General features: G+C 52.5%; 2 protein-coding genes across 6 annotated transcripts; both read left to right on the forward strand.

Moving 5' to 3' along the window:
- The first annotated feature begins 73,908 nt into the window (after window positions 1-73,908).
- On the forward strand, window positions 73,909-77,800 carry RPL38 (ribosomal protein L38). 4 transcript variants are annotated; one of them, XM_081028252.1, is made up of 5 exons: window positions 73,909-74,002; window positions 74,665-74,700; window positions 74,810-74,870; window positions 77,000-77,122; window positions 77,727-77,800. In XM_081028252.1, the coding sequence occupies exons 2-5, from the start codon at window positions 74,698-74,700 to the stop codon at window positions 77,750-77,752; spliced, it is 213 nt and encodes a 70-aa protein (XP_080884378.1). In that variant the 5' UTR covers window positions 73,909-74,002; window positions 74,665-74,697; the 3' UTR covers window positions 77,753-77,800. The 4 variants fall into 4 exon arrangements, with proteins under 4 accessions (XP_080884378.1, XP_080884376.1, XP_080884377.1 ...); XM_081028250.1 differs by lacking the exon at window positions 73,909-74,002 and adding an exon at window positions 74,396-74,450; XM_081028251.1 differs by lacking the exon at window positions 73,909-74,002 and adding an exon at window positions 74,441-74,487.
- Window positions 77,801-82,558: 4,758 nt separating this feature from the next.
- TTYH2 (tweety family member 2) lies at window positions 82,559-116,363 on the forward strand. Of its 2 annotated transcripts, XM_081027734.1 has the most exons (15): window positions 82,564-82,743; window positions 90,255-90,427; window positions 93,869-93,980; window positions 95,419-95,578; window positions 99,021-99,324; window positions 103,383-103,478; window positions 104,052-104,124; window positions 108,228-108,297; window positions 108,512-108,567; window positions 109,074-109,166; window positions 109,366-109,458; window positions 110,892-111,034; window positions 111,712-111,897; window positions 112,366-112,444; window positions 114,398-116,363. In XM_081027734.1, the coding sequence occupies exons 1-15, from the start codon at window positions 82,615-82,617 to the stop codon at window positions 114,476-114,478; spliced, it is 1,848 nt and encodes a 615-aa protein (XP_080883860.1). In that variant the 5' UTR covers window positions 82,564-82,614; the 3' UTR covers window positions 114,479-116,363. The 2 variants fall into 2 exon arrangements, with proteins under 2 accessions (XP_080883861.1, XP_080883860.1); XM_081027735.1 differs by lacking the exon at window positions 95,419-95,578 and having other exon boundaries at window positions 82,559-82,743; window positions 99,104-99,324.
- The last annotated feature ends 5,533 nt before the right edge of the window (window positions 116,364-121,896 follow it).

The raw sequence follows: 121,896 nt of genomic DNA on the forward strand, positions 1-121,896 counted from the left end.
CAGGGCACGAATCCTATCATGACCTAATCAGCTCCCCAAGACCCCATCTCCTAATGCCATCACATTGGGGGTTGGGTTTCAACGTGGAAAATTCGCGGGGAGACACAAACATGGGCTAACACCAGTCAGGAGCTAGCTGCCATGATGGCCCCTGTGACGCCGAGCAGAGCAGGGGATGCATGAAATGTGGATCTGAGAGCAAACAGGAAATGATCAGCACAAAGGCTTTTCACCCCAGACAGCGTCCCCCTTCCCCTTCAGGCCTCACTGGGGGTTTGGCAAGAGAAAGGGCCGGAGAGGAAGGTCCAGGAGGAGCATCGGGAAACTGTCCGGGTACCACAGGTGACAGACAGTAGAGCTGGGTTTGACAGAAGGAAGAGAGCTGGGGGAGGGACGGTTGGTCGTGCCCCCTCCCCAACTGGCTGTCTGTCCTTCTGACTCTTTCCTCCCACCCTGCTGGGATCTGGTCGGCTTCCAACCCCAGCAGCCGGTGTTACCTGTCACTGCCTGTCAGCTTCCCTCCCCACCGCACAGCTGCCTCTGTCTGGAACCAGAATAATAATCAGGGAGCTGCAGACACCAGAGGAAGGAGGCCCAGGAGACATGGCAGCTGTCCAAAAGGCCACCCTCTTGCCCTACTTCTTCCTTGTCTGTGAAGACTGAGAGTCTCAAACCCGTGACACCCACCACACACACACACTCACATATCAAGGTGTCCTGGAATTAAGGTGCCCGAGAAGGTTCTCAGGCCCGAGTGCCAAGGTGTAGCAAAATACCTGCTACAGCGAGGGAGTGAGATGCCCACGGCGGGAACACCTGGAAGTGACCCCAGTCTTTCCATGTCTCTTGGAGGAGGCTTCAGTCCCCATGGACCGACCTTCCGCAAGACAGAGCTCCTGGAAAGCAAGGTGTGCACCAGGGACACCTCCACTTGCACAGGTAAAGAGGGTAAACTGTGATGCTCCTTGACAGGGGCAAAAGTCACCTGGAGTAGATGGTCCAAGCAGCCCCTCAGCACAGTGCCTGGCATGAGGTGGGCATTTAGGAAAACATCATTGTCTGCCAAAGATGCTGCCAATCTTTGGGTTCTTTGGGGGAACTCATTATGTACTACATGTGATTCTGGGGGGCTGCAAACATAGTGGCCGGAGTGGCCCCGCCTTCTGGTTACAGATGTGGTCATGTGACATCGCACTTGTGATTGTGTGATTGAACTGTCATGATACTGCATTCCCTGGTCAGTGATTGGTTCAGAGGTGGTCATGTGATTCAAACCCAGCCAATCAGAATCTTGCTTGGGACAAATCGATCGATTCTGTTGGAAACATGATACTTTGGTAGGTTCAATGATTATAAAAAATGTGCCATTCTGATGCAGGATGTAGATAGATGGAGAGAGTGGGGGGGAGAAGCAGAGATAGGGGATATATGAGAACTCTGTATTTTTCACTCTATTTTGCTGTGAACCTAAAACTAGTCTAAAAAATAATAAAGCCTATTTTTTTATTTAAAAAAGGCCAGGGTCTTTAAACATGAGGGGGAAAAAAGGAGGATACATGTAAATGTATAAAAGAAAAAAATATAATCATACTTTAATATTAAAATATTTCTGGGTGTAAGGTAGAGGGGCTGGGAATTCTACTTTGCAAGTTAAAAGCTGTTGTTATGAAATTATATATAATTTTGGGGGGAGAGATGAGTAGACATTTAGAGTACAGGAATTCCTTAAATCACCTAGTTTCTATTCGACTTCTTTTGTATATGGGGTGTGAAATGGTATGAAAGCCCTTTTGTAACTATCTTTTCAAAACTCATCTTTATTGAGTGTGGCTATAATACACACATTTCTAAAAAGAAGAAAAAAAAAAAGGTACTTCTCTTTGGGGTTTCCAGCACCAAGAGTGTGCGAGCCTACAGAGAAGAGATTCTCTTAGAAGGCACTGGAAGCTGCTGTTGGAAGCTTCCCCAGATCATCATCCTATTTTTTGTTTATTGAGAACTACTGGCTGCGCATGGGGGTCTGGACTAAAGCAAGCTGCAACCTGGGTGCCCTTGGTGGGCTGCTGCGTCCTGGGCTGGGACTGAGTCCGTGAAGGACCAGCCATTAGCAAGTGTCCTGCATTGAGCTGCACAGGACCAATCTCCAACAGCGACCCCATGTGGTCGTGGGAAGTAATGGCAACAACGGACGATGAGCTCACAGTTGTCTCAACCGGCAGCTAATGAAACAAGGCTGTACTCCTTAGTGCAACATAAGTCCTGGGGTTCTTGGAGGCAGGCCATGAGAGGGAGACCCTGAGCATTTTGAGTATTCTAGCAAAAAACTGAAAAAAATACGAGATGTAATCTGTTTTCATGCCAAGAAGGAATATGAGATCATATACGTATTTTCCAAAGAAATGTTCAGGCTAGAAGGTTAAGAGCCTAGAAAGCTGATTTCAGCCTGTTGTTTATTTAGTGTGAGACCATGGGGGGGGTCATGTTCACTCTTATTTCTTCATTAACAAGCCCCCCAAATCTTCACCAGCTCCAATATTCTATGATGTTAGGATACATGTGTTTTAAGGAACACTATCCAGCTAGAGTTGGAGAATGAGAAGGGCCGGGGACTCCCAATCAGGGCATGTCCCCTTCCAGTGCACCTACAGACAGCTTGTGGGTACAGCTGTCCGAGGACCTCACATACCATCAGTTGGGAGTGGCTCCCATCAACCATCTCCCCTGCCATCCAACACCCTCCATCCCTGGGGTTCGAAGAAGTCCTGGGAGAGGGCATCCTTCTGGGGCAAGGAAGGGTGCACAAAGTGGGGTGTCGTACCTTGGGGTGGCTCTCACACTAGCTGTTCAGAACAACCTCCTGCAAAGCAGGCCCTACCACCCTTACCTATGCCCGGAGGCTGGGACACATTCTGATATCCACATCAGGCCCTCTACTCCCCTCACCTACGCCCACTTTTCTCTGAAGAACATGGAAGAAGGGCAGGACCGAGCACAGCCCCTGGACACTGGACTGCTTGCTACATGCTGGCAGGAGAAGCCTAGCCATCAGGGTCAGAGAGTCGAAGCTGGAGGGAATCTCTAGAATGTTCTCTAAGTCTTCAGTCAATAGACAAGGAAACTAAGGCCCAGCAGGGGAATTGAGTCAAGAGAGCCTGCCAGGGAATCAGCATTAGAGCCTAGCTGGCCTGGCTCTAAGCCAGCACCTCTCCTCTCCATTCCTCTTCCTACTGCCATTCTCCACCGCACTCTAGGTGTCTTGGCCCAGTATGGCCACCTGGTGGCCACAGAGCTAGGCAGTGAGTGACAGGGACCGTGGTCTCCTCCCATTCCACCCTCACCCTTCTGCTCAGGGGGTTCTGAACCCACAGGAATCCTATCCCCGGGGCTTTCTAAGGCCAGGTAGCCGCTAAAACTGTGTCCCCCAAGTGTGCAGGCTGAAGGGGATTTAGGTTGAGAGGGAAGGAAGTGAATGCAGGGGGCTGGGGCTTAGAGTCACATTCCAAGGGCACTGGCTGGGGACGCAAAGAACACTGAGTGTGAACGCTGGCTCGGGGCTCTGACAGAAACCCTTTCCTCTCCTTGGAGGGAAAAGATACAAGCTGCCTTCAGTGAAGCTTTAATGGAATGTATCCAGGCTTTTCCATGTTCTCCTCCCAGAATAGACCCCTCGATTCCATCCTCTCTGAGCTGGCAGCTAGAAAGGGGCATCTCTAAGCCTGCCTGGAAATCAGAAGTCTGGCCCTTGCAGTTGCTCTCGGAGAGACAGTGTAGTTCACTGGCCAGGTGGGAGAGTTGAGCTTGGGTGCTGGGGTCAGAACACCTCAGATCACAGCTCTGCCACTTAGTGGCTGGGTGAGCTTCAGTAAACAATTTTATGTCTCTGAGCTCCAATTTCTCCACCTAAAGAATGGCAAAACAGCACTCCCTACTGTACTGCTTTTCTATTACAGTTCTCACAAATTATCACCAATTTAGTGGCTGGAACCAACACAAATGGATTATCTTACAGTTTCACAGGCTAGAAGTCTCACATGGTTCTCACAGAGCTAGAATCAAGATGTCAGCAGGGCTGAGCCTCCTGGAAGCTCTAGGGGAGAATCCTTGCCCTTGTTTTCCCAGCGTCTAGTGGCCTCACCCATTCCTTGGCTGGTGGTCCCTTTGCTCCATCTTCAAAACCAGCAATGTAGCATCTCTCTGACCATTCTTCACTGCCACGTCTCTTTCTCTACCCACTCCTTCTACTTTTAAGGACCCTGGTGATTACATTGGGCCCACCCAAGTAATCCAGATAAGCTCCCCATCTCAAGATTTTTAAATCAATCTCTTCTGCAAAGTCCCTTAAGCCATGGAAGGGACATCTTCACAGGTTCCAGGGAATCCTTGTGGGATGGCCTCATTTTGCGCTCTCTTAAAAGGGCAGCTCTCCCTGCCTGGTGACATTCTGGGCTCATCCCCCGGGCACGTAGGACAGGCCGCCTGCCTGCTCTCCCTCTGCTCAGTGCCAGCCTCTGGCACAAGACTCCAGATGTTGCCGTGCCTTTTGTTTATACGCGGGCAGTTGTATCCTCTCGCCATGATACAGATGTTCGCACAGATGTTCACGTACTGACATACACATGTGCGGATACATGCTCTGCAGCTCAGGCCCAGTGAAGGGCACACACACACTCACACACACATGCCCCTGTGCGGGCACATCCAGACCTCACCAGAACCCTGCCAGCTCGCCTTGCCCCTGAGCAGACCCAGCTGCCTGCATGCCCCGGGGTGATGATCAGGTGGTCTCGGGACCCCACCGCCTTCTCTCAGCACCCACACCCTCCCATCCTGTCCTGGCAGTCACCACCTCCCCACTCCTGCTCCATTGATTGGCCTTGCAGCTCAGCAGCCGGAGATGTGCCCCAGCTGGAGGAAAACACTTGTAATTTATGGAGTGTCTGATTTTTAATCAGTTTTTTGTTCCTGTGCTGTAATTGTCCTAATTAGATATACATATTTTGATGAAGGTTTTTCCAAAATAAAAATTGTAATCGAATCTTGCTTGACATTCTTTACACCCACTCGCTCTGATCCAAACTTCCACTGCAGTGGAGTCTAGAAATTATGCCTACGGTTCAGGCATTTGCATACTTCTCCTCTGAGCCACCGCAGGCTAGAAGGCAGCCATTGGGCAGGGCAGTTTCCTTTGGCCCTGGGCCTTCAAGGGCCCCATCAGCGTGGGACAGCCTTCCACTCTGGGCTTGGAAGGACCTCCAAGGCCTCCCTGGGCAGGGCTTATGACTGCGGAGGGCTCAGGAGCTTCAGACACCAATGTGCCCTCTCTCTGCCTACACTTCTGCTCCCTGGGGCACCTGCACCCTCATAATGTGAGGCCATCCCCAGATCTCCAGGGTAAAGGCAGGCTTCTGCCACACCCCATTCTTACGACTAATCACAATTCCTGCCACTTACCGAGCGGCTACCGTGTGCCAGGCACTGTGTCTTATATACATTATCCCCAATCTACACACCACCCTCAGGGAATTGTACAGAGGAAGAAATCAAGACTTGGAGAAGGTAATTCGCTTGCTCAAGGTCGTATGCCAACCACTAGAAGGGCTGCCATCCTGCCTTCTCAGTCTTAGCCAAAATGCTGAGAGGCAATGGCTGCCTTCCTAGAACAGTCCAGGAAGCCCCTCTGGGTGGCACACCCACGCTGCTATCTCACTTCTGTACCCCAGAATCAATCCACACCCTTGAGTGGCTCATGATGCAAATTTCCTCCTACCGAGTCTGCAGCATAGACCACATGCAGGTTGGCCTACAACCTATGTTTGTGAGTCTCTCAAGGACCTCGAAACCCAGGTCCAGGTGTGTCTCCAAGGTGTCATCTCTAAGACCGGCTGGGCAGCTGTGGACAAAGACTGACTCCTAGAGTCTTAGACTCCAGAGAGGGCCTCCCCACAGCAAAACGACCACATCATAAGATTTGAGCTAAAAACTGTGCTAGTTCGTAAGCGGCTGTCACTGAGCTTCAAACCCCATTGGTCGTGCTGGGCTGTGAGAGCCTGGGGCTGGCAGGCTGTGAACCACGTTTCTGCTTTGCCCCTTGTGCACAGTTAGCTGCTGCCAGCAGGGGGCACCAGAGGAACCAGTTCTCCGCCCAGGCAACGAGCTGGTCCTCCATCACTTGTTGGTTGCAGTTGGCAGTTTTCTTTCTCTGCACCACCAGAACCACCAGCCTCTGGTCTTACGCCCTCTCTGAGATCCCAGCAATGACTAGCCAGCGTTGGCCCCTCCCCACAGAGCTTTGAGTCGCAGCTCCATGACCTCACCTCCAAACTCCTAAATTCTAATAAGCTCACCCTTTTGCCTTGTTCCCCCCACACTAGGAATGGTGGCTTCTCCTGCAGTTGCTGCCTGTGTGTTCCCTCAGTGTCATAGACCCTTTGCAGTTCACCAAAACTCCTTTAACCAAATCCTCTTACTACAGTCTCTCTGCTAAAACAACGGGCGTGGTTTCTGATTTTTGACTATACCCCACCCCTTGTGGTATCCAACTTTAAATTGGGAAAGGTGCGCTGAGAGTTGCGGCAGCCACACCCACACTGGCGTGTGTAGCCTGCTGTCCCACAGAGCGGTGCGAGAAAACCCATCAGAGAATGGAGGTCCTTTGCCAGAAGGAAGCCAACAAAAGATGAGAGGCAGAAGGAGCGAGAGCACTGAGTCCTCTATCTAGTTCCCAAAGGCCAGGTTCCTACTGCTATCCCAGAATCCCTCGCAGCTGCTGGGCCAATACATTTCCTATTTGCTAAAGCTGGTTACCTTGGGTTTCTATCTCTTGCAAACAAATGAGTCCTGACTAATACGTTGGCTTCACAGCTCCATGCACAACCTATCTTACCTACACATCTCTATTTTCCTACAGAAAAATGGCTTGTCAGCGGAACTGGTTGTGGAACTCTCCTTAACAGTGCCGACTCCTGGGCCTAATTCCATACTTACTGATCCACAGTCTTGGGGATGGGCCCAGGCATCTGTATAATATTATTGGTGATTCTGTTGTGCGCACGGTGCCAGGTTTGCAGTGTGGGGTCGACGTGTCCCCTTGGCTGCTTACTGGGGTCAAGCCCTTCTGGAGAATTGCACTCTGGCTGGGTACCAGACTTAAAGAGGGACACTGGAGGGCATGAACAGGAGAAAACCAGGTCACCGAGGGCTCTCAAGCTGCTCTTCCTTTGATGTGTTTTTCAGAAATCAGGGTATTTAACTAGAGAAAGAGAACCCACAAGGGACATGCTAACTGTCTTCAACAGTGTGAAAGGCTGTCATGTGGAAGAGGAACAGATTGACTTTGCAGTGCTCCAGAGGGGAGGCCTTCCACCAAGGGCACCCCGGTGCCAGGTTTTAGCTAAACAACGGGAAAAACTTCCAGCAATTAGAGCTGCCCCGTGGTGGAAGGGCTGCCCCAGAAGGTAGTGAGCTTCCTTCTCAGCAGTGAGCACGTGTCGGTAGCTCACCAGATGTCCGTCACTATGGCCGAGATTGTTACACTGGACAGAAGGTCGGATGAACTGCCCTTTCCTTGCCAAGATTCTATAATTCCAGAATGTGGCCTGGGAACAAAAACAGGCCATGTGTGGGCTGAGTGGCCAGAAGGAGAGATGAGCACAGAGTTGCTGGGCGGACACGTGAGAGAAACAAAGCTCACGACAGAACGAGAAGGGCTGCCTAGTAACCGGTTCATTACAACATGGGTTATCACTAAAGTCAGGGAATTTTTCACTTTATGTATGTATCTTGGTTGTATTTTCCTGTGTTATCATAACTGTGACTTACTTTTATAAAAAGGAAGAAAATCCCAGATATTTCCATTTTGAAAAAATAATAAAGATAGCAACTGGCCAATACCTACAACTCACATTCACGTAACTAGGTATAAATGTGGGGCATGGAAGGGAGGGGGTGGATGAAGGTGTTTTTACATCAGGAAAAGCAGAGTCCAGTGGTCCAGATGCCATACTCCTTCTGTCTCTTTTGGCCCTAAATGTCAGAGTGACCAAGATAACCTGAGTTATACCTTCACCCAGGGCTTCTCAACCTTTTTTATGCCCAGGCATCTAGAAACTTCTCTAAATGTGCTACTTTATTTCTGTAGCAGAGAAAAAGGCAAAGCCCATGTGCCATATCAGCAAGCAAAGTAGGGGTGGGGAGAGGGAAAGGGATGCTTGAAACAGAGACATTTGACTCTAATCTTTCAGGGTTAGAAAGGAGAAAACAAGCCAGGAATACGTAACAGCCCCCGCCCTTCGAGAGCATAGAGTCATGCAGATGGGCTGGGACATGGCCTGGGAAACCCCATATATTACTCAGAACTCTTTAATTTACAAGTGATAGAAACTGAACGCGACTAGCTTTAGCAAAAGGGGAATTAATCAGACCTCATAGCTGGGAGGATTCTGGGATCACTCACAGAATGAAAGGAAAGACTGTGGAATCCAGACCTTTGGAACCAATATGCTCTGTCTACGTATAATCTATATCTACGCCTGGGTCTATCTGTATCCTCCCTCTCCCACCCCTACCTGGTTTCCATCTTTGCCTGTCCCCATGGCAGATAGGCCATCTCTTACAGTGATGAAGGTGGCCACTAGATACGTCACATTCACAACTTCCCACACAGCATCCTAAGCGAGAAAAGTTGCCTCCACTCAGGATCCATGGGCCAATTCCAAAGAAGGACTTTGACTGCTCATGCCTTGGACCAATCACTTTTGCCCAGGGGATGGGGTCCTGCGATTGTTCAGGCCTGGGTCACAAGCCTGTCCCCAGAGGCTGGGAAGAATGAGGTTCATTAATAGGGACCTGTATCTCGGGGAAGAAAAGGAGGAGAGAGAGGCGATCTTCTCTACTCTGCAGCAGCACTCAAGAGCGGTACCCTACGATATGAAAAAATAGGCTCAGGTGGCTGCCATGTCACACTGGCTGCCTCTGAATCCCAAGACTGCCACATGAGCTGCCAGCCCTTAGGCCATCTCCACATCGCTCTGAGTCTGTCCCCTTACCTGCATGGTAAAGGCCTGAAAACCCAGATGTCAAGCTCCCCACAATCTGTCAGCCATGGGTATTTTCTCCCTCTTTCCTCAGCCCAACTCCTCACCCCCCAGCTCCCTCTGCGGGCTTCTGGGGAGGCCTCCGTGCCTTTGCTCACACTGCTTCCCCTCCTTAACTGCCCTTCCCCACTTCTACTCACTAAGAAGACCCTCTCTAAATTTGCCTCTCCATGAAGCCCCCTGCAAACTCTGGTCCTTAATCACACCCCCTCTGCACGTCCTCATCTGCCCCTCGTACCCTGTCTGCTCGGCCTGACCCACATCCTCGCGGGCCCAGACTATGTGCGACATCCTGTTGCAGCCCAGGACAACTCAGTGCCAGCACACAGTAGGGGTTCAGGACAAGTTTGGCTTGCACTGTAGAGGCCATTATGTGAACTATTACCTTGTGTCCCTGGGAATATGTTAGCTCTTGGTCTCCCTCCAAAACACCCACTTCTCCTCCCAGAGCCCACCCCTTTTCTGTTAGTTGATATTTATGGGTAATAAGCCAAGCACATCAAAACCCGAGGTGAAATGCCTCTTAAAATAAATACTCTCCCCAACAAGTCAATCCATCCAGGCAGAATGGGCTTTGCTAGCAGCCAGGGAAGTGCAGGCGGGAGTTGTGGGAGGCGGGGGAAGGGGTATCCACCGCCCTCTGGGACATTGAGAGATGGGATGGGGTGGGGAGACCTCACTCCATTCGGTGCTGCCCTGAAAAGTGGAAGTGGAGCACATCACTTCTCAGCCTCCCAGACTCCGATTGCAGCCAGGGATGAAACAGGTCATTTTAAAGGCTGGCTCTGGAGTGGCAGAGACAGACGAAACACAGCAGATGCTTCTCCATCCAAGTGAGGAGAGCAAGGAGTCAAGGTCGCTGGAAGTCAGCTGGCCTCCTTCTGCACTGGGTCTGGCCAGAACGTTCCTGAGAAATGCAAGGAGTCTGTGTTGGACTATGGCGAGACCCCGATCACGGATGGGGTGTTCCAAGTGAACTAGGGCTCATCAACTCATCAGGTTCAGCCCCTGCCTCTGAGCCAGACCCCCTCACTAAGCCCATCCTCCGTCTCTGGCAGCCTCTTCCAGTTCAGCCCCCTCTCAGGGAAGCCGTCATTCATGGGTGGGGCGGCCGCCACTGGGCTCCACACCTAAGCCATGGGAAAATACCTCTGACTCCAAAATCATGAGAATTTCAGCCTACTTTTACTTCCAGAGGTGAGTGCTCCTTTGTTAAAGACCCACGTGACCAGCCCATACAGACACCGTCACCTGAACACACACTGTTGGCACGGCAGATGTACAGATATCCCAGAGCCCACACCCATGTGTGTATATATGTACACACGTGCACACATTCAAATCACTCACAGAGATCATACCCTGTTTCCCTGAATATAAGACCTGGCCGACGATCAGCTCTAATGCGTCTTTTGGAGCAAAAATTAATATGAGACCTGGTATTATATTATATTATGTTATATTATGTTATGTTATGTTATGTTATGTTATGTTGTTATGTTATATTATATATTATATTATATTATATTATATTATATTATATTATATTATATTATATTATATTATATTATATTATATTATATTATATTATTATATCATAGACCCGGCCTTATATTATAGTAAAATAAGACCGGGTCTTATATTAATTTTTGCTCCAAAAGACTCATTACAGCTGATGGTCCAGTTAGATCTTATTTTGGGGGAAACACAGTAGGTCCTAAGTTCCACTTGCACAGCCACGCAGAGAAACGAAACTCCCCACACTTAGTTTATACCCTTAGTTTCCAGAAAAGTCTGGGAGTACTTTTCAGATACTGGGGCAAGATGCAGAAGGCAGAGGAGGACATATCCTCATCCACTGAAACTCCCTCAGGCCATTTCTCAAGGACCTACGAGTGGAGTTTTTTCATGCTGGTACCCCTCACCTTTGCAGGGGGTACCCATGGGCCAAAGTACCAGAGAGCCTGAGGCTGCCAACTTACTCCAACCACAAGGGTCAGGCACAGGTTTTCCCTTTCATCTCCCCAGCTTCAAAGGGGCAATTTGGAGTCCCCTGAGCCAGTCTGGAAGGGGAAGTGGGGATTGGGCAGAGAAAGGAGAGAAGAGGGGAAACACAGGCAGCCGGTGGGCAGGTAGGCAGCCTCTGTGCAAGGAGCACCAGGTCACAAAATGCACTTAGGTTACCTTGTGCCACATCTCCCTCCCCCACAGCTCCCCACTAATCAGTGGCCTCTTTAAAGGCTGCTCCAAGCTGTGTGAGCTTGCCATCCTTTGCATGTCTGCCCCTGGACACACACCACGTCAACTGCCTCCTGGCTGCACTGGGGTAGCTGGGGACCAGGTTCCCGGCTGAGCCAGTATGCTGGGGTCCCCATCTCAGTCACAGGCTACAAGCAAGGTCCCCTCTGCTTCTTCGGCCAGGGTTCCTCGGTTTCCTCGATTCTAACCGGGGTTCACCAAGATATCTGCTGCAGTGTCTCCAGTGTGTCAAGCTTGTGAGACCGCCTCTAAGCTCTGTGCCACTAGGATGGCCTGGAAGCCACTTGTCTCCTCCCCACAGAGTGGACTCATCCACACAGGCAAGAACTAACTGGATTCCAGCCCATTTGGGAATAGGTGTTCGATGAGGAGTATCGTGTTGGTAAATGAACGAATAAACGCTCCATCCTTAAGGAGAACCCTTCTCTTGTTCGTGTCCTTTATTTTCTACTTTCTCTCCCCTCCTACAAGTTAGATCTCTTCCCTGTTGCCCACCTGCTCAGGCGCTATTCTACCTGTTCACTACACTCCCCCGCAGAGCAGGCGCCTGCTGCTCCAGAGAACAGGCTCCAGCTCCCTTTGCTCTTTTTCTTCCTCTTGTGTCATTTTCTTTCCCTCAAAGCCTGGGAGTGACTGAGATGAGGGTTTATGGAGGGACCTGCCACTCTTCCTCTCGCCCACACTGAGCCCCACCACCACCACCCCTAATGCTAAACAGAAGAGGGTCTCTGGCCTACCTTGCAATCTCCCACTGTCACCTGTGGGAGCCCTAGTGTTGTCCCCTCCTCAGAACCCCTGAGTCCTGTACTGAGGGGCTCCACCATCCCCAAAGCCGACAGCTCTGGGGTATTCTCTGCACACCCCCACCTGGCTGAGTCTTAGAACTGGCTGCAGTGAAAGGCATGATAGAAGTAGAAAGACCTTACACAAATTGTTATACCCAGTGCCAGGTATTTTGGCCCTTGGCCCGTCTCAGCCAAACCCTTCTCACAGGGGAGGCAGGAGGAGAGAGAATGAGAAGAAGGGAATCTCTTCTCCCCAAACACCCCGTGCTGACTTCAGCATCCCCAGAACAGCCTCCAGCACAGTGTTTCATTCTTCAGACCTCTCTTCCTGCTACCGCCCTCCCTCCCACTTGGAAACCTGCCCTAAGTTAAGGCTAGAAAAGAGCAGATAGGTAATTCACACTCAAATGTCACTTACTCAACAATAACCTGATGCTTGCACCCCAGGAGTGTCTTCCTGTGAGAAGGGGCTGATGCTTTTCACCCTAGGAAGGCACATGGCTTCCATCTCAGGTGCCAAGTCTGGTCATTCCTGGCAGACTGGAGTAGAGAAAAGTCTTCTGCGCCACCTCTGGGCTCGGTGAGGAAGTGTGCCCTGATAGATTAGTGATGTCTGCCATGGACACGGCAAGGGGAAGCGATAGCAGGTTTGGTCGGTATTTGACATTCCATGTTTAATTCAAAAGAATTTAAGTAGTGGAATCTCAGAGGTGTGGAAAGTGGGCCCCTGTGAGCATTGCTCTAATTACACCAATGGCTAAGCAAAGGCGGGCTCAGATAATTCTGGCTGCTGCAGCTGCTTCTCCCACTCTCCACCCAAGCAACTAAACTGAAATGAGAGAGAAGTATGCACTACTGTAGCCCGTGGAAGTATGGACGGAAAGATGGATGACCTGGGCCAGGCAAAGCTGAGCTGTCTCTGGGCCAGACAAGTGGGTATGGGTGAGTGACCATGGAGAAAGAAGAACAACTGTGCCAGTCTCCTTCAAGGTCAGAGCTGGATGAGACATTTTGCTGATTTGATTCCTCCAGCTGGAACAGTGGTTCTCAGATTAGCTACACACTGAATCACTTGGGGAGCTTTTAAAATACACAGATGTCTGGGCCCCACCCCCAGAGATGCTGGCTTAATTGGTCTGAGGCTCAGCCTGGGACTTGGGGATGGTTGAAAAGCTCCCCAAGTGATTCTAACGTACAGCCAAGACCGAGGCCACTGGGCTGAAAGGAGCCTTGAGAAATCACCTAGGACTGGTCATTTCAAATTGTAATATACAGCTGACCCTTGAACAATGCGGGCGTTGGAGCGCAGTTGAAAATTCGCATGTAACTTTTGACTCAAATCATCTTGTTAAATGTACATTTTGATTAGACCTGGGCTGTAACCCACAACTCTGCAGCTCTAAGCGCTCAGGACATGCTGACGCTGCTGGTCCCAGGCCCACAACTCTGGGGAGCAGGATTTGGTCCAGTGGTTCTCAAACGCTGGGACCATAGCATCAGTATCACCTGGAAACTTGTTAGAAATGCACTGTCTTGTGTCCTATCCCAGACCTACTGAACCAGAAACTCTGGGAGTGAGGTGTGAGGTCACGCTTAAGTGTAGGATACAGCAATCATTGATGGGGGCCAATGCCCTGCTCCCAGGACACACCCATTCCAGGCCTGCAGGATTCTTTCAGGAGAGCCCTCTTGGACGCAGCTCTCTTCCTGGTGCAGCCAGATGGGTTTGGGGGGTAAGAACACTGTGGAGGAATTAATGAGTCCATATGTCAATTTCTGGCAGGGAATAAATGCACATAGTAAATGCACAAATGTCTAGTTTTCAGACCCCAAGGGAGAAGGGGCGGGGAGAAACACCTGAAACACACCAGAGAAATGGAGAGATGAAATTCAATTCCAAACTAAAAATACACATTATTTATCATTATCTAGAAGGCGACTGGGAGAAGGCCATTAGCAAGTATTTGCTAGCGGGTGCTGTTCACAGTAGCACGAGCAGTGAGCCAGAAGGGTTGTTGTCCTACATTTCTTTTTGTTGCTGTTACGCGGCAACAACTCCAGCTCACAGAAGACCCCGCGCTGCTTCCTTCCACCAGAAATGATTTTCCATTATCTGGAGACTACTGGGGAAAGCGCATCAGGGCTCAGGAGGTGCCAGCTTCCTAAGGCACCAAGGCCACCTCCATTTCCCCAGAAGTGCAAACCAGCAGTGCAGTGGCAGACAGATGGCCCCAGGGGTGGGGGTCTGGGGTGGATATGTTCTTGGTGCTTTTCCCAAGAAGCCTAGCATCCTAGACATGCCCACTTAACTCTAGGAGCCTGGGCTTGGCAGGGAGGGGAAGTGGCCTCCAGGGTAACTGGCCATGGCTGCCCCCGCCTGTCCCCTTCCTGGGGTGCAGGAAGGCTTTAAAGAACGTGGGCAAATTGTCCTGGAACCCATCTGGCAGATTCGAATCTGAAATAACCTCGGAAATCAGGGGAAGGACCTAGAGGGGAGGTGGCCAGTTTTGCATAGAGAATAAGGCTGAATGGTGACAGGGCAAGGCTGGGAAGGAGAGGCAAGAGGGCTAGACCAGAGGGGTGCCCAGGAGTCCATAGTGGCTGCTCCTCCCCCCAAAGGAACCAAACTACAGCTGCCATCAGAAGAATAGTCTGTTAGGGGAGAGAGAGGGTGTATATTTCCCTGCAGAATATAATGGGATACCAGTAATTGAAATTCCCCATCCCTTGACCCACCATGCTGTAGGTTAGAAGTAATCATTTGTCTCTCAATCAGAGAATAAAATAGTGGGTTTTGAGTGGGAACTTTTGGTCAGACAAACATGTATTCAAATCCGACTCCCCCACTTGTCAGCTGTGTGCCTTTGGACAAGTTGCATAACCACTCTGTGCCTCATGTTCTTATCTGTAAAATGGGAAATACAGTACTTGCCACACCAGGTTTGTGAAGCACTTGATGAGGTGCCTGGCACAGACAGGACGCCTAAGAAATTAAGCAGAGCTGATGTACGAGCCACCCTCACACCCCATGGCCATGCCCTCTTAGCTCTAGTCTCCAAGCTTCCTGTAGGAAGAGCCTCTTCTGTGCTTTCTGTGTCACTGTGGAGGGAGAATAAAGAAGGAGGGAGACGGCAGAGAGGGCGAGAACCAGGGTAGGAGGAAGGAAAAGGTTCAGGGCAGAGAGAGCCGGCCACAGCAGAAGGCCCTTTCCAGGGCCTTCCCCAAAGGGCGTGAGTCTCAGGCCCCTGCTGGCCATCACACGTCCCTCTCTTCCTCCATGCAAACGTATAAATGATAAACCTTGCTCCCAGGCCCTGGGCATAGACCCCTGTCCAGCCCTGGTGGGGCCAGTGCCAATTTGCTGGGCAGAGAGGTTAGCTGCTGTGACAGAACACTAAGCCTCATGTTGGACACAGGGTTCCAGTCCTGCCTCAGCCAACAACTGCAAATCCCCTCCCTGCTCCTCCCCACTTCACCCAACATCCTTAAGCACCTGCCTTGTGCCTGGCCCTGGGCACGTGGTGAGAATGACAGAGGTTCCTGTCCCTGTGTGCACTTTGCTGAGCTGCTGCAGATGTGCCCATCCACTTTTCCACAGGGACCAGGGACATCCTCGCCATCTGGCGGTGGGGACGCCTGGCTCCCGGAGTGACCCCCACCCGTGTCTCCACCACGCAGGCTGTATTTCTCGTCCTCTTCTTTCCGTGACGCCTGACAATCTGGATGCGTCTGAGCCCTGTGCGGTTTCTACCTTCCTATTACCTCATTCGTCCATAAACCCCATTACGTGAAATAGCCCGAGTGAGCCTCTGGGCCTGACAACCTCGAGAACCTCTTACAGACTGGAGGTCAATTCCTTAAAACGCCTTTATAAAGACAAAATGAAAACCAGTCAACAAAAACTGAAGAGTTGAAGGCAGCAAATAAATTCAGCCAATGGACCATTTGGCGTCCTGGCTGTGGGGCGAATTGGATTTCAGAGACTCGGGCTGCCCCTCCCCTCGGGCCTCAGAGTCGGGAACTGCCCATGGACGTGCCCCACTCCCAGTGTGTCCCCACAGCCCAGTGGCTCCCACCGGATGCCTAACACTGGTTCCCGGCTACTTCTTCATTCCAGCTGTAGATTACACCCGCATCAAGGTCACTGAAGAAGCGCAGAAAGACTCTGGGGCTTCGGAGAGCAAAAAGCAGAAGGAACAGACCCGAGAGGGAGCTGGCTCTTCCTGGGTCCCCAGCAGCTGCTTGTGGTGTGCTGGGCACCACTTCTGCCCAGCAAAGCTCCCTGGGAGATCACCAGCCCGCCCTTCTTTCCTGGGCATGAGGGGCTGCCAGGGGGAATGGTGGGTGATAACAAGCCAGGACGTACCTCTGATGGACAAGAGCTCTTTCTGTGGGATGACAATCATTGTCCTACGAATAACATTGATTTTTTTTTTTAAAATAGCACTTTGGTGCCTACTGCTATTCTTTACTGTTAGTCCTGAGAATCCCCCAACTCCAGCTAGCGGGTGTCCTTAATAACTGGCAAATCATTAGATACTAATAATTCACTTTTGCTTCCCTGAGCTCCAACTTCAAGGGGCAGGTGGAGGCAAAGGTCTAGGAATGCCTTAAGAATCCACACCAGAAGATTCCACGTATCCCCCACCTACCACAGCCAGATTCCTGCTCCTATCTTGCCACGGGACCTGCTTTTACTGAGGGTGGCTGCTTGTTGCCGAGTGTAATGGAAGCTTTCAGCCCTTCGGACTTGGTTCAACTTCTCTTAAGAGAGGTGGATGCCGACAGCTCTCTTGATACTGTCTCTGTGATGGTTAATTTCATGTGTCATCCTGACTGGGCTCCAGGTTCTTGGGCCTTCAAAGTGGCACTGAATTCTACCACCGGCTTTCCTGGGTCTCCAGCTGCAGCCAGCTTGCAGGAAGTGGGACTTCTCATCCTCCTTAACTGCATGAGCCAGTTCCTATAAATGTGTATTTCTATATATGCACATATAGCCCATTGGTTCTGTTTCCCTGGAGGACCCTGATGAATGCATTCTCCTCTCCTTCTTCTTGTCATGCATGTACTCCTGCCTTCTCCCCTTTGGCTGCTCTTTCTTAAATGCCATTTTAAAAAAACAACACTTCATTGAGGTATAACTTAAATATCATAAAACTCACCACATGACTTGCTTGCCCCAAATCTTTCACCTGAGTTCCAGGGACTGCAAACTCAGGGTGTCTCAAGTTCCACTCATCAAGTTGTCTGTCGCCTCTGTGTTCACCACCATAGGATGACGCCATCACGCACGCACCCAGTGCCCAAGCCAGGTACCACGGAGCTATAGCTTGTCGTCTTTAACAGGCCTAAAATCCACGCCCAGCCCTCCAGCTACATTTGTTAAGGCCACCGCCATCACTCAAAGTAAGACGGGCTCCTACTGTGTCTCCACCTGGTCTTCCTGCAGTGTCGGCCACCCACCCCTACCCCTAGGTGGCCACCAACGGCATCTAAGACACACATGTGACCATGCCATGCTATGCTTACAATCCTTCCGTGGAGGATAGCACCAGTTCCCTCGTTGGGTTTCATAAGGCTCTGCTCCCAGGTGCTTTGCTGAGGGAGGGGCTTTGCGACTTTGAAATGGAATGATTGTGGGTGGTCCCAGCCCCTATCCCAAGGACACTTGGTTAGGAAAATGAAAGACTCAGGAAGGATTCAGGGGAGCCACCCATTCTCCTGTCTGCTTCCCACTGTCCCAACTGGTCTGTGGAGTCTACTCCTGAATTGAATGAACTGACCACTGGTTTGGGCATTGACTGGGCCCAGCTTCAGAGGCAAGCAGAAAAGGCCTCTCGGACCAACACCAGCTGTACCTCACTGACTGTAGTATCTGCACATTGGGACAAACAAGCAGCTCACCTTCCCGTTTTGTCAGTTGTATTGAGAGAGATAAAAAGGATGAGAGAGAGAGAGAGAGAGAGAGCAGCTGGCTTTACATATCTCTAATGGGTTAAAAAAAAAAAGCCAACTCTATCTATTTATAAAATAGGATTACAGTTTTGCAGAATCCTGCTGGGACCTGGGGGAGACTTTGAAAACACATTTATTTTGTTTCGTCCTTAACGCAGCTGCCTGCTGTCCCTCCTCCCACCCCAGCTGACCTGTGTGTGAACAGATCTTTTCCCTAACCCTCGGGAGGGGTGGCTGATGGTCCTCCCCCACCTAACCTCCTGGACAGGAGGCCCAGACCCTTAGTCCCAAAAGTGCCAGAAGTGGAGAGACAGAAGCATCAGCAGCTTTCTCAAGAGAGCAGACCGGCCCATAAATGTGGCCCTTGCCCTGAGACCTTAGCGGAGCAGCCAACCTACAACATGGGAAGAATGGATCTCCCTCCCAGACCCCATCTGTCTATAGGAGAAAGGAAACGAGCAAAAGAAAAGCAAGGGCGTGGGACTCAAGTTATTGTGACTGGTCCTTGGGCTCCCGTGACAATAAACATGTTGGGCAAATTGCAGTCTCACTGTAGAACAACTAATCTTGATGCAAAGCCTTTCCTCCCTGCACCAGAGGGGAAAAACCATAGTAAACAGGAGGGGGAAATCAATTCTTAATGCCCTTTGTTCCGTGAATGAGAGAATCTCAGTCAAGTCTGTCCTTTTCTGTCTTCCATCAACTTTGTCAATTTCCCATCTCCCACCCCTCATGTGAGGGGCTGACTTTGGTGACGAGGTGGGGTCAAGGTTTGGGAGGCGAGTGGGAGGCGGCAGACAGCCTCTTGGGCTTGGCCAGAACCTCTTAACTCTGTTCAGTTGCAGAAGAGGCGGAGTGGGGGGGGGCGGCGGCGTCTCTAGACGAACTGAAAGAAATCACAGAATGTGCGGGGCTTTAGCGAGCACCTCAGTTTACACAATAGGAAAATAAATTTCAGAGTGGTTGAGGTCTCGCCCAAGGTTGTTTAGCCACGAACGGCAGAGCCAGCCCATAAAGGAGCTAAATGAATGGAGAGACCAGTTGACCGGGCAAGTCCAAGGTGAGAATGGCCCAGATGCAGGAGGAAGCCGTCCAGCAGCTCCTTGCATGTTGTTGCCTGAGGTCGAATGAAGAACTCTTCAGGGAATAATGGCTCCGTAACTCAGGCACTAAAGTAATGGAAGCGGGAGGGAAGATCGCCTCCTGACTCTAAATCTCAGGGGGACAGCTGGCGGTGGGAAGGGGAGAGAAGCAATGGGGGCTTCCGATGTCCCTGACACAAATCCAGAGTAAAGCGCTTAGGGAAGTAATCACATCTATAAGGGGGAGGCGGGTGCCCTTCAGATGGTAAATCTCTCTATTACCAAGGACAGTTCTTTTACTGTCAACTTGCAGGCTCACCCCAGCTCCATCCAAGGTACCCGGCATCTCCCTTGCTTCTCAGCCCTCCCAGGTCCCTACCCAGTCAGTGGGGGGAGGTGAGACGACCAGAAGGAAGGCTGGTCCCTGGCTCTGTTGAGGGGAGCTGGGAGTGCCTAAAGCCCCACCCCCATGCCACCCCCACCTAGGGAAGTCACCAATGCCTACATTAGTATTGGCAGATTTAGCAAATAAAAATATAGAATGCCCAGGTATGTGTGCAAAATAGCTCTAACTTCCCAACTTTGGTAATTTGGGGGGGTGGGCTGAATATAGGACATTTAGAGTGTTCTTACAGGGTCAATATGAGTCAGAGGACAAAATCATTAATACAGGACATGTCGTATATGCAGGACACCTGGCCATGCTCCCGATCCCTGAATCCCAAGCAGATGTGTGGAATTGTGTCCTGCCCCCAACACCGGGGTCTACCTACTTCTTCCAGCGTGACTTCCATCTCAGTGTCAACCTGACAGTCCCGGTATGTTTCCTCAGTGTCCCCAACACTCTCCTCACTGGTATAGGAGGCCCAGGAAAAAAGGACTTTCAAGAGTGGGCTGATAACTTCATCCCAGGAGGGCTTCCTGGTGGAAGCAGGCTTTGAGAAAAGGGAAAGAGGGAGGATTTCCATAACACCCTACAGCTCCAGCATCTCCTCCTTTTATAAGTCTGAGGATGTTCTCAAAGGACCAAACAACTAGCATTGGAATTAAAGCGACAAATGGTTTATTGAAGGGTGTGGGGTGCGGCTTCGGCAGCCTGCCTGCTGTGCAAGCTTAAGCAAGTCACCCAACCTTCCTGACACTCAATTTTCTGATTTGTGAAACGGGGGCTGGTAACAAGCCACAGGTTGTTTTGAGAATCACGTGGGATGGTGGAAATAAAACCACTTTTAAATAGTAAACCACTCCTGAAATCTCAGCCACCAATAAAAGTGGGCATGAACAGGCATCAAACACCATACTCAGCATCTTACGTGCTTTCCCTCCATGTCTGTTGATTAATCTCTCCATCACAAGCCTGTGGGGTAAGTCTAGTGTTTCACCACTTTACCACTGCAGAAGCTCAAAGGTCCAATTACTGCTGTGCCCAAGGGTGGTCCACGAACGACGCCCTGATTCCAAACCCAGTGCTCATTCATTCCTTGTTTCAACAACTATTTGGTGAGTGTTCACTGTGTGTGAGCAGAGTGTGGGGCAGCAGGGATGAAGCCAAAAGGATCATTTACAAAGCATTTCCTATATGCCAGGCACTGTACCAAGCGCTTTACATGGTCTAAGAACTGATATTATTCCCATTGCACCAACAGGGAAACTGTGACTCCGAGAGGTTACAGGCCAAGCCCAAGGCCACACAGCTAATACGCGGTGGTGCCTGGATTTGAACCCAGGTCATCTGGCCACAGAGGCCTTGCTCAATGATTCATCATTGTTATACCATACAACCAAAAACTTTTATCATCATTATCATCAAAAACTTCACCTGAACTCCAATGGCAGGGGTCCAATCAATTACTTTGTTAAGCTTTGGAGTCAAGTTTGTGAAGTGTAGAGAGATGAGCCTCCCTGGGCACAAAAGCCTTAAAAATGCTTTGCAGGAAGGATCTAATATTCTTAGGATAAGGGTAGGAGGGCAAATCTGAGGCTGCAGCTCAAGGACGAAGAGGGAGAAAGATGGGGCTTAACGTTATCATCTGCAACATTTCCACGTTGGCACTGCTGCGTCTCATCTCCCCAGGTCCCCTCGGAAGAATTAGTTCTCTCAGTTAGAGCGAGCATACAACTCATCTATCAGACGGACCCGAGGTACTCCAGGCTCAGAGCTCGCTGAGTCAAGGAGAGGAGGGCAGCCAGCGCCGGGCCCCCACCCACCCAAACACGCCCCCGCCCAGGCTTCGACTTCACCAGGGGAAGCAGAAACAGCTCGCGATGCCTGTACATTAAGAAGCGTATAATTATGCATGATAAAAAGACGCCGACCCTTGTGTATATAAACACAGCTTTGACTGAGTACCCTTTCCTAAACAGCCCTTCTGGCTCACGGCAGCAGCAATCAAGCATCCTAAACATATGGTTACCACCCAGGCCTCCAGGCAGGTTTGGACTGGGGTGGGGGTGCGGGCGGCAGGGCTGGAGGTGTGGGCGACGGCTGCTTGTTTGAGGACGGGGGCTGAGCCAAGAGCTGGTGCGCCAGGGGTAAGGACATCTACAATCTGAGACAGAGATCAAATCCCCCCAACCCAAGATAGGCCGTCATTCTCTCTGCTCTTCCAGTGGGAAGCTCTACAGCGCTTCTCCAGAAAATGGGGGGAGGACAGCAGCCCAGTGGCCTGGGCTTGTCCATCACAAATGTTTTCTAGTTTTGATTTGGAGGGTCTCGCCTCACACCCACCTACAATGATGGAAGCACCTGTCACCTGCAGAGCGTGTACAGGTCGAGTAGGAAATGCGCAGGTGGGTAAGTTGAGAGTACTTATGGTCTGGTCAGTCTGGCGGGTGGAGAAGCAACCCCAGCCACCTTGCTCAGGCCCCCAGGGGGCCAGCCTGCTGACCCAGCTGTGGGCTGCCAGCTGCTCCTGGTCACAGGAGTCACCCCGCAAGCTGGTGCTCAGCTCCTCCAGGCCGACGCAGAAAGTCTGTGCAGTGGCCCAACTGGCCTGAGGGCTGGTAACCCCGTACTGCACCGTGGGAGGGCCTGCTCTCCCCAGCGTCGGGCTCTGTTCCCTGCCTTCCCCACTATCACTCCCCCCGCCCCACACAACTCACCATTTTCCCCCTTTCCTGGGGAAAGCCAGCTTTTTGCAGGAAGCAGGTCTCCTGCTCTGTCCTCATTGGCAGGCCTGTCTTGGTAGGTGCGTGGCCCAGGTGAGCTGCGCGCTCTGTCCACATGGGCTGGGGGATGGGTGTGAGGATGAAATGGATGCTGGAGGTGACGGCGCTGGGTCTCCTCATCCGACAGCAGACATCGGGTCCTCTTTCTCCACGTCCCAGACAATCCGTAAGTATGGCCTCACCTTGCGTCCCCCCCCCCCCCCGGAAGCGGAGTCTGAGATGAGAACTTGAATGCAGGTATTTTATTTGGGAGGGGAGCCCAGGAAGCAGGAGTGTGGGGGCAGGAAGAGTGAGACTGGGAAGGAAGAGGCAACTGAGGGTCTGTTGTTGGGCTCGTTACCACCATTACCACCATGGGCACCTGTGCTCAATCACACCGGGCCACCTGAAGAGCCAGGTGGTCCGTGCCTTAGAACAGTCCCGCTGAAGGGCCACGGACTAGGGCATTCTTCCCACTTAGTCCCTTCCCCATTGCGTGAGGGGTGACCTGGGGGTAAACTGTCCTACTTTTTCAACTGTGTCTGCAGGGACGCTCCTGCCACTGTGGGGAAAGCCCCAGGCAGAACCTGGAGGGTGGGAGGAGCCTCAGGGCACAAACCCATGAATACATGGAGGCGTGAAAGAGACACTTTAAGAAGGTTTCAGAACATAGGCCGGGGCTGGGAAGAGCCACCCACTCTCTGCCTCAGCATAACTTCTCTGTGTGTCTCAGCTTTGCCTTTGAAACTGGGCGACACCAGGCCTCGGAGAACATCCAGCCACGCCTAGTGCCACAGATGGTCCCATCCCTGAAGCTCACACCGTAAGTGGGGTCTGACAAGCAAAGGGCCATGCAGAGCATGGCAGCCATGAGAGCAGGGATGGTGACACAGGGTACGGGGCTCGGCCTAAGAGAACAGAGTGACAGGCTTGGACAGGGGTGCAACCCCCGGCAGGTGCCTAACTAAGGAGTTAGGACTTGCTTTTCTACCAATCACAGGTGCACGGGACACCCTGCGATCAAAGCCAGGAAGTTCTCAGTCTGTGACTCAGGGGAGACAGGCTGCGGATTACGCCCAACCCCTGCCAAGGACTGGTGATGCCCACACCCTCCCTCCACACCACCTCCCTCCCACCCCTACCCACACCTGCTGTGGGGACAAAGCCCCAAAAAGCAGTTTCCAGGCTCTCGGCCTCACATAGAAAGGTGCTGGCTTGGGTAGTAAATGGCCATCAACTGTGATCAGATGGCCAGCAGCTGTGGCTAGTTGGCCGTCAGCTGTAACCGTAAGCCATTGGCCACTAATATAACTGCTGTGGCTACGCTAGCAAAAAGGAATGGGGGCTAGCAAGAAGATGGTGGCTGGCAAGCGTGGACTGCTGTTAGGCAGATTATGTAGATCCTGCTTCCTGTGTCTCCGGCCCAGCCGCCAGCGAGAATATATTGGTTTGACTTCCCTATCTATGGCTCCGTGGGTGTTCCTTTTTGGCCTCACCGTGTCCTGCGTTCTTATGTGGGGAGCGGGACCAGAGACCCCGCCTGACGCCCCGCATGACAAATGGCGCAGCGAGCAGGGTCCCCCGCACGACACCTGCCCCTCTGCTGCTGCCAACACCCTCGTGTGGTGACAATGAGACAAAGGATCTGACTCTGTAAGTCAGGGAAGGTTTCTATGATCAGCTTCTGTTTCAGAAAAACCAGAGTTAAGGAGAGAGTGGGAGGAAGGAGGGGTGAGTGGGCCTCAACCAAGTGGCACCCTACCCTTGGGGCACGTGACACCTGTTTTCCTTCTTGCGTTGACCGAGGAGGGCACTGCCGCATTGAGTGGACAGGAATGAAGCTTCCTGCACTGCACAAGACAGCCCGCCCGGTGATAAAGAGCTACTCCACCCAAATGAAGAAGCACCCTGTCGAGAACCCTGAAAGGGGCCTTGGCAGTGCCCCAGTGCTTGACAGCAAGGTGTTGAAGGACCTGTTGAGCCTTTAGGAGAACGAAGACTGCGCAGCCACAGTTTCTGGGCTGTGTGTCCAGCCGGCTGAATGTTTAGGGATGTGATGTGGACATCAGGTTGGGGATACCTGGGGGGCAGGGGTGGGCAATGAGCGAAAGGTTTGGATGGAGACGGTCTCGCTGTGCGGTTGTCACGGGAACCGTGATGAGACTGGCCAGTGTGAGCACCACCCCCGAGCCGGGTCTCCGCAGATGCTAGAAGGGGAAATGGACAAACAGGACCCATTGCTCCTCTAGGCTCCTCTGCAAGTGGCCACCACACCCCCAACAGCAAGGTGGCTCTGGAAGGACACGCAGACGGGTATGGCACAGAAGGAGGGGCTACGAGAGGAGGAGGCAGCCCCTGGCAATTCTGACATCTCATTTCAGCTCCCCATGGCAAAGACACGTTTTCATGTAACTGGTAGCCGGAGGGGGACTGGAGCTACTACTTTCATGTCATTAGATCCCAGCAGCCTTCAATTACGGCAGGCAGAAGGGAGGTAGCCGAGCTGATGTGTTTTAAAGAGCCGCAGTTTTGCGCTGTTTTTAATTTAACGCTGCCAGTAAAAGACGCCACCTTGGAGTCACTAATGATTCTCGTGAAGTATTTTGGTTGATTTACACACACCTCCTACTTTAAATAACGAGGGAGGAAGGAGAGCAGGCATCCCCCCCTGGAGTTTCGAACCTGCAGCTGGAAGGTAATGCTGCTGAGACTCTGAAATGTGAGGGTGTTTTTCTTTGGACCATGTTTCCTCAGGGCCAGGGCACCCAAGTCTCCCCCTGCCACAATCCCCAGTCACTGGGCATTTATAACCAGGGCACAGACTTGGGACACCGTTCCCTCCTGCCCTCCCCTCCCCAGCCACATAGCTCCTACGGCTCCTAGGGTTGCCGTCACTGGCCAGATAACAATAGTGGTCGGTATATTTGGCATCTTTACCATGTGCCAGAGGTCGGGCGAGGCACTTTACCTGCACAAATTCTGAGGCTCACTCTCGTGACTTTCCCTGTGTCCCCAAGGCGTTCAGGGAAGCTCTGAGAGGTTGAGCAACGTGCTCAAGGTCACCCTGCCAGGAAGGGGTAGAGACAGTGTGTTCACACTCACTGGTGAAAGCAGGACCCTTCTGGTTGGACTCAGTATTGTACCTGCAGGGATGCAAGAAATGAATGAGCAAACGACCCCAATCAGACCCAATGTGTCTGATTCCAGAGTCGGTACCCCTCCCCTTTAGGGTCCAGTGGGCTCCAAAGGGAGCAGAAAGGCCGAGACCAAAAACAGAGAGGGACCAGGAAACCCTCCTTCTGGAAACCCAGCATCCAGCAGGGATCTGATTAGCAGGGGCACCGAGGGTTCTGCTTCTACACCTTGTCCCAGGGATTTCTCTGCCAGGAAGATGGAGTTGGGCGGTTTCAACAAGTACCCAAAAGGAGCCTCCATTTATCTTGATTCACTGCCCATCTCCATCAGGGGAAATGTCTCTTGTCTACTGGTAACCCTTTTCTTTCTCCTTCCCTTCAAAATAAAATTAGAGGCATCTCGCAGGAGCACGAAGGCCCTCCCAAATTTCCCGTCCTCATCTGTCATGTCAGGGCCAGAGCTTTGTGAGTGGAGCTCAGGAGTGAGGGTCTCTGCTGGGAGCAGCAGGGAGGTGGGCAGGGGCTGGGAAGGAGCCCAGTTTGGAGAGACAGGGAGGTTGGCATCTCCATCACCAGGGGCTCCGGGCAGCTGCATTAGTGATTCAGCCCCAGCAGGGAGGCTTTGAACCAGGCTGGGCCCAGACAATCAGGAAAACAACCTGAATCATGAGCAGAGAAATCAAGGCCCCAGGAAGCTTCCTGACTTTCCCATCAAAGGAGAAGCAATCAGGAGAGATGCAAAATGATTCCGATTTCCATTGCAGGCATACCTGTCTGGGCTCCTGGAGCTGGACAGAGCGAGGGCTGCAGAGGCAGAGGCCCTGGGTTCAAATCCCAGCTCTGCCACTTAGTAGCTGTGTGGCCTCAGGCAAATTATTGAGCTTCCTTCAAACTCTGTTTGCCTAATATAAAGTGGACCTGGCAGGAAACAGATGGCACTCTCCGACTGACCAGGTACGGCCATTTGCGGACCCAGCACAAGAACTTGTTCAAATAGTATTAAGAATTTCAAAGAGATGACCAAGGGTAAGGCCGGGAAGGAACCTTTTACCAAGGTGGGTCAGGGTCCTAAGAAACTACAGGAGTGGTGGGACTCCCGGAGCTGTACCAGGGGTGAGTGGCCTGGAGAGGGCCAGAGCTGTCACCTTGCTATAGGAGAAGGCCTCAGAACAGGAACAGAGCTTTTGGTGGAGGACACAGCTGAGACCTGGAGGTGGGAGGTGGGGGGCGGGGAGAGTTAGGGAGCCCTAAGGAACTCCTGCCTTCTCTTGCCCCTGCGCCACCCACGCAGTAGCCTGAGTCAAGAAAGCCTAGTTTCTGCAGTCCACAGAGCTGTGTATCCCACGCTCAGGGCAGGTGGAGAAAGGTAGGGAGTGAATCTGAGGTCAATAACCTCTGTGCGTTGTTAAGAGGACTTGATGAATTCGTGTGATGAATTTAAGTATCTAGTAGAGGGGGCTCTTATAAGAGTTATTCTGCTTCTTCCTCGGGCGTGTATGACTTTCCCAGTGTTCCTGTTCTTGATGCTGTGTCTTACTTCCTCTCTTGACTGTAGGTTCCTTGTGGGTGGGGCCCACTCGGACAAGTCTTTATATTCCCAGTGGAATCTCCCAGCCTGGAATACACCAGGTACTTAGCAATGCTGGTTGTGAATGAATCTGGTTATAAGTGGGAGCCACTCATTTATAGCAAACCTAGGTGCTGCCTCTGAACTCTGCCTTCACAGGGAATCCAGGGCAGGAACAGGAGGGGGGCACACTGAGCAGGCCAGGCCCCCCAACCTCTGGGCCCCCTAGGCCAGCCCAGGCTGAGGCTGTAGCCTTCAGGACATAGCAGCCAGATACAGGGAGGTAAAAAGGGATCTGGGAGCAAAACAGGGGAATTACTAAGACCCAGAGCTGGAGAGACTCTAGGTGGAGAGGGAGGCTGGTGGAAATCAGGGGTATTCCAGGATGGGGACACCAGCCCCCACCGGGAGGCCTCCACAATCTTATCCTTCCTGCCACCCCTCAGGGAAAGCTGCTGTGAGGCCCATGCTGTTAGCTCTAGGTAATCGTGGGGTCACACCCGCCTACACGTTAGCAAAGTGTCATCTTGCCTGGGGAAAGCATCCTCCTGCGTAGAAAGCTTTCCGTGTCTCACTGCAGAGTCAGTTGCAGGCCGCGTAATAGGGCAGCCTGCATCACCCGGGGACCCTCTCTCCCCTTCCAAGAAAAAAAGAGACCCTGCCTTGATCAGAGCTATGGGCCATGGGCAGAGCCACACTGGATATTTCTCACATACTCCATACACATCCTGCCTCAGGGCCTTTGCACTTGCTATTCCTTCTGCCGAGAAAGCTCTTCCTCTAGGGACCCACATGGCTGGTTCTTTCATTTCCTGCAAGTCTTTATGCAAAGCTATCTGCTTGCTGGCTGCCCTATTTGTAAAATTGCACCCCTATCCCTGCCTCTGCGTTGTTTTTCTCTACCACCATTGCATATATTTACTTTTCTTGCCTGTTGTCTGTCTCCCTCATTAGAATGTGAGCTCCAAGAGGATGAGGGCGCTTGTTCATTTTTTTCACTGTTCTATTCATAGCATCTAGAATTGTGATTGACACATGACGGGTGCTCAAAAATGTTTGTTGAATGACTAGAAGGAGGGAACGTGAGAGATGATGTCTTTTATTGTTTCATAACAAACCACCCAAAACTGAGAGGCTTAAAACAACGGCAATCACGTGTTTGGCTTTTGATTCTGCACTTTGTGCAGGACTCAGGAAGTCAGCTCACTCTGCTTCACGTAACGGCAGCTGAGGTGGCTGAAGGTGGGTCTGGAATCATCTGCAAGCTCATTCATTTACATGTAGCAGCTGTTACTGGCTGTCTTCTGCGACCTCAGCTGGGACCATGGGCTAAACCATGATACTGGCCTCTCCGTGTGGCACTTGGCTTCCTCACAATATGGTGGCTGAGGTCTAAGAGTGACAGCCCCACGAGACCGGAAGTTGAAGCTGCCCATTTCTTAAGGCCCAGGCCCAGAAACTGATGCAGCATCATTTCCTCCATAGGCTACTGGTCAAGTAGTCACAGAGCCCACATGCAAGAGAAGGAGACATAGACCCCACCTTTTGATGGGAGAAGCCCCAAGGAATTTTAGGGCCATGTTTTAAGACCTCCGCAGAAAGGGAAAGGAAAACAGCGTGTGCTCGGTATCTACCTGCTGCCAGGCTCAGTGTAGGATGTTTTCATTCATCGTCACGCAAAGAAGAGCTTGCCCCCACCGTTGCCTTGTAGAAAAGTGACACGCATGTGGTACATGTCTGTCTACTCGAGAACATGGAAACCAGGGCTCTCTAGGAAGCCCAGGTTCTTTCCTCGAAATCAAACCCCCTTTCAAAGAAGAGAAAGACATTCCTGGTAGAAGGGAAACTGGGCCAAACCTTGAGGCCAGGAAAGAGTTTGGGTGCCAGGGCGCCATGGACCCCTGGTCCCCCTTGCCTGCTGAGTTCCTGATTCCTTCAGAAACAGTCGGGGACTCAGGAGAATCCATGGCGCCGTGGGGGGAGGTTTCTCCTGTTGGGTTGTGAGCCCATTAGAGGCAGGGCATGTGGCCCGGCCTGCTCTTGACTCTGCATAGACTCTGGCCGAGCAGTGAATGCCCGCCAGGGCCAGCGTAACCAGGGTGACCAATGAAGGAGCTGGCCTCCACCATCTAGCTTTCCCATTCTAAGCTCCGAGGAATCCAAAGCCGATTCCCCAGGGAAGAGGGTTTAGTCTCAGGCCAGAGCATTTTGTGTCTTTTCCAAGACGGCTTAGTTACAGATGGACTTGCTTTGAAGGTTGGGCCATGTCTCCAGCCCAAAGAAAGGGTGGGACGAGAATTTCTCAGCAAGGCACTATTGACATGAGCAGAATGAATGCTAATTGTTGTTGTAAGACACTACGTTTTTGGAGCAGTGTTTGTTACACAACAAGAGATAACTGGAAATCTTCGTTATGTCCCTTAATAGCCTGCAAGCCTCAGTTTCCTTATCTGAATTGTGAGCCTTAAAGGACCCATCTGAGTGTCTGGCTTGGGGAAGGGACTCCACTACCAGCAGGTATTATTAGTATTCGTGCAAAGGAGATCGGGTACAAAGCCAAAACACAGCCATGCCTCCAGTACAGTTGGTGGGTGAAACAGATATGAAACTATAACATGAATGGTACCTTCACTCAGTCACAACTTCTCTCTGGAGCTCCTAACGTGTGTCCACAGTAGGACCAGAAGGAAGAACTGCAGGATTCGACAAGCAGGGGTGGAGACATCCCCAAAACTTGGTCCTGGCCCTCTTTTCTCCCTCTTTTCTTTCTCCCCGGGGCTCTCACTTCTGAGTCCCCCACACATACATCTGACATTGCCTCCTGGGTGCTTCAAAGACCCTTACCTCAACGCATCCAAATTCAACCTTATGCCCACCCCCACCTGCCCATCACCATCAGCTCGACCTTCTACTCTCCGCAGCTAGAGAGTGGCTTTGTCCAGGGCCATGAGCCATAAACTGGCCGCCCTACCTCTCCCTCCATCCACCCCACATCTTAAATGCCACTGAGTCCTGATGGTTTTGCTTCCTAAGTACCATTCAGACTAAGTACCACTGTCATCCCCCTCCCATCATCTCCTGCATGAACCATTGCAATGGTTCCCTAATGACCTCCTACCACCTTCTTTGTCCCCCCACCATCACCACCTGTTCTCCACATAGCAAGAGCAAGCTTTTCCAAATACAAATCAAATCATGTTGCCTCTTTGCTTAGAAATTTCTTCCAGTTTCCTAGTGCTCTCGGGACAAAGAATCATGCCCTGCCACCACCTCCAATAGGCCCTGCAAGGTCTGGCCCCTGACCTACCCACCCACTCTACCTCAATCACACCCACCCCTGCCCTGCTTTCTGTTTCAGCTATACTGGCTTCTTCCAGTTTCCCAAACTCTTCATGCTCCCTCCTGTCACAGGACCTTTGCACATGCTGCTCCCTTACCCTGAAATGCTCTCCCACTCACCCACCTCCAACACAAACTTTTAAGAAGTCTTCTCTGCTCTCTCTGACCAGCTCAATTTCTCTCTACCCAGCCCCACTGGTACCAAGTGATATCTCTCCCTGATGGGACTAATCTCCATTTAATTTTGCATTCTTTTTTGCAACTCTCTGATGGGTGTCTTCCTTCCACACTAGACTTAAAGCTTTTCAAGACTGTGACTGGTTTTTGTTACCATTACAACCCAAGAAGCCCAGGCGTATAGTAAGCATTTGACAAGTACTTGTTGAATGGACAACAAAAGTGGAGGAGAGGGTGTTGAGAGGAAAAACAGTTAATGGTCACCAAAAGTTGGTCAGCATTTCACGGAGTAGGTGGGACTTGAGCAGATCTTGAAGCATGAATAGATTCTGTATTGATGGAGACATCTGGAAGGGCATGCTAAGTGCATGGAACCAAATAAGAGGCAGGTACAATGTATGTGTACACACGCATGCAGTGAGACAAAGCTCAGGCCAATGGAGGAGCAGGTTGGGAAAAAGGGACACCAGGGCAGGTAGATTTCTGAGGGTCTTGAAGCCCCAGGGGAGCTGGTGTGTGAAAAGCTGGGGAGATTTCAGAGCAGAGTGGTGAGTCCAGGCAGGCAGTCCAGGCAGTAAGAAGGCAGGAGGCCATCTCCTAGAGTGGGAGTGGGCAGAGGGGAGGGGACGATGGGGAGGCCATCCAGGAGGCTGGTCAGTGCCCAGGACGCTCTTGTGACAATGTGGGCAGTGAGGACAGTATGCATGGAGGGGCCAAGGTGGATAAGGGGATGCGAAGAAGAAAGCCACCCACCAGCATGGCGGCCACTGCAGAAGACTCAACACGGGAAGTACCCTCCTCCACCCTGGAGTGTAAGAAGGAGCCAGAGTGTCGGACAGAGGGAGGAGCAGTAGAGCAAAAGGCACTAGTGTGGTTACCAGCCTCGGTCCCCGTGCACTCTGGGCTCCACGGGTGTCCCCTTCTGACCAAACAGATCAATGTCAGGACTGGCGCAAGGGACAGAGGACAAGGTTAGCTGTCTGCGCGGAACACACCGACAGCCCAGTGGAGCCGGCTGCCTGGATGACTTATGGCTTATTAATAATATAAATATGTAAATGTTTCGAGGGCCATATTGATCCCGACATGTGAACCATCCATCCTGAGGGTGAGGAACAGGGTGTTATAAATATCAAATAATAAGTCTGCAGCCCAAGACTTATCAATATAGGTGGGCTAAGGCAGGGAGCGGCTCCAAGGCAATTTCACCAATGAGAGCAACTCCCAACACACCCCACCCAGTGTGTGGGGCTATGAGAGGAGAGGGTGGTAGGGGGTCCCCCTGAGGTAAAGGAGATGCACGCATGTAGGGATTCCAGGGCAGAATCCTCCCCTTTTGGCCTTCTCCGTGAGGAGGAAAAGCAGGCATCAGAGCTCTTGAAATCTCTTACTCAAGGGTCTACCAGCCTGGAGAAACGTCCATCTAAGTGTAAAGAGGGTCCCCATCTTCAGTTATCCCCAGGAGACAGAGCTTAGAAAGGTTAAGGACTTGGGCTTGGAGTCAGGCCGACCTGGGGTCAAGTCCTGCCCCCGCTGTTTACGGTCACCAGCGCGGTGACTGCTGTCTGCAGAGGACCCCCACACAGGAAGGGCCTCCCTCCACCCCGGAGCGTAAGAAAGAGCCGGACTGTCAGACAGACGGAGGCGCAGTAGAGCAAAAGGCACTAGTGTGGTTACCAGTCTCTCAGTCTTTCCCTGCTTTGCACACGTCTAAGGATCTGTTGACTCATCTGTAAAAATGGGAATGTTGATACCAACCTGCAAGGTTGTGGTGGACTTTAAACAGGATAATGTCTATGAAGGAGACATTATTGGTGGTTATGATTACTGGGCAGAGGGGCCGGGGTCTCTCGGTTCCATCACCCCCTCCCCACTTAAGGAATAATATCAAATAGCTCGTCCTGGGTATCCCCTCACCACCCCCCAGAAGGCGTGCCCAGAGAATGCCCACACTTGTCATGGACACGCAGGACAGGGAGCTGGGGAAATCAGCGAAGCATGCGTGGTCTCTGCCTTCAGAATTTCAAGCTAGAAGTCGGGAGATGAATGAGCACCTAACAAGTGCCATGAGAGAGGGCTTCGGTGTCCTGGAATCTTAAAGAAGAGTGAGGTCACGTGCAGCTGAGGGGGAGTCCGGAGGGGCTTCCTGGAGATGAACTAAGAATGGGCAACAAGAGTGGGGGTGGATATGAGCTCAGGGGCTGTGACCCATGCAGAGTGGGAGCTAGCCAGGAAATGCTTGTTCCCTGTCACCCCTGGCTGCTATGAATGAGCACCATGTCCCCAACCAAGGGGAGCCAGGAGTGACTCAGCCTGAGACCCAGGAGACCCAAGCCCACCTCTGTCCACACAGCACTTACTACAGGTGTCAGAGTCCCAGCACTGCTCAGCTTCTGGGAGCCTGTCCCCAGATCAGGCCCCCTGGGGGACACTTGGCATGTGCAGGGAAGGTTTAGTTCTCAGGGCCAGGATTAGGGTGAAGGTCAGTGAGGTGAGGTAAGGCCAGATCCTGTCTTTATTTAAATTTTGCTATTTTGTTCATCGTGGTTTTTTTTCTTTTGCCTTAATTTTGGCATTTGTTTTAAATTTGCCTTGAAATATTATTTTAATTACTGAGTTTTGGGCATGCCCTTAAATTTTGTACCCAGGCTGATGCCTCTCACCTGCCTCACCTTAATCCCGGCCCTGCTAGTGACTGCATTTTCCCAAATTATTGCCCTTCCTTACCATCTCCCATCCATCCCATTTCCAACTGGCTCCAACTCAACTCAGCTGCCTTCCCAGTTGTCTGTCTTTGGTTTTGTTTTCTGGAGCCTGATTCCATCTCGCCTCCTCACCCAAGGCTCCCATGGTCTCCAAGACCCACCGTGGTGGTGGGTGACATGGGGGATGGGCAGACCCCACCAAGCTGGGCATTGCCACTAGAGGCATAGTCTGGCCCCACCCTCAACCCCTGGCTGGGTGCTTTCACGTGGGTACCTGATTTCTCCTCACCCGCACTAGCCCAGAGAGGTTATGGGATGTGCCCAAGGTCACCCTTCTGATCAGTCAGTGGTGGGCTGACCACAACTCAACAACTCAAACAAAGTGCTCTTTTCACCAGAACCCAACATTACCCAAAGTGTCATCCTTGGAACCCACATTCCATGGGCCATGAATTTAGGAGCCTTGGAAGCACGGGTTTCATCGTTAGCAAAGTTTATCCAACTGGAGTGCAAGGAGACCACGTACGTAGCATGCTCAAGTTTCCTGGAAGTCCTGCAGTTTTAAAAAATAAATAAATAAAACGATTTGATTTTGTTTCACTCAGCATTTCCCAAACTTATTCACCACGAAAGTCTTTTTTCCCGGAGATCTCCCTAGGCCAGTGTTCTACGTTATACTCTTCAGGAAACGCTGACCCCTGTTCAGCTTGAGAGTTTTCTGGCCAGAGTTTTGGGGAGCCCTGCTCGGATCTGGATCGCTACCTGAGGCTTGACCTTTACCCTTCACTCCCTGTTTCCAACTCAATCTGTGGGGCTGGTAGAAAAAGGAAGAGAAGGGAGGGACTTCCAGAGATGCCCAGGGTGGGTTTTCGTGTTTTGCATTAAATAGTTCTCTGTTGTTTGATTGTCTCACTCTTGGCACTAATTATTTTGATGAGTGAGGGAAGGAGGGAGGAAAAAAGGAACAGAGGGAGGGAAGAAATGTTTTTCTCGCCTACTCCTCATCCTCTTAAGCTAAAGTAAACCTGTAAACCTCAGGAAGAAGAGGTGATTCTGCAGACATCTGCCCTGCCGCGTGCCTTCTGCATATTCCCCACCCAGTATTTCCCATGTTCCCCACCCCCAGGAGCTCACCCCCTAGCCACCCTAAAAGCACACCCTAAAAGCCATCTCTGACACAGCTGGGTCTCGCCCTGTGCCTCAGCCCCGCAGACTTTCGCAGCCAACCATGTCTTTATTCAACTCCCCTATCTCCCCAGAAAGAGAGGGGGCCAGGTCAGGGTCCTGTGAGCACCGCCCCCCAGGCCTGGGCACAATTAGCATTCAGCATCTTCTTGGTAATGGGCCCTCTTCATGCCAGTTTGATTTTATTATTATGCCAACACACTTGCTTAATTCTCTGCTGTCTTTCTTCTGCACTGTTGATTTACACTGTTAGTGTTTTAATTATACAATTCAGCACTCCTTAAAACATGAAAAACTGCTCAACTTTTCAAGCAATTAAAAGGCAGCAGAGTATATCAGCAGATCTGAGACGAGATAAGTAAATCAAGCAATTAAAAAACCTCATTTTGTGAAAATGTAGCAACCCACCTAAAATGAGTGAGGTTTCCTGGGCTTTCCTCACAAGAACTTCAAAGACAAGCATCTCCTCCATCTCGCCTTCCTTCTGGGTGAGCTCAAGGTGTGCTGGCTCAAGCATCACCTTCCTCTGGCTCCCTCTGTTGAACTTGCTGCTTGGATGACCACAGCTCACCCAAGGGGCCTGGGCTGAGAGGGGCTGAGTGGAAAGATCCAGGACTGGGCAACCCGGCCCGAGCATCTTATAAACTTGGCCGTGTTAGGCCCCTCTCAGCTTTAGCTTCCTGTCCACAAGTGGGGCTGTATCACTAAGTTGGTGTCTTGTTGTTTGTTTTGTTTTGTTTTGTTTTGGTAAAATACACATAACATAAATTTTACCACTTTAACCATTTTTAAGTGTACAGTTCCGCGGTATTAAGGGCATTCATATTGTGCAACAATCACCATCATCCATCTCTAGAACACTTCATCTTGCAAAACTGAAACTCTACCCATTAAACACTAACTCTCCATTCCCCACTTTTTGTATCACTGCTTTTAAACTGGCCTCGAGGAGACCCTGGTTGCATCTCGGCCCTTACAGGCTGCCTGGGAGAGGAGTGGTGGAGGGTGAGCAAGCCGGGCTCTACTTTAATACAAGCAGCAAGCAGCTCTCTTTGGATCTGTTTACGCCACTGGGTCTAGGTCTTTATCTACTCCCTTCCCTCTGCACACTTGGCATCAGGACTCCGGGCTCCATGAGACCCAGAGAAGCAGCGACTTTCCCTGCACTCTGAAAATGAGAATGGACGTGAGATAGGAGCGAGAGTAGGAGATCCTCAGACCACTCATCCATCACACCGGGAGCTGGAAAGGCCGGAGGTGCCACCCTGCACCTGCTCAATGGTCAGGCTATCTGGGAGAAGGATATTGACCAAGGTGCGGAGTGGGGGGAGTGGGTGTCTGGGGCTAGCACTGAGGGAGATGGAGAGGCCAGGGAGCTGCCTCCATCCACAGTGTCCGGTTCAGGGCAGAACCTCCCTGGGTGGACATGTTTCCCCCATCCTTCATCCGCCAGCTGACAGGATTATAATTGCTGAGTGGCAGTGGCCAGAATCTCAACCAGGATTGTCTCCAAAGAGGCAAGGCCAGTGATTCAAGCATTTGGCTCCACAACCAGGCTCCAGTTTCCTACAAGAGACCAAACACACCCCAGAGATGTGCCTGGATCCAGCCCCTCCCCAAAATTGTCCCTGTTAAGAGGAAGATACATGGAACACCCTGAGTTTCCTTCCTTCAAGGAAGCAGAGGGCTTTGTCGCCATTTTCTTTTCAACCTGGGTCACTTCCCTTTAACAGCACGTGAGGGACCAGCCAACCAGGCTTGGGAAAACTGCTCTTCCAGATATGGTGATTTGCTGGTGGTATCTCTCCTCTCTGGGTCTTTTCCAGGAGAACAAGATTCCCACAGCCACTGACTCAGGCTTTGCTGTCTGCAGTGGGAAGTAGGCATGGGACACAACCATGAAAAAAATCCAGCTTTTTTATGATCACTTCCAGCCCCTGTGGCTCCGACTCTGTCCAAGCACAGAGCCGGGTCTCTCTGGAGTCACCTACCGTGGGCCACAGCCCACTCCTGTTCCAGGCCACACTTCTTCTCACTGACACACAAGCCCCTGCCCCGTTCCCTTCCTTGGTCCACAGAATGTCCCCAACCTGGGCCCATGCTCTCCTGAAGATTATTCCCCTGAGGAATTTCTGTTCCAAACAGTTTCTGCTGGTTGCACTTTGTAATTCCAGAACCTCCATTAATCATTCTTAAGCTCTTGAATGCAATATTTTCCCTTAGAACTGAAATTTCTTCACAACTCTGTACCCTTCTGCCATCTCCAATTACCCACTCTCATCAGTCATTAACAGAAAGGATTACCATATCTATAACTTCTATATACGTTGATTAATCTGGCTTGGAGTTTTCTCCCAATCACTGTAATTGGCTGAGGAGTGACCGGGGTGGGGGGGTGGGGGAGAGCAGGCACCTCACCCAGTCTCAGAGTTAAAATGTTAGAGCCGAAATAGAGTCCTGAAGTTATTGAATCCAACTTTCTTTCTTGCACATAAGGAAACTGAGGCCCTGAGAGATGAAGTAACACGCCCTCCTCCTCCTACAACCACTCCAGGCAGCATCTCCTCAACTGAGTTTCCTACAAACTTGTTGTCAGCAATGTTCTGCAAAAAGTAAAAGGGCGGGGGGGGGGGGGGAGAAGGGGCAGGGCTGGGGATGTGTAGAGCCCAAGATATCTGCTATTAAATAAATTTTGGAAAGCCTACATATTATGTCTCTTGCCTGGATATTCACAATGCACAGTAGTGTATTAAAGGCTTTTGAGAAGTCTCACAGTAAAGAAACCTGTTAACTTTGTTTAATTCTAAACTCCCTTAAGCATTATCTCTTCTTTTCTCTAGACCACCTATGTTAGTTATGTATTGCTGTGTCAAAAAATTATCCCAAAACGAAGTAGCTTAACACAGCAAACATATATTATCTCACATAATAATGAGAGGCAGAAATCTGGTTTAGCTAGGTAATTCTGGCTCAGGGCCTCTCATGAGGTTACAGTCACAATGTCACCTGGGGCTGCCGTCATCTGAAGGCTGGACTGGGGCTGGAGGATCTGCTTCCAAGATGGGGCCCTCACATGAGCTGGTTGTCGGCTGGAGGCCTCAGTTCCTCATCACGTGGGCCTTTCCATGTGGCTGCTTGTGTGTCCTCGTGACATGGCATCTGGCTTTTCTCAGAGTGAGTCACCTGAGACAGAAAAAGAGATGGAAGCTTCAGTATCTTTGGTGAAATATCTTTGCAAGTCACACGCCATCATTTCCACAATATCCTATTGGTTACACAAGTCATTCGTATTCAGTGTGAAAAGGACTAAACAAAGGTGTAAATACCAGGACATGGGACTCATTGGTGGCCATCTTGGAGGTTGGCTACCACACCACCAACTAACTCCACACATCTTGAGAACCACTAACCCAGAACTTACAGGATGGGAATTAAAATGGAACTGAGAAAGATGTGACTATCCAGACCCTCAACTAGATGTAACTAAGAGGAGATGCCACAGATGTGATAAATTAAAACTTTTTTTTCTAATGACCCTGTAGGGAGTAGGAAAAGAGAAAGAAAAGAACAAAGCAAGTGAGACAAGCATAAACCAACTAGTAGGTGCAGTGGATAGACTTCTAAACGGCCTCCAATCATCCCCACTTTCTGGCATTCACACCCTTGTGTAAGACACCCCCTTCTTGAGTGTAGACAAGACCTGTGACTTGCCTCTAACCAATAGAATGTAGCAAAGACGATGGGATGTCCCCGCCATGATTATCTTACATCAGCTTATACCTTCCACCCTGTTAGCAGACTCTCTCCTTTGCTGGCTTTGCTGAAACAAACTGCTATGTTGTGAGCTGTCCTGTGAAGAAGCCCACATGGCAAGCGACTGAGGGCAGCCTCTGGCCAACAGTCACGAGACACTGAGGTTCTCATTCCAAAGTGTGCAATGAATTGAATCCTGCCAGCGGCACTGCAAATGGATCCTTCCCCAGACAGGCTTTCAGATGAGACTCTAACCCTGGCTAAGACATCGACTGAAGCCTTGTGAGAGATTGTGAAGCAGGGGACCCAGCTAAGCCATCACCAGATTCCTTGCCACAAAGACTGTGAGAGAATCCATGTGTGTTGTTTAACCACCAAAATGTGTGAGACTCTGCTATATGGAGGTTTCCTCTACAAAATCAGGCAGTAACTAGACACAGACCCTATTTCGTATAGCTCACTCCTTTACTCACCCTGCTTTTGCCCAACTGACTTTCTTTTTATTTCACAGACATACCAAGCTCATACCCCCTTAAGGCCTTTGGATTTATGTGTTACTCCATTGCCAAAGTGATTCCCCAGGTCTTTGCATGACTGTGTTCCTAAGAGAAGCTCCATCAATCAGAATCCTGGCAGAAAACAGATAGCACAGTCAAACTGGGTAATTGGAGGCCAGTTCAATGAAAGGATTACTTACAAACCTATGACTAGGGTGTAGGAAAACCACTTGGTATAACACAATGTCTGGAGCTCGTGCCACCGGGGCCTGAAGTGAAAGGCAAAGAGATGGAGCCGTTTCCAGAATGTGCGGAGCTGCTGGGGTAGGAGCCAGGGAATAAACGCAGCTTCACTCTCTCTCCAGTCTGTGTCGGTGCCCCTGGTTGGCACATTCACTCACCACTCAGAGGACAAAGGAGCCCTTTGCTGCAGGTCAGCCTCCTGCACGAAGGTGGAGAGAGAATCTGGGGCGCAAAGAGAATGTCCAGCACACACACTGTGCCTGGCTTCCCACCTGAACAGCCATTCTGTCACATGCCCTTTCTCATTTCTTCCCAGAACACCTCACTACCCAAACTCATCTCACTTATTTGATTACTTGTTTGTTGCGAAACTCCCCTCCTCAGACTGTAAGCTCCAGGAGCACGGGGACTGTCTGATTTATTGCTGTGTCCCCAGAGCCTAGAACAGAGCTTCTATTGAAATAGATGCAGTGCGTTCCCATAACCACTTGGGAGAAAAGAAACGGGTGAGTATGTAGAGCACTACCACCCCCACCAGGCTGGGAGACCCTTGCAGGCAGCTACCTTCTCTCCATCATTTGCTTTTCTAATGAATAGACTTTCTTTGTTCAGAGCGGTTTTAGGTTTGCAGAAAAATTGATCGAAAGGACAGATTTCCCAAATACTTTTTCTATCCACCCGGCACCCCCATCTCTTATTGTTTCTATTTTGTATTAGTGTGGCACACTTTTTGCAATTGAGGAACCAATATTGATGCATTATTATTAACTAACATCTGTAGTCTACATTAGGGTTCACTCTATGACAAAGGCATAAAGACAGGTGTCCATCATTTCTGTATCATACAGAATAGTTTCACTGCCCAAAATCCCTCTGTACTCCACCTATTCATTCTTCTCTCTCTCCCCAAACCCCTGACAACAACTGATTTTTTTTTCCTATTTCCATCTTCAGAATACCATGTAGATGGCATCATACAGTATCTCCATTGTTTTGGATCCCTGTGGCCGGGCGGTACAGAGGACCCACAAATATTTTCCAAATATACAAATGAATGGATGAGAGGACTAAGAGATACCCACATTCTATGGTGTTTTGAGTATGTCAAGAAGGAGTAAGCCAAGGTCCCTGCCCGAGTTGGAGCAAGAAACCTTCATTTTATTCCCTTTTTTGCCCTCCCCTCCTTCAGCCTCACTTGCGTTTTTCATCCCCTTTAAATTATACAGAGATTTTCTCGTATGAAAGCTAATTTAGGCGCCATAACAGAGACTATATTTAATGTAAATGGAAGAAGTAGAAGCAGAAGGATTTATGGTAATAATAAGCTGCTTGTAATAACACGGAGTGGGTCACCTGCTTGAGATACAGTGGATTAAAGAGAAAGGGAATTTACCTCCCCAAAGAACATGCTGTCACCAGAAAACTGCTAGAGCATCAAGTCATGGATGATCTTATTAAATCCCATAGATCTTACTACGTTTTCCTACAGGGAAGAGGGCTACTTCTTTCCTTGCTTCATACAACGGCCAAAGTGAGACCTGATACAGAAATGGCCCGGAGTCAGGGCCTGTTGGATGGAGGGTCCTGTCTGCACAGAGCTGCTGGGGCATAGCACAGAGTCCTAAGGGTGGAAGGGGGATTCCTGGTTTGAGGAGCATGGGAGAGAACAATGCAGGAAGCAGGAAACAGGAAGCTGTCCCTTCTGGGGGATGACTCTGATGTCATTCCTCCAACCCCTGCCCAGGCGTGGAGCTGAAGCTGAAATATGAAGAGGGAGATTTCAGAAAGCTGAGGGGCAACAAATGCCACGCCCCCGATGGTGGTGAGATGCAGCAGGAGACTTTGGTTAACCAGCATGCACTGCACATTTGAAAACACTTGGGTTCAAATCCCAGCTCCATACTCCCGGCCTGCGTAATATTGAACAAATTGTAAAACTTGCTTCACCTGATCCCAGCACTGAGTCGGTTCTCCATCCAGGCTCCTTCCCCTTAGGAAACTGACCCCAGGATCAGAGCTGCCCTAGCCTGGAGGAGGGCAGCCTCCTTGCTGCTGGCCAGAGTCAAAGACTGGATGTTTTCCCAGAGATAATAGCACCGGTAGAACCTCTTCTTGTCTCATAAGGACCCTCAGCCCTCACCTTCCCTCCCACCCCCCAAACCTTGGAAAAGCAGGGGGGGATACCAAACTCTGTCTGCTGTTAGCCCGAGCTCTTCAGCTGGCTGTCCCATCCTCAGCGCCCACCCTCCCCTCTTCCCCTCCCCACCTCCTTTCTGTGTTAATGGTTTGTTAGGAAATGGGTAACCTGGGGAGGGTCATTAACGCAGTGAACAGAGCTATTGCACAAAAGGATATGGCAGCTTCCCTAGTGCTCTGCGGCTTTTTAATGTGGTTGCATGAAATCACCCCACTATGAGAATGTCCTCATGGGGGAAGATGCGGGGAAGAGGCTGCAGGTCTGGGGATGAAGGCAAAGCCATGTGTGCTGAAGGAAAAGGGTGGCTTCCAAGAATCCCCAGGAACCCAGTCTAGGACCCCTTAAGTGACTGTGTCTCTGTCTGAGGTCTCAAACCAAGGTGGATGCTGTGACATTGTGGACAGGAGAAGGACCTGACCCTGAGTTCCTTTGCCAGGGGGCTAGGGTGGGGGCATGAGATACCATTTGCCCCGGGAAAAACAAAGGATGGGCCAGTGAGAAGCCACAAGTCCTCCAAGTCTTTGCTCCGTATCTCAGCTGCCCAGCGAGCGAGTCCTCCCCTGAACACCTGATGTAATCTACAACCGCCCCATCTCCACTCCATCCTCCCGTTCCTCTTCGTTCCTGTTCTTCTTTTCATCAGCAGCACTTACGGCCTTCTGACATACCACTAACTAACTAAGGTTTATGCTCATTATGTTCAGCTCCCCACTGGAACGGAAGCCCCACGAGGGCAGAGACTGTTATCTGTTTTGTTCACTGGTATTTCCCAAATGACTAGAACAGTTGCTGGTAGTAGACGCTCATTAGCTCTTCTCAAATAATGCATGAATTGGGCCCCTAAGAGAAGAGGTAGGCTGTTCTCCCCCCTCATTTATTCCCATTCCATGTGCTATTCCCACAGCTCCTGGAAATTTCTACCCAGGCGCAGAGTAACCCAAACCTAAACCTTAATCCCCAACTGACACAGCACAAGGCTCTTCCTAAAAAGGGATGGAACACCTGAGATAAGCCCACTATTTTGCTTAGATTCAAAAGTCTGTCTCCTCAGAAGGTGATTGTGGGCACCCACACTCCCAGAGGCCCTCTCAGGGTGCCTACAGTTCTAGGGTGACCCTGCAGGAGGCCAGGCAGGCAGCCCGCCCCGATGCCACATTCCACTGACTGGTGCCCAGTTTCTCCTCCAGCAGTTTTCTCATTATCCCAGATTTCTTTGCACTTGTGAATTGCAATTAACATTAGCCTTGGAAGATCTCCTTTTCATTAGGGCTTCCTAATGAAGCCATTGTTGTCGGCACCACCACCCCCAGCACCCACACCCCCGGCCTGTGCCGTGGGAATCGCTTTCTATCTATGCTCTCGGGCTGTGATGGACTTTGTGCTGGAGCCGGAGAAAATGATCCAGAACTCCAGTGACCCAGTCACGTGGATAGGACTTCACATGTTCCCACACTTGTCCAGGCCAGAGTGTCCCCTTCCTCCATAGCCCTGCCTGGTCCAACTCCAGGTGGCCAGGTCGTGGGTCAGTCTCTGCCCCCGATGAGCTCAGGTCACTGCCATAGCCTCTCTTCTTCCCCCTGCCCCAAAATAGAAGAGGCCGGTAAGGTCACCCGCAGGTTTTTCATCTCCTGTTTGCCCCGTTGCCAGCTAGAAGCTCTCAGCCAGCAGTGAGACCTGACCTGGGACCTCAAAATCTTATTTTCATGTTCCCCCTGGGGATCCTCTGAAATGGAGGTGTCTTAGCCTGGGTTCTCCCAAAAGCAGAGCCTGAGATGGAGACATATGGTGGGGGGAGGTTACTTGGGAGGTGATCTCAGGGAACAGGAATGAAAGAACCAGGAAAATGAGGCAGGGACAGAAGGAGGCCCATACAAGACATGCTACTGAGACCGCCACTGTGAGCAGTGGAACGCTTTTCCTCCAGGACCTTCTGACAATAGCAGAGAATGCCACCTGGGATGGCGCCCTGGCGGCAGTAGGGGCGGGAGCATTAACCCGTTGGCCCAGCGTTACCCCTGCACTTCCCAGCCGCACATGATGGTGGCCAAACAAGCACAGAGCTCCCGCGGGCATCCTGAATGCGAAGCAGCTCTGGGACAGAAATGAGGATGTGTGTGTCCGTGCTTTGGGCACTACCTTGTCAATGCTGCGGGAGCCTGCAGGGAACGGTCTCCAGCTGCCTAGATCACAGGGGGCAAGCGGATGTGGGTCGGGCCACAGACTGTGGCTCAGTAGGTAAATTTCCCTGCAGACCTTTGAGGAATGACTCATCACGTCTACCCAGGTGGGGAGTTTGTCTTCTCCTTCCAGGTCTGGCTAAAGAAAGAAAGAGAGAGGGTGGAACATTTGAGAACCTTTTTATGTTGTTTCTCCATGTTAGAAGCCCAAGGAAACCAGTGGCCAGAGGGCCTGCATAGATACAGAGGAGGAGAGCAAGTGGGAAACTTCCAGGGGCCTGGAGCAGAGCACTGAACGGCAGGGGTGGCTGGGAGAAGATAAACCATGTAGACATCCTCACTCACCTCTGCCCATCTATTGAGCACAGAAGGCAGCACGGGCTGTCTGTCCCATGCCTGGAAATAGGCTGGGCTCCAAAAATGCTTTGGAAAATCTGCTGTTTGGAGCTGGAAAGCTTGGAGCACATCTGGCCACTGAAACAATATTGTGCATGGCTCCTGGGGCCTCAACCCAGCCCACAGGAAGCCCCGTGAGCCAGTGAGTGCTGGGCACCAAAACACAGCGTCCCGTGAGGACGTGATCAGCGTATCCTAGGGTCCAGGCAGAGAGCACTGTCCAGACTGCAGCTCTGGGAGCCAGGAGCATAGCCTGCCCAGAGCAGGGAGGTCAGGGGGTTCTCCTCCCCCTCCCCCAAACACTGGGCAGTTTCCAAGCTCCAAATTTCAGACTGCCCCCAACCCATGCCAGCCCATCTGCTTGCCAAGAAGGGGAAAAGGAGCTCGTGGTTATGGGGTAATGACGGCTGCTCAACCTCTGCCTCGGGATGGTAGACGGGAGCATATCTTGGGGGAAATTACAGGTATCACTTTATTTTCCAGGGGAAAAAATAACCATGGAAAACATCCGCAATTACAGCTCATCACTGCTGACTATGTAACTGCAGTCTAAGTACCTGGTAATCAGAAGACCGGAGACAATGAGATTTGGGCTTTATTTAGCACCTTTCCACCCCCCTACCTCAAGCCTTCCTGTGCGATGTGACAGAGGGAGCTGGGTTTGCAAACACTCAACGCAGCCATTTTCCCAGCCTTTCTATGTAAGGCCACTGGCCTCCGGCAGTCCAAAGAAATTTTGACTTATTTTCTTTCCCTAGAGGTCAGGCTGAGTGTCACTGGGCCACCTGGCCCTTCTCAGTCCCTCTCTTGTTCATTAATCTTTTCTTCGATATTTATTGAGTGTCACCTACATGTCACTCATGGAGAGAAGAGCAAATAGCACAGCAGCGGACAAGCCAGGCAATGCCCTGTCCTCAAGAGATTATAATCTACCTGAGAGATAGACAACAGAAAAGCCAATGTGTAACTAAAAGAATTACAGCATGTCACAGAGCATTGAAGAAACTTACAGGACAGGATAATAAGACAGAGGGCAACACGGCGAGGACATCAGGGTGGTCAGCGAAGGTGTCTCTGGAGAGGGGACATGGCAGATCCCAGATCCTCTCCCTCAGGTCCCTTCTTTGCCCTCCCTCTCCCTATCTCTCTTGCCCTCTTTTTCCATTCATTCATTCATTTAACAAATATGAGTTGAGACCCTACTGTACACCAGGCCTTGGGGCTGCGGCAGACCCAGCCCAGATTCGTGAGCTCTCCACCCATGAGGAAACCAGCATCCACCAGCTTCTCCAGCCAATCCCCCAAGTCTTGCTTGATGCTCCTGTCCCTCACTCTCCACATCTAATCCATCAGCATGTCCATTCCTAAATGACCCTGAATCTGGCTTGTCCCTCCACTCCACCGATGACCCCAGACCCATCATCTATGACCTGGACTCTGAGGGGCCTTCTAGCTGGTCTCCCCTATCCCATCCTTCCCACCTAAAGTCTACCCTCCACACAGCAGCCAAAGTCAGCCCCTTAAAAAGCCATTGTGAGTGAGGAAGATAAATTAAACATCAGTGAACAAATATAAAATAAACGCAAATCGGGTTACGTGTCCTGTGAGAAACAAATGAGGTGCTGAGACAGTGGATAATGCAGTGGACCGCCTTGGAGATAGGTGGTCACAGAAGGTGTTTCTAGCACCTGCCTTGTACCAATTTGGTCCTACTTCCTATTCCATCACCTGCTACGACAACTGGTTCCACACAGACCAGCCTCTTGCAGGTATGAAACGGATGCCTTACCTCAGCCAATGCTGTGACTCTTAGCTTCCCGCTCCAAGGCTCCTGTGTCACTGGGGTGGGGACATCTGAGGACACTCAGTCATGTGTAGTCCAGACTGCAGAGTACCAATGGGGACAGGATCTAATGGACACCTTCCCTTCCATCCCCTTGGTGGACTAGTCTGAGACACACATCAAATGGTCCCGTGGGATCAAGGACCAGTGGCCTGTGGCTGTGACCAGCCTCTTGTACTGGTTTTCCTTCTTCCTCATTTTACTGCATCTTCCTCACTCTCACTCAAGAGTCACATTCCCAAATAAACAATCTGCTCACAAGCCCTGTCAGGAGGATGAGAGGAGGACATTCCAGGTGGGACAGTGGGGGGACACCATGGGGGCAGAGACCAGAGGGGTGGGTAAGAATAGGTGTGTCTGAGGAAACAAAGAAGGTCAGTAAGGCTGGAGGCCTGTGAGCGAGGAGGAGAGTAGCCAGAGAAGAGGCAAGGGAGGTGGCAGGGGCCAGCCAACGTGGGACCTTCTGGACAGGGCCAGAGAGTTTGGACTTCGTCCTGAGAAAGTGGGAAGCCATCATAGGGCTGAGCCAGGAGAAGCCACATGACCAAAGTTGTCTTTTGGTCAAGACCAAAAGGAAGACCGCTGCCTGCGTTCTTTCCATTTAGTCTCTCTCTCTCTGGGTGTCTTGTATCTACCCCTTCTTGTATTCTTGTCCCCTCTTCCTTTCTGAACCTGGCTCTCTTCCACTGTTCACGGTCTCTCTGCCTTCTGTGCCTGCCCCTCCCTCTTCTCTCTGTGCTCTCCCCGATCTCTCGCCCCTCTCACTGCACTTCCCCAGCCTTCACCCTCAGTCAGCAAGACAATGACGAGTGGAGCAATAACGCAAGGCAGTGGAGTGATGGTGACCGTATTTTTCTAAGCCGGTTCGGGACAGAGGGCTGAGAAATCAACTGCACTTGCAGGGGTGATGGGGCAATGTTTGAAATCGGGGCTGTTGGCAGAGTTCTCAGATAAATGTTTGACATGACTGCATCGTGAATCTGAATGCAGGGGTCAGACGAAGAAGAAATCACTCTCCTTGGGATGTGCCAAGGATTCCGAGATGAGCAGGGTGGGGAGAGATGGCAGCCAACATGTCTGGCTTCTCTCCAAGGTCCACCACCACTCACTGAATGACCACCCGCAAGTTACTGAACCTCTCTGAAACTCAGTTTCTCTATTTGGAAAAATAAGACCGTAATACAAAATTCGTTAGGATTCTTGGTCACAAGTAACAGAAACACACACAAACGCATTTAAAACAAAGAGGGGGATTTACTCTCATAGAACGTAAGGAGGGAGATTTGAGCAGGCTTCCAGAAAGAATAGGGCTCATTTCTCTTTTGCTCTTTGTCTCTCCAGAGCAGCATTTTTCTCCTTCCCAGCCAGGTTGGGAAAAGCCAGGACAAGAGGAGAGCTCCTGAGTTTATATGTTAAGACCTAGCTTCCTGGAGAGAGACTGATGGCTCTCCTGTCCCAATTACAAATTCCCAGGAGGTACCTGGCCTAGAGCAGGTCAGGTGACACTTGTGAGCCAGTCAGCTGTGGTTTAAAGTATCATCATGTGGGGAAAGAAGTCTGGCCTTCTGAATAAAATAAAATTTAAAAGACTCATCATCAGAACTCGTTATTGGGAAACTTTAGTCGACTAAGGACTAAGAAAAGACCCTGAAAGTTTCCAGAGAGAAGGGGAAAAGTTACCTACAAAGGAATGAGAAATTGCCCATGATTTCTCATCAGCAGTATTAAATTTATAAGATAGTAGAGAATGCCTTCAATATGCCAAGGGAAAACTATTTTGAAACTAGAAATCTATGGCCAACCAAACTATCGATGAAAGAAAAATAAAGTCTCAGACACCCAAAAACTCAGAAAATTTACCTCCTGCACGTCCATTCTAAAGAAATTACTAGAAGAGGTATTCTAACATAATGCACAAAGTACTGAGAAAGAGAATCTTGGATTCAAGAAAAAGCAGAACTCCCAGGATCATGGCTGGTTTGGACAGGAAGTCAGTGAACTCTAAAAAATGGTATCTTCAAAAAGAGCTGTAAGGGTGGCTGGTTGGCTCAGTTGATTAGAGCATGGTTCTCTTAACAAGGTTGCTGTTTCGATGCCTGCATGGGCCACTGTGAGCTAAGCCCTCCTTGAAAAATAAAAAAAGAGCTGTAGCCTAAGTAATAGGTAGACCTAGTAAGAAACTGGAAGACATTTATGAAATGATAAAGAAGATTATTTTTCTTCTTCCCAAAATAATAAAAATACGCACTTAAAAATTCCAAAAAGAATTACACTAATCATGCTCTAAATATAAGCATAACTTTGAACAATTGATGGAGAATACAAAAAAGATAATCCATTTGATTTTGATGTGAGTCCCCTTTAAATCTTTGTACAAGGGTTGTGGCATAAGACTGGGATAGAAGCAAACCTCCGCCCTCTATACCTGGTTCACTGGGGCAAACAATATTTGCATCGTCACCAAAATGTAAAGGCTGTTGACTGGATTTCAATTTTAAGATCAATCTGGAGATAAAACATGGGTACCGCACCTGTGATTAAAGGACAGAATATATATGTCATCAACTTTGACAACGTAAAAGCGAAGAGAAAGCTGGCAGAAGTTGGGAAGTTAAAAGGGGTGGGGAAGAGAGGGGAAGGGCAGGGAAGAAGGTCTAGTGATGGCCTCATCTTACAGAGTAAGCACCCAGAATGCTGTCTCACGTTAAGGGAATAAGAATTGGATATTGCACGTAGATTGCTTGAAATCGCTAAGGCAACTAGTATAAGAAATAAATATAATTACCAAAAAAATAGGAGGATAAGGATGTGGGAAGTAAACTAAATCTTCATCTTTCACACTAGGGAATCAGTACAGGTCTAACACGAACAAATCAAGAAATAAAGATAGAACAATACTAGAGACCCAACGGCCACAGAAAACAGAAAGAAACACAGTGGTTGCCTCTGAAGGACAGAACCACACATATGGATTCATAGGAAGTTCTTTATGACCAGTTGACTGAAAAGAAAAGCAGATCAGTTTGCAGATGGTTCCATACAATGCAGTGGCACCAACGAGAAGTGTATTGCTACATTCCAACCCTAATCAAGAGCGTCTTTAAAAGACAGCAAGAGAAGGAAATCTGCCCCATGGGCAGAAGTTGAAGCAGTACCTTTGGTTGTCCTCTTTGGCTGAACTGACAGAAGTAAGGACCTACATGAACTTGCGGGTCGCGGTCAATGGTTTTCCTAGATGGTCAGGGACTTAGAAAGAACGAGAAGGGAAGACAGTGACCAGGAGATCTGGGGAAAGGTTACCTGGATGCAACTCTTGGAGTGGGCTCAGAGGACAAATATATTGCGTGCCTTCTGCTCACCAAAGGGTAGACACTCTGGAGGAGGTTTTTGGTGATCCCATGGACAAGATGACACATTTTATGGATGTCCATCTTTTTCCCCCAGCCATCCCAGTGGTTGCTCTCTAGGACTCTATGCAAAATGACCATGGTGATGGAATTTATGTGTGAGCTTAACAGTATGGAGTGCCTCTCACAAAATCTACCTGGCCACCACCTTTGCTGAATCTCCAAGCTAATAACAGCAGAGACCAATGCTGAGCCCTCAATATAGTACTACGATGGCCTGGAAGGGTCCGCCAGACGTGGGACGGCAGCTTGATTATACTGAAGGGGCAGCAATTTGCTCTCCCTAGAATAGTATCTAGTCTGTATCTAGATTTGCCTTCCCTGCTTACAAGCTTCTGCCAGCCCTATCATCCATGAATTCACAGAGAGTCTTATCCACCATCATGATACCCACATAACAATGCTTTGAGAAGTAAGGCAGTGGGCCCGTACTAATCAATGGTGTTCCCACACACCCCATCAGCCAGAAGCAGTTGGTCTGACAAAACAAGGAAACGGCTTACTGAAAACTCAGTTATGATGCCAGTAGGACAACACCACCCCCAAAAGGTGGGTTTACAGGATGCAGTACACTCTGGGAATCAAGGACCAACATATGGCAACATCTTCCCCAGAACACACAGGCCTGGGGCACCAGGGTGGAAGTGGGAGTGACTCCTCTCACTAGTTTATCTAACAACACTCAGAAAATTGTTGCATCCTATCCCCTCAACTTCAAACTCTGCTGGTTTCGCGGTCTTAGGAACCAAGAAAGGAAGGCTTCCACCAGAGACTCAGTAATGGTTCCACTGAAAGGGAAGCTGAGACTGACATCTGGTCATGTTAGGCCTTTTAGACCACTGAATAAACAGGCAAAGAAGAGAGCACTCTCCTAATTACCAAGGAGAAACTAGGTTGGTGATACATGAGGGGGAACCCAGGAAATTCTCTGGTGAACCGCTTAGTACTTTCACGTCCAAGAGAAGGAAGTGCTGTGAATACAAGATGGGCAGCAGGCGAAGAACGTGCAAAATATCAGCTACGGCCTCACAGAAACAACAACTATAAAAACCATGAATATCTTCTTCCGTGCTTGTTATGTATGTTATGTGTATATACATGTATGTATTTGTGTGTATAAGCTAACTTCTCTCTCCTTCCCCTTTTGATTTCATGTAAGGCAGATAGTGGTTAACTTTATAATTTTGTCTTTAAGTTATAGAATATTCAGATGGGACTGTGGCTAAAACTGAGGGGTGATCAACATCACCCAGAAATGGGTACCATGACTGTCCCTCGAACACAGTGGCTGTTGGGATTTTGTCTACTCTTTTTGAGAACAAGGTGAGGGTTTTTGTACAAAGAGAGTTGCACCTTGGACGGTAAAAGCATAAAACTTGATATTATCTTCAGATGGAGTTCGGCTATGTGTAGGACGATGTGTGTGGATGCTGAGGAGCCAAAGGCGTGGACTGTGTCACTTCCTATTCTCTCTCAACTCCAAGTCCATCCTTCGAAACTCTTGTTTTCTGCTGCTGGGGCTTGGACTCTGCAAATCACATTTCTCCTCTGCCAGCTGACTCCCTTTTAGCTTCTGCCAGTAACAGGACTACAAGGCTGGAGGAAAGAGAAGGGACACGCTCTTTTTGTTCATGTCACTCTAGCCTCAGAGCTCCACCCCAGCAGTAGCAGCTCCTGCCAATATTGAGGTTTTTATGGCATAACGTCATCATGCTCCTTCAATCGTATCAGGACTAGTCGGCCAGCGCCCCTTAGCAGAGGCCTGAGCCTAGCTCCATGCAGCGCTTCTTCAAGCTTCTAGGGTCACATAACCCCAGCCTCTCCCCTTTGCTTTGCCAGCCCTCAAAGTAATGGCTTCTTTCCGCAGCTATCACATTCCTACGATTTCAATGTTCTCTTTTTGCCTTTTTAGTCTCCCCATGCGTGTTCAGCCCATTCTCTATATTACATTCTCTCTGTTAAAATAACTGATGCAGTTTCTATTTTCCTGACCAGACCTCGACTGATGCAGGCAGCAACTGTCATTTTTTATTTAAGCCTCCTATATAATTGGAATTTTTTAAAACTCTGAACATGTACTACTTCTCATTAATCTCACAATTCTGTGATACAACTGTCATGAAGAACAGCAGCAGAACGCAGGACTGTCTAGAAGAAAAACCTCCTTCCATGGGTCATGGAAGACTTCCTGGAGGAAGTGACATCTAAGCTGAATTTGAATAATTAACTGGGATTAACCAGGCAGAGAGTGTGGGATAGTGAACCAGGAATAGAGGATGACTAGCAAGTGCAAAGGGGAGGAGGCAATAAGACCTCATTTCACACTCCAGGAAGAATTTGGCTGAAGAAGAGAGTGTCAAGGCCTGAGGATGGAGGGGTGAGAGGCCAAATCAGCAAGAACCTGTAACCTTGGTGAGGAGATGGGACATTTTTCTGAGGATGATGAGGATCGTTAAGGAGTTTTCAACAAAAGGATCGTATTTCCTGGCAGCAGGCACCCCAATGCCCTTGTGCTGACCTTGAGCCCACTGGTCCTTGCTCTTAGTCAAGTGACATCTTTTCCAGGCACTTGGCCTCTGTGTCCCCAGGCACCTCCTCAGACCACATCTGTGCTGAGTCTCTTCCCCTCGGAAACCTTGATAGGGCACTAGTTAGTGTGATCAACTAATTCACACTGAAGTGTTAGCAAACGAAATGGTTTATCCCTCCTCAGGGTGTTTTCATTTAATAGAGACTCAGTTGACAAATATTTACTGAACGGTGCATTACATGCAAGAAACTATGTAAAACTCCAAGGGGGAGTCCTGGCTTGACTGGAATAAATCAGTCTGTAGCGGTGGAATTTTAGGTTCATAGGGAACATAGTGGAGGCAGCAGATAACTTTCCTTACCTCTGGTTCAACCACATAAGCATCCATCTCAATCTGCCCTGAGGCGCCCCAGCCCCCCTCACTCCTCTCCCCTTCCCTGGAGGTGAGCAGAGGCTGTTAACCATCACCCTAAGTGCGGTGGAGTGGTCGCTGTCCTGGGGGCTCAGGGGCCAATCCCTGCTGCATGTCCCGGTGTCCCCAGGTCTGCACCATGCACTGGAGCTCCATTTCCCATTCTTGGCCACCCTCTGCCTGCTCCTCTACCACTCAGTCTCCATGACCTCCACCCAGGCACACTGATTGAGCACCTGGTACTGTGCCGTGTCTGAAGGACATGGGACCAGGGGCATGGAAGGGTGACGGCCAAGGAGGAACGGTGACAGCCTGCACTTCAGTGTCGGATGGACTCTCCTTTGAAAAGTGGGTCCTGTCAGCCTGGCTGGCCTCTTTTCTCCCCTGCTGCCCTCTTAGGCAGACAGCAGGCTGAATTAGAGGAGGTCACAGGGCAGGAAAGAAAGGAGGGGGAAGGAGGGCCTACCAGGGAGGGAGGACCAGGCCCTCCCAGCGTTGAACCTCTCCAAGTCCTCCCTCTCACCCTGTCTCGGTGTCACGCCCGAGCCTCCCTCTCCCTTTACCCCTCCCCCCAATCACCAGCGCACCACAGGTGAAGCAGATCCTGGAGGAAAAGGCTGAACTGAGGAACTGGGAGTCAGAAGCCCAGGCTCCTTCAACTGAATGACTGCATATTATCCAGGGGAACCCGTACCCATGCCTCAGCTACGTTCCCTGATCTCATTCTTCCTATCTCTAGAATGGGCATGACCTGGAAACTTTTATCCCCCTAAGACGATCCAGAACGTCCCTCTCCACCATCCCTCCTCCAGAACCCCACTTTCCATCCATTAAGAAACACCGACATCTAGTGGTTCCGTTAGAGACATGCAGCACAGACTCACCCTCCAAGGAGAGGGACTACAGAAGTATTCAGAAAGAGGGAGACCCCCCCACACACACCCCATGCTTCCCTCTGCAAGTCTCCTCTCTCTCCCCGTGCAATACCCCCCAAACCCCAAGACAGCCTGGGAGTCAGGAACCACTGTTGAAATGGCTGCAAGTGCCTGATTCTTGCTAAAGATGGCCAGGAAGCATCCAGGATGGTGAGGGGAGAGACGTTGGATAAAACATACCAGGGATAATCCACAAAGTGAATCATAGGAGCTGAGTACAAGCCCAGATTCCAGGAGCCACAGGGGGCCCCACCCCCACTGCCACGGTAGGAAGGAGCGCAGACAGCAAGATAAATGGAGGAAGCTTTCTGCCAATCATTCATCTCCCAACCATTCTGTCATGTGGACCACAGATGCTTAGTCAGCATTCCAGGTGCCCAGCACCATACCAGGCAGCTGACAGTGTGTGTGTGTGTGTGTGTACGCGTGCACGCGTGTGCACACACACACCACACACACACCCCCATGCAGGCTTGGGGGCAGGTATGCAAAGGAAGGGGAGGTTGTACACAGTGTGAATCATTGGCAGACACAAGCAGATGAACCGTAAAATAGTCTAAACTCATTTATTCAACAATACTTCCCAGACACCTGCTGTGCACCAAGCACAGGGAGTGGCCTCCCAAGCTGCAGGGGGTTCCCCACACCCCGCCACCTGACAGCTCCCTGAGCCTGTCTCCCCCCTCCCTTCTATGCTCTAACTGACCTACTTCACGTGGATGCAGGGCAACTTCACCACCTTTCATTTCTGCGTCCCCAGAACGGAGCAGAGAGGAGGTGCCTAATACATGCTAATTGAAACCATTAGTCCAGTCCAGACCCCTGCCCAAAACGGGAATCCCTTCTAATGACGTCACCGACGGTTGCTCACCCAGCCCTCCTTGATGCCACCGCTGATGGCTACTTACGATTTCATGTGCTGTTCATGAGTCGGGGCTCTGTGACAAGTGACAAATGAAAGAGGGTTACTGGCCCCCACAACTGTAGGGAAAGAGAAGGTGGAGTTGGGTGCAGGCAAGCCCGGATTCCAGGACGATGGCGTCAGTTTTTCCCCATTTCTCTCATTCTGTCCTTCTGCAATCCAGCTTCCTCCAGGCAGCAGGAGGGAGGGGCCAGAGCCCCTCCCCCACCGGGTGTGCATGAGCCTTGCTCAGGGTCCCAGAGGGCTCTCTCTCCCTCTCCCACTGAAGATACCCTGAGGAATACCTAGATCTCAGCGGTGCCTGTGGTCCTGCTGCTCAGATGCCTTACCCCCCAGATCCATCAACCTAGCCTGGGAGACAGGTACGTTTGCCCAAATGAAGGAGGTGCGTTACCAGGCAAAGGGAGGGGGAAATGCTGCAGAGGTGTGGTGAGTCGAATAGTGTCCCCCAAACATTATGTCCACCCAGAACCTCAGAATGTGACCTTATTTGGAAATAGTGTCTTTGCAAATATAGTTAAGGTCAGCAGTGAGATGAGATCATATCGGGTTAGGATGGGGCCTAAATTAAATGAGAGTGTCCCTTTAAGAGACAGAAAAGCGCACACACACACATACAGAGGGCCAGAGGTCATGTAGAGATGGAGGCAGAGATTGGAGTGATGTGGCCACAAGTCAAGAACTGCCAGGAGCCGCCAGTACCTGCAAGGGGCAAGGAAGGATTCTTCCCGAGAGCTTCCGGAGGGAGCGGGGCCTCTGGCCTGGAGAACCGGCAGAGAATCCATTTCCGTTGTTTTAAACCACCCAATCTGTGGTCATTTGTTATGGCAGCCATAGGGTGGTTAACTAAAACAAGAAGCAAGAGCAAAACATGCCATCTGCTGGGTGGCAGGTGGGGCTGGGGGCTGGAAAGCCCCTGCTGAAGAGCCCAGGTCCCCTCTTGAAGCTATACCCACTGACTCCTGTTGTGCTGCTGGAGCCACAGCTCGGGGACCCCATCCTCAGCTGTGTGTCCAGGGTGTGCACACATGTGTGACACGTAGAGACTGAAGGGTCCTAGGGGTTTCCTAGTCTAAAGGCCCCGCATCAACACCACCCCATATGAATAAACTAAGGCCCAGGGAAGCTCCACGGCCTGCCCACCTTCAGGTCGTTTAAAGGATTTCTGAATAAAGGGACACGTTGGAATTGTCAAGAAGCTAAAAGCTTCGGACAACATGGGAAGCACTGGAAAAATAACCGCCAATTTTTTGGCCTAAAACGATGGCAGGGTCAGGAGGATGTAAAAACCTCTGCTAGGTCTTCACCCTCCTTGTTTGGTTTAATTATTGGGAAGGTAAAAAGTGTAGTTGCCCTTGTGGTCTTCTCTTCTCCAGCCTGAAATTCCCTAGAAACATCCTTCTTTCCTTCATAAGGTTTCCAAAAACTTCCACACACTAGTTGACCCTGTCTGCACGCCCTCACCACGGCCTCCGTCTGTGCCACTAACTAGCTAGCCAACAGGCCAGGAAACGAGGGCCAGGGGTAGGACAGCCCCTCAGGCACCTGCCTCCTCCATCTTCTCCCTCAGCCCCCCCCTCCCCCCCCTGCCCCAGGAGCAGACGTGAGCAGCCCAGCCCCCACCCCTGCCAGCAGTACCACAGCCCTCCGGCCCCCTTCCCAGGAATTCAGAACCCCTGATCTACTCCAGGTCCCTAGTTCCTGAGACCTCGATGTGCTGACTCCTGCCTCCCACCAGAGAAGCTAAGAGTAGGGGTAGCCCCTCAGAGTTGTCCCCCTCCTTGCCTACAGACTTGGCAGAGTCCAGGGCTGCTCTGCAGGTGATTTGAGGGCCTTCCTGGGAAACCCTTTAAAGCCTCTTCAAAGCCTGTGGCATTGTGTACAGTCACCAATGACAGCAAGGCCCTCCCTGTACCCTACGCCACCTCCAGTTACCAAGCTCCACCTACGGACTAGGGGCTGGCCACCACTCACCCCACCCTAACCCCAGGATTACAAGGCTGGGGGCTGAAGCCCAAGTGCGGGGCAGCCCCTCAGGGACAAAGCTAGGGCTGAGAGGCCACAGGCTCAGGAAAGCACATCCGGGGGCTTTCCTCTGCAGCCAAGCTCTCCATTGTCATCCCTTCTAGCCATCACCCCTCCAGAGCAAGAAGAAGGAAGGTGTTCTGTGCAGGGACCTTCTTTCAAATAACAATGAGCTTCCAAAAGAACTGCTCTGAGGAGTTCTGTCTGGAGCCACCCTGGAGCTTGGGGCCGAGAAAACCAATGCCTCTGACCTGGTATTTATTACGCACTGGTGATGACCACGTGCTGCCCGTGCACCGAAAAACGTGGTGCAAAGCACAACCTTCACTCTCCCCAGCTTCCTGCTTCTGTGCTTTAAGTGTGGCCGCTGAGCCCCCTCCCCACGCAGTCTCTGGTTCCTGCAGCCTGGAGAAGGGGCACAGCTCATTGATTCCACCACAGCCAGGCCCTCCCCCGGCCTCAGCCCATCTCTGCCTCATTCCCCCAGATCCTTAGTTAAGAAGATTCAGATGCTCCTTCTCCATTAGCAGGATACTCTCAACAGATGCCCGCAGAGCCAGGGACCCAAGCCTCTCCCACCCCACCCCCATGCCCTGTAGTTTTTACTCCCTCCCCCACTGCCCCAGTCCCCACAGCGAAGGCTGCTGTGCGACTGCCAGGCCAGTGAGGAGACGCAAGGTACCAAGGAGCCCAGCCCTGGAGAAATCACTCGCCCACCTGCCCTCTGAGAAACCCGAGCCCCCTCCCCACCCCTGGCCTTGGCTTCAGAGTATGGGGCTGAATCTCATCAACAAGAAATTTGAAGTCATTAAAATATAATAAAAGAGAAATTAAGTGTAATCACTCTGTAAATTATAACTAATTGAAACATCAATTGTAATGTTTATGATCTGCATTGGAGTGAGTGACGCCTTGGAGTCACAAAATGAAAGTTAAATGATGGTGGAGTGTCCTGGAATATCCTCTCCCACCCCCAGCCTCCAGCCCTCTCCACTGCTTCCTTCCCTTCTCTTCCAGATCCTGCCCAAAAGCACTTGGGCAGGAAACTTCCCCCATGTGGCTGCTCCTCACGCCCTCTGAGGCCTCAGTTTGCCCTTGACTGGGATACTGTCTGTATATGGCCTCAGCATGCCCACCTGTTCCTTGAAGCCCCAAAAAGAACTGCGTCTTCTATGTCTTTTCTGGTTCCCCACATTTGGACCAAGACTCCAGGGCCCACCCAATACATGCCCGGTGTCCAGACCCCCAGCATGGAAAAGTTAGAAGAGAATGCCAGAAAGCTATGGTGTCTTCCAGAACTTCCCTCAGGTCAGCCACACATCAGTAGACTCATGAGTCTGGAAGGACTGTAGCTCATCTGGTCCATCCTGTTGCTTCCCTCCCAGCTGGCCCTGGGATTGTACAGCACTGGTGCCAGCTTTCTTCCCATTGGTCTGTCCAAGCAGGGCCATGATAGGGAAACGTGGGTGTCTCTCCATTGGCATGGGAAGCCTATCCCATTCGGGTGGCTCTTCTGTCCTGTTTGCCTCTGTGGGCTTTGTTTCCCTCTATCAGCCCCCAGAGTTTCACTCTGTGTGTGGGCTGCGGGGAGGGCACAGGGTGTGTGTTGGGTAAAGACAAGCAGACCTGCATTCAGAGCTTCACCACAAGGTAGCTGTGGGAACCCGGGTAAGCGACTTAGCTTCTGTTAAAGACTTGGTTTCCTCAGCTGTAACCTAGAAACAATAGCAACACCCACCCAGAGGTTCAAGGGTAGTGACAGCGTTTGTAAAGTTCTTAGCATGGAGCTGAGCATGGAGTGGGCGCCGTTAAACTCTAGTGATTATTGTTGTTATGGTTGTCATTATTCACCCTGGCTGCCAACTGCTTCTGTTTCACTCTCAGACCAGCAGACCAGGTGCTGATCAGGCAGGTAGCCCTGACTGTTGGTGCTGCCCACATCTTCTCCTGGTGGCAGGTCCCCCTGGATTTTGTGGGAATCAATGGAGGCCCCTCAGGGCAGGGATATAAGCCCCGGGTCTCCACTTCTGTAGGCAGAGGCAGACTGGTCCTGGCCCTGGGTCCCAGTAGCCCAGCACACCCTCTGCCTGATGGAGGGAACCCACTCTCTGGGGTAGTCATTCCCAGCTGAAGTGGCAGTAGAGACAAGGTCAGGGACACCAGTCTACTCCTACCCTCTTCTAGAAAAAGTCTTCTTGGAGAAGTTTTATGTTGAGGTGTTTGGGGGAAGGTGTGAGGACACTTTCGGAGTTTTCCAGACACCCCCCAGTACCCTATTTCTCATGAGCTGACTGATGTCAAGAACTGCCCATCACAGAGCACAACAGACAGGCTGATTGTGCTGATGCTAAGCTTGCTGGCTGGAAGTGGGAGACCTGGGCCCTGGGCCCCCGGCCATTATACCCACTGGAATGAACCTGGGTCACTCCTCCTTTGGCTAGAACTCAGTTTCTTCATCTGAAGGGGGACTGGGTCAATGTTTCTCAACTACCAGCCATGCATAACCACTGTTTCTTTAGTTTCCAATCAATGGGAGATCAATACTTCTAAACAATTTGTTTCAGATATAATTTACATACCATAAACTTCACTCTTTTAAGGTGCGCAAGTCAATGCTTTTTAGTATATTCACAAGGTTGTGAAGCCATCATCTAATTCCAGAACATTTTCATCACCCCAAAAAGAAATCTTGTACTCATTAGCAGTCACTCCCCGTTCCCCTTTCTACCAGCACCTGGCAACCAGTAATCAACCTTCTGTCTCTATTTATTTGCCTGTTTTGGACATTTCATCAAATTGGCAAATTGGAATCATACATCTTTTGGGCCTGACTTCTTTCACTTAGCATAATGTTTTTCAAGGTTCCTCCATGTTGTAGCGTGTAACTACTTCATGCCTTTTCGTGGCTGAAGCATATTCCATTGTATGCATATTCTACATTTTGTTTATCCACTTCTCAGTGGACATTTAGGTTGTTTCCCCTTTTTTGGCTATTGGGAATAACACTGCAATGAACATCACATTAGTGTACGTTTTCAAGTCTCTTGGGTGTACATATACCTACCTACACTTGCTGGGTCATGTGATCACTTTAAACATAGAGGTCACATGTTTAACATTTTTAGGAACTGCCCAACTGTTTTCCAAAGTAACTGTACCTTTAATACTCTATAAAGATGAGTTATCAGAAAAAATGAAATTCAAATAACTCACAAAAAGCAGCCTAATTTTTATTACTAGTAAATCAACAGACATAAGATTACTTTGTCGATTGCTATGTTTCCTCTTAATTTCTGCACTTACCAGGTTGAGGACAGATTAGGAGCCGTTCTCCGACTGGTACGGGCCACAGACCACACCCTCCCTCACAGCTTCTCCAGTCTGGTCTCATGTCCATCCTGTCCCCCGCTGTCCTCAAGGCCCCCTCCTGTGTAAGTTAAGGTCTACACGGAAACATTTTTTGGAGTGAAAGGGAGAACCCTTCATTACGACACCAGGACACTTAGGCATCAATCAGAACTGTCCTGGGCAAATGAGGACATGTGGTCACTCTATGAAGGAACCTCAGTTACAGGAAGAACCTATGGAAAGGACACAGGAACAGGAAGAGATGAGAAAATGGGGGCCACTGGCCAGGGCTAGAGCAATAGGTCTCCTCACTGAGAACCCAACAGGTCCTCGACAGGCCCTTGTCAGAGCATTCTCCTTGGAACTTGTTCTCCTGCCACTGTCTCCACAGGTGGAACGTGTCACCCCTACTGAGCAGTCTCATCAAGCCCCAGCTCCTGGGCAGATGACCTTCCCCGAGTCTCACCTACACAGTTGCTGTTGGCTTGATGTTGACCCTGGGCTCCAACCATCACAACTGCGTTTTCAGAGGCATGGAGAGCCCAATATGAGACAAGAGGGCACCCCTCACTTCAGATGGAGGGCGTGAGTGGTCACATACTTTCCAGTCTCACAGACTGTCTACTAGAGCTGACTGTTTCGTCTTTGTGCCCACAGCACCCAACCTGGTAGCAGGCCCTGAGCGTTGGTGAAATGAATAAAAAGATGTAAGCCTCAGGGCCCTGCAACAGCCGATTGGATTTCCCAGAAGCCAAAGACGCTTGGCTTCCCACAGGCTGGAGGGAGGCAGTCAGTCAGCCCGAGGGAGGGTCGTCTTTCCCTGCTAAAAACTGGAGAAAAGAGCGATGAGAAGCAACAGCTGTAAAGCCAGTGGCTCCCCGTGTTCCTGGGCTAAGGAGCGGCAGGGTCTCCTGGGGCAGAGATTTGTGGTTCCTGGTTAAATGCCGGGTATAATGGGCTTGCTAGGGAAAACTGTTTTCTAGTGAGCAATAAATGGCTCTCTGGTGGCTGCAGCAGCAATTACTTTAGTGGGACAATCTCTCTTTAAGGTGCTCTTGGCCATCAGGTGGGGAGGCGCTCTGCACAGAGAGACCAGGTCAGGAAGCTGTGGCCCAGGGCATCTTTTTGAAGAAGTGGAGGGAAGGAAGGAGGGAGGGACACAGCGGATGGAAGAAAGGAGGATGACAGTGGCCTGGGGAACCAGGGTACCGGGCAGCCAGAGCGGGGATGTGCTCACTTGTGTGAATGCTTCCAGTTAGATTATTTAGTCACTCAACAAACCTTAACTGGGTCGCTAATAATAATACAGGTCACACCCTAGGTGTCAGGTACTGTGCTAAGTAAACATTTTACAGGCATTGTTTTATACAAAAGAAATATTTTAAAACTGTATGCAGCAGATATCATTCTTATTATCCCCTTACAAAAGAAGGCACCGTGGGTCAAAGAATTCCACATTAACAGCCCAGAGGTAAAGACACACTTCCTACCTGGATGCGTTCCAGTCAAGGGCAGGGTGGGCCAGACCAAACACAAACCAGATGGTTTTTAAAAATATTTTTCATTGAATAATAATATATATGCATCTAGTGCACTCGTCAAAAGAGTATAGCAGGGGACATTTTCACAAAGCAGACAATCTTATGAACCAGCGTCCGGGTCAAGAAATAGAACCGGCCCAGAAGCCCAGAAGCCCCCTTCTCCTCCTTTCCTGTCACCACCCTTCCCAAAGGTGACCATTGTCAGACCTTTGTCATCGTGTTTTGCCTGAACAACTAGATTATATCAGGGATGATAAAGGCTAAGGGAACCACATGTAAGATTCTGGAAGGATGTGTTACACAGCCCCTGGTATGGAGAAGACTCCAGGAGGAGGGAACATCTCCTAACCACGGTGATAAACCACATTTTGAAGAGTGAACAGGAACGAAGGCAGAGATGGAGAAAGGAGTGTCTGTGTGCGTGCGTGTGTGTGTGTGTGTGTGTGTGTGTGTGTGTCATCATCCAAATGTTTTGGTTTCAAATCTCTCACCTCTGATCTTCTTTCTGTTCTACAAAGAGAAATGAGTTCAAGGAGTTGAGTTAGTGCAGAGTCTCTTAATCTGCACATTATTGACATCTGGGTCCCGATCATTCTTTGTGGTGGGCCCATTCTGTGCACCAAAGTGTGTTTAGCAGCTCCCCTGGCCTCCACCCACTAAATGCCAGTAGAAACTCTCTTCCCAAGTCATAACACCCAAAAATGTCTCCAGCCGTTGCCCCATGTCCCGGGGGAGGGGGCCAGATCTGCCCACCCGCTCATGGAGAACCAGGGGGTTAGATGATAAGAGAATGGCCAGGTGGCCGCCGAGAGCAGTGACTAAAGGGCTTGTGTGTGCTCCCAGGGGCGTCCTGGCAGACTGGCCTGAATTGTGCCTGGAGGCAGGAGGATCAAGTTTAGCTCAGGAGGTGTCAGCACTGGTGAACATCTCCTAGCCTAAGAGGGAACCTGGGGACACCAGGGGGTCAGCCCCAAGCCAAGGGCAGGATTTGCTCCCCTCTCCTGGGGGGTAAGAGGAAGACGCCACTCAGCGGCGCCTTCTCGCTGCTGGGATGGGATTTCTATTAAAATGATTAGCACCGTTTATTTAGACTTTACAGTGGCCTGTAATCTACTGCGCGTTGTGGTGAGTTTAAAGAAATCAAGGAAGGGCGTGAGAGGAGGGGAGGCAATCAGCCCAAATTGAAAAAGTTCCTCCTGTAATTATGAGATTGGAGCATATCCACCGAGGGGATCAATAACGGGAAATCTAAGTGCCACTGTTTGCCGAGATTACAGTTTTTGAATCGCTCCATCTCGAATTTTAATTTTCTCTCTCATTGTCGCGTTGCCTGCCACTCAGATGCCAGCTCCATCTCCGAGCTTGAGTGAGGCCGGCCGTGAGGCTGGCTCCATCCAGGCACGTCCGACTTTCTGTACGAACTCTTGATTGCTTTGCAACAAATTACCAAAAATGTAGTGGCTCAGAACAACACACATTTATTATCTTACAGCTTCTGCGGGTCAGGAGTCTGGTCACAGTTTATCTGGGGTCTGCTCGAGGTCTCGCCAGGCTACACGCAAGGTATTGGCTAGGACTGGGGTCTCCTCTGGGGCTCAGGGTCCTCCTTCAGGCACATGTGGTTCTTGGCAGAATTCATTTCATTACAGCTATAGACTCCTGGCACCTTGCTTCTTCGAGACCACCAGGAAGGAGAGTCTCTGATTCCCAGTCACTCTTTTAGAGAGCTCCCCTGATTAGGTCAGGCCCACCAACACTGGCTCTCCTGTGATTACCTTACAGTTCACTGTTTAGGGACCTTAATTACATCTGCAAAATCCCTTTGCCTTTGTCCTATTCTACGGGTTTGTCACGCAGGGGACCCTGCTCGCTGCGCCATTTGTCGTGCAGGGTCTCAGCTCCCACTCCCCGCCCAAGAACGCAGGACACGGTAAGGCCAAAAAGGAACACCCACGGAGCCATAGGTAGGGGAATCAAACCAATATATTCTCGCTGGCGGCTGGGCTGGAGACACAGGAAGCAGGATCTACATAATCTGCCTAACAGCAGTCCACGCTTGCCAGCCACCATCTTCTTGCTAGCCCCCATTCCCTCTGCTAGCGTAGCCACAGCCGTTATATTAGTGGCCAATGGCTTACGGGTTACAGCTGACGGCCAACTAGCCACAGCTGCTGGCATCTGATCACAGTTGATGGCCATTTACTACCCGAGCCAGCACCTTTCTATGTGAGGCCGAGAGCCTGGAAACTGTTTTTTGGGGTTTTGTCCCCACAGGGTTAGAAGCAAGTTACAGGTCTCACACTCACAGAAAGGGAATTGTGCGAGGGTGGGGGACATTGGAGGTCATTTTAGAGTTCTGCCCACCACACCCCCCATCAGAACTCACTCTCCAAGCTCTCTTCCCCAGATCCACAGAACCAGGTGTCCCTTCCTGAGCCATCCTCAGCCTGATTGTCTGCCCCAAAAAACAACCCAGCAGCAAGCTGCGATTGACTAAGAGCCTTCCCACATGAGACAGGAAATGGAGAAAACAACCAAAGATCTGACACAGTCTGACTCCCTGTCCAGTGCTCTTCCCTCCAGACCAGGTTTGTGCTCGCTAGTCTCTGGTCTTCTCTCTGCCCCAAGCCCCAGGGAGGATTCCTGGCTGCACTGACCTCACAGCCTAGCCCAGCTACCTTCCTTTTCCCAGGATGCTTAGCACAGGGCAAGATGCCAGCAGCTCCTCCAGGCCAGATGAGGAGAGAAGCCCAAGACTGGGGAGCTCAGCTGCCCTTCTAACAATTACCCCACCCTACTGCTCCTCACGCGCCTCCTCCCTCCTTCAAGACCTGGTGTGGGGACAAAGCCCCAGAAAGCAGTTTCCAGGCTCTCGGCCTGACATAGAAAGGTGCTGGCGCGGGTAGTAAATGGCCATCAACTGTGATCAGATGGCCAGCAGCTGTGGCTAGTTGGCCGTCAGCTGTAACCCGTAAGCCATTGGCCACTAATATAACTGTCAGGGCTACACTAGCAGAAAAAATGGGGGCTACCAAGAGCGGATTGCAGAGAGGCGGATGCCGCCGGCGAGAATATAGTGGTATGACTCCCCTACCAACGGCTCCGTGGGTGTTCCTGTTTGGCCTCACCGTGTCCTGCGTTCTTATGTGGGGAGCGGGAGCAGAGACCCCGCCGGACGTCCCACACGACACCTGCTTTAGAGGTCACCCTGGGTTAACCTCAGGCAACCCTCCTCAGTGCTAGCTTCCATGGTTTGCATTCTATTGATTAACCTTCGCTCTTATGTTTGAGTCTCTCTTTCATGGTGGTTCATATATTACTTAGGATTAGGTTCTGCTGAGCACTGAGACCCAAAATAACAGGCAGCAAAGTGAATTTCCCTCCCCCATTGCAGTCTGGATGTTCGCCGCCCAGGGCTGGTCTAGAAGCTCGGTTCTGCACAGTCCTTGAAAGACTCGCTCACTTGGAGGACTCACCATGTTCCTGCAAGTTGGCTGGCTTCCGAGTCTAAGGTGGTTGCTTTGGCTCCGGCCATCAACCCCACTGTTCAGCCGAGAGCCACAGATAACTGCAAGGAACACTGGCATGTGTAGTTTTTATTCTGGATAGCTCTATATTATGGAAGAATGGGGGAGTAGATGTGGGAATTTCTGGAAATCTCAGTTCTAACCCTCTGTTCTGTCTGTCTTTGGTATGCAGCATAAGGGATGGGACATTTCCAATATCCAATATTTCCAATCCCCAATTTCCTGGCCATGATTCTACATCCATTTTTGTTTCGTTAAACACGTTATTCATGGATTCTTTCTCTCACTCTTCTATCTACTCCTTTATTCACTGTTTCATTCATTTCTCAACGAATTCTATGCCTATGCCTTGCACAGGGCATGGGGTCAGCATTCAGGACATGGAGAGGATAACACTCAAGTTGCTTACAAACTAGTAGGAAACATGGCCAAGGAAACGTAGCCTTTTAGCACCCTGACACAGTTGCTATGAGAATGTGCAAAGTTGCATTGCAGAGGCCGTGGTCCCTAACCCATCCGGGGCTGCATGCAAGGTTTCCAAGGGGAGGTGACGTGTCATTTGAGTCTTGGAAAAATAAACTTTATCAGGGAGCAAAAATTGCAGACAGGACGTTCCAGACTCCGGGAAAGTAGAGCGAAGCTGTCCCCTGTCCGTGGTGCTGACCCACAGGCCGGGCTAGGAGCCCCATTTGGCGGTGAGGTCAAGCCAGCCCTGCTTCCCACCTCCTACCCACTCTGGGTGGACAGGTGGGATGGCAGTCGCATGGCATGTAGCTACCACTTCATTTTCTTAATGACCTTCCCATCTCCCCCCCTCAGTCTCACTTGTCAGTCTGTGACCATTAAATTCCTCATTAGCAAATGAGATTTGGATGAGCTCATTAAGATGAGGGATGGCCCGAAGGTGCAGCTAGCTGGGGGTGAGTCAGGACTCCTCTTCTCCCTCTTTATTAGAAAATAATGCATCTCCCACTCTGTGCACCCCTCTCCAGGCTTGCATAGACACCCCCCGCCCCCGGGGTTATTCAGGGGGACCAGTGTAAAGGGAAGCCAAGCCACCGCGGACAACAAACAGCATACAGCTGTTGATCCGCGCACACCACTAAAATCGCCCTGGCAGGGCCTGGGCTTCTGCCACTACATACTGAAGCTCGAACTCCGAATGTGACACTCACAGTCCTTCCTGGCCCTGACTCAGTCCGCCTGTCCAGCGCCCTCTGCTATCCTCCCCACATGTCCCCTGCAGTTAGGCAATGGCAGGTGACCTGGGCTGTGCCCCAATGGCACTGGCTCATCCCAGCTCATGAGAGCTACTTGTTACATAGGCAAAAGTTGACATCACATCGGCACCCTCAGCTTGGCCACGGGAATATTTACACCACAGGAATCGGCAAATGCTACAAATTAAGAATTTTTTGTCAGAAAGCCAGATTTTTAACAGTTGCCACCACACCCCAGTCGGAAGGTCCCTGAGTATGTCATGTACTTGTGTATCTCCCCATCTCTGCTCCCTCTGCCAGGTTCACCTCCTACTCCCCGAAATGCCTCCTGTGTCTCTCTTCTCTGCCTGGCGAAATCCTGGTCATTTGTTGAGGTCCCCGGAAAGAGCCCAGTCCCCTCTTCTATGTCCTGCCGTGTGGGGATCGTATGCCCCAACCAGACGTCTACCTTAAGGATCATTCGGCTTCTAAAAATGGAAACCAATTCAAACCAGTTACAGGAAAAAGCAGACACATGGGGGCGTGGGGCGGAACCTCACAGTGCCCAGGCACAGCGGTTTAGCAGCTGTCACAGGTACTAGAAGGTTGTCCGACAGGAGCCACCTAGTCTCAAACTCCCGCTTACACACACCCATTGTGACTTTCCAAAAAAAGATGCCCCTTGGCCCCAAGTTTGCATTAAATCCAAGGCCAATTAGCCACGAGCCAGAGTCTCTACGTTCTGGTTCCAAACCCAGGATTGTCCAAACCTCTAAGGCCATGGGATGATATAAGTCATGGAAGGATGGGGGGGAGGGTGTCCCACAGCCACTGCCTCCTCAGGAAGAGCTGCGGGGCTGGCCCTGGAGGGGTGTCAGGCAGAGCTGGCCCTGGAGGGGTGTCAGGCAGAGCTGGCCCTGGAGGGGTGTCAAGCAGAGCTGGCCCATTTCCCAGGCTGAGGACAAGCTCCATGAGGACGAAAAATATGTTTATGAATCTCTAGACCCCCAATCCTAGAACGGAGGAGGTGCATAATAAATATTTGTAGATTAAATAATCACGTCACAGTTTGGGTCCTTCTCTCAGCCACCCATGACCCAGTTGGTCCCTGGAGAGGGAAGCAAAAGGCTTGGAGGAATTCGATGAGGAAACACTCACTGCCCAAGACATGAAGCATCCTTTTCCTCCGGCTGCTAGCTGTGTGGCCTTGGGCAATTCGGTTGATGTATCTGTGCTTCAGGAGATTGCGATCTTGCCTAATTTAGGCTTGTGAGGATTACAGGAAATGATCCTCCTGGAGCAGCTGGTGTGGCACCTGACGCGTAGTGAGTAGGCGACGAACACAGTGGCAGCTTTTGTGACTGTTCTATCCTGAGGTCACAGAACAGGGTCCCGCACTGCTCTCCCAGCAGCCTTCCTCTCCAGGTCCAATGTGACTCCGGTCAGACACACACAGTAACGCTCTTCCAATGCCACCCAGGCCCCTGCTCTTACAGGGTTAAATCCCAGGGTAGGGCTACGTTGACGGCAGCCACTTCTCCCCTGCCCTCCCAGGAGGTCTGGGCTGAAGACTTCATCTGATGTAATTAACAGGCCAACTGCATCTGTCGTGCTCCATTAAAAATAGCAGATCAGCCTGTCAGGCGAGGGCTGAGAGGGAAATTATGAACAGGAAGGTGAGAAGGAAGTGGACAGGCGCAGCGCACCACCAAGGCCAGCGTCCAGCCTGCCCCTCCACCTGCACCCCACTTTCTTTTCCTGTCCCTCAGCCCCTGGAGCTGTCTCCAAAGGCCACAGGCCCCATCTAAGGAGAGTATGACAGAGGAAGGCACCAGCCCATGTCACCTCACCAGATGTCACCACTCCAGAGAGCAGTGGGATTGAGAGGGGAAGCAGAGCGTTCACGTGGAGGAGCGGCCAGACCCCCGTGGAAACCCCCCTCCCCAAGACTCAGCCAGGCAGGAGGCTAGTCGGTGAGGCGTCTGCCTCCATCCCTCCTTCTCCAAAGATGCTGCGATCCCCACGCCATGGAACCACTCAGCTGCCCATGAGCCTTCGCAGAGGAGGAGGTGGGCCGTTTGCTCCTCCTTGTGCACAAGCAGGCAGCCTCCTCCCTGAGCCCTGGGAGCGAGTCTAGGTTCCTACAAATTGTTCCTCCCTGCTCGCATACACCAGAGAAGGATGCAGGGAGGACATGGGAACCGCACAGCCACTGGCCTCCACGGCTGTGCCTCCTCCGTAGTGCGCACACGCTCAAAGGCGGGTACTTACGTATGCGCTCGGTGCCTCCCGCACTGGCAGCCCTCAGACTCCATGGGCCCCTGCTTCCAGCCATGTGGCAGCCACGAGTGTTCCCTTTAATCTCCTCACCACAGGGGCCATTGCAGCACTCCGGTAATTGCTTATGGAAGCGCGGTCACCAATGTAACTGGTAGAAGTTGTCCTGGGCGATGGAACACAAGGAAGCCATCACAACCTACCTGTTTCTCTGGAAGCACAGGCGGTGCGTGGTTGTGCATGCGTGCGGGCTCGCCTGGGTGCAGGCTCACCTTTGCGCAGGATGCGAGCCCGCCAGAGTGCCTCTGCCCCCACTGACAGGTGTATCAGCCTGAAGACATGGCCTGAGTCTGCGGGACATTGGATGATGGACAAGACAAGAGAGCCCACTGAGCCCTGGGGGACTTCTCTGCCTTGGGACCACGAAAGGGACATGACACGGCCACATTAGGTAATAAGCCACCCCAGGGTGGAGGGGGACCCGCTGTGTGAAGGAGTGGGTGGACCGGATGTCTTCCATTGTCTCTAGGCTCATGACTCCGTCCTGCTCAGTGCTCCAGAGGTGACCCTCCTGAACCTGTTGGGTTCGGCCAGTGGGGTGCCCTGGCAGGAAATCAGAAGGATGGAGGGAAGGAGGAGGAGACGGAGGGAAGCTCGATATACTCTGTCCCAGCTCTGTCCCTGAGAGGTTGCTGCAGGCCAGGTGGGTCCTTTGGCTAAAGGTCTCAGTCAGGTGGCCTGCCCTCCACACAGCCTGGCTATCCCTGGTCAAGTGACACCCCTCCCGCCCTCAAGCCCAGTGGTAGGTCCCCCTCCTGGTTTCTTGCACCTGCCCATACCTTCGCAACCAATCCCTTTATTATATTGTCCTCCAGTAACCCAGTCTTGCTTTGTCTGCTTCCTGTCAGGACCGGGAAGGGCCCCCAGGGTGGTTGGTAGGAAATGGAGTCTAGAACCAACACTTTCCTGCCTTCCCCACTCCAATGTGGGGCTGGCTCTGTTTTTCCTCTCTGCTGGCCCACCCTGGGTAGGTGGGTCCTGTGGCAGGTGGGGACAGGCAGGATGGCAGGCACTTCACCCACCTGCACATGCCCTTTCTGGAGTCTCCATACCAGAGAGCCAACTCTGGGAAGGACACATGGACCATTCAGCCTCCCCCACAGGGGTCACGGGCTCAAAGGAGAGGCTGAAGAAGACGGTCAGGCCACTGATGAGGGGGCAGAAGGCAAGAGTCTCTGAGGTTGAAGAAAAAGCAGGAGCCCAGTGGGCAGGATGTAGTTTCACAAACGTGGAGAGCCAGAGAAGCAGAGAGGAGCAGGCAGGCAGACAGACAGACAGACAGACAGACAGACAGAGAGAGGCAGGCAGGGCCCAGCTGGAAGAGGCTGAACCCGGGCTGGAAGGGTTCTCTGCGGGGATGAAAGACGGATCAGGTACTCAAGAGCCTCTAGAGGTCAGAGCTTCATGGGAGCAAAGCGCCACCTCCCCACCCAAAGGACCCCACTCACCTATGTACTGCAGGTTATGAGGTTATCATTCAATTCATCCTGCTCCTCCACCCCCACACCCCAGTTCAGCCCAACCCTCACCCCCATCCAGCATCAACACCATTAATACAAGAGGTCTGCACATGCTCTCCTCTCCCTCCCGGGACACCCACCTGGCAGAGGGAGCCCAGGACCCACGACACCACTGCTGCTGATCAGGGTCTCCTGTCACTCATACCCAGGATGCTCTCTGAGCCTCATGATTTATGGACTTTAATTTTCTCAGAGCCTCAGTCGTGTCCCTTCCTTTCCTCTGGTCTGTCAGGGAGTTTATCTCCCACCCCCTTCAGTCCCTCTCCCCCTCCCCTGTTTTTTAATTTGAAGCATCCGTCTGGAGTATCCTGAGATGAGGACGTCTGCAGTACTGAATGCATTAAACCACTGACAGCGCTATTGATTTTCTCTCTTCCACTGCATAATGCAAGATACATACAGGCCGGTAGGCTGGCCCCTGCCCCTTATTTAGAGGGACCATGTCCTTTTCCTCTCCCTGTAACGTCCCTCACCCTGGCACACACTGATAGGAGGGGTGCTTGTCCCTTACCCAGGAAGGATTCTCCTCTGCTGGCCCCGCTGTGATTTCCCTTACTGCTAGAGGACACCGTCCAATCTGTAGCAGGTTGGACACCATGACAGCAGTTCATCCGGTGAAAGGGGCCATGGAGGGAAGCCGGGGGTTTGAGGTGGTGTCATCTGTCAAAACGAACTGTGCTCCCGCTGGAGAAGACCTGGTAGGCTTTCCGAGGGGTCCCCTCTCCCTGCATCACTAAGCTCTGGGGAAGGGGGACGCTCGCCTCTCCAACCCGCCTCCTCTTCTTCAGGTGGCAGGTATCCAAACCCATTGACAACTCTCACCCTGGACTCATATTCAATTAACAGTCTCAGAGGCAGCTGCTGGGCTAAGCACTTTTTGTTCCTTGTGTCTCCTGGTTTCTCAAAAGCCGGGCAGCCACAGACAGTTGTGCAGGCTACGCACAATTGGCACAGTGACCTGGAAGGTTTGGAAGAAGGGATTAGTACTTCTCCTCCACAGAGACTGAGGCTCAGAGATGCTGGAGGACTCGTTCCAGGTATCTTAGCCAGACACAAGATTTGACTCCCAAGACTGGCTATCTCCTGGAACCGTTTCCTTCCCACCCTATCACAGTGCCTCCTCCAGGAAGACCTCCTGGATTGATGCCACCCAGTCTGATTGCTTCTTTATTCTGGCCCTCCTGGAACATATTTGCTGTGAGGGTTTGCACGTTCAAGCAGGCTGCTCTGAGTGTGTTGGGTGGGTTCTCTCCCTTGTGAAACAGCACCATTGTTACTTTCTCCTGGAGGGTTTCCCTGGGCCCACCCCATCCCCAGCCTGGATCCGTCTCCCACAGGCCCCATCTGTTCTCACAGCGAGAAGCACTTTTTGCACCTACGGCCCTGCGTTATCACTGCCTCCCCTGCTAGTCTGAGAGTTCCTTGAAAAGGACACAGAGATGCAGACAGGATCTTATCTCTGTGTCTTTACCACCTGCCCTGGGCCTGGAACAAAGCCAAGAGTGACAAAAAGGCGTGTGAAAGGACATTGCTGTGACAGGGAAACCACCACAGTGCCTGGTGGACAGAAGGCGCTCTCTAAAAATGGGCTGGAGCCGTTTAGCCAGTCAGTGAGCTGTCTGGGCAGCTGTGTGTGCCCCTCGGGGGCAGCTGAGCTTCTCTCGGACTCTGCGGACGCTGGACGAGGGGGGTAACCTCCTTCCTTTAGTCTCACCGCTCTTGGGTTCCCCAAAAAAAGCGCCAGCCCCCATGCCCACACCCTGCCTTCTTCCTTCCTTCCCCATCTTTTTCCCAGCTTGGAGTTCAGCAAGAGGGACTCCAGACCCTCCCTCTGCTGAAAGCTTTCAAGGTTAAATAAACAACTCCCTTCCAAGATGATTAAAGGCCAGCCCCGCAGACAGCCAAAGGCAGGGGCCTCCTGGGGCCCTCTTGGAGATTAAATGAGATGGTAGATATGAAAGCACCCCGTCAGGGATGAAATGCTATACAAATATTACTTCTCATTTATGTAAGTACCCTAAGCCTGAGATTTTAGGATTCAAGGAGGAAAAGGCTGGTTCCTGCCCATTCCACTCGCGGCTTTGGCGCCTCCGCGTGGCCATTATGGGACACTACACCCAGGGCTGGGTGTTGAGGGAGGTTATTTCCAAACGTCCTGGAGGAAGTCAGGACGGCACTGGCTTCGGCTTTTTAAATTATCCCATTTAGGCTTCACAGCAGCTCTGTGAAGAAAGAGAGGAGGTAGTATGACCCCACACAGCTCGCTGTAGGAGACAGTAAGTGAAGGAGGCGACACTGGAACCAGCCACAGGTAAAAGTGCAAAATGATGCTTTCAGTGGGTCCGCAGAGGGAGCCCACACAGACCCACAGAGCAGGGGAACCGCTCCTCTCTACCCCTGCCTCCCCGTTCTCATTACACGTTATCTGAATGAATGGAATGAACTGAAAGATCAGATCATGCCATGTACCGTACTACCCTTTGGCCCTCTGTGGGTCAGGTGCTAGTTGGGGGCCAGTACTGGTGTCCTGAAAGCTGACGAGAACTCTAAACCAGTTAACCTTCAGGGGTGGCCGGGGCCGTGCCCGTGGGGGTGAGAGGGAGGCTGTGTGCCTCACCTGCTGTGGACCCAGCCAGGGGCACCCCTTTGCCCAGCAGGTTGGCGGAAGGGAAGGGAGAAGACGGGTGGTTCCCACAGCCCCAGACGTGCCCTCCATCCATCTCCAGCTCTCTGACCGCACTGCCACTACCCGGGATGAGACCCTCCTCTCTGGCCCTTGGACGATGACAGTAACCTTCACCATTCCCACGGCCACCAGTCTTGGACATTCCAACCCACCCTCCACACTTCAGAGGCGGAGTGACCTGTAACGGGCAAAGTGGACCATGCTATGCCCAGCCCTCAAGTCTGGGACCTTCATCTCCTACAGGGTCCACCCTGGGCACCTGTTAGAATTTTCCATCTTGCGAGTGTATCAGCATCACCAGGGATGTTTCTGTCAAATGCAGCAGCGTCCTGGGCTCTGCTCTGAGTCACAGGCTCTTTCACGCCAGCTCTGGCCGCCTGGTTGCCGACAGTCCCTGGGACTCGGCTTCCCCTGAAGCGGGAGAGGCATTCCCACCAGACTCCTTGCTTCGCCTTTCAGTAGCTGCCATTTATTTTGCTATTTGTCCCCCTTGGGGAGCTGGAGAAAACCCTGGTACTTGAACAAATTTGCCTTTGTGTCTTGTTACTACACATGTATGTTCTCTTATTATACGATGCAAGAGGGTGAACATCTGTCTCTCTGGGATTGCTGCCAAAAGAGAGGTACAGCCCCTCCCACTGTCCCCTGTCCCTGTCCTGTGGGTCCTGCAGTGGGGAGAGGCACCAGGCATTCACTCAACAAATATTCCTATGGACCTACTATGTGCCCAGCACTGCTTTGTCCAAATGAATCCCTCCACCCCTCCCTCACTTCCTCCATTCATCCCTCCATCAATCCATCCACTCTTCATGAGTGATCTCAGATACTGTGTCCAGCTTGAGAATCCTACAGTGTCAGCATTGAGCACCTACTGTGTGTGTGTGTGTGTGTGTGTGTACTGCATTTCAAGAGTTATCAACAGAATGTGGAACCCCATTCTTGCCTTCAAAGAAAAGTTGGTTCAAATGTATGGAAAGTCCAACACTCCTGCGCGGTCTACCAAAAAGTATGTGCAAGTGACCGCTGTGTGAGTGACAAGTGACAGGAGTTAGAGGTGAAGGGCCCTGCCTGAAGGAGAGGTGGGAGCTGAGCTCTGGAGGATGAGCAGGACTTGCAGCAAAGTGGGGGGCACGTGCCTGGTGGGGATCCGGAAGCGCCCAGTGCATTAAGAGGCCAGTTGGTTAGCTAAGAGGCCGATTTGTCTATGGGGGAGCAGTGGGGCGGAAAACACCAGAAAGGCATCAGCCTGAGAGGGAGGGGGGCTGGGAAAGTCAGGCTAAGGGATTTGTCACTGTCCTTCTCGGGTCAGAATTCTCCGTCTGGACTCTGACCTTCCAACGGTCTAAAATTAAGCTCTTACCAATTAACTTTCCCACCGTGAACACCTCGATGCATCTGTAGTTACAGAAACAGAGATTGGCTCCTTTTACAGGGCTCTGCAGCACAATTAGAGGGCTTTATGATCTCTGTTGGTTTCTTCTTCCCTGTGTGCCCAGCACAGCACCCCCTGGAAGATGCCCAACCTGGGCTTGTCCGGTGGGAGGGAGGAGAGTGAATTCAAAGTAAAGTTCATGGTAAAGCACTCTCTTCGAGTGTAATAATGTGCACAAGGCAATTACATTCTGTTGGGCAGTTATTAAATTGGGGGGAAACAAATATAATAAAGTGTAGACATTTGTAGAGAGGTTAAAAATAAAATGAAAGCGGGGGATAAAAATAAAATCGATCACCACCGGTTTCCCGGAGCCTGCCTGAAGAGACCTGATATGAGAACCGAGAGTAAATGCGTGCGGGGAAATGACATCAGGCCTGGAGTGGAGGCGGGAAGGAAGCAGAGGCCTCGTGCAGCGGGCGGGAGCCTGCGCGGGAGCCTGGGCGTGGGGTGGGAGCCTGGGCGTGGGGTGGGAGCCTGGGCGTGGGGTGGGAGCCACGCGGGGCTGCAGGGCCTACGTGATGGATGGAAATCCGCTGCGGGAAGTACACACTTGCTGGCATCGTGCGTGCACCAGTCCTTACAGGAATTGGCAGTGGCATGTGGAAAACCTTCCTTAAATGGAGTAGAGCACCGTGCTCGTGACGGGTGAGATATCCTTGGAAAAGAGCACCAGAAGGCAATGTGAGGAGCCCCTAGAAAGAGGTTCTAAAATTTATATAGGACGTTTCCTTCATTTAAATCCGAAAACCTCTACGTAGATGCCCGATGCACAGGTCTAATGAAAGTAATAAATATAAAGTCTTAAGTCTTGAAACTAGATTTGAAATAAAACCTATGAAAGCAGAGGGGTTTGGGGGTCATTGGGAGCAGAAAAGGGAGAGAGACTGGAGGAGGGGGGCTGCCCATTCCATTCGCGGAGCTGCGCTATTAATCTGCGCCAGAAGGGGGCAGAAGTGCTACCACGGGAGGCAAACGACTACATGATGTTTGACCCTTTAAAGACACCGTACCCAGGCTCCTCTGGGGGAGGGTTTAACTAACCGGAAACGGAAGTTTCGTCCTTCCTCCTCCTGCTCGCTTCTTGCTGCTTGCTGTGAGTGTCTCTAGGCGCGTTTGTGGGGGATCCTGGGGTAATCCGAGGTCATCCACGGCCGGGTGGAATTTGCGGACCCTCCTGCTGGGTCAAGGGTGCGGGGAGGGAGGATGGCGTGCGATGGCGCGGGCATTTCGGAAGGGCCGCGGAGGGGAAGCGGTGGTGGCCCCGGGTCCCCGCGCCCTGCCGCCGCTAACGTGCGTCTTCCCCGCAGGTGCCGGCCGCGCCGTGTCCGCGCCTCGCAGCCATGGTGAGTGGGGCCCCGGCCCGGGCCCTTCCGGGAGGCGCTGGGCTGCGGGGCTGGGCGTGGGCAGGGGGCGTCCGTGCGCGTGACTCAGCCCGTGTCTCTTGTGTCGCAGCCTCGCAAGATCGAGGAGATCAAGGACTTCCTGCTCACGGCGCGGCGCAAGGACGCCAAGTGTGAGGCGCGGGACGGGGGCGGGGTGGGGGCGGGGGGGGGCGCGGGGGCTCCCCTCCGCGCGTGTCGCGCGTGTCGGGAACGTGGCCGTGGGCCGGCGTGGCCGGGGGCGCGCGCTCGCGTGGGGCCCGGCCCCGCCACCTTCTCTGCCGCGTCGCACACCGTCCCTCCCGCGCGCAGCTTCGTCCGCGAGAGAACGTGGCTCGTGTGTGGAAGGGGCGGGTCTGGGGCCCGTGGCGCGGGCCGGGACGCTGGCCGCGTCACGCGCTGTGGGACGGTCACGCGGGCGTGGGGACGGTCACGCGGGCGTGGGGACGGTCACGGCGGGCGTGGGGACTTGAGCGCCTGGCGCGGGGTGACGGCGGCGGCCGCCTGTGGGCGCGGGGGCCCCGGTGGGTGTGGGACCGCAGGCGGCAGTACCCGCGTGGGGCCGTCGCGCCGCCGCAGAGCGGCCCTCGTGTCCGCGTCGCCCGGAGCAGGGCCTGGGGGCGGCTGTCCCGCTACCTGCGGCCCCGGTGACGCCGGGCGATGCGCCAGGGACCTTGGGGACGAGCCGGCGCTGAATCCGCGCGTCTGCGCTGCGGCCCGGGGGGTGGGGGTCGTGGCCCCCGGCACGTGACGGTGTCAGTAGGTGACGGTGTTAACGCCAAAGCGCGCGCCGCAGAACCGGCCGCCTTCAGGGGTCCGCTTCCCGGGCGGCGGCACGTGGCAGCCCCGGCGCTCGGTCTCGCAGAACGGAAACTGCCCGTGGAACCGCGGCGCCCGCCCCTCCCAGCCCCTGGCGGCCTCCCGGGGCCGCGGCTGCGCGAGGAGCCTCGCAGGCGACACGGTGGAGCGTTGGGGACTGGCTGGCTGGCTGCGTTGAGCACGACGTGCTCGGTTCTCCCGCGTTAGAGCAGCGGTCGGAGCCCCCGTTCAGGCTGAAGCCCCTGCGGGGGGGGGAGAGGTTGACGGACATTTGAGTGACCCACCCTTCGGCCACCGCAGCGAACGTTGGCGCGCACGGTTCCTGTCCCCGTCTCAGCTCTTAGGGCGCGTTACGTACCCCTGAGTGGAACTAATCGTTGTGGAGCAATCTGCGGGATCCCTATACTTGGCAGCGTCCGGCTCAGTTGACACGTGTGTGACAGCTGCCGGGGCCTGCAGTGTGCTTAGCTTCCCGAGGAACGGTAAGAGAGCAGAGTAGGTTGGTTCGAGTGAACATCCAGGTCCTGGATTTACTAAAACACGAGCCAAGGCAGCCAGTGCTGCTGCTCGTGCCTGTCCCTGTGACAGTTACTGGCAGAAACGGGTCGTGGGTTGTGAGGACAGGTTAACCTTGCGCTGTTTCTGTGTCGGGTCAGGTGCTGGGGCTGAGGCGCTGGAGCCCCGTAGCCCCCGACTCAGCTGGCACGTCACTGCTTTTATAATAATGAGCTGTTTTTAAAGAGGTTGGAATGAGGGGATTGACGGGTGCACGAAGTGACCGGCTTACGGAGAAGCTCGTGGCTCCAGTGGCCTGAAATGCACTGACACTTGTCCTTAACCAGACTTGCAAAACTTCAAACCCTGCACTGCTGAGTTTGAGGCACCCTTGGGGCTCTTCGTGAGCTGTGGTCCTGAGATAGAATTGGGCAGCAACAAAGAGCCCCAAAAACGGATTCCATAGGCATTTTAGGAAGCGCTTCAGCGTGTGCTCACTGCGCTTCAGCATCGTCCCAGCGTGTCATCTCACACGCAGAGAACTGCTGTCCAGAGAAGGAGTGGTGGAAAGTTCTTGGTTCCGGCAGATGCCCATCTCCTTGCTTTATGAACTACTTCCATTCCTTTAAAAAAATAAAATGGGCACAGAATGTCCTCGGGTGTGTTCAGTGTACCATAGACCCATGTTTTACATGTAAACAAACCAATTAAGAGTGAGCCCCAGGCTCCTGAGTGTTGATCCAAGGGAAGTGTGGCTTTCTGGCACTGATTATAAATACTGAGATCGTAGAGGGAATCTCGTGTCCTGTTTGGAAGGACGGTACAGGGAGCCCAGCACAGCCGTCAGTGGTTGCAGTTAGAAGTGCCACTCTACAGAAGTCTAAAGCCGGTGAGCTGTGGGACGTCTTTTCTGCGATTCAACTAAATTACTGATTCTGGTCTCTGGTAGCCGTCAAGATCAAGAAAAATAAGGATAATGTGAAGTTTAAAGTTCGATGCAGCAGATACCTGTACACCTTGGTCATCACAGACAAAGAGAAGGCAGAGAAACTGAAGCAGTCCCTGCCCCCAGGTGAGTGAGCGGAAAGCAAGGGGGGGCCAAGAATGTACAGGGTGCATGTGTCACCATCTTGTTTCTTGAGTTGTCCCCAAATTGAGGAGAGTCCGTTTTGTGGTCTCAGTATCAGCTCTTGCTGTTAATGGAAGCAGTAACGTTTCTCAGAGGTCAGAGCCCACCCCGGAAACGCTCCCTTCCATGCTTTTGTATGAGAATAGTGACAGGTAACACCTCTTCCGTGTGTACCATTTCATCCTTGCCAGGCTGATGCTGGTTTTGATGATCTTCGTCTTTACAGAGTGGAAAACTGACTATAATAGACTGTGAGCATAGATTAAACAAAGGGCCCATCCTGGTGGGGGAGGACAGCTGCCCGCGGGGCGCAAAGCGGAAGGGCACCTCTGTAAAGGCTGAAGGGTTTTTTGTTTTGTTTTTGTTTTCTTTCAAACAATATTTTAAGCAAAACCTCCCTGATGGGCTTAAAATCTGACCTTTGTGAGATCTCTTCAGCTTTGGTACAAACTCCGGACGAGCAACTCAGAATGCATCTTCTGGGGGACAACAGTAACTCAGAATACATCTTCCGGGTAACACACCTCTATAATCTCTCTTCCTCTAGGTTTGGCAGTGAAGGAGCTGAAATGAAGCACACATGCTGATCTGAACTGTATTAAAATTTTAAAAATTCTTAAAGTGTCTTGTCTTTGAGGACCGGTGGGAAGGGAAATGTTACTTAGTGGTGGCTTCTGGTAAAAATAGGAGATGGGGTCCTGGTTGCAGCCTCCCTGCGTCACCTATCTTGGGTTCTGGACAGATAAAGCCATCCTCTTCTTAGTCTAAGTTTGAAAATAGATGGAAATAGGCAGCTAGAAGAGCCAGATACTCATGGAAGTAAGCCAGTATGCACTCGGGAGACTTAAAAGTCACTTAGGTAAAATGAGCTTCCTGATAATGAAAAGGATCGTTAAAAGTAGGAGTTGATTAGCCTTCTTGGCAGTGGCTACAAGCTAAGCCGGCCACCCTGGAATGTAGCAGCCTTTCATGTCCCCGTCAAAGTATTCCTTGATGCAGAGGTAGGCGTAAGGGTTTTATAAATACTAAGGCACTTGTGTGTTTCCTAGATACGGGAGTTCAGGAACAGTAAGGGGTGCGGTGAGATTAATGCAGGTGGAAGGACGATTTAGATGGAGGGCTCAGGGAAGGAACCTTAAAAGCTGAGGACATAAGATGTAAGCCTAGCAAAGTCGGCCACGTGTTTCCAGGAAGACGGAACATCCTGAAACAGGAAAGGAGACAGACTTTGAAGACCAGCTATAAAATCCAAATGACATTTAAAGGGAGAAGCTGGAGTCTCGTGGCCGTGGGATGGAGACTGAGTTCACTGGGGTGGGTGTGTGAATGGAGCTGTTACTCAAAGGGCCCAAATTTCAGCTTGAGTGGCAGATTAGGTCCCGGCCAGGCCTAACTCCTTGGGGATAAAATCCTGGTTACCGCTCGCTAACCTGTGGGTCTTGAGAAGTGGCCTCACCTCTGCGTACCAGTTAACAGTCCAGGGGAGGACTCTAAACACTTGTGTCCGCTGCATCTTGGTGTGGGAGTCGCTGGGGAAACCAGTGCAGTCCAGACTGCTTGCTTGGGTCAAAATCCGTGGGCAGCAGCGGTCTCTGTTCAGTGGCAGGGCAACCCCCCTACACACATCCCTTGTTTCCTAATGGAAGGACCCCTTCCCTCAGAGGACAGGCCCAGGACTATCCCGAGAGGGGCTGATCGGGTGCCACGTGATGCACGTTTTAAACAGACAAAAGGCTCATTGAGCCTCAAACAAGGATCCTCCTGCCTGTGGCAAGCCTGGCACAGGCTGTGCGCTCCTAGGCCCTTGGCAGGTAAGTGTTCCAGGCCCAAGGCCCATTTTGTGGCTGAGGGGGTTGCCTCCATTTCCATATGGTTTTGGCAATTAACCATAATACCACGTTTCCCCGAAAATAAGATCTAGTCGGACAATCAGCTCTAATGCATCTTTTGGAGCAAAAATAAAAAATTATAGTAAAATAAGACCGGGTCTTATTGATTTTTGCTTCAAAAGATGCATTAGAGCTGATTGTCCGGCGAGGTCTTATTTTCGGGGAAACATGGTACATGGTTTGTTGTAAGGGTTAAATGAGCTATTTTTAAAGGTTGAGAGGGGCTCTTGGCCCCTAGCAAATTTGGGAAATGGAGATGGGGTCATGTCAGAACAGACCACAAGGTGGGGACATAGCACAACAAATGAACCGCCGACCCGGAGGGTCTGGAAATGGTTCGCAGGATAAAATCCAGCTAAGTGCCTGAAACCATTAGTTGACTTCCTTGTTCTATAAGAATTTTAAGGTTGAAGGTAGTTTTTTTAATCTGGTCATGAGAGATGGTTTGGATTCTCTTTCCTTGCAGAGAGGGGTCTACCGGCTCCTAGTGACTTGACAGACCCAGATGGAGCACGTTCAGCCTTCCCTATTCTCTCTGCTCCATTTCCAGGAGCAGGGAGGGTTTACCGTTAGGGCCTCCTTTGTCCCAGCACATTGTCCAGAGACCAGGCTCAGCTCCTAGGAGACAAGCCCTCCATGTCTAGAGAAGGCATCCTTTCATGCCGAGGTTCTCGGCTCTGGCTTGTGCCTTGGAGTCTGAGACGCTTTAAAAATCGTTGATGGTAGCCAGAGATTGCATAGATTATGCTTAAACTAGTCTAAGACACAGGTCTGTTTTTAAGCCATTTGGTGGCCAGGGCCAACCACTGCCTTGCTGCAGCAGGCCAGCTCATCAGCTTGGGACAGCTTGTCCCAGCTGCGCCAGGTGAGTGGCCACTTTGTATGGGCCACAGCTGTTAGTTTGGGAAAGACGGGTGCTTTTCTCACATCAACTCCATAACAAATCCCTGGGAGATCTGTTCAGCCTCAGCTCCACCAGCTCAACTGTCTAGGTGTGCAGGCTTCTGTGGAAACAGCTAGAACGCATGGCTCACAGTCTGCCTGGGTGCAGACCGGCCAAGCAGGTTTGAGTATTCCAAGCTGCGCCCAGGTGACGGCAGTGTGGCCCTGAGGGTGAGCTTTTGCAGTTGACGTCTTTGAGTGCGTGTACAGCCTTCCCCTTTCCCCCACCCACTGCCTCTCTGGCCCAGCCCCAGCTCTTGGCAAGGCTCCCCCCTACCACATTCAAGGTCAGTACTGCAGGCGCAACTCCTTACCATTTCCCAGGAGGTGGACCCCCCCATGTGGGGTCTCTGGTATCTCATCCTCCCTTCCCTCCTAAGGCACTGACAGTTCACAGTTGTAACTCTAATCTTCCTAGAGGAATGCCAAGTACTCATAACTTCCCAGAACTTTGGGAGGCCTTGTGGCAAGAACGAGCAGCTGTCACCTTCTGTGGTGTTGACATGGAGGAGAGGGAGGAATGACATGGAGAAGATGGGGGAGGAAGGAAACGGTATGCATGGGCCCTGTCCCGGAGGTTCCAGGGAGCAGAGGCTACAGCTCCATGGTCATGCCTGTTGTCAGTACCCACTGAGGCCCCATAAAATTGCTTCAAGTCCATTTTCCTCTTCAACTGGCCGTGGCCGCTTCAAAGACCAAAACACCAGGGTCTACGGGGCCATGTGTGATCTGGCTCTTGCCTACTTTGCAGCCTCTTTTCCTTAAAGCATGAAGGTATTTATTTTAAAGTAAGGCTTATTGAGGTGAAATTCACCCTTTTTGGCGTACAGCTCTATGAATTTGACCAAGATTTACAGTTGAGTAACCACCACGGCAATCAAGAGAGTATTTCATCACCCTGGAAAGTCCTCTTGCACCCCAGCCCCTGGCAGCCAGCTGCTGATCTGTGTTGTGTCTGCAGTTTTCCAGTCTCTCCTTGTCATTCTCACTCGGCTTCCCACCTGCCCACCCTAATCCCTGATCTCATAGTTCCTGTCCCTTTGCTTAAAATCCTCCCCAAGACAACCCGAGTTATCTCCCTGTCATCCTCAGCTCTCACCTCACGCGTCATTCTTCAGGAAACATACCGAGGCACCCCCGCCCCCCCACCCCCAGAATCCATCCCCCCTTCACATACCAACACTGGACCCTTAAAAGCAGTGAACAGAGTTAGTAGTTAATCACTGGGATAAAAGGCTGCTGCCCTCACCTTTTAGACTCTAGATGCCATGCAGACAGGAGCCTGTATATTTTATTCATCACTGTATCCCCTAGAACAGAAAAGGTGCTAGATCAAAATTTCTTGAATGAAAGAAAACCTCTATGAGAAAACAGTGGTCTCCAGCCTTCTGTGCCAGGGCTGAGTGCCTCAGGTTTGGGCATGCGCAATGAGAGGGCCACAGGAAGACTCTGGGAACTAGGACCCGGCCCGTGCAGACCAGGAGGAGAGGCCTGGAGCCCAGGACAAGACTCTATCCAGGCCCCTTGGCCTCTCACGCACAGGGCCTCTGTGGGCCGCTGAGGCGTTTTTGCAGGCCTTTTCAGGACTCCTACATTCACCCAGAAACACCCAATTCCTGGAGCCAGGAACCTGGGAGTCCCTCCCAGATTTCCTGTGTCACCCATGTCCCTGCCCCCTAAACCCCCCTTCTCCCCCGTGGCTACCACCCTGCGCTGCAGTCTCCACCCACGACCCCTTAACTCCTCCACTCCCACCTCCCCAAGCCCGGGCAGCCCTTAACTGCCCTCGACCTTCCCCCTCCCTGCCCAGCCCGCGTCCTCCGGTCACACCACGCTGTTTGCCACACCACGCTGTTTGCCGCAGCAGAACGGCGGCCCTCTGATGCCCGAGGCCTCTGTAGGCGCTCAAAGGACTCAGGGGAAGCGCCTGCGAAGCTTGCTCCGATTTGCCGCTGCGGTTACGGACCATGTCTCGTCCGCTGAGACTGCTCTGCTTTTCCTTTTCGCCAAAGCACCCCTAACATCGCTCGGTTTATGTCCTTGTGTGTGGACTGTTATCCGCCCACTGAAGCGCCATATGCTCTGGACAAGGGTTTCCGTCTGCTTTTGTTCACTGACAGACCAGTGGCTGGCACACAGTAGGTGCTCAGGAAATAGAGTATACTGCTGCGCGCTCCAAGGGCCCTCGTCCCCTCCTCTCTGGATAGGAGCACAAGGGGCCCTTCCTCCAGGAGGCCCTCCTGTCCACTTGTCTCTTACTCCACGACGGCTAGCTGCTCTCATTGACACTAGCCTTGATTTGATAGCAGGTAATTAAGGAGAAGCCCGGGGATTTAGAGACTGCTATTAAGAAACACGTTTAGGAGCGTTCTGGGAGCTGTCACTTCTCCTTCCACCTCTTAGACCGGTGGAGCCAGGACAGATCCCAGACCACAACAGGGCGTTGGGTTCTAGGGCGCGCCGCGTGGTAGCTCGTGGGTGTGTCCAAGGGGCGGGGCCTGGGCCAGGGGCGGGGCCTGGGCGGGGCCTGGAGTGGGCGCGCGTCCGGGGCGAAGTGGCGGCGGCTGCAGCGGCCGCGGCGGGCGTGCTCACTCGGGCCGAGCAATGCCGGCCGCACGCGTGGAGTACATCGCGCCCTGGTGGGTGGTGTGGCTGCACAGCGTCCCGCACCTCGGCCTGCGTCTGCAGCGGGTGGACAGCACCTTCAAGCCCCGCGAGGAGAGTTACCAGGAGGTTAGTCCGCGCCGCCCCGGACCCGGGCCGCCCCTCTACGGCCCCGCAGCCCGCCGCTCTCCGCACGCCTCTCGGACGCCCCCTCGCCCCTCTTCCCTTTTCCCCCGGGATCCTTAGCCCACGGCCATCCGGTCTGGGAACCTCGTGGGCTGGGAAAACGGGAAAGATAGGAGTTGAGCCCGTGGTAGGAAGAGGAGGAGGGGCGCGGAGGCTGCCGGCGGGGGGTGGGGCTGCGCGCCGCGGGGGAGGGCCGCGTGGGGCGGGGAGGGGACGTGTGTGCCTGTATCGGGGTAACTCCTGCGCTCCAGCCCAGCGGCTCCCGGCGTTTCCCTCCTGGTGCGGTTCCAAGACGGGCGCTCTCTTTACGGGGCTGGGCGTGCGGGGAGAAGTTTGGGCAGAAACTGACTGGAGTCTCCCGAGGTCGGCCCCTCAGCACCCCTCCTCCCAACCTCTGCCTGCAGGGTGGGAGCCGCTACCAACACCTCTTCCTGGGCTCCTCCTGGAAGGCTTCAGAGCTTGGGGAGGCGGCGAGGGGTGACTTCCCTCGTGTGCGCTGAGAACCCACAGCCACGTGTGGGTGTTTGGAAGGAGGAAGGTGGCCCCGGGTCAGCCCCATCTCACACCAGCGTCACCCTTCCAAGCACCCGCCCCCACTACCTACACGCCTTCTAGACCCTGGAGTTCTGGGGTCTTGGCTTCTTGGCCAGCCACTCCCCTCCTTGCATTTCTGCTCTTTCCCTGCTCTGCTGGCCTTTCCCTCTGTGGTCTCTGCACCCCAGCGGTGGGGGGTTTCTCCCCAGGCCTTCCAGCCCAGGCAGAGCTACAGAATCCCCCAGTCTTCTCAGTTCTGGCCAAGCCCCGGTGGCCCCACTGAGTCAGTTCTCGGCTTGGGCAAAGATTCAGGCGGGGCAGCCTGGGACGGGCCCATTTGTTCAGAGCTTGGCGCCCATCTCAGGACTTTGACCCCAGGCCACCTCTGCCTGCAGTGTCGGGTTCTCAGGCGCCATCTCCCAGTGTGGGGCTGGTGGGGCCCTTGGGGCAGAGTGAGAGGCTGAGCCGGGAGTCGGCTGGTCGCCTGGTCGCCTCTTCCGGGCCATGTCTTTTCTCCTGCAGGGCTGGTGTATTCTGATCCCATAGGGTGTGCAGTGCACCCTTGATCCGTAGTCTAATAATAGCCTCTAGTGTCCCTGTCGCCCTCAGGCCCTGGGCAGATGGTGCCGGCCTTTCCAGAAGGAAGGAGCATCAGGACCCCTCCCTGCTTTTAGGCAGGGATGGAGGGGGCAGTTTGGAGGGTTTGTCTGGCCGAGCTCCCTCCTAATCTGTGTTTGCTCCTCCCTCTTCCAGAGCCTGGTCTGTGGAAGTGAGTGTTCAAGTGAGTGTCCGTGAGAATGCCGCTGTCTGGGGACAGCTCCAGGGAATCTTCCGCTCCCTATGAAAGCATGAAGTGAGGAGGATATGATTTCATAGACAGCTGTGTTGTTATTGGCGTGTGTGTGTGTGTGTGTGTGTGTGTGCACGTGTGCGCAAACCCTGTGCCCAGATCCTGCACCTGGAGTCTCCAACCACAGTTTTCTCTTCTCCACTGGAGGAAATCTAAACTCCTGGCTGGGTCAAGAAGACCGCCAGGCTCAGGTAGGGGTGGTGGGGCCCTCCCTCACACCATGGCCCCCAGAGCCAGCACCTGTCTGGCCAGCAGCTGTGGCTGGTATGGCCTGAGCCCCTTAGTCCCATGGAGCATTCCCATGAGCCAGAGGAACCACTCACAGCTCTACCCCTCTCCTCCCAGGGTTTGGAGCCTGGCACACTGTGTTGGGCATCAAATGACTCCAGAGGGCATCCCCTTCCCATGGGCCACTGTTCCTGGGCAGCAAGACATCCAACTGCCCAGTGGGAGACGAATGTGGTGGCCCAGGCTGAGATGGGAAGTCTGGCTCTGGGTGTTATTTAAGGCAGCTCCTATTTTAGTAAGTTCCCCTGTTGTCTGACCCTGGGGTCTCTCCTAGGCATCCCCTTTCTCCTGAGGGGCAGTCCCTGCCAGAGTCAGGTGGCAGGTTGGTTAACACCATGGATTGGGCACCTTCTGCTGCCAGTCATCTTAGTACTCAGCACACTTGATTGGAAACAAGCTCTGTGCCAGGCTTGGGTGACATGATGACCAAGGCAGCCAGGGCCTGGGGCTGGGGCTCTGCCATCTGGCTGTCTGGGTTGGAATGCTAGTTTTATCACTTATTGTGTGACCATGGCAGGTTTCTGTACCTCTCTGAGCCTCACTTCCCTTACCTGCAAGTATTAAATGAGATGTTCCGTGTAACATGCTTAGTACATAGAGGGTTCCATAGCATGTAGTACGTACGACCCAGTGATACAAATCATTACACAGAGTAGCCTTGACATTCAGCAACTTGTCCAAGCACATACCCCATACGGGATAACAGAGGGAAGAAACCAACTGACACTGAAGACTGAAAAAACACACGCAAAAATGAACAGTGCTGGCTTGTGGTAGTGTGTGTGTGTGTGTGTGTGTGTGTGTGTGTACCAAAAACTAAGTGGCCGTGGAAACAGGCAGGTACAGGCCTGCAGGAGCTTTCAGGGGAGGGGATGAGTTGTGTGCAGGGATCTAGAAAGCAAAGGGAATCTTTGAAGAGTGGAGGTGACAGAAGAGCACGTCACCTGGTAAATGGAATATCCTGAGCAAATTCAGTTCCCAAACTTCCCTGAGGAAGCAAGGGCTCCCACGCACTTTCTGGGATCGTGGGGAGGAGTGGAAGCCCCCTAAGAATGTTTGCTTCCACCCTTCTCCCTCAGTGTACTTGACCCCTGAGTCCTTGCTCAGGTGCTGACGAGGTCTCTCAGGTCAGCAGAGGCAGGTGAGCTGAGTTTCTGGGTGGAGGAGGGCGCCCTGACCCCCAGCGCCCCCAGCTTCAGGCTGCGCCCCTGTGGTGGCTGTGTGTCCAGAGGAGAAGCAGCCCAGAACTCCCACCTGAGTCTTCTCCCCTTTGACAGGGGAGGAGTGGAGATGGAGATGATTCCTCCTTCAGAGAGGACCCGATAAGTTGGTGGATGTAAAGTATGTAGCCAGTGGCTGGCACGGGGTAAATCGCCACAGGTGCTGCTTGGAAAGGAGGTGACTCTAGCTCGCCGGGTGTCCAGAACTGGGGACAACAGAAAGGGCGCTGGCACTGCCTCCGGTGGTGTCTACCGGAACAAGCCACTTCAGTGTCCTCCTTCTGATGCCGCCGCCACCATCCACCCCTCTGCTCGTGGGGAGACCAGACACTGATCTGCAGATGTTAATTGTTGCTACTGTCAACATGCAGGCGCCACATGTGTGTTTCCCGTCCCGTCTCCTGCATCAGTAGACCAGCCATTCTTTGGGGACATGCGTGGAGCCGCAGAGCCGGTGTTGGAACTTTTTGTATTTCGCCATGTGTTTTCCTGTGTTAACTTTGGGTGGTTCAATTCCTAGACTCCCCAGAGAGTCCCAAGTATGTGGGGAGAGGGGACAGAGGGGGGGTTAGACCCGGAACTACAGGCTCCCCACACGCCCCTGACTTGGGGGCAGGTTTCAGGAGGAAAGACCAGGCAAGGAGCCCACAGTCAAGGTCTGAGTGTGAGAGGAGCTGAGATTGGGATGAGGAAGCCCCATTCACCCAGTCTGAGCACTGAGTCATGGTCAGCAGACCATCACGCTGTCCGCCCCCCACCCCTGCCCTGCCCAGCCCAGGGAGGTCTGGGAGGTAGGTACTTAACCCTTCCCAATCCGTAGTTCCAGCTCCCCTCCCCCTGGCCTCACCCTTAGGCTGGCTCCCTGTCTCCTGCGGTCTTGGGGTGAGAGGGCTCCGGCTGTTATCCGCTCCTGCACCTATTGCAGAAGCCCCTTGGGGTTCGGCTGCAGCCTCTGGATTCCCAGAGTACAAATCGGTCACGGCTGCCCCCAGCGTGGGTCCTGATTTTCTGCTCTGGGTTTCTCGTCACAAAGTGAAAAACCAGAACTAACCAAAGTCACTTTGATGAGGAGAGAGACTGGAGCCTGAGCCCTGATGTGGGGGCTGTGGGCACGTGTCGGGGTGGAATGGGGGGAGGTGGTGGCTGCAGGGCCCTGGGGGGTATGGGGTGACATGGTAAACGTCCTTGCCAGGCTCTGTCTGTCAGAGCAGGAGGGTGTGTAAGCTGAGCTCCCAGCTCCTGCTGGATGGGAGTTTCTTTCTCTTCCATCCTCCTCCCACCCCATGCACATGGAGATTTGCAGTGTTAATTAGAAGCAGGAAAATAATTGCCTATTAGAAGGTGGCAGGGGACACCAAGGTGGTGGCTGTGGGACTTGGTTCTGCTGGTTAAGCCTCGGCTTCCTTCCCACTTCCTCCCCTCCCCCTCCCCCACCTTCCTTCTTTCTTCTTCCCTTCCTTTGTCCTCTCCCAGACCCCTCTGGCCCTATCCCACCCTTCTCTTCCCAGCTCCTGGAGGGAGCGGTGGGAGCTTCCCAAGGTGAACAGCTAACAAAGTGCTCGGCATTTGGGTTTCCCAGAATGGCCTCCCCGGCGCTGGACTGCGTCATCTGTAACCTAATTGAGACCAGCTGCCCAGCTTGGCGGGGCCTGGGCTGCAGAATCCCAGCGCCCTGCCCATGGGACTGGGCTCGCAGGAGGCCGGAGTGGGCTTGGGACAGTGCAACAGGGGAGCCAGCACAGGGAGCACGGGGGTGGGCACGGGCTGCGGTTTGGAGAGACTGAAACGGCACCAGCCTGCATCTTGACCTCATCTTGGAGGCCCTTCCTTGCTGAGTGGGGACACGTGGTAGTCAGCGGGTTCTCCTGTTTGGGACAGACTGAGAGAGGGGCTATCTGGGAGGCAAGCTAGAAGTCAAGGGTACCTGAGAGGGGGTCTGCTTGTTTACCAGTGTCTAATCTATACAAAAGGTCTGTCTGGGTTTTTGTTACTTTTTTTTTTCATTAGGCATAACTTGTAAGAAACTGCACAGTGCCGCTTAGTACGTGCGTCTGTGATACCATCCCAGTTACATTCCTGGCTCCCAGCAGACTCCCTCGTGCTCCCTCCCCTCCCAAAGGTAGCTACTATTCTGACCTCTGTGGCTGCAGATAAGTTTCTCTGACTTTGTGTTTTACATAAATTAAACCGCACCATCTCCGCTGTTTAGTCTGGTTTGTTTCCCCCAACATCACCTCTGTGAGACTGGTCAATATTGCCGTGTGTAGCTGGGACATGTAGCTGGAAAATTCTGCTTTTCATGGCTACGTAGTATTCCATTTCATGACTGTCAGTCCATTTTCTGTATCCGTTCTCTTGTTGGCGGACATTTGGGTTGTTTTGAGTATTTAATATTACCTCTGTATTAAGCTGCTGTGAGCATGTGTGTGTGTGTGTCTTTTGGGGCACACGGGCCCTCCTTTCTGTAAGGTAAACATTCAGGAGTGGAATTGCCAGGTCGTGGGATTGTTGCCCAGTGGTTTGCAACTTGCTCAGGGGATTCCGGGGTTTTCACAGGGCTCTGGGGCCTGCGAGGGGCTGGCCAGGGCAAAGCGTGGCATCTCCGCCCACTCCCCTGTCAGGGCAGGCTCTGTGTATCAACCTATTTGAAGGAAACTTTAAGCGGCTAGGAAATGTTTGAGGTAGTGTGTTCGCGCTAATCACTGCTTCCCAGACTCGAATGGCGTCCAGGTCACGCCTAGAGGCAGTTCTGATTCATTGGGTCTAGGCTTGGGAGTCTGCCTTGCTAACAAGATTCTGCGTCCCGTAAGATGTCGGGGCCAGGGCCGTAGGTCGGGGAACTTCAGTCACTTTGAGTAGCGAGGCTCTAACCCCCTGCCTGACCTCAGCCTCCTTCACCTTGGCCGGGGGCATTGGGCCGGGCGCGGAAGGTGGCAGCTCTTTTGTACTGTCTCACAGAGCAGGGGCCTCCTGGGGCAGCCCCGGGGACAGGCCTGGTGCTCCAGGCTGGGGACCCAGCCCTTGCCACACCATGAGGACTTCAGCAGGGTGATGTGTTCAGGTCTCCTGGGCCTTCTCAGGTGCCTGGAGGAGGGCTTGCCATCCACACTGGAGAGTCAGGAAGGTGAGTTCCTGGTCACACCTGTGACTTAACTCTCCCACGTGAAGTGAAAGCCACACTTTAAGTCACGTTCACCTCCCCACTCCCGAATGAGCCATCTCTCCTGTCCTCTTCTGGGCTGTCCCCACCACTTTGGCCATTTGTTCCTGAGGCTCGGAAGCCTGTTGGTCCAGGTGACCAGCAGCGCAGGTCGAGTCAGGGGTCCGAAGGCCACCGTGAACCCTCACAGGGCCGAGCAGCCGAGCAGGCTGGGGCAGGGCGGGGTGGACCCGACAGGGACCCTCACCACTGAAAAGGGCCCCGGCCCTCGGGCCTGCAGTCCCAGCCTCTGATTTTCAGAGTTGTCTCCCAGTGTGTCTCCTGGCTGTCTCGTGCACAAGGCGTGTCTCCCCCGTAGACCTGAAGGGTGCCAGAATCTCCCTCTCAGATCGCCACCACCAGCATGCGGGGTCCCCGAAACAGGCTCCAGCCCTGACAGCCCAGAATGCAGCACCAAGGGTGCTAGACCAGGAACCACTTGAGGGCACGTGGGGAGCTGGCTGAGGCTGTCAGCTCAGGGGCCTGTCTTAGAGCCAGGTCCAGCCCTGGCGGGCGGCCACAAATCCTGGTGCCATCTGGTGCCCATCTGGCTAAATCAAGAGATTGGAGGGCATGCAGTGGGGCACGGGCCTTCTGACAGATAACAGCTCCCTTCACAGAACCATCAAGGCGCTGTGGGCCTGCGGTGGCACCTGCTGCCCCCTTCAGAATTCTGGCCTTTGCTGCTACCATTGGCACGTGGGGGGTTCCTATTCAGGATGCGGTGAAAGGAACTCTAGGGTGCACGTCCTAACAGCTCCCTCTCCCCTGGCACAGAGCTGGCTTCTCGTTTCTATGGATGGACCCCAACACCTGGGACCAGGCTTGGGGGAAGCAGATAGGCCAGGCCGTCCCTTCCTGGCCCTGTCCTGGGCCCACTGAGTTTCTGAGATGTCCTGCCCAAGCCCTGTGTCCTGCAGGAGACCTCGATGCTCTGGTCTGCATGGACACCCCTCTCCTTCTCTGTCCCTCAGTCACGCAGCTCCTCCCCCACAGCCCTCAGGGTCAGCTGACAGCTCCCGCCTTATCTCTGGAGTATCTCTGGGGCAGCTCTGAGCCGCTCATCTGGCCCAGCCTCGTCCTGGCTTCATCAGGTGTGTCAGCCACAGACTTGGGGGCCGGCCTTCAGCTGCTCCTCGTCCCTGATCCCCCTCAGCTGGCCACAGCCCCTTCACTTGTTCTTGAGTCCCCTCTGCCACCCAGCCTGAGTGCTGGGCACGCTGTGTTCAGAGTAGGACCTTCAGTCAGGAAGGATGACAGACGTACAACTCAGTCCTGGCTGCGGGCCCAGGGACAGGGCACCTTCCCAACCCTCCTCCTGCCCTCCGGAACCAGTGCTGACACCAAGCCTTTCCTTCTTCAGTCACTGCTGTTCCTGGGGCTGGTGGCCGCCGTCTGCCTGGGCCTGAACCTCATCTTTCTCGTGGTTTACCTGGTCTGCGTGTGCTGCTGCAGGCAGGATGACACGGTGCAGACCAAGCAGCGCAGCTCCTGCTGTGTCACCTGGACAGCTGTGGTGGCCGGGCTCGTCTGCTGGTGAGTGTCCCTCGGTGCCGGGCCAGATGTGTGCAGCTCAGGGGCTTCTCAGTGTGCAGAGGAGTGAGGTGGACCCAGTGGATAAAAAGTGGGCCTGACCAGCTGTGTCTTGCAGATGGTTAGCCTATGACCGTGACCCCCCGCTCCTCACCCTCTGCCAGCAGCCCCCCAACAAACCATAAGTGGTTAATCAGCTTTCTGGCCACGTTCTCCTGACTGAGCTCTGGATACCTTGATGGGAGAGCCTGTCCGCAGGGTGAATGTTGTCCCTTTTTTTGCCAGGCAATAGGAATCAGATGCCCGCCTGGAGGAGTAATGGGCGTCTCTAGTGTGCCCCATGCCCTTCCCAAGTGTGGGCCTGTCCAGCCCAGCAGCGCTGTGCCGGGCAGCCCCACAGCCCCTCCCTGAGCAGTGTTCCTGGCGGCATTCCCAGCCAGAGGGCATCTCTGCCCTCTGAGTCCCTGTCCCCTCCCAGCTGCTGCCTGGAGTCTGTGAGGTCAGAGAAGGTCAGACTCCACCCCAGATCAATTCCATCTTCTCATAAGAGCAGTAGCTATTAGTACCACCAGCAGACTTCTTCACTTTGGACAAAGAAGTGAGGGTTTCTAAGCCCAGGCAAGAGCCCTCACTGCCTGGGGAAGAGGCCATGCACAGCCTGGCCCTGTTGTGAGGAGTTGTTGCATATTTCTTGTTTTCGCATGAACAGAGAGGTTTTCCCAAAAGCCTCAGGTCCACCCTGAGACCTCCTGGGGGTAGTAACCCTTGGGGGCTAGAGTCCCTCATTGCTTAGTGTCTGTCGCATCCAAGAACCCACAGCGCGAGTGACCCCACTGTCTCAGCAGCACGATGGTGGACAGACGGGACACTGTGAGCCTGGGAGGGAGGACTCCTGGGTTCTCATCCCAGGAGGCTCACCTCACCGCTGCAGTTTTCTTCTCCGTTAGGGCACGTTCACACTCCCACCCTGCCGACAATGTAGGGATAGTCTCAGCCAAAAGTTAGGCAAGCACCGGAAGCAGTGATACAGGGGTGACGAAACAGCGTGTGGCGGGACCCCCAGGCTGGGTGAGACAGGCCGCTGGGCTCAAATCATAGGCTTCAAGGAAAGACTTCTAGCCCAGGTCAGGAGTGCAGAGACCAGGGTCGGTCCCTGCAGAGAGGAGCTCCTGGGAGGTAACTGAGGTAACCAGGGTCTTGAAAAGCCTTCTCCTGGGACTAAGCAGCACGAAGGTAGGTGAGAGGGGTCGGGGGGTTATACAGACGCCTGAAGAAACCAGCAGTGCTGGCCACATGGGGAGCCCTGTCGCGTGAACTCAGATTTGTTTTTTAAGACACAGCAAATGACAGAAGAACACTGTGGAATAGTAAGAATGACTTTGGAGGGTCAAATCTAATAAGGATTGTTTAAGGAAACTCAAAAAAGGAGGCGTGCATTTGGCATGACTCATTCTACAAAATTCCAATGTTATTTGTGCCAGGCAAGAGGGAGCCAGTGATAAGAAAAAACAGGCACCATTTCTGCCTCCTTGTAGCTCGTGGTCTACTGGGGAAAGCACGTTCCCAGGCGTGCACAGGAGGTCGTCCCTCACCTATGCTTTGAACAGGTATTCTAGGTGTTTCTGTCCTGTCGTCCGTGGACCACTTCTGGAGGAACAGTAGACTAGGGGTCGAGAATACCTAGAAGGAGGTTTCCGTAATGGTCTCCCAAGGAATTCCATCCTAGGTCCTGTCCTTTTTACGGAAAAAGCATAAGTGTATGCATGTGTGCATTCGTCTTTTCCCCCCAGGATTAGTGTTTCAGAAAGCTGCTTAATGACTCTTCAGTGACCCCCAATATAATGGGTCAGATCAAATATGAGAGATGACAGGCAAGATTTGAGATGATTTGTTCAGCCTGGAATGTTGGACTCAAACCAGTAGATGAAATTTCACAGAGATAGATGTAAAGTTCTGCTTTGGGTTTTAAAAAAAAGCAAAATCAAGACAACACCAGAGGAGGAGAGAGACTAGCCTTCGCTGCAGTTGCTGTGAAGAAATCCAGGGTGTTTGTAGACCACGCGGTCGGTCAGTAGTGGGGAGAGGAGGATCTCAGGGCGTAGGCGCCCCACTGTGCTCGGAGCTGGACGGACAGCCTGGTCCTGGGTGCTTCACTCAGAGGCCTCGTTGAAGGGCGACCCTGACCAGTTAGACAGCATGGAGCCCAGAGGATGGCGATGATATAGTCACGGGTCTGGTTTGGAGAGAAGGAGTGACACGGAGCCACGTGGAGATGTCTAATGGGGTGTCTTGCAGAACTGGAGCTTATTTCGGGCTGCCGCAGAGGACAGCCAAGAACCAGTGGGTGTGTGATTTAAGGAAGTGGGCTTTGGCTCAGTAGAATAAGGAACTTTCTGCAAGCTGGTAGTTTTCAGTGGGTCAGGCTGCCTTGTGAGGGTAGAGAATGGAGGGGGAGTCCTCCATTCCTGGAGGTGTCAGTCACTTGGGGAGCTGGCAGAGATACGGGGCCCTGGGCCCTGCCCAGACCTACAGCATTAGAACCCCTGGGGGCGGGCCAGCAGTCCTGCACCCTTCGTTGTCACAGGACGCAAGTGCAGGAGTACTTTCCTGCTGCCTAAATGAAGTGTGGTAGAGCTAGTCAGCCAGGCCAGAGCTAAGCGGGCCCTGACCAGTCACCTCCCACCCCTGCCTGCCAGAACTTAGACAGCATCCCCTTCCCTGCCCCCAGGAAAGAGCTCCCCAGCTAGAGTCAAAAGCCTGCTCTTCACGGACATTTGACCAGCTTTATTCATAATCGCCAAAACCTAGAAGTAACCAAGATGTCCCTTAGCAAGTGAATGGGTAAATAAACTCTGGTCCCTCCAGACAACGGAATATTATTCAATGCTAAACAGAAATGAGCTATCAATCCGTGAAAAGGCAGGGAGGAAAGTTAAATGCATATTAGTAAGTGAAAGAAACCAATCGGAAAAGGCTCCATACTGTATGATTTCAACCATAGGACATTCTGGAAAAGGCAAAACTATGGAGATAATAAAAAGATAAGTGGCTGCCAGGGAGGGAGGAAGGGAAGGCTGAGCTCAGAGGATTTTTAGGACAATGAAAGAAACTACTCTGTATGATACTTAATGGTGGACGCATATCATTACACATTTGTCCAAACCCATAGGTTGTACAGCACCAAGAGTGAGCCCTGATGCAAGTTCTGGACTTTGGGTGATTATGAGGTCCACATAGGTTCATCCATTGTAACAAATGTCCCCTCTGGCGGGGCCTATCGATAGTGGGAGGGGTGTTTGAGAGGGGGGCAGGGAGTATACAGGCGATCGCTGTACTTTCCATTCAATTTTACCTTGAACTTAAAACTGCTCTAAAAAAAAATAGCATATTAAAAAAAATTCTCTTCGGGGTGTCACCTCTAACTTTGGGGTCTCTTTCCCATAGTGCTGCGGTGGGCGTTGGTTTCTATGGAAACAGCGAGACCAATGATGGCGTGTACCAGCTGATCTACTCCTTGGACAACGCGAACCACACCTTCTCTGGGATCGATGCACTGGTAAGACTCATGGGCAGCTGGCCGGGCCAGGCACGGCCCGTGAGGTCAGTGTGGTCAGGTCCCAGCCAGCTCGGCTCCAAGGGGGCTGGACTCCCCTTGGGGCTGCAGTTGATCCTGCCAGGAGCGAATAGGCGATTTCTGCTCCCTCGGCGGGAGCGGTGGCAGGAGTGAGAGTGAGGACCAAAGGAGAAAGGAGGATGGGTTCTGTGGGAAGGAGGGGTGGCCGTGGGGTCAATCCCTTTCATCTCTAGGAGAGCTGAATGCTTTCCCATTTGTCCGAGGACACGCTGAACATGGAAAGGGAGCCCTATCTGATGTGGCTTTCACGTTCATTTTATGTGCTGTGTATAGAGATTTGTGAGGTCCTGGAGGTGACCCGCGAAAAGCTCTTCAAAAATAAGTCAACGCCCCATGGGGTGGAGGGACTGCCCACAACCCCCTGAGGTGTCCTGCAGGCTCTGGCTTCTGGGCACCCTGAGTCCAGCTGGGGGCTCAGGGTGAAGGATTGTGCTGGGCTGGCCAGAGAAGATGCTGGACTTTTAGGGAAGGAAAGAGCTACTCTGCTGAGCCTTTGGCCGAGTGACAGACTGAGAGGGTGGGGAATCGGGGCTTTGTCAAGTGCATGTCACCTTCACTGGAAGCACCAGAACTTTTCAGCTAATTTACCAGGCAGCCCCATGGTGGCTCCGGTGCCCCTAGGAGGCTTTCAGGGAAACCAGTCCTTGGACATCCATGTCGTTCCCAATTCCTTCCCCTTCCCCCCACTTGTCCCCCAGCTCCCCAGAGGGGTGACCTCAGTAAGTGGCTCTTTGTGGCTGGCAGTCTCAACCACAAAATGCAGCCCCCACTGGATCGTTGGACACTCGCTGGAAGAGGATTCCATCCCATTGCTCCTCCTTCTCCCTTAAGCTCCCCTAAGGCCTTAATCCCACAGCCCATCAGGAGGGACTCACCTTAAAGAGACAGCTGTGCTGCTCATCAGAGCCCAGATGGCTGGGTGCAGTGGCTCTCGCCTCAGAGCCCTTCTGAGGAGCTGAGGGTCACATGCCAGACCAGGGCCCAGCTCCCCTGCAGACCTCACCGGTCCACCCCTTGGGTCCACTGGGACTCATCCCTGGGGACTGAGAGCTCTCTGGACAATGGGCTGGGGCAGCTCTGTGGAATGAGGGAGGGAAAGCTGAGGGAGCCTGACCAGCCCATGGAGGCCTGAGGGGCGCTTACCCTCAGCACGCCCACCCTCACCTCTGCCCTGGTGGGGAAGGAGTCCGTGGTTACTGCCTCTGGACTCGGCCTCCCCCTCTTCCTCCATCTACCAGAGCACCCCTGGAGGAGGAACCAAGCCCCAAATGGAGAATCCCCTACCCAGGGAAGCCCCAGAGCCATGACCTTCACTAGCTGACCTGTGACCATTATAAGGAATGGCCCTTGTCTCCCGCAGGGGCTAAGGAAGGGAGAAAGTCCCAGAGCTGTCCTGATGGGAACACTGAGTTCCTCGTGTCCTTATCCCACGGGAGGAGAGCGGTGCAAGGAGACGAGCTGGGAACAAGCCCCAGGCTGCATCCATCCACCTGAGCGAGGGCTGAGTGCCCCAGGGCCAGGTTTGGACATTTCCCAACAGGCCACGTGTCTCTAAATTCCCCGTTCCCAAAGGGAAGGGTTCTGTGTGTCCCTGGAGTTGAGCCCCTCGTAGTCACTCCACCACTTCTGAAAAGCGAGGACTGGAGCTCCAGGCTTCTATGGAGTCCCCCGCAGGTCCCCAGGTCCCCCCAATGAGCTGCTTCAATCCTGACGACCCCCTCCGGCCTCCTGGGTGAGCCCTGAGGCCCCGGGGGCCCAAGCTCAGGCGGTATCCTCCAGGCTCTTGCAGGACCGACAGGGCTGGTTTGGGCCGTGGGGTGGGTACCCAACAAACCCATCCCAAGGGCTCCAGGCGAGGCAGCAGATCTCAGAGGGCTCCCGTATCCAGGGGGTGAAGGCTGCATAGCAGATAAATGGTGTTAGATGAGACAGTGTCTGTGGAAATCCTCAAAATGGCGCTGCCATGATAATGAGGGCCATGATTATAATTACTATTATTATATGTATTACTATAATCACCACGAAGGAGGTGACTCAGACCTGAACCAGATGGAGATGGACCCTCCTGGGTCTCTTTTCCTGGATCAGAAGCCTCACGCTTGTGCCTCGGTAAATGGGGGCCGCGGCTCAAGGCTCACGCCTGGCTGGCAGGGTTCTGGGTCAGCTACACAGTGTGATTTGGGGGGGTCAGAAAGGGTCATTTGGGAGTATCGGATGGGTCCTTTCTCTGGATCCAGTGCCCCAGTGAAGGGGGCCTGGCCTCCAGTTACCGGGGGACCACGCATACCTCTTACCCCTCAGGGTCTCAGTTTAACATATGGGCCTCGGGCTTTATAGCTCCCAAGGCATTGACCTACTCCAGCTTTCACGTTCCCTGGGCCAGTATGGTTCCTCTGGACTCTCATTTGGGCCAGCAGCAGCCTTTGGGTGGAGAAACTGGGGCTTATGGGGGTTGTGTTCCTGTCCTGGGTTTGAAGCTAGTACATTTCAGAGCAAGAACTGGAACCGGAACCCAGGTGTCTGGTCTTCGACCTGCCCTTCAAGGATCTGAGATGGGGCTCCTCCCTTCAACCTGCTGAGGCTCCACCCCTTTAACTCTAGGCGTGGCTGCCCTTCTAGAAAGCCTCATTAAGTGAAGCTTCTCCCCCCACCCCCAGAGCTTTTCAAACTTGAGCTTGCTGCGGCAGAGTCCCCTGGAGGGCTTGATAACGAGTTTCTGATTCCTTAGGTGTGGGTGCAGGTCCCACCCCCCAAGTTTCTGATTCCACAGGTGTGGGCAGGGCTGAGAACTTGCATTTATAATGAGTTCCCAGCTGATCACCCAGGACCAGCTGGAGAACCACCAACAGCTTCCACCACCTGCTAACTGGCCCCTAACCCTGCCACAGCCTGGGGAGCGGAGCTGCTCCTCTTGTTCACAGAGCCTCTCTTCCTGGTGGGAGTGTCCTGTTGCATCTCGGGGGGCGTCCCTGCCTGGAGCTCTGTCTGTCCTGAACCTCTAGGGAACTTGGGGAAACGGGGCTGTTCAGTAGGTCAACATGGTGCTTTTTATTTCTTTATTGTTTTGTTTCCTATGAGAAGATGTCAGGAGGAAAGAGAGGATCTGGCAGATGTTCACTGGCTTTTGTTTTTTTCCAAGGAAGCATTTAAGAAAATAGAGAAGTTAAAATTTTAGAACTGTGGAAAAGCGTTTGCAGATCGTTTTTAAGAGCCATTCTCTCTCAAGTTTATTAGCTATGATAGAGGAACATGAAAATATCACATGGTACAAGGTTTGCTCCTAATGTTAGCCATGAGTGATAGTGCCTTTTGGATAAAAGGCTACAAAGCACTTAGACATTGATCTTATTGAATAGAAAAGGAGAGTTGATCAGGGTGATGTTGAGTTACTGAATTTACTTTTACATGGTTCCCAACCTCCCCCCTCCCTCCCCCCTCCCTCCCCCTCCCTCCCCCTCCCTCCCCCCTCCCTCCCCCTCCCTCCCCCCTCCCCCCTCCCCCCTCCCCCCTCCCTCCCCCCTCCCTCCCCCTCCCTCCCCCCTCCCCCCTCCCCCCTCCCTCCCCCCTCCCTCCCCCCTCCCTCCCCCTCCCTCCCCTCCCTCCCCCTCCCTCCCCTCCCTCCCCCTCCCCTTCCCTCCCTCCCCCCTCCCTCCCCCGCCCCCCTCCCTCCCCCTCCCTCCCCCTCCCTTCCGCCCCACCGTGAGAAGCTACAAGCTGCCAAATCCATTAGATACAGTGTATCTATACCTCACAGCCCTTAACCAGCTTGTAAGAACCAGGAGCAAGCCTGGAAAACGGAACAAACTGCTGACATTGAAAAAAAATAAAACAAAATGAAACAAAGAGGGCCATTCTCTTTTCTGGAACCAGGAACTCAGAGAGTAGAGCAGACGTGCAAGCCCAGGAAGTTGCTGTCCCATCCCCCCTAAACCAGGGGTGTCATCTCCTCTTCCTCTTGCTAAGCTCTGACTGTGGGAAAGCGCCTGCCCCTTCTCGTGGGTGGTATTATCTTCCTTCCAGGCCTCAGGGAGCTGACGGCTGCCCAGAAGAGGATCAGCCACACACCCCCCCCCCCTTCCAGCCAGCTGTGCTTGTTGATTTAGTGTGACAGTTTCAGAACAGCAAAGCCCTCCTTCGTCCCCTTGCTGCCCACACACTGGCTCAGAGCAGGCTCGGAGGGACATGCTTGGGGCTCCTGGGCTGCATCCCTGAGTCCCACGGGGACCCTGCATGTGGGCTGTTTGAGCATCTTTCTAATCCCAAGCCCTGCTTGTGGGTTTGCAAGCCAACAACAGTCACTGCCATCATTCTTCCCTCTCTACTTTTGAAGAGCAAGTGGCTTCCTTCAATCCCTTAAGGCCGGGACAGGATCCTGTCCGGCTACCTGGCAGGACAGATGTGCAGGGGAGGGCACGAGCATACAGAGAAGGCCCCGATTCCCTCCTCCCATCACATGGCCAGGCTTTGGGGAGGCAGGGTGGGGTTATTTCAAAGTTCCGTTGTTCTGCCTTCACTCAGGCTCAGGCTCTGAGAGCTATTGCTAGCTCCACAGTGAGGACGTTTCTCTTGTGAGGCATTTAGAAATCCTACTGTGGGAACAAAAGGTCAGGTAGCAACAGAGGAACTCTTCAGCTTACACGTGTTAGTCCTCACTCTGAAAAGGAATGCGTAATCCACACTGTTTAAAGTTTTAAGAGAATCTGCAAGGAAGAGACATGGGTGTTTGTTTGTTTCCCCACCGGGGTCTCTCTTTAGAGTAAGTCACTGGATCTCGGAGCCCAGGTCCCGGTTTAGGCCAGATCGGGGCCTGCCCCCTGGATGGAGGGACATGAGGCCTAGGTGGGGATGGCCTCTGTCTTCCATCCTTCCTCTGGGCAGCAGCCTGCTGAGATTTTCAGGGCTGGGGGCTGCGTGCACAGTATACTTGTTCAAGCCCGAGCAGTCGTCTTCTGCTGTTTGCAGACCTTCTCCTCCAGAGTCAGAGTCAGGAGCTGGCTTCTCTGGCTTCCTCCACGGTTAGACTCACAGCCCCAGCCCCTCCCCAGGTGTCCAGAACCACCCAGAAGATGAAGGTGGACCTAGAGCAGCACCTGGACCGGCTCAGTGAGATCTTTGCCACCCGGGGCGATTACATCCAGACACTGAAGTTCGTGCGACAGATGGCCAGCAGCATCATTGCCCAGCTGTCAGGGGTGCCCGTGTGGAGGGACGTCACAGCTCAGCTGACCGAGCTGGCTGACCAGACTAGCTACGTGGAGCACTATAGGTAAGGGGCTGGGCGGGGCGGAGGGGTGGGGCGTGCGGCACCAGCTTCCTTCATCCACGCCTGTATCTCCGGGCCTGGGCAGGCAAGTGCCACCCCAAGGCCTTCATAGCCATTACCTGAAATCGGAGGACATGGGAGCCTGGGGGCCGAGTGGTAGGCATGTGGAACAGCCTCTTGATACAGGCATACACCAAGGCATGGAGAGGGGCAGTGATGTGCCAGGACCCCCCACTGGACGTGCTCAGGCCTCCTCCCAGAGCAGCATGTTCTGTGGCTGGTGCTGGGTGAAGGGCGAGTGGTTTACGGGTTCCTCGCCTGCCAGGTTTATGGGGCAGGGCTCCCTGCACCTAACACTTAGCTACAGGGGTGCAGGGGGGTGGGGAGACGGCCAGCTCTTTGCCTGCACGGAAACTTCCTTAATGACAACTTCTTAGCAAGCCCAGACATGCCTTCAGCGTGAGTGATGGAGCCTGCAGGGCCCCGTCCCCACCTGTGCCATACGTAGGTGTGCAAGCTTATACCTATGTCATCTAACCTTTGGGGGTCTGTTTACGTGTCCGCTACCTCCCCATTCCCCAGACCCCATCCTAGTTGAAGACACCAGACACAGGTCAGCGGACCAGGGACCAGCTGCCCTCCCTCCAAGTGCAGAGTCTAGTGAAGTTCACTCAGGAGAGCCAGGGTGGGAGGCAGCAGTCTGGGCTCCGCGCGGTTCCTGGCTGCAGGGCGACATGACTCGTGAAGTAGCCGTCACTGCACCCAGGGCACAGGACGCAACACGCAGAAGGTGTGAGGGATACGAGTCCTGATGAATAAGTATGAGTGATTTGGACCTCACACACACACACGCACGCGCACTCACACTCACACCAATTTGTTGGCTCCTTTTCAAGCCCTTTGCGAAGGTCAGAGCCACAATTTACTTTGCTGTTCTGGATTCATTTCCCCTGTGTGAGAAAGCCCCAGCCCAGGCTGAACGAATAACTGACTCCAGAAAAAAATGTTCCTGGTGGCCTCTGGCCAGAGATCTCCTCGCCCTGGGCTCTCGTCTTCCCCACCGGGGGAGATGGCAGGGCCCTGACAAGGGGAAGCACGTAAGGTCCCCGGCTCTGGATAGCGCTCCCCGTCCCTCCCCTCTGCAGCCCGTCCAGCCCCTGCATTGCCAGGATGACACGGATGTCTAGATTGAAAGGGAGTTTGGTTCAACTTTCCGTCAGATGGAGGGGTGCTCATGTTGAAAGGGCTTTTCTCCTAAGTGACGGAAAGAAACTGCCAACTCGAGGGACAGGCTGTGACCTATGACCCACAACAGTGGCATTAGTTAGTCCTGTGACATGAGGACCATTCATTGCCTGAGCCTTCAAAATCTTTTTGTCATGGGGTTTCAGGGCAGTAGAAAGTGGGTGTCCATTTTGATCCCGCCATTCTCTCCGAGTGGACCTGGGATAGGCCCGTGTACACTTGGGGGCCTCACGTGAGCATTTTGATGATGACAATGATGGATAAGTCAGAATTTACATATCAGAAGGGGCTTATCTTTAAGGTGATTTCATTAAAAATGGGGAGGAGGGGCCAAGTACACAGCAGCTGTTTCAATCTGGGTGAGGAAGGGGTCCCCTAAGACCTCTATCCCCAATTCTCACCCCTTGTTCAGGTCAAGGCAAAAAAGGTCTAGTCCAAGGTTAACACCTGTGGTTCCGGAACATTGCCGGTGATGTGTCCCTTCCCCCCTGCTGTTTGCTCCCTCCTTCTCTCACCTGAGCTGCTCTAGAGCAAGGCTCTACTTTATTCTTGAGCTAACCAGCTTTAGGGGCTGGGTCTCCTCTGGACAGCCTCCCCCCATCTTTGCTTTGCGGCATAGCCATCTAGAGCATAGCCATCCAGCTAAGCAAATGTTTTTAGCACTTTTGTACAAGGCCTGGCAATAAAAACCCAACAGACTACCCTCTTGGAAAGGTTTCTAAGGGATATAAGGGTTAACAGAGGCTGGATATGGGAGGAGCCGTGGGGGTACGCCCCAGCAGCGGCTTCTGTGAGAGCCAAGTTCTTGGTTGGAAATACATCCCAGATCATCCCCGGGCTCCTCTGGGAAAACGCATCTGCCTCGCAGAGCTGTTTCCAGGAACCCTTTACAACATGAGGCATGACTGCAGAAGGAGGCATTGAAACACAATCCTGGAGAGTGAGTTAGAAGCAATTCTAACTTGATTTCCTGGTGATGTGTGGAGGAGAGGAGAGAAGTAACAAGAAACCTTTAGGTTTGAAACATGAAACGAGGACTTTGAGAGGTGCCCGGTGGTGGTCTGTGTGTCTTGTAGGAAGGCTAGAAGACACGGAGAGTCTGGAATTCCTGGGCCAGGCTCTCCTGGCACGGGCCTCAGTTTTCCAATCTGTGAATGGGATCCTAACAGCAGATAGTTCCTGAGGTTTCTTCCAGCTCTGACTCTGATTCTAAGAAAACTGACTCGTTGGTGGCCCGTCCTAGTGGCACTTTACCCAGAGCCCCCAGCTTCATTCCTGGGAACCTGAGAATCCTCCAATCGGGCTCTGTGCTGGGGTTGCCGGTTTTGATCAGGCTCTTTTCAGGGCGTCTATTCACAAAGACAGAAAGAGCCTCACGTGGCTGCCAGGTGGCCTCTAGCGTGCTCCCACCCCTTCAGAGCCCCTCTGTCACTTTCTTCTGGCTCCATCTCACTTCCCACCCACACTCCATATTCTTCCTTACCTTCTTGATGGTATCAGTGAAGCAGAAAAGCATTGCTAGAGAGGAGGGGTCAATGAGTTTATTTGCTCCTGCATCGAGAAAAATAATGATCACAAACTTCTCTTTTGGGGGGACTGGGATCAGTCCCTCCTCTGCCCCTGCCTCCTCTGTCCACCAGCCCCCCACTGCTCAGACTGGTCCCCCAGCGCAGGGCAAGTGGACGTGGCTGCCGGGTGAGGACTGCCTTGGGAGAGAAGGAGGTTGCTTTGTTTGGGGGTCTTCTCAGCACCCGTGGAATTCAGGCAGTCCAGGTCCTGTGCTTTGGAGAGCCAGAGAGCAGGGACCTCGATCTCTGTCTGCCTGCCTTCTTACCCTTGCATTCAATGAACACTATCCTCCCCTCCCCCACCCCCAGAAATCGGCTTCAGCTTTTTTACGGCTATGGGAACTGAGGCTCAAAGGAGTGAGGCAACTTGCCAAGGTCTCCCAGCTGCCTCCCTCCATCAGCTCAGCCTGGGGGGCAAAGGAGCTAGAGGACTGAGGGGCTGGGAGACTGAGGTGTGTGGTGCCCTGGGATGTCCTCGGCTCCCTGCCCTACCCAGAGCTCCCTGGTAGTCTGCAAATGAGCTCTCTTGTCCAGGCATCCCTGGTACTAAGCTCAGTGCCTGACGCAAAAGCTGATTAAAATGAATCTAAATGTGCAAAGCGGTGGGTCCCAGGCGGCTGGTGGGAGCGAGATGGGAGGCCTTGGGGAGGGGGCGCTGCCGAGAGTTCATCAAAGAAGTGGGCATCTTAGGGGCTTTCTTAGATCTGTGGATATAAATGTCAGGCCTTGTCTGGTCTGATGCTGTGTGAGAGTTCTAGAAGCAATGGGAACCAGGGTCCAAAGAGATGCCTTCCGGGAGGTTTCTGAGAGACAATTTAGACCTTCTCTGTTCAGTTTGTAGCCGCTAGCCATTAAGATTTAAATGAATCCAAATTAAATCATGTTAGAAATTCATTTCCTTAGTTGCACAAACCACATTTCTAGTTCCCCATAGTCACATGTGGACAGGGCAGATAGAGTGGGTGGCCCCGGGGTAGAACATTTCCATCACTGTAGAAAGTTCTAATGGACAGTCAGGACAGGGGAAGGAGGATTCCTTTGTCCAGGCCACAGTGGGGGTGCAGGCCTTGGCTCCCGGGATGGCCTCCCCACTGTGCCCGCTGGGATCTTCCCAGCAGAGGCAGGAGACACGCCTTCACATAGGCTGCTTCGCTGCTGGCCCTGGGCAGTCGTTAATAAGGAGGGGCCAGTGGGCCTGGGGGAGAGTTCTGCTGTCCTCCCTCTGACCGCCCCTCCCTCAACACCCAGGTGGCTCTCCTACCTCCTGCTCTTCGTCCTCGACCTGGTCATCTGCCTCATTGCCTGCCTGGGACTGGCCAAGCGCTCCAGGTGTCTCCTGGCCTTGTGAGTAGCCCTGCCTGTAGGCCTGGGACAAAGATGTGGATAAGCATGGGGGGTGATGGTGCCCCTATCAGAGAGACATGAGGGCCTGGCCGGGCTGGGAGGATGTGGGGGGCACAACATCGCCTTCGACCCCCTCCTCAGCAGCCGACCAAGAAGGGACAGCAGCTAGCGATTCACCACCTGGACACCAAACAAGGACCAGCCTTTCCCCCACATGTCCCCTCCCTGCTGAGCCTGCCTCTGGAGTGGCTGAAGAAATGCTGCCCAAGCGTTAGAGCCTCCTGCCATCTTGAAGCAGCACCTCCTCCTTAGCTTGTACCCTCCCAGCTGCGTCTCTTTGGCCCAGGGATCTCTGCTCGAGGCACTGAGTTCCATCTCCCTGGCCTGGCACTCAGCTGGGCCAGTGTTAGGGCAGGGACCAAGCCTTCGGGGCTACTGCAAGAGTCTCGGGCCGGGGAGGGAAAGATTGTAGCTGAGAGAAAGGGCGCTAAGGTTGGTGGGGTGATAGTGTCATGGGGTCCCCTGGGCCTGCCGGCCTTTGCTTGGATCCCACCAGCAGCTGCTGTCTCCTAGGATGCTGTTCTGTGGAATGCTGGCCCTGCTCCTCAGCTGGGCGTCCCTGGCCGCTGACACCGCTGCAGCAGTGGTGAGTTGGGGGAGCAGGTTTCATGGGGTCTGGGGGGTACAGGTGGTGACCAGGACCATCTGTCTGGTAGGTGGCATGTCGATGTGACTTGTCCATAGCCCTAGGGCAGGGTCAACTTCTAGTCTCAGTCCCAAACGCAGAATCGCAGACCGAAGGGGCTTAGATCTTCTGCACCAGCCCCTCACCCTTCAAGTGGGGACACAGGCCCAGAGAATCAGGAGGCATTTAGGGCCAGAGCCAAGATGATACCTGAAGCCTGTCCCTTTCCCAGCCCACTGGCCTGTTCCTAGCCACCTGCTTAGTGCTTGTAAGGACATGCATGGACGACCAGGTGACTTCTGTGTGTGGGAAGTAACTGGGTCTGGGGGGATGGGTGAGATCTGAACCTGGAGCCGTCTGGCATACTTCCTGGGCACTGGGAATGTGGGATGTGGCATTTAGCTTACCTCTGACCCCTTGCCCTTTGACTCAAACACAGTCTGACACACAGTGGAGCACGTTCAACCTCAAAATGTTAAAAACAAAAACAAGGAAAAGCCACAAGGTGGAGGAGCTTTCCATGTACGTGTCTGGTCCTTAATAGACCTAACACTTGAGTAAAGCTGTGTGTGTGAGTACATCCACTCATTCATTCTGCTGATGCCATTCATTTGTGCTCCATGGCACTCAGTGGTACCAGGTATCTGGGGGTGTAAAAACCAGGACAAACGTAATGTTTGCTCTTGCCTAGTCGCAGCCTGCAGAAGAAACACGTAGGGGCAGATCATTGCAACCCCCTGTGAATCAGTATAGTGGCGGTGCATGCCGTGTGTGTGTGTGTGTGTGTGTGTGTGTGTGTGTGTGTGTGTGTGTGTGAGAGAGAGAGAGAGAGAGAGAGAGAGAGAGAGAGAGAGAGAGCGAGCAGGGGCTGGATTTACCAGGGACTCCCTAGTTGATTCAAGAGCCACAAACTAACCCTTACATCGGTTCTGCCCTAGCGACCTGGGGATAAAAGAAGGGGACTCCTACTGGAAGCCCTCTACCCAAACTCGTGCCTTGCCCAGTGACCTTGGGCTGGTCAGGAGCTCCGGCCCTGGGCCCAGTTTGCCCCCATGATGCCCACGGAATGAATGGACCCTGGTCTGCTTGGCTCATAGCAGCTTTTGGCAGAGCTTGTCCGGAAGGGAGAGGAGGTTGGCAGCTCCTGTTTTATTTCCCTTCCCCAACTGTGCAGTGTCCACTTTGGACAGGCATGAGCCTGCGTCCCAAGGGTGGGGGCCCCTCTGTATACAGGGAAGGGCAGGGTACGAGGGCCCACGCTGTGCTCAAAAGCACCCCGATGTCATCAGGAGCTGGGTGGGCTGTATGCTGTCCAGGGGAGTGGCTGCTGGCCAGAGCAACACGCACAGCTGCCTGGCCAACAGCCTCTCCTCCAGGGATAAGTGTAAGCACAGGGAGACTCGCACGCACGTGGTGTGCTTTCCTGCGGCTTTGTCCTGCCCGCCACGCCAGCCCAGCCACGTAGCCTCTGCCTTCTGGAAGCAGCAGCAGCTTCCAGCTTGCCCCCAGGAGCTGCCCTTTGGGAGACAGCCTCTTCCTGGCTCCTACTCACCAGGCTTCAGTGTTCAAGGGAACCAGAGGCCATTTAACGTCCCAGCTGGGTGCCCTGGAACACGAGGGAGCCCCAGAGAAAGGCCATTTCCCTAATTCGTTTAGTCGGGCCCCCCTGTGACAGAATGAGTGTGAATGGGCCTTTGATTGGGCTGCAGCTACTGCTGCATTTTAATAGGAAGTGGGGCTGGGAGGGGAGGGAGGCAGGCCGGCAGAGGCTACTGTGGGGAGCTTTTGTGTGGCTTCGCTGCCTCTGCCCTCTGAGACCTGCCTTGTTTTGAGAGCTGTGGGGCCACAGGACTAACACTGCCCTCCCCCCCACCTGCCTTTAGTGTCGCCCAGAAAGGACCTCCCCGTGGAAGGAGCATTGCCCCTGAGTCTGCTATGAGTGGGAGTTTAGGGAGCTGAGGTCTGGGATTTGGGCAACACTCTGAGCCTCCTGTGACCCCCCCAGCCCCCAGCGGCTGCCTACTTGCTTGACCACCTGCCCCATGTGGTCAGGAGTATAAGGCCAGAGGGGAAGGGGGAAGGGCAGAGAGGAGAGGAGGCACCCATGAAGAAGGAAGGGGGAAGTAGACCGGGGAGGGGGGGCGTCCAGGTGTGTGGGCCGCACAGAGCGGTGTTCCCTAGGGGTCTGGTCATCCCTTCCCAGCAGGCCACCCCTGGAGAAGTCACTGACATTCTCAAGGCCTCGGCTTTCTCTGGTGTAAAATGGGGAGAATAGCCCTTGCCTCCAAGAGTTGTCGATGGGATAAGATGGGTTGGCTAATCCACGGAAGGCATATAGTACGTTCTCAATGGATAGTAGCCATCACCGCTTTACCCCAGTTATTATCATGTGAGGGTCACAGGGTGACTCCTTCAGACCATCCCCACGGCTGTCAGGAGCTACCTGCAGGCTCGCCACCAGCTGGGCAGGGCACTGGGCAGCTTCCCCACCTGCTCCAACTGTGCTCGTTGCCCTCTGCCTCCCCACCTCCCCCCCTCCTTCCCATTGCGTGAATAATGCAATCTAGGCCCGTATCCTCAGGACAGGAAAGTCGAGTCCTCATGGAAGAGTTTGAAAAGCAGGCCTGGCCTGAGGGGGCAGGAGGGTCAGGGTGGCCACATCCCTGGTGGAGCCTCTGACAGAGGCCTCCGTCTCTATTTGGATCCCAAACTTCTTGGGAGTAACCCAGACCAAGATGGCAGCCTCGTTCTTTATTTTCCCCAGGGCCTCCCCACCCCAGTTCGAGCCTGGCTCCCCTCTCTGCCCCTCCAGGGACACGCTGTAGGTGCACGTGGGCCTGCCGGTGCAGTTCTCCCAAGGTCCTGAGCGCGTGAGTGTGTGTGTGTGTACTGATGTGTCTCTGTGGAAGCTCTGTGTCTAGAGGGGCATGTTATTCTCCTAACCCTATCCATTACGTACGTTTTCTACACTGGAAGGTGCCCCCACAGCTAGCCACTGTCTCCTGTGCCTAGGACAGTGCATGGTGCCTCGTAGGTACTTAGTAAATATTGATCGACTCAATGAATGAATGAGGGATGGACCAGTGTGGACCCCTGAGATAGCCATTCCCAAAGGAGGACGGCAGTGGTGTGCAGGGCCGTGGGGAGGGGTCCCCTGCTCGGGAGCAGGCACTAGAGCAGGGGCAGCTCCCAGGAACCGGCCAGGGGTCCAGAGTTCACCCTGGCTGCTCTGAGAGGTGCAGGCTCCCTTTACCCAGTACCCCACTGCACCCCAGGCTGGATCTGGGCCTAGCTCAGAAGATGGCATGCTTGCTGCGCCCTCTCCCAGGCCCGGATCTGCTCTCTCTTAGCCCCATGGACCCTTGGTGGTCACCTAGCCAGGTAGTGCTACAGGGTCCAGGTCCCCCATCTTAGTGGCAGAGGCTGGAGCTTGTGTCTTTTAACCTCCAGCCCTGTGCTCTACGCAGCCCCCCATCTCTTTGTGAACAGGACATGCACCCAAAAGCTCAAAGATGGATTCAGCAGGAATACATTAATAATTCTTTAGAAAGAGCGTCCGGCGAGGCTTCGTAGATTGATGTATCTCCAGAGCTTGTAAATCTTGATAACGAGACAAAAAAGTAAAACAGAGCTGAGCCAATGAGGCCGTGGTACACAGAACGGCCCGACACCCATCCTGCAGCTTCCCCCCACGGCCCAGGCTTGCCGAGGTCCGTCCCAGAAGAGGCATCAGAAATAAGAGTTAACAGTACATGGTGCCCGCTCTCTGCCAGTCATTTTCCTGGGTGCGTTACGTAGATTAATTCATAAGCTGAGAGTGTTGGTCTCTCCATGTTATAGATGAGGCAGCTGAGACACAGAAAGAATAAGGCACTTGTCCAGACTTACAAAGCTAGGAACGGGGCAGAGCCAGGACTCGAACCCACGGAGGCGGGCTCCTGACGGTTCTTGCCCACTTGGACGGAGCTGAGGGCTCCCAGTGGCCGGGGCCGAGGGCACCGGGCTCCTCGCAGGGCCCTGGTGTGGTGACTTTCCTCCACTCCTGCCATCTCTCCCTGGCTCAGGGCACCAGCGACTTCTGCGTGGCTCCTGATACCTTCATCCTGAACATCACAGAGGGCCAGCTCCGCACAGGTAATGAGCCCACGCGTCTGTGTGTCAGCCAGACGGTGCCTCTACATACGTCGTCCAGCCCTGTAGTCACCCAGTCCCTCCCCACCCCACCACGTCAGGTCCAGCTGGACCCCCGGGGCACTTCTTAGAACCTGGAGGCTCAGGCAGTGGCTTGGCCACTGAGGGTCTGGTCACTTGTGAGCTCCTGCCTGACGCCAATGTCTTTGCTTTGCAGAGGTGACCCGTTACTACCTGTATTGCAGTCAGAGCGTAAGCAGCCCATTCCAGCAGGTACAGCCCACCCAGCCCAGCCCTCACCCCGCCCACAGCCCCCTGCGTCAGCTCGCTCCCTCTTCACCCCAGCACTGCACTGACCAGAAAGGTGGACGTGGCTGGTGTTCTTTGCTTCACTGGGGTCCTCTGAAGGGGGCGGGGCTCGTGGTCAGTGTCTTCTAGATTAGTGTTTCTCACACGCCAACGTGTGTGCCCATCACCCAGGGAACGTTAACATGCAGGCGCTATGCAGTGGGTCTGGGGTGGGGCCCAAGAGTCGGCATTTCTCACAAGCTCCCCAGCTAGACCAGAGGCCCATGCTGCTGGTCCCAGGACCACACTTTGCGTAGCAAGAAGCCTGAGGGATGAGAGGAAGTCTTCTTGCAAGCAGGAAGGGCCACAGTCAGGGATGTTGCTGCAGCTGCAGCCACGGGGAGGGGCTGCAGGGGAACAGGCCCTTGGCCGCTGAGGGGGCTCCTGGGAAGCTGAACCTGATGGCAGGGCTGTGGTCTCTCCTGGCCCAGGCGCTGACCACCTTCCAGCGCTCGCTGACCACCATGCAGATCCAAGTCGCGGGCCTGCTGCAGTTTGCCGTGCCCCTCTTCCCCACGGCAGAGGTAAGGCGACCTCCCCCAGCATCCATGATGGAAGAGGGGATCCCTGGGGTTTTGGAGACCCAGGCTCCCCATTGTCTGGCTCCTTCCTTTGGCTTTAAAGGCCTCTGTGCACCAGCTGCTGTTTGTGGTTTTATCCATAAGCCCTGCTCCCACTACTCAGTCTGTCTGCGCGTTTGCTTCTTTCTTTCTTCTGTTCCAGAAAGATCTGCTCAGAATCCAGCTGCTGTTGAACTCTACAGAGTCCAGCCTTCACCAGCTCACAGCATTGTTGGATTGCCGAGGGCTGCACAAGGTGCTGGGCTTGCCCTGGGGGCTGAGTGGGGAGCCAGCAGAGGCTGGCCTGGGCGAGGATTGCCTGGGCTCCCTGCAGGCCCAGGGAATGGGGAGGAAACTGGCAACAGGAAGATGGAAGAGGTGCCTGGCTTCTTAATTCTCGCCAGTAGCTGAGACAGGGGGACAATAAAAGGGACCGGGGGGGGGGGGGGCGGGGGGGGATAGCAGGATTGGATCCGGTTACCCCGAGAACACTGGGGACACTGATTTATATGAGGAAAGCTGTCCCAGTGTCCAAACTCCCAGCCGTCTGCTCAACCCATCCCTCCCTGGTTTGCAATCTCATGGCCAGCATCTTCTCTCCAGGAACGTGGACTATCAGGGAACACACGAAGTATCTGAGCCTCCCACCCCACGCAATAAACCAACATTTATCGACAGCTTTCACAGCCAGTCTGGATTGAGAGCAAATAATCATATTAACGATCACTGAGTTTTGTGCGTGACCTTGTTCTGTGCACTTTATGTCCAATAGACATTTAGTCCTCACCGTTAAACTATGAAATGCATGTTAGTTCATTGGAAATTTTATAGATAAGGAAAGTGTGTGTGTGTGTGTGTGTGAGAGAGAGAGAGAGACTGAGATTCCAGAACTGGCAACTCAAAGCGTAGGTTTTGGGCCCTGGCAGTCTGATTTCAGGGCTGAGACCTTCAGTGTCACCCTCGTTCCCTCTCTCTTCCCCTCAGCAAGTCCTAGCGACTATACTCTCAGATGTGTCCTGAGTCTGTCCACTTCTCTCTCCCTCCACAGCTTCCGCAGCGGTTCAAGCCCCATCCTGATACCCTGGGTGACAGCCCTGGCCTCCTAACTGTTCTCCCAATTTTTCTTGCCCCCTTACCACCTCTGACCTTTCATATACAACAGCCAGAGCGGTCTTTTGAAAAACAAATTGGATCACATCCCTTCCATCCCAAACCCTCTAGTGTCTTCTTGTCACCTGACGATAAATCGCAAACTCCTCGCCTGCCCTGCAAGGCCCAGCGTGACCCGGTGCCATCTCATTCCATCTCCTACTGGCCTTTTTTTCTCTTTCCTGAACATGCCAAGCTTGTCCCTTTTGCCTCAAAGGCTCACTCCTCTCCTTTTCCATCCTGGCCTCAGAGGAAATTCCCCCTATCTTCTGCTCCCCCACCTCACGTAACTTTGTCACGTTCAGAGCCAAACCTCCCATGCCTAGCACACAGCAGGTGTTCAGCATTGCTTGAATAGTGACTCCAGGAAGCCCCATTGTGTTGGGCTCCGGAGCATGGACCCTTATGATTGTACAAGGTGCTTGGGATGGGAAGGGAGGAGGATCCAGGTCCAGGCTGAGGGAGAGGGACTTCCAGAGAAGAGCTCAGACCCCAGGGTGTGCCCCACTCTCCTCCAACTGTGTGTCCCTCCTCCTCCAGGACTACCTGGACGCCCTCGCTGGCGTCTGCTATGACGGCATTGAAGGCTTGCTCTACCTTGGCCTCTTCTCCCTCCTGGCCGCCCTTACCTTCTCCACCATGATTTGCACGGGGCCTCGGGCCTGGAAGCATTTTACCACCAGGTGAGCTGCCTGGAGGGGGTTTCCTGGGAGAGCCAGTGGGAGGCTCTGCTCTGCCCGAGCTGAGAGATGATAAGCCAGATGAACAAGGGCAGCAGAGGACCCAGGCGTTCGGCCCCAATGGGCCACCTGGATGTTTGCAGAAGGTTCCCTGAGAGTCTAGACAGACCCCCAAAAGTAGATTCCATGGGGCCAGGGCCAGAGTGGAGCTGAGCATGGTGACCGCGTCTTGCCATGACCGGGCATCCCTTGCTTGTCCTCTCTTCCTTCACAGGACTCTGTGGCATGAGATGATGAGAACTTTGGGTGCTGGGAGGTGTGCCCCCAGAATACTGAGAAGGATAGATTGTAGCACTGTTATCAGGGCACCTGCAGTCTCATTGAGGAGAGACACACAGATGAGATGGTATTTCAGCATCTCAAGAATTGGACAAGAGGAAGTAGGGAAAGGAGAGTCAGTGTGCACATGGCCAGCATGGTGGGCTGCTTGGAGGAGGTGGATGTGAAGTTGGGGACGGGGCTGAGTGATCTGTGCGAGGCATGGCTGAGGCCCATGTTTTAGAGGAAACTCAAGGACAGGGAGAGTCCTGGGAGGAAAGATTGGGAAGCAGACTAGGACCCCACTGCCTTGGAGCCTCCTTCACCCCTCGCAGTCTGCCATACCCCCCGTGTCATTCTAGGGACAGAGACTATGAAGACATCGATGATGATGACCCCTTCAATCCCCAAGCCCGGCGCATCGCTGCCCACAACCCGCCTCGGGGGCAGCTTCACAGCTTCTGCAGCTACAGCAGTGGCCTGGGCAGCCAGACCAGCCTGCAGCCCCCGGCCCAGACCGTCTCCAACGCCCCCGTCTCGGAGTACATGTACGGCAGGAGATCCCAGGGCTCCCCTCATAGCGCCTAGCCCTAAGGGAGATGGGTCCAGAGAGCCAGGTGGGGAGGAAGGCGTCAGAGGCCAGCTGTGGTCCCCTCCCTGCAGCCACGCCCTGGGATGCCTGGTGGGAAGGCCCTGGGGAGCCTCTAGTCACCCCAGCACATCCACGTGTGCGGGGGAAGAGCCCACTGTAAATGGCTTTTGGCCACAAGCCCGCAGGGTGGGTTTCAAGGCTGAGAAGCTGCATTTGTCCAAGCCTCCCTTCTCCTGGCGCTGTCTCCAATCTACTGCTTCTTCCCTGGGCCACCCAGAGCCCTCTTTGCTTATCTTCCTGCCCACACTCCCTCTGCTCTACCCATGGTCTGTTCCATCCCCCCACTTCCCTATGTAGACCCACAGAACCCTCCTGTAGAAATCTGAGTGCCTTCCCCTCCTGAGCTCTCCTCTCGGCCCCACAGGAACCAAGCCATGCTCTTCGGCGGGAACCCACGCTATGAGAACATGCCGCTCATCGGAAGAGGCTCCCCTCCTCCCACGGTACCCTGGGCCCCCGCAGCAGGGTGGGCAGCAGAGTTCTTGAACCAGGGTGTCTGTCGGGAAACTCTGCCCTTTCGTGGCTGGAGGAGGTGTTGCACCTGCCCCATCCTGGTAGTTTGGAAGGGCTGAAGCTCGGAGCACTGAAGACCCAAGGACCTGGGATCAGTGACGTAGGCCTGGGCCCTGAGGACCGGGGTGCGCACGTACGCTCGTGGGTGTCCAGCAAGCGCTCTCTGTGAAAAGTGCCAGACCCTGGGGAAAGAGACGGGACCCAGTCCTGGCTTCAGGAAATACGTAATCGGCAGGAGGGGAGACTCAGGAAAACTGCTTGTAATAAGTGCCACATGGTGCTTTGGGACCTGGAGGGAGGAACTGTCCCCACTGCTCTGTGGGACCCAAGGAAGTCCTTTGGAGTAGGTGGCATTTGAGCCTTACCTCAGAGCAGTGGGTCTCGCCCTGGGCGATTTTGCCTCCCAGGGGATATTTGGCCACATCTGGAGGTATTGTTGGTTCTCACAACTGGGGGTAGTCACTGTTGGCATATAGTGGGTGGGGCCCAGGGATGCTGCTAAGCCCCCTAGAGCACACAGGACGGCCCCCACCTCAAAGAAGGACTGGCCTCAGGTGTCCCTAGTGTGACGGTTGAAACACTGCTCTGACCCATCCACGTCTTTCCCTGCCAGGACCCCCCCCACCTTGCCAGTTTTGCCCAGACTCCCTGGCGGCCTTTTTACAAACAGCTCTAGACCCAGGCCCAGCTCCTACATCCAGTGCCCTGGGGTCCTCAGGTCGGGGGCGTGGGTGGGTCAAAGCCTGTGTTCAGAGTCGGTACCTTTTAAATCCCTGCCTGGCTCCTCTCTCTACCTGGAAGCCTTCCGGGTGCCTTTTCCTTGCCATTACCTGCTGTGGACCCAGGAATGCAGATCGATTTTAACATTAATCTGAGCATAACATAATTAGGGGAAGTCTGCTGTGAAAAATGAATTACTCAAAGCCTCGTGATGCGAACTGAAAATGATTTTTGAATTACCTTCTGTTGTGAAAATTCCAGGCCACTCTCCCTGCCACTAGCAGAGATAATCAAGAACTGACCTTATTTGCAAAGTTCAAGGACAGCATAAACCGTCCTCCCTAGAATTAACACCTACCCAGAAACCCTAATTGCTTTGGCAGAGCTGACTGCCCCCGGTACCCAGGAAAGCGCCCCCTCCACCCCACCCTCCTACCATGGAGACAACTAACGCTGCTGACCCAGGAGCCCACAGCATGGAGGTGTGGACGTGTGCCCCAATGATGACCACACAGCTGGCCGCTCCCCACCCCCCCACTTACATCTGTTGAGCCCTCACTTTGAGTTAAGTCAGTGCTTCACCAGCTTGGCTGCCCTTGGAAGAGCTTCTAATGCACAGCCAAGTTTGAGAACCACTGTGTTAGGGGTCTTGCCTGCTTTGTGTCATTTCATCCTCAGTGTAAGAGCTGAGTGCTCTTAGGTCCGCTTTGCAGGCTTGGAGGGATTGGAGAACCTCAGCCAAGGTCATGGGATGAGTAAGACGCACAGCTGGGATTTGAACCCGGCTTTCTGAGTCAGTGGGCCTGCTGCCATTTGGGCTGAGTGCATTGGTGCACCCGGATAGGTCCCGTGTCGGTGTCTGCGCCGAGGTGGATGTGGGGCCACAGTGGATGGAGAGGGGCGGGTCAGTGTGTGCTTGAGGCTGGGAGCCAGATGTCCTGATGGCCCTGGGGCGGGAAGCATCACCAGGCAGGAAACCTGGCACAGACCAGAGTAGGTGCCACTCTAGTCTCCAGTCCCCGTGGTGCCCTGTCATTAAAACTTGGTGCAGCTGGCCCGGCTCTCGCTGAGAACGTCCCAGCACCGTTGCTAGTACAGGGTGCAGTTTGACTGGTAACATGGCATGACCCTGTCCTGACTGTCCCCTCACCTCTCTCCCACAGTACTCTCCCAGCATGAGGGCCACCTACCTGTCCGTGGCTGATGAACACCTGTGGCCCTATAGGAATGAGCTTCCCGCCTAACACACTTTCAGAGGTTCCTGCCTCCTGGATCCATTTTGGTTTTTAATTAATCCAAATGAAAGCTGCGTTTCTTCAATGGAAACCAAAGGCATCTGGAGGCTGCATGCAGGACTGCAGGGCTGGAAGGCTCCTGCTGCCACAGAGGACCGGCTAAGGTCCGGGAGAAACAGCCTGGGCCGGGCTGAGATTCCTGACCAAAGCCTCAGGCAGACTGAAGACCCACAACTGGAACCAGCCTCTCCTGCCTCAGGCCTCTCCACACCAGAAATGTTCCCCAGGTGCTTAGCCATCCCTAAGCTGGAAGTCTGGTTCAGCTCACCCCTACCTCCCACCCCAGCCAGGTAAGGAGGGGCCAGGTCAGGCTCCAGGGTCCCCTTGCCAGGACTGTGCCTCCTGCTAGCACAGCCAGAAACCCAGGTGACCACTGTCTCTGAGGTACCTCTCTCCTCCTGGCTGCACAGAGGGGTAGCGTTTCCCTGCAGGTAAAGGTGGAAGGGCTGATCAGGAGATGCTTTTAAGGGAGGTGATATCCCTAAATGAGGCCAGACACTGTCCAAATCAGTCTCCCGGGGCCGGATGGCCTCTTCCTGGGCCACAGAGGGAAGGTGTTGGAGGGCTCTGTCGGACGCTAGTGGCTCTAGGGCCGGGGGACTGCAGTCTCTTGCCTGGTGGGCGCCTGCACTGAGACCCGTTGGGAATGTGGGTGAAAGCCTGCCACCATCTGCCGGCCTTTCTGCAACCCTCCTTACTGCAAACCTCCATTCCAAAATCCAGCTGTTTGTCCTCTGCAGATAAGGGCCATCTCAGGTATTAACAGACCCTTGGAAAGCAACTTTAACTCTTTTGTTCCAGTCTTTTAAGTATTTTGATTATCCAAAGAATTGAAATTCATAGTACATCCAGTCTACAGTAGATTTGGGGTTCCTTCTTTACACCCGATTTGTATCCTGTCCCTTTTCAGAATTTGCTGACATGGGCCAGTTCTTTCTGGATCTGGAGGTGGGAGAGGGGGAATTTTTAAACAAAATAAAGATCAGTGAGAGATCCTGTCCCAAGCTGCTGTTTGATGGGAATGTGGGTTCATCCCACTCGGAGAGAGGCCTGTTAAGAGAGGAAATGAGGGAAAACATGAACACAGTCCCATTCCAGGGGAATGGCTGAGGGCTCAGGTCAGCTTTCTCTTCCCTTTTGTCTTCAAGCAAGTTTGTCAGTAAAGCTTTTAGCAAAGCTAAAAGGGACAACTGTGTCTTGATGTGAAGACAGGCATCTACCCAACTCCCCCCTACCCCCCCATCCCGACCCTATTGTCCCAGGGCCCCTGTGCTGTACCTGCCGGGTGAGAAGAGCTTGTTCACCAGGAGAAAATAATGACCCAACCTTCTGCCCGCTGAGGATCCAGGGTTAGGGCATTTGGTGCTTCCAACATCCTGCCATCTCGGGGTGCATACAACAGAAGCCCCCACAGCCTCTCACACCAAAGCAGGGACGTAGGGTGGCATGGCTTTGGACAAAGGCTCCATTTCCGTTTCTGAAGAGACACCTTTGCATCAAAACACTGACAGCAGAGTGATTCTCAGCCTCCATCCAAGCCCCTGTGACGGAACAGGGCCACAGGGCAACCAGGACTCTCACCTGCATTAACCTGTATGTACTATGTACCATAAACACCTTTGTATGACCACGTCGTGTGCAGATAGGAACTCTGCGATGTCAACGTGTTGCTTCTTAACGTTTCATTGTTGGCAACTAGGGAGTTGTTTTTAATGCATGTAAACTAAACTAGACCCCTTGGGTGGTTCCTGAGGGAGCCAGGTCGGTACACCTCAGCTTGGTCTGGGTGCGCCCTCACCTGGGGGGACAAATAAACACTTGTACTAAAATGTGCAGTCCGTCTCTAACTTCCTCAGCTGTGGGAGTAAGGGGGCGCTGAACGGTCCCTTCCAGCTCGGTTGTGTGATGGGAGGGCTTCAAAGCAGATTTCAGTAGCAATTTCAGTGTGAGGATTGAAAGATAAGGATACTAAATGAATGTCACAGGGCCTCTTGTGCGGCCGCTAGCTACTCGTGTACTCAGACCTTGTTTCTACTCTCGTCTTTCTCCAAGTTCCCCCTAAAGGGATGGTGGTCACACAGTAGACTGCCCCCCGCCAGGTTTGCCATGGGTCCTTGCTGCACTGTCTTCCCAAACTGCACCTCCATGGGGTGCCATTCAGGGCAGGGGCACCTGAGATGCACTGTTCCCTTCATACTTGCTTTGCAGAGTCTCATTTGGTGAACAACCGAGCCAGCCTGGGATGGCTTGGCAGGGCAGACTCCAGCTCTCTGCCCAAGGCCCTAAGCTACTATTTACCCTTCTGTGCAGCAGCTGTGCTCCCAAAATTGACTGTTTCAAGGAGCTTCCAGAAAGGGAGTGGCTTATGCGTCCTTTGGGGACATTTGAGAGGTGAGCGCAGAGGATAGGCTCATCCCCCAGAGCTGAGATCAGAACTAGGACATCCCATGAGTGGAAATGTTTTCTCCACCATCCTTGCCTTCATCTCAGGATAGCAAAAGCAGTGGGGAAAAGGCGTGAAGCAATGAGAAACTTTTCTACGATCAATCTGATTTTCTAAAAATAAATTTTATTGGGGAATATTGGGGGACAGTGTGTTTCTCCAGGGCCCATCAACTCCAAGTCGTCTTTCAATCTAGGATGCAGCTCAGCTCCAAATCCAGTTGCTGTTTTCAATCTTTAGTTGCGGGGGGCACAGCCCACCATCCCGTGCAGAAATTGAACCAGCAACCTTGTTGAGAGCTCGCACTCTAACCAACTGAGCCATCGGCCGTCCCTCCAGAAGCTCAGCGGCAGCTCATTGTCTTCAATCTAGTTGTGGAGGGTGCAGCTCACGGGCCCATGTGGGAATCGAACTGGCAACCCTATTCAGAGCTCATGCTCTAACCTACTGAGCCATCCGGGCACCCTGATTTTTTAAAGGTAACTGCAGCTCAGTACCCAAATGAAATTCTTTTAGGGGGGATTCCATTGTCTCTGGGAGCTGGAGTGAGGCCTGAGCTGCAGGCAGGCCCTGCATGAAGTAGGAAGAAGGCCCAATGGGAGTGCACAAGCTCAACAGCGGTTTGGATCGTCCCATGTGTCACCCCCTCCCTTTCCTATCTTTGCCTGCGCCAATCTTGCACCCAAAGGAAAGGGGTGCAGTGGGTGCCTCCCAACCAAGCATGCCACTCTTCCACCTGCCAGCCTGCCAGCCTCGCCATCCCCAAACATCTCTGAATAGCCCTGATTCCAGCACCAGAAACCTGCTCCCAAAGAGAAATTCATTCCATCAGGCCCCCCTGTAAGCAGAGCCTTTGTCAGAACAGGTGTGTTTTTGAGTCTGTCACTCAGGACCCACTTAGCCATTTTGAACAGCCGACAGAGTGGTCCCTTCAAAGCTGACTCATCTCCAGTTGTCCTAAGACAAGCTCTGCTATGCTTTTTCCCTCCTCCAAAGCTTTGAGGGCTTATATTTCAAAGCAGCTGGGCAGAATCACTGCCTCATGACTCATGAACACTCAAGAGGCCTTGTGTCCCCACTGACAGATATATCCAGATCAGCAGCACTTGCTGCCTGCCTTTCTTTCCCCTTTCATTCATTTAACTAAAAATGTGTTGATTGCTTAGCACAGAGGCCAGCAAACTGGCCTGCACTCCCAGCTCCACCTGCTGCCTTGTATGGCTAGTGAGTATAGTTTTTATATTTTTCATGTTTTTTAATCAAATATTTCCAACTGATTTTGATGGTAGAGAACACTAAGTTTGAGCCTCAATTAAGCATAATGTTATCCTCCTAAAGATTTCCATTCTTGTCACTAATGGACCTGTGTTATCAAAAAATATACTCAATATCTTTAATTTTGTTCGTGAAACATGTATGAGAATTGGTTTTCTCTCATCATATAAATATCTACAAAATATCTCTGATTTTGCCTCTTAACCTGTAGCCTAAAGTATTACTAGCTTTTATATTAGGTTGGTGCAAAAGTAATTGCGGTTTAAAGGATTAAGAAATTGCAAAAACCACAATTACTTTTGCACCAACCTAATAGCAGTTTACAGTTTGCTGTCCCTGGCCTAGCAAATCCCTTTCTCTAAGTCCTGGGACCACAGCAGCATGAAAGGCAATTGTGGTCTTTGACTTCATGGAGTTTACAAATAGGCAAGGAAGGCGTCCTGATTCACAGACAGTACCTTTTCTTTGTGTTCTCACTTGGTGGGAAGGGTTAGGGAGCTCTCTGGAGCCTCTATAAGAACACTAATCCCATTCAGAAGGCTCCACCCTTGTGGCTTAATGACCTTCCAAAGGCCCTCCTCAAAATATAATCACTGGGGGTTAGTTTTCAACATACGGATTTGGGGAGGGCATAAACATTCCAGCCATAGGAGGGGTATATGGGAACTATTTGTACTATCTTTATAACTTTTCTATAAATTTGACTGTTCTAAAACAAAAAGTTTATTTTAAAAGGGGGTAAGGCAGCAAAGATGACTGCATTCACAACTTCCATTCAATATAGTACTGGAAGTCCTAGCTAGGGCAATTAGACAAGAAAAATAAATACATGTTATTAAAATTGGAAAAGAAGTAAAATGATCTCTGTTCACTGATGATATAATTATATATGTGGGAAACTCTAAAATACTACCAAAAATTATTAGAACTGGGTGGGGGGTGGGAGATGAGGGTAAGGAGGATCAAATATATGGTGATGGAAGGAGAACTGACTGGTGGTGAACACACAATGGGATTTATAGATGATGTAATACAGAATTGTACACCTGAAATCTATGTAATTTTACTAACAATTGTCACCCCAATAAATAAAAAAAGAAAAAGAAATAAAGTGAATAAAAATGCAATAAATAAAACAATATTAGCACTAATAAATGAATCTAGAAAAGTAGCTGGATAGAAAGTGAACATACAAACTAACAATGGACAATCAGAAAAGGAAATTAAAAAAAATCTATATATATAGAATATGTATAGAGAGAATACATATATGTAGTATATGTATATATATTTTATAATAATATAAAAAAATACTTAGTAATTAACCAAGGAAATGAAAGAATTGTATAATGAAAACTACAAAACATAGCTGAAAAAATTAAAGAAGACATAAATAAATAAATGGGAAGACATGCCATGTCCATGAAAATACTACCCAAAGTGGTTTACAGATTCCAATGGTTTACAACTCCAATCAAAAGACCAATGACTTTTTTTTCCAGAACTAGAAAAACCCACCCTAAAATTCACACAGAATCTCCAAGGACTCCAAATAGCCAAGACAATCTTGAAAAAGAGTGAACTTACAGGACTCACACCTCCTGATTTCAAAATTTACTACAAAACTTCAGTAATCAAAAAACAGTTATGCTTGTTTAAAGTCAGTGACATAGACCAATGAAACAATAGAGCCCAGAAATAATCCTTCACATATACGGTCAAATGATTTTCAACGGAGGCAAAAACTATTCAATGGGAAAAGGACAGTCTCTTCAATAAATGGTGCTAAGAAAACTGGATATACACATGCTTACCTAATAGCATATACAAAAATTAACTCAAAATGGGCCAACGACCTAAAATACAAAACTCTTAGTAGAAAACATAGGGCAAAAACTTTACGACATTGGATTTGGCAGTGACTTCTTGGACATGACCCCAAAGACACAGGCAACAAAAGAAAATACAAACAAATTGGGTTTCATGAAAATTTAAAATATTTGTGCATCAAAAGACACTATTAGAGTAAAAGGCAACCCATAAAACGGGAGAAACTATTTGTAAATCATATGTGTAATAAGGGGTTAGTATTCAGAGTACATAGAAAATTCAACAATAAAAAATATGTGATTCAAAAATGGGCAAAGGACTTGAACAGCTATTTCTCCACAGAGGACATACAAATGACCAATAAGCATATGAAAATATGCTGAATATCACTAATCTTTGGGGAAATGCAAATCAAAACTATAATGAGATACCAGCTCACATCTATTAGGGTGGCTACTATTAAAACAACAAACAAGTAGAAAACAAGTGTTGGCAAGGATATGCAGAAATTGGAACCCTTGTTCACCGTTGGTAGGGATGTAAGATAGTAGAGCTGCTGTGGAAAACAGTATGGTGGTTCTTCAAAAAATTAATAAGTTCTATTAAGCAAATAGAATTACCATATGAACCAGCAATTCCATTTCCCAAAAGGATTGAAAGCAGGGTCTTGAAGAGAGATTTGTACACCCGTGTTCATAGCATTACACACAAGAGTAAACGGTGGAAGCAGCCTAAGTGGCCATCAGGAGATTGAAAGGATACACAAAATGTGGTCTATCCATATGATGGAATATAATATTATTTAGTCTTAAAGGGGAACAAAATTCCGAACATGCTACAGCATGGATGAACCCTGAAGACATTATGCTAAATGGTAGAAGCCAATCACCAAAAGACAAACAATGTGTGATTCCACTTACACGAGGTACTTCGTCAAATTTATAGAGACAGAGAGTAAGATTGTGGTTGCCAGGAGCTGAGGGAAGGTGAATGGGGAGTTAGTGTTCAATGGGTACAGAGTTTCAGTTTTGCAAGATGAAAAGAGTTCTGGAGATGGATGTCAGGATTGTTACACAATGATGTGAATGTGCTGAATACCTCTGAACGGTACACTTAAAAAGTGGTTAAGCCGGCCCGGTGGCTCAGGTGGTTGGTGCGCCGTGCTCCTAAGGCCGAGGTCTCGGGTTCAGTTCCAACATAGACCAAACAGCTGCAAACAACATAAATAAATAATTTTTAAAAAGTGGTTAAGATGGTGAGTTTTGGGTATGTGTATTTATAACTGAAAAAAAAGGCGGGGAGATGGACAGCAGTGCCATACATTGTGGACTGGCCTAGGGGGTGTCCAGGGCTAGTGGCTGCTCCCAGAGAAGAATTTCAGTTGCCAGTTCTGCTGTGATTGGGCAGAGATCTGAGAGACACTGCATTTTTTTTTTTAAACTGGATCCCTATGCATACTTCTAATTATATGACCTCATGCTGGCTTCCCAGGGCCACTGACACAGGCCTGCCAAGAGGTGCCAGCTGTTTTGCCAGTGAACAGAGCGGCCTTCAGTGGTTAGCAGCATGCAGGCTTTTTGAGTGAGAGTGGGGGCAGGGAGCCTGTAATAAGTCATTGCAATAATATGAGAAAGGTGGCTGCAGCTTTCTTTTCAACTTTCCCCCATTTCCCCCTCTTCTACCCATTCCCCCCCACTTTCCCACCCAGGGAATAATATGAGTGCAGAGGGCCTCGACTGCTCAGCGCTGGGGGTATGTGTCTGTGATGGCAATCCAGTGCCCCACTGTGGAGCCTATCTCTTTCTTACTTCAGGATGCT

Source organism: Rhinolophus hipposideros, assembly GCF_964194185.1.
Source record: "Rhinolophus hipposideros genome assembly, chromosome: 20".
In the NCBI taxonomy this organism is placed as follows: Eukaryota; Metazoa; Chordata; class Mammalia; order Chiroptera; family Rhinolophidae; genus Rhinolophus; species Rhinolophus hipposideros.

Coding starts and splice junctions, on each gene's coding strand:
- RPL38 (XM_081028252.1), top strand. Junction 74,871..76,999: donor GCGGCGCAAGGACGCCAAGT/GTGAGGCGCGGG, acceptor GGTCTCTGGTAG/CCGTCAAGATCAAGAAAAAT. Junction 77,123..77,726: donor GAAGCAGTCCCTGCCCCCAG/GTGAGTGAGCGG, acceptor CTCTTCCTCTAG/GTTTGGCAGTGAAGGAGCTG.
- TTYH2 (XM_081027734.1), top strand. CDS start 82,615: ATGCCGGCCGCACGCGTGGAGTACATCGCGCCCTGGTGGGTGGTGTGG. Junction 95,579..99,020: donor GCTGAGTGCCCCAGGGCCAG/GTTTGGACATTT, acceptor TGCTGTTTGCAG/ACCTTCTCCTCCAGAGTCAG. Junction 112,445..114,397: donor GAGGCTCCCCTCCTCCCACG/GTACCCTGGGCC, acceptor TCTCTCCCACAG/TACTCTCCCAGCATGAGGGC.